Source organism: Colossoma macropomum, unplaced genomic scaffold (genome assembly GCF_904425465.1).
Source record: "Colossoma macropomum unplaced genomic scaffold, Colossoma_macropomum, whole genome shotgun sequence".
In the NCBI taxonomy this organism is placed as follows: Eukaryota; Metazoa; Chordata; class Actinopteri; order Characiformes; family Serrasalmidae; genus Colossoma; species Colossoma macropomum.
This window is the reverse complement of record NW_023494794.1, coordinates 28022977-28147009: the sequence shown is the minus strand read 5'-3', so window position 1 is coordinate 28147009 and position 124033 is coordinate 28022977. Positions and strand designations below refer to the sequence as shown.

General features: G+C 40.1%; 2 protein-coding genes across 2 annotated transcripts; both read right to left on the bottom strand.

Moving 5' to 3' along the window:
* Positions 1 to 12267: 12267 nt before the first annotated feature.
* LOC118814881 (MOB kinase activator 3B) lies at positions 12268 to 85440 on the bottom strand. The gene is made up of 4 exons (XM_036580737.1): positions 85304 to 85440; positions 55151 to 55798; positions 20958 to 21160; positions 12268 to 13845 (listed from the first exon to the last, which is right to left on the bottom strand). The coding sequence occupies exons 2-4, from the start codon at positions 55566 to 55568 to the stop codon at positions 13816 to 13818; spliced, it is 651 nt and encodes a 216-aa protein (XP_036436630.1). The 5' UTR covers positions 55569 to 55798; positions 85304 to 85440; the 3' UTR covers positions 12268 to 13815.
* Positions 85441 to 95781: 10341 nt separating this feature from the next.
* Positions 95782 to 101264, bottom strand: thap1 (THAP domain containing, apoptosis associated protein 1). The gene is made up of 3 exons (XM_036580736.1): positions 101073 to 101264; positions 98725 to 98920; positions 95782 to 96476 (listed from the first exon to the last, which is right to left on the bottom strand). Exons 1-3 carry the CDS (start codon positions 101141 to 101143, stop codon positions 96003 to 96005), a joined length of 741 nt encoding a protein of 246 aa, XP_036436629.1. The 5' UTR covers positions 101144 to 101264; the 3' UTR covers positions 95782 to 96002.
* Between the last annotated feature and the right edge of the window lie 22769 nt (positions 101265 to 124033).

Genomic DNA, 124033 nt, shown 5'->3' with positions numbered 1-124033 from the left:
CGGTTCATCACATTAATGACAGATTTGAATCACTTACCTAAACGAGTGTGAACCATCGTGTCAGAGAGATCGGATTTGAGCAAAAAATCGGATTTGAGCAACGAGGCTTGTAATGTAAACATAGCCTTTGATGTAAGTGTCCTGAACTCAAACAGAAAGGGGTGGGGCATTGTCCCTGCGGGGAGTCAAATGCCTGCTCAGCCCCCAGTCAGTATCACTGCTAGGTTGTGAATGAACCAGCCAAGAGCAGCTCTGTGGTCACTGATGAAGGGTTAGCAGATGGCTAACACAAACCAGTAACCCTGACCATACACCAGTAATATAGGCGTTCTTAATAAAGGCCAGGAACTGTTGGCCCCTGTTCTAATAACATGTGTTTAAACTTGTTTATCAAATTCCTCTTGAGCATGTGCGGAAATCAGCGTTTGGCTAGGTGAAGAATGAAGCATTGTTCTCTAGGGTCTGTGAAACGTCCACTTCAGACATCTATATTTTATTCCAAGTAATGACATTACGCAGACCTCTCTTTCTGGAATATTTAGCTCCCACTTCAACAGAGCAATAAACGTTTGGACACCGTTCAGTCCAGTGCAGTATCAGTCACACTGTCAGTAGTTTTAAATAGCCAGATGTCTGTTTCAAATTGTTTTGTATCTCGGCTGCAGATGTGCAGAAAACAGATTTGAACAGATGAATTATGGTAAATGCTACTGGCAGTACATACGGGTAACATTCACTCAAAGAACATAACCGTAAAACTGTAGCACTGAGTCTGTTGTGAAATAAGCAGAACAAAACGAAGACAAAATGCAGTCGGTAATAAAGAGCCGGAGCCGACCGTAGTGGGGTTTGTGTCAATGAAATTATTATGTGGAATTTTGGCCCTATTACGTATTTATTTAAGCATCCACTCAAGCTCACATTAAAGTGTCTTGGATGTAGACTGATGTTAGAAATATCGCCTGATAACTCTTATAGAATAATCCATATAAATTAAACCTTTGAAAAGTACAAGCCAAGTGTTTTAGTTTATATTTACGGAGGAAAAATAAATAAAGAAATCGAGTGAATGTTTTGCAGTTCGTACGCACGTTTTCTTTTATTCATGGTCACGATCTCTTAACCCTCTACTGCACACATTATGAGAGCAATTAAAAAAAAAAATATTCAATTCACTTTTCTTGCATAAAATGGACCTGATTATTAAATTCAAAACCATTAAAAAAATAATGTGTGCAGGGGTCATTTTGGAGTATGTTGCTTTAAGGCAACACTGTGTGACATTGAGAAGAAATGATATGATGTGTTGCTTTAAGGCAACACTGTGTGACATTGAGAAGAAATGATATGATGTGTTCCCTGAAGTGGTGAGACCTGGCTTGTGACTGGCTAAATCCATTCCACTGTCAAACAGTGTTGCTTCTAGGCAACAAACAAATTTCTGCAAATTCTCGTACCAAAAAAAATATACTGAATGTTAAAAAGAGGTTTAAAAGTGCCCACTAAGAGACAGTATGATTAAGTACGTGCTTTTTATTGACTTACTCAAACTCTTCCTTTTATAGTTAACCTCAATCATTGTCAATATTATTAAGTGAGGAAAATGATTTTGTTGCCCTGAGGCAACTTTGTGCAATAGAGGGTTAATTCATTCCCATGAACAATTTTCTAATTTGTTCTCTAATTTTCTTTTAATTGTGCTCATGTGTTTTTTAAATTGAACACGCATTTTTTTGATTTGTGCACAAACGAAATAAATGTAGATACAGGCCGTGTTATTTGTCCTGAGACTGTCTGACAGGTTTTGATGTGCTGGACTGATGAGATAACAAACAGAGATGCTCTGTTTTGGTTTGATTCTGATTTGAGGGGTTATGAAGACACTGTAGCTCCTCTTCACAGCAAACGGCCCACAGATTCACCAGTGCAGCTTTAGTTTGGAGGTGAAATGAAAGAAGACAATAAACTACAACCACAATCTTCACTGAACTGCACTTTTCTAATGATTTTATTCAACACTGATATAGACGCAGTGCGGCCGCTTAGCGCTGTTTCTGCTCTGCGTCAAGCTGCAGTGTTAGAGATCATTACACAATTACAGGAGGAAGTGATCAGCGTCAACGTCTCAACAAACTCAAATCAAACACACACAGATGTTCATGTGGGATGAGGTCAAATGGTGAGAGAGTTTAACAGATCTATGGATTAGATGTAGATATATTAATGTGCGGATGTTGAAACGCTGATCATTTCTTCCTGTAATTGTGTGATGGTCTCTAACAGTGCAGCTTGACCGAGAGCAGAAACAGAGCTAAGTGGCTCTACAGTATGTAGTATATTGAGTATATATACAGTGTATAGGGGCTATACAGTATAGGATCTACAGTGACTTCATATCTCCCCCAAATCAAAATCAGTCCTGATGAGCATCTATGTCCATTATCTCATCAATCTAACACACCAAAACCCGTCAGACGGTCTCAGGGAGCTGTTAGCTGCGTCTGCACGGCCTGAATCTATATTTATTTTGTTTGCGCATTAATCAAAAAAACAAACTACATGCATTCAGTTGAAAAGAAAACATGAGCACGATTACAATAAAACAAGAGAACAAATTAGAAAACGGTGATCATGAATTAAAAAACACCCACAAAGTAAAGAAAACGTGTGCATGATTAAAAGAAAATGAGAGAACTGATTGTTAATTGTGGGAATGAATTAAGAAATTGTGATCATGAACAAGAGAAAACATGCGTCCAAACTGCAAAACGTTCACTTAAATTAATTATTTTTTTATATCCGTCCCCTCTGGGGCTCCGTACACACCGATCAGGCATAACATTCTGACCACCTCCTTGTTTCTACGCTCACTGTCCATTTTATCAGCTCCACTTACTATATAGGTGCACTTTGTAGTTCTACAGTTACAGACTGTAGTCCATCTGTTTCTCTGATACTTTGTTAGCCCCCTTTTACCCTGTTCTTCAGTGGTCAGGACCCCCATGGACCCTCACAGAGCAGGTACTATTTGGGTGGTGGTTCATTCTCAGCACTGCAGTAACACTGATGTGATGGTGGTGTGTTAGTGTGTGTTGTGCTGGTACGAGTGTATCAGACACAGCAGTGCTGCTGGAGTTTTTACCCACCTCAGTGTCACTGCTGGACTGAGAATAGTCCACCAACCAAAAATATCCAGCCAACAGCGTCCTGTGGGCAGCGTCCTGTGACCACTGATGAAGGACTAGAGGATGACCAACACAAATTGTGCAGCAGCAGATGAGCTATCGTCTCTGACTTTACATCTACAAGGTGGACCGACAAGGTAGGAGTGTCTAATAGAGTGGACAGTGAGTGGACACAGTGTTTAAAAACTCCAGCAGCACCGCTGTGACTGATCCACTCAGACCAGCACAACACACACTAAGACACCACCACCAAGCCTTTTTCGTTAGCTACTAGCAAGGCGAGTCTGTGTTGCTATGGCGACCAGCAGTCTGTGCTGATCTTCAGGGTTAAAGGGTGAATTAGCAGTTCTACATTAACTCCAGAGTTTAAGACCATTTATTGTTAAACTGTGTTTTATTAGTAATTATTTTACTATTACCTGAACATCTAATTGTGCTGTGGAGCTGCAACAGGGCAGTAAAAGAGCCGCATGCAGCTCTGGAGCTACATGTTGCCGACTCCTGCTCTATGCAGACTATGGAAGACAGAGCTCACAGCATACATGTGGATAAATCTACAAGCAGCAAACTGACAAAAGCAACAGAGTGAAAAAAGTGAAAAGCTCCAGTTGCAGTTTTTACTGTTGACTTGAACAAACAAGCAAACAAAAAAGCTAAGTGGGGTCCAAAAGTCTGAGACCACTGGTGAAAATCTTTTTTTGCACTCCTTTCTAATTCAAAATTTTTTGACATCATGCACTCGAGCTGACCTGGACTCCACAAGAACCTCTGAACTTTTTACAGTAAAAAAGCCAAATAATGCTTTATTTACATTTTACTGATCCCTTTATTTGAATTACAGGTCATCAAACAATGCCATTTCAATTCTACAAAAACTGTCACATGTACTTTTTTCAAGGGCTCTGTTATTTTATTGTGTTTACCTAAGCTTTTATCAAACTATTTATTCTTTTCCATTCTTGCACACAATATAATATGACTGAGGTGAGCTGGGTGCCCCAAGTAGGATGTTGCTCAAGATTCTGAAATGTTAAAAAACAGAAAACAGGTCTGGGGTGGAACATGCAGCCACTGTTGCTCTCACTGGACGTCAGTGATAAGAGCTGGAAACTGTGCTCACTCTGTGTCGAAACCAAGTGATTTTCATGTTCAGGATCATGTGATGTTTTCACACAATGAAAATAATGATACTAAATTACTGAAAGTAATAAACACATTCTGACTAAGCTTATTTTGTCCTCTCATAAAGCTACACAGCACTGCTTTTATATGCAGTTTTAAGCAAATAAGACAAATGTGATTCATCGCCATTAACTGCAAAAAATAATGCGATTAATTGTGATTAGATCCTTCAATCATTTGACAACCCTAGTTGAGAAATGTCTCAGTATATAACTGTACATTCCTGGTCCATGTGATGCATGTTTTGCATGGAGGAGTGACAGTTTTAAATGGCATACAGACTTATGAAGCACAGTGAAACAAAACCTGTAATAATCAAATGAGAACACTGTTTTTTTCAAATGTGGTAATTTATCATGTTACCACAGTTTAATGTAATGTGCAGTACGCATGCTATGTGGCCAAAATTAAAATATGTAAACAGTAACTTTAGCTAACATTGCTCTCCGTAGCACTTTTATACAGTTTCACATCAACTCATGGTGCAGTGGGACATTCTTCAGAGCCTGCTTTATGTAATACTGTCATAAAAATGCAACATTACAAAAGTGTGAGACCCACCACAACCAAGTCTTTCACGAACACATTCACAAGCAGTAACTGTAACCTACCCTCATAGCATCCTTACAGCAGGGAGCCATCAATTATACAACGGGTTGTAACTGCTAGAGAAGCGTTCTACCCATACTGTTGTTTGTGATATAATATTTTTTCACAAAAACTGGACCAGATACTATGTAACAACTACGTTACTATGCAACCGATTACTATGTAGTTTTATGCTGGGAAACAGTTACTAATTTTGTATTGCATATTGTCGCTGTTCAAAACAACAACAACAACAAAAAAGTATCTCTGTTTTTTTTTTGTTTTTTTTTCATTTGTCTACATCATTTAAGCACACCAGCTGACCTTTACCTTGCGTGAAAGTTTCATGAAGACTGGACCAATAGAAATGCCCCAAAATGACTTAAAATAAAATCTCTTTACATTAAAGGTGCCATAGAATGCATTTATTCAGCATTTTAAATTGTTCTCTGATGTCTACGTAGAAGCTCGTTTGGTAAGGGCAGAAAATGTCCAGATGCAGTTTTACACGCCCATTTCCCACCCTATGATTTAGCCCTAGAATGAAACAAGCTGTTTCCCTTTTCGGTGGCTCATGAATAATCTGATGAGCTCTGCTCTGATTGGCTGGCTTACAGTGAGGCCCACGAAGGCTTTCACAGAAGCAACATGTCGAAATAGACACAGGTAGGACAATGAAGTGAACCTCCATGTAAATAAGTGAGGTCGCCAGACTATTTAGTTAGCTGTGTTAGTTACTTGGAGCTAGCTAGTGGCTAACGTTACCTGTACGAGCTGCTTGCTTTCCATGTCTAAAACACCACAAAGTAAATTAAGTTGTTAGCTCACTATGAAACTTTCAGGTGAGATGATTTGGCTTCCACCATCAAAAAATGGATAAACTCACACAGCATGGCTACACGCAGATTGTTGTTGGGGTTATGATGCTAATAAAAGTGGAACCACCCCTCTTTTCCGTCTCCCAAGCTGCTCAGTATCGTCCAAGCTTTGATAAACTGTCTGGAGTGAAATGTGCAGAGCAATCTAAACACTAAAATTCTAAAATTTAAAGTTGTCCACGATCCTGTTAGAGATGTGGAAGCTGAAGTTGGCTTCGTATTCACCAGCATGTTTTGTGAAATTTCCGTGGTGCCGCGGTTACATTCTGGTGCTGTACAAGCTGTAGCATTTAAGGTGGAACGGAAGATTCAATTGAGAAGCTGGTGATTAGGAAGCTACTTAAGCCTCATTTAAGGTTGAACTCCAACCATACCCACTGACAGTTTGGTTCCATGATAAGGTTAGGAAAAGTGCCCGGATCCCCTTCACAGCCTGGAACAGTACATTTCTGCACATATTCTGCCATTTTCATTGCTGTGGCTCTATTGTTGTTGCTTCGTTCTTCACAATACCTGCTGGGCTTGAATGTGGGCTGGTGTAAATTCTGGGGGCGCAAATGTTAATGAGTCAAGACTGCTGCGTAACAGTTTAAGGTTTTGGAATTGGCCTGTTTGCCATTTTGGAAATACTTGTTTATCTTTGGACAGCGATGATGTACAGAAACAGAAAAGTAACACATTAGATCGTTTCTATGGTAATAAATTGACCTGCAGCTCATTTGGTCAGATTCTGAAGAAAAGTATGACAGCAGAACATCAAATTCTGAACCTGTCTTTGCCCCTAAGTAAGTTTTTTTGGCCAGCAGCTGCGACGCTGAGACAACTAAACTATTGGAAGTAGCTACAAATTACCAGAATACAATTCAGTGAACAAGCTGGGCTGTGAAATTCTTTACAGACTGACACAAAACAGCATTCAGGTTATCCTGGCAAATGTTGAAAAAGGTGAACTGAATGTGATACTGCAACAGTTTCACAGCTCTATCCGTAACACAAAAGGTTACTACTTTTACACTGGAAGGAATTGGTTATATTAAAACATATTTGCTATGATATTTAGATGTTTGCTGAACTTTTTTCTTTATTTTGCAGAACTGTTGTATTAAAACAATAGAACATGGATTTTGTCAGTTATTGCAAACAACATCAAGGCTTTGACTTGGTTGCAGGTACAGACCCTCAGGTGATCATCTTGCTTAAATGGCAAAGGACCTCGGCTGAAGAGACTTTATCTGTTTATCCAGTGGCCCGGAGGAGGATGGGCTCCCCCTCGGTTCCTCTCATTGTTTCTTCCTCATGCTCTTAGGGAGTTTCTCCTTTTGAGTCTTGGTTCCTCTCAGTGATTCTTCCTCTTGCTCTTAGGGAGTTTTTCCTGCCACTGTTGCTGTCAGCTTGGTCATTAGGGGGCTGGACCCTGTTTTCTGGAAAGCTGCTTTGGGACATCTGCTGTGAAAATGCAACTGAATTAAACTGAATCAACTGTGGTTGAAAAACATGGTCCTTCCAAGATTTTCCATCATCACAGCCCAAATATTGCCTAACCTAGGATCAGGTTCCCCATCAACATCAGGTCTGGTCTTAGATGAGTCTTTGAAAGTGACCCTCAGATATTGCCAAGATATTGCCCTTCTAACCTAGGATCAGGTTCCCCATCAACATCAGGTCTGGTCTTAGATGAGTCTTTGAAAGTGACCCTCAGGGCACTGTCCTGTAGACCTTGGCCTAGATCATCTGCCTCTGTACCACTACCAGATACCTTGAAGATGCTGAAGGAAGTCACAGCCGACAATTTATACGTTTTGTAAAGTAGAGTTTTAAACAGGAGAATTTCAGAAGCATCTCTTGGATCCTTTAGAGAGTTCCAGATTGTATTACTGACCCACAGAATGGACACTCATGCCAGCTCAGTTTACGATTACCATAGTGAACTCACTTCTCCAGATGCTTCTAGAGGTAAATCTGGAGTCTAATCTCACTCTGAAGCCATCTCCCTTGAATCAATCTTCATCCAATAAAATGACAACTGTATGTTCCAAATTAGTAACCATGACCTACCAACATAGCATCCAGCAGCAAGTCACTCTTGTAGCAATTCACCAAGTAGCAACGGTAATGAATCTCAGCTGAAGGAACATCATCTGTCCAAGCTACAGTTGAAGAAATGACCCTTCCGTGAACTTTCATTACAACCATCCAGGAGATTGACCTTGTATGCCAATTTAGGATCAGCCAAATCTGACAAGGTCTGAGCTCATCCTATGAAAGCATTCCTCAGGGGACTTCCCTGCAGGGCTCGGCCTGGGCCATCTCGCTCCGTGCCATAATCACGCATACCTCGTAGACACGGAAGGCGGCAAAGGCGGTGGTCAGCAAGCAGGCAGCCCCAAGGATGTACCACCAGTTGAAGAAGCCAAATGAGACGCCCTTGACGATGCAGTAGAGGCCGAAACACACCAAAGCGACCGTGGATAGAATCTGGACGCACACTGGCGGCCCGGACGATCCCGATTTCTCCTCCATTGCTGGGTTAGCCTAGAGTGGCCCACTTTGGCTTGTGGCTTCTAGATGGATGGACACGTGCATTGCTTTACAAAGCATCTCTGTGAAGCTGAGGCCAAACTGACTTCATAGAAGATGGTAGAAAGTTGGTGCATTCAAAGTGAATCTGGATTCTTTTGGTTCCTCTTGAGACTTCAGGACGATGACCCAGGAAGTTGGGGCAAATCTTGGTTCACATGGTTCGTTTATGTAGCTCAGTGCGATGTTGACTTAGAAAATGAAGCTCTGGACTGGAGAACACCCAAGCTTTATATACAGCTCAGCCAAAGCTTACACACAGTGAAACCACTCTTCCAAAACATTCCGTAGATAAATCTAAGGTCTAATCTCACTCTGAAGGGGTATAGAGGTCATCTTAGATACCCTACAAGGGATTACAGTCAGGCTGATCTGACTCTCGTCTTGGCTACTTGTGCTGATCCACAACTAACAAGCAATCAACGAGAGTGTTTTTGATAAACAGCTTAAAGGAGTGACGGGAGATTTGGAGGTTTTGCAAGAGATGCAAGTGAGAAATGCAGTCTTGTTATGTGTGAAAACAGAAGGAAAAGCTGTGAAAGCACTGTGACTGTTGACTGTAGTTAACAATGTAAAAAAACGTAACACTTTCCTTCACAGTCCCTGGGTATTGATCAGGGAACTGAGAAAGTACTAGGTAATTAGACAGGTTAACTAATAACACTGAAATTCAGTGTAAACAGATTCTAGGTATTAACTGGATCAAGTGTGAGGTACAAACTCCAAAGCACTGCGTCATTATTTGGTGTAAAGTACTGCCATGGTCTAAAAAGGTTACACAGAAAGGTTCTAGGTATTAAGCAGATAAAGCAATACAGTAAAATGCCTTTATTGGATATTTATTTGAAGTTGGAAGGTACCAACTTTGGTGAGTATTTTTTTTAATTTTTTTTTTTAGCCCCGATGTACTTTTGCTTCTAGGTAACAGAAACACACACGCTATGTAAGACTCTCAGGATTAGGGTTAGTACCTTGTACCTTGTATCTGCTCCTGGAGGTGTTTCCAGTTCACAGTCCTGCTTAAATCTCACCAATGCCTGAATTCTACCAATTTTTCTGCATAATTCAATCATAATTTATCATTTCAGACTGAAAGAGTGTTTTGATGGAGAATGTTTCACTGTGTTTCACTTACCATTTGTTTCTTTTCCGTGCTGATGACAACACAAGTTTTATTTTACAGTCCCTTCTTGTTCGAGTTTTCCTGTTCCACCTCAAATGGTGCAGCAGTCACTTTCTGGTGCCTGAAGCTGCACCATTTAAGGTGGAACGAGAAAATTCGAACAAGAAGCTGGAGAATAAGAATCTGACCTCAGCTTGGTGTAAGAAGGTGCTAACGCTAATCTATTATGAATATCTACACGGATTAAGGAATGCTGTAACTTACCGAGCTACAAAGCTTTAACCATCACTGTAAATAAATAACTACTACATCAAGTTAAGACCCCCTGAATAGACTATTAAATGAAATAAGCTTCATATAAAACCAGAGGAAAAACAATCACATCAACAGGTTCTCTGTGCTTCACCAACCACACGGCCATATCTACACAAACACCACACAAACAATACACATCACACAGACATGAGTGTGGATCACTGCGTTCCCTCCGTTATATAATCCTATCCCACTTTCTAAATCAATATTCTTGGAATAGTGTAATTTTGGACAGTATCTTTCTGAAACTGCCGCTCTGTAATGGTACTGAATGCAGTCCAGCAGCGAGGTTGACCTCCCCAAAATGGTGGTGCGTTGACATGCCTGGCTGAACCCAACACGGCAAAACTTTAGGCCCAATACAGTCAAGAAGTCACAGCGTGCTGCTTCAGCGTTTGCATAATCTCACAAATCAACACAGGCTGTAAGGAAATAAACCCCAAATCCTCTTTATTGCTTCAGTTGTGGAATTCACATGGACAGATGCACATGTTTATCAAACACAGCAGGCTGATAATGTGAGAAAGAAGTAAATGACAGTTGAGGGAATATTTTAAAGTCTGTGGTTAGGGGGAACAATAAGCTTCATTTGGTCAATTGAGGTTTAGGCCTGAACCTCTGTAAAACAGCTTGAGACAACAGCCAGGTGTCCATCCACGTATTTTGACATACCGAATAAAATTTAATGCAAACAGTAAATTAGAGGTTTTGTTCCAAAACAAACGCTTTCAAGAATTTCATCGCTTTTCATGATGTACATTGTTGGCAGTGGGCTTACATATATGTGATATCAATGATATATTATGATAATTTCACCTTTATTTGCGTAATAAAAACGGATTTTACGTTATTTGCTGCTGTTATTCTTTTGAAAAACATTATATTATTGTTTTAATTAAAAACTGTTACAACCGTAGCACAATATAGCATTTTGGAATTAAACTCTTCAAATATTGGATTAAACTGCTGAAGTTTGAATAAAAGTTTGTATGCTTTGTGCAGGGAGATTCACTTGAAAGAGGCCCCACATATTCTGTGATAACTCTCTCTAGAATGAAGCAATCTGAACGAAACATTGGCAATGTGCTCCGCAGTATACAAGCTGGGATGCCCCTGCGTTGGAGCGGTGAGGTAGGCGCCGGACAGCCGTCGCGATGTTTAACCTCCGTTTACAACTTCCGGGTGCATACCCCCGTACCCCTTCATGTGTCTGGCAGAAAACGGAGATCACTTCCAGCATCACATGTAATGCAATCAATTACACATACGTCAAGATATGTAGCACATATTTTTGGTTCAGATTGCTTCATCCTAACGGGAGTTACAGCAGAATATTCGGGGCCTCTTTCGAGTGAATCTCCCTGTATCTTTGCAGATATAAAAGAAATGCAATAAATTACAATGGACTTGCATGAAGGTCCCTCAGTTTTAACCAGCTGCATTTTGACTCTCAGAGTCATAAGCCACGAGTCAAGCCTGACTCCCAGACAGAGTGGAAGAATCGTCTGTTTTGGAGACGACACTTCATCACAAGGTTAGAATACAATATTTGTGGCTTGGAAAAAAAAAAGACAAAGACTAAACAAAGAACTGAATATAAACATAATGAACATTCAAATCAGTCAGGCCGGCCCTGGAAACCTGGCTACTGTCTACTAAAAATGGTAATGGAACTGGAGGTCAGCTGTTCAAAGCTATTGGTCACTATTTCACTGGTCCATGAAGAAGTATGTGGAGCACTGCAAAAAATGGTATCTTGTCGAGTGTAATGATCTGAAATCTAGTCGATATATCTAATATTTCCCATTTTGAGATGGTTGGGCACGGAATAAGATTATTTAGCCTATTTCTAGATTTTTTTCTTGTTTTCGGTGATTTTGTTAACCCTTGTGTGGTGTTCAGGTCTGTGGGACCCATTTTCAATGTTTACCTAAAGAAAAAATGATGTGGTTTATTATTATTTCAACCTCAGATTCTTGTCCTTTGCTCATTTTCTGTGAAGAACAAACAAAATAATCCATTTTCAGTGTCTTCACTCTGTTCACCCCCCACACATTTATATTACACATGTGGTGTTGGGCTGAACCCACAGGGAGTAAAAGTGTGGAGGTGCTGTGTCCTTCACTCTGTTCTCCTCCTACATGGCCTGCTGTTAGTGTGTGTGTGTGTGTGTGTGTGTGTGTGAGGGTGGACAACATGGACAGGCTGCTGACTGGCTACAGCTGCTAAAGGAGAACCCAATGCTGGACACTTGTGATATTTTAAACATCTGGGTACATAAACTGTTATGGCTGTATTGATTTAAAAAACAATAATGTGGTGGGTCCACCAGACCACTGAGTAACAAACACATCAACACCACACAAGTATATTAAAATTATCTCGCTATACTGGCAGATAATTTTGCTGGTTTCAAGCACATTTCTTAAAACAAGCAAAATGATCTGCTAGTATCGTGAGATAATTTTACTTGATAAAATTACTTAATGTAAAAAAAATGTAAAAAATGTATAGAAATAAGTTACGCAATCTTAAAATGGGCTTACAATAATCTTTTTTAATAGACTATTGGGGGCAGTCGTGGGCTGGAGGTTAGGGAACCAGCCCTGTGACCAGAAGGTCACCAGTTTGATCCCTTGGGCCAACAAAGTGCCCTTGAGCAAGGCATTTAACCCCCAGCTGCTCCCCAGGTGCTGTGGATAGGGCTGCCCATCGCTCTGGGCAAGTGTGCTCACTGCCCCCTAGTGTGTGTTCACTAGTGTGTATGTGGTGTTTCACTGTACGGATGGGTTAAATGCTGAGGTGGAATTTCCCCACTGTGGGACTAATAAGGGTCACTTAACTATATTTAAGATCTTGACAAGTCACTGTTTTTTGCAGTGAGTATATAAATGTGCGCACCTGTCTAACACAATGAGAGTGGTTTTGAACGCACCCATTACAGTTTGTGTGACTCTCTCTCTCTCTCTCTCTCTCTCTCACACACACACACACACACACACACACAAATACTGCATTTTAAACTGACGAAAATGCACTGCAGTGGAATTTCAGCAAAGTGTAAAGCGTATAGTTTTATGTAGTAGTTTCTAACACCCAACAGATTTCAGTACGGACTCATAAACCCTGCATTTCTATTTGCTTTGTAATAAAAAATAAAACAGTAGAACCACCCTGTAAGAGCTCGATCCTAACACTTAATATCATCCATTATCATTGTAATCATCTCTATAGACCAAATCACTGCAAATTCAACCACATGTGGAATCACAAAGTCACTAAAAAACATTCCACTTTACATTTAGAACTCAGCTCTATGGGTAGCTTAGGAATCAGTTTAGGAACAAAACCTAGTATTTGGCAGTTTCCAAACACCACAAATTCGTAAATCATTAAGGTTAAGCACACGTACACCATTACTCTCGAAGCTTTGTGTCAAAAAAGGGGGTTAATTCATTTCTCCACAATGTTGTTGCAGTAAAATTAGGAATTAAAAACAAATCCTTAAACAATAAGTAGCCTAAAAGTATTACTTCAGATGAAATATAACTATCCCCACCCTTTATGTTGCATAGTATCTGACTTCTCAAACAGGGCAGAATCCTGAACCCCTTGGACTGTTTTTCTGGGTTAGATCGCCCCCTTGTGGGCTAATTCAGTAGCACAAGGTGTGTGAGTTTCCACCACCAGATGGTGCTGTTGTGCTGAGGGAACATTAGTGAACAGTAGCATGCTCCATCAGTGGTTTTGGTGAGGAGGCGTGTGCTCAGGCTACTTTTACGCTTCCTCTCGTTAAGTCATGGTTCATCAGCAGGTTTCCAACAATGAACTAATGTCCTCTGGTTAAACAGTCTTTCCTGTCGCTGCCTGGACCTCCACAGCCACCTGCAACAAACTGGATCTCATTCTCCGCAGAGAAGTCTCCGAGGTCCATTACTGTCCAATACGCGCCGAGCCAACGCGCCCATCAATGACACATCCGTGATGTCATCTCCTTCTGCAATACCAAAAGAGTTATATGCATTAGTGGAGCATCATAAGTACATTTTCATACACATACAGAGGAGCATGGGTCGCAACCTAATTCGGACAGATATTTCTCAAAATTTGCCCTGAAGGTTTTTGGACCATGAAAAGAATTTTGTTAATCATGTTTTCTTGATTACTGTGTTGTGACAGTCACAGTAACAGAATTCACACATATATTAGTTTAAACACCTCTTGGTGGGTGTAGTATAAGCACCATTCCGGCATGGAAGCATGGAAAAAAGCTGGACAGACAGAAGTACAGGCTCCACATGGCGGAGTTAGTTTTAACACACAGACTAAGCCTCCTAATGTAAACAATGAACTCCATATCCGCATATACACTCAAAACAGTTCACTTTTAAAACAGTTTTAACAGTTAACAGTTTTTATGCACAGATTCATCAAATACATATCATAGTCATATTTTTATTTCTTTTTTTAATTAGGGAAAAGGAAAAGACTGAAAAACTTTCCATTATTTAATGGCACTCACACAAACAATACTGAGTAACTCAATATATTTTGGCGGTAAACTTTTTTAGGTCTCATTTTTAAGATGTTACTGCAAATGTGTTGGGATTTATAGCTGTTTATTCTCTAAACGATGAATGATGTGATTGTGTTCTAATAGCTCCCTCCACTGGAGGAACTTCAGACTGCTAGACGGGAGCTCCAAATCCACGTCTACGTGTTTTACGTACATAAAATCAAAACAAGACAAAGCAAAACAAACAAAAAAACAAGTGTTTTCTGTCATTGTAACAGAGGCGCTCTGGACTTAAGGCGTATTTTATTTAAAGTTTTTTGAAGGTGTTTTTAAAGTATTTTAACACTGGCTCTTTTTTGTCTTTTTCACATTATTAAACGGCAGAAAAAATGAATGCTGTGACATACTGTGCATTGCGAATCTTTGGTGGTATTGTTGCTCTGTATTTTTGCAATGTTGCCACCCCTACAGGAATTTATCTCTAAAATCACCTTTTATTTCAGTTTTTGGTGTGTCCTGAATGTTGGTAGTATGCATCAGTAGTTTACAAGCTCATATTAAAATTTTTGGTCCAACTTTATATCAAGTGTTTCTAATAACTGTGTAGTTACACATGAATAACATATGCAACAACACTACTAATGATTTAGTCACTGTTACAGATGGATTACAGAAGTACAGCCTCTGTAATTACACGTGTATGAACTTCAGTTTTGCCTCATGTAATTACACAAGTGTCTCTTCTCGATACACTACAGATCAGAAGTCTTTTCCAGCAGTTAAAGGAAGTATGTTTTACATAACATTACATTTATGTTTTATGTAGTTACTGTGGAATAACTGTGTTGTAACTAGGTAACCTTATCACATCACATTGATTAATACCACTCTGTAATAATACCATTCTGACTTTCCTGTATTGCATTGTTAAAGTTACACTCTAAAATAAGTGGACAGTTCCTGTGTAGTTACTATGTAGGTACTGTGTAATAATGCAGTGGTAATGTAGACGTTACTTTGGGGGGGAAATGAAACACATTTAATTAAAGTCATAACAGTTACATGTTAATATAAGGGGTCGTCTGCTGTTCTGTCACATTACAGAATGCTTTAAAGCTGAAACTGGTTACAGTGTCACAGCATTAGCAACATAAATGCTGGCTAAATGTTAGGAAAGCTGGCAGATACAGTGTCAGTAATGTTTTAATGTAAGTTATTACAGACTTCCTTTCACTGCTGGAAAAGACCAGAAAACAACTGCTGTTCCAGTCTGATTACAAATGTAATCATATTTGTGTTATTACTCTTGTGTAATTACATGAGAGAGAATAAGCTGGTACAACTATTAAGATACACTTGTGTAATTACATGAGGCAAAACTGAAGTTGATACACATGTGTAATTACATAGGCTGCACTTTTATAATCCATCTGTAACAGTGACTAAATCATTAGTGGTTCCATTGTTGTTGCTTATGTTGTTCACATGTAACTACACAGTTACTAAAGACACTTAATATGTGCTGTAAACACCTGAAAAGTCTGTGTGCTGACATCACTACAAGGGCACAGGACTGGCATTATTCCTAAGTGACACTGTCACAGCCTAGACATGACATTGTTCAAATATCTTCAAAATAAACCTGCTCAGTCATCGTTACAATAAAGCAACAAAGAAAACGTTGATCCTGATTAAAAACAAAGCCAGGTGTCTCCAAACCTTTGAATGTCATGCACTACCTCCTTATTGCTGAGTTGGCTCGCAGAGATGAGCAGTGAATCAGTTCTGAAATTCCAGGAAGAATAGTAGGCCTACTTTTTTAAAAGCGCCCTGAGCGAACGACACACTTCAGGGATGTAAACGTTTCATCGTTAACTTGTACTCAGAGATGTTTCCCTGCTAATAGCCTACCTATGACGTAGATAGGGAGTGCTAATTCCTCAGTTCATTCAAAGTTCAGCTTCTGATATCTCTTCATGTCCTTGAGGGATTTGTTTCATCATGTAAATTTGCTGGTGGTGGCTTTTTAACCCAGCTTGTCCTCCAGGAGGGGTTGTGTGTGACCATGTTTAGGTTTTAGCTACATTTAGAGGAAGACAAATACAATGTGGCAGGACACAGAGTCATACATACAGTGTGTCCCATATATATAATACGTTCCATATAGTACTGTGCCCAAGTCAGAGGCCACTCGTCATTTATTTAATGTTCAGTTAAAATGGTCTTTAGGTACAAGTTATTTATTTGTCAGCAGATCTTTCTGAGGAGATTAGGTACAAAAAAAACATCACTTTATAAAACTGGTGCTCAAAATATTATTACAAGCTACAGAGAAAATTGGACTCCTAACAACCACCTGGAAGAGCTTGTAGACCCCAAAACTGCCCCCATCTGATAAACAGCACTTAAAGCTTTCATCTCTGAGAGAGAGGAGAAAATCAAGCTGCTTCAGATTTGAAAACATCCACAGGTGTTTCTGTCCATCCTTCCACTGTGAGAAGACGACTCAGCGCTGTGGGTCTGAAAGGATGTGTAGCTGATCAAGAAGAACCTCACTGAGAAAAGGAGACGGACACATCAAACAAAGAAGCTGAGCAATGGACTGACCACCCCAGAGTCCAGACCTCAACATCACTGAATGTGTTTGACTACTTCAGAAAATGATCAACCAGCTTCTAAGACTGAACTTTGGAGGTGTGTCTGCAGATTCTTTGAGGAACTGAAAGTGAGTCTCCTGAAAAGAATAGAGGCTGTAATGAAGGAGAAGAGTGGACACGCTAAATACAGAAAAAATGTGATATTATATTTTGATGTCTGTGTAATTTTCTGCTGTTGCTAAAAAAATGAAATCTTAAATTAGCAGCTGGTTTGATAATTGAAGGGTGGACTCCCACTTTTGCACAGAACTGTATCCGAACGTTATAATATGTCCCATATATATATATATATATATATATATATATATATATATATATATATATATGTAAAAACTTATATTTAAAAAATCATAATCCTAACCCTAATCTTAACTTTTGTATCTATACTTTCTTATGAAGCAGTCAGGCCTGTATTTCAGGTTTTCCTACACTGTCGGGATATTTTTGTCATAAAAATATATGAAAACAACCAAACACACACACACACACACACACACACACACACACACACACATACACATATAAACACAGACTAAATAGACAGAAGGAAACCCTGTAATACAGAAATGTCCCTTTTTTGTCCAAACTGAGAAAAAAATCTAAGCTAAAACTGATGACTTCAAAGATAAATAAATATGCAAGCGTAAACCATAAAATCATAACTTTTGTCCATGACCTAAAATAACACAGTAGCGCCTTTCATCTGTTTTGGCGGTGACGCTGGGCCTGGCCTGTATGACTTCACTGGGTCTGTAGTTTTGCTGTTTTTAGAGCCGCTGTGCGGATTTGGCTGTACGCTCTCCCTCTGTACGGTCATGAGGAGAGCGTATGATAAAGGGTAGAAAGCCGTCTTTGTTCCTGCTGGCCTGGTTAATGAGGCCACTGTCCCCGTCTCGCCTGTGTCCGGCCACCATAGCTCCCGTTAGCGGGACGTTTTCAGCCTCTGATTGGGGTGCTGGGGAAAATGCGGTTAAGTTGACCTCAGAAGGCCTGCAGTGATGTCTAAACGGACGTTAAAGGAATATTTCAGTATTTTTCACCATAACCTCTATCTGCTGCATCTGTACAGACCAAATAGGAATGTTTGTAAACATTAAGGTTGGCTACACTTCCAGGTGGATAACTCACATCCAGTCAGCTTGGAAGCAGCTCAATTTACAGCCAAATTTTTGTAAACACAAACAAAAAAATCTTTAAAAAAATACAAAAAGTATTATTTTCATAAGCTGAAACGTTGAGGTTAGGGATTGAGACAGTCACCTCCCAACAGAAAGTAGAAAAAAAGGTTCATCAAGGTACAAACAGTGTAAATGTTCCCTCAAAGGTTCAACAGTGGTTTTCAGGTCTGATTGAGAACCTTAAATAAGTTTTTCCAGGTGAAAAGTTCGTATTTGTACCTTTTCATAACCGAATGTTTTAAAACAGAACAGTAAAATAAAAGCCTGGAGACGAGACGGGGTGTGTGGAGTCAGTACAACTTAGAACATATCATTTCAGTGGATTATGGTTCAGTTATGTTCCCTGACCAAAGGTACTGAGATGGACCCTTGAGGGTCCCACCCCAGTGACCAGAGTGACAGTTCAGTACTTTTATTTCTGAGAGTGTATAAATGATGATTTTGTATAAATTCAGCTTATTACTATCTTAATTAATGCCTATAGTTTAAATAAATCATAACATAATCTTAAGATCTGAGTCAGTAGAATGGTCCATATACTATATGTAAAACTGGAGGAAAACTATGATAATCAAATGAATGTTTTACTTCACACAAGAGTGACCTGTGTGGTACAAATGACTCTCCTGTTATTTTCACAGATGACATTCCGTAATAAAACTGTTTTTTTCTGTTGTCATAGTGAAACTTTGAACTACAAAGATAAATCAAATGTAGATCAGATTTTAACATTGCTTAATGTTAATTAGTATACCTAGTTAAGTGCAGAGGGCCAATAACATCACCAAACAGTGCTGTATCTGGTCTCACTAGAAAAGCAGAGTGAACAGTAGGGGGCAGCGGTGAGACTGAGTCTGGCCACACTGATGTATGCTGGTTGCTCTTTGCCCCACTGAGGCCCTGAGCCCGTCTCCCAGTGAGTGTTTAATCTGCTTTCAGCCTTGACTCTGTTTCAGATTACAATCCAAACCCCCCTACTAAACATGTCAACACCCGACTATCGAATCAGCTCTGACTGTCTGTGCTGCTACAATCCTTTTCATTGTCTCTAGGTAAACCGGTGTGTGGACATGTGTGGATGGGGCTTCTTACTGACACTTTTCAAGTTTTCACAATTTCCTTTAATTAGCTCAGTATTTTCTTCTGTAAGGGGTGGCGTTATTGGAATACACCGATCAGCCATAACATTATGACCACCTCCTTGTTTCTACACTCATTGTCCATTTTATCAGCTCCACTTACTATATAGGTGCACTTTGTAGTTCTACAGTTACAGACTGTAGTCCATCTGTTTCTCTGCATACTTTGTTAGCCCCCTTTTACCCTGTTCTTCAGTGGTCAGGACCCCCATGGACCTCACAGAGCAGGTACTATTTGGGTTTTGGATGATTCTCAGCACTGCAGTAACACTGACGTGGTGGTGGTGTGTTAGTGTGTGTTGTGCTGGTACGAGTGGATCAGACACAGCAGTGCTGCTGGAGTTTGCAGAGAAACAGATGGACTACAGTCTGTAACTGTAGAACTACAAAGTGCACCTATATAGTAAGTGGAGCTGATAAAATGGACAATGATCATAGAAAAAAGGAGGTGGTCATAATGTTTTTCCTGATCTGTGTATACACAGTGAAGAACCCTTGGGGCATTCAGAGAAGGCCTCATCATTTTTAGATCATCTTTATTTAATATAATCATCATGCATGCTGAATTTATACTATATGCAAGTATAGAAGTCATACTTCATTGTTACACATTTTGGTTGGAAACTCAAGGCTTCAAGCCTAAAAATGTCCAACTGAAAAATATCCGATGAGGATTTTTCTCTGTAGTGTACAGGTAGATACAGCCAAGTGAGCTCTCCACTAGTCAGGCCTTCAGGAACTGGACTGAAGGCCTTACACGTTAGATGAACTACCAACATATATCAAAGTGACAGTGGCATCAACCAATCACGGTTTGATTTCCAATGGGTGGGACCAGTTTTGAGAGAAAATAACAATACTCCAGAGCAGGGGTCAGCAACATTCGGCTCTTTTACTGCCCTGTTGTGGCTCCACAGCAGAATCAGATTTGTAGGTAAAAATAAAATAATCCTCCTTTACCGTAAAATAAAGCTCTGCTGATCGTTCAACACAGTTTAACAATAAATGGTCTTAAACTCTGGAGTTAATGTAGAACTGCTGATTCACCCTTTAACCCTGAGGGTTGGCGCACAGACTGCTGGTCACCATAGCAACACAGACAGCAACACAGCTAGCAGCTAAAGGAACGGCAAAGAGAAAGATTTAAGATGAACATCGATAATTTGGAGACAAATGGACTTATTTGCATTTATAATCACTCCAGCTGGTTTCCTGATACATTTAATCTGCAACGTTTGAATTTTCTCGTTCCACCTTAAATGGTGCAGCAGTTACATACTGGCGCCTCAGGCACCATTTAAGGTGGAACGGGAAAATCTGAACAAGAAGCTGCTAATAAGAAGCGACTTCAGTCTTGTAAAAAACGTTGAGAGACATTTTACAAGGAACTGTTCTACTTTTGAGGAAAAGTTTCCTGCCGGAGATGCGAGAAAAGCGGTTATAGTTGAACTAAAACTTAAAGTCTAATTTTTTCATTTATATTAAATTTGTTAGCCTACACCAGCACATCAGCACATACTGAGACATATTGACATCCAAGATGGTAAAATGGACATGAAATGTTGTGGTTTGATGTCTGTTTAAAGGACAGCTGTCAAAAAGAGTGTTAATATACCCACCAGTGGCTCCAGCTCTTTGCGGTCTATGAGGTTGAGCTCAGTGCAGAAGTAGTAAAAGTGCTTGTAGCAGGTGTTCACATGAGCCTCGGCGCCCATCACGATGATGCGGTCGAAGTGGTGGATGTAGACGTGTACGAAGACCCGGAAGAGCCGACATAGGATTTTCTTACAGATCTGAATGAAGTTCTTAGGGAAGGGGATTCCTGAAACAGAGAGAGAGACAGGGGATATAATTAGATGGAAGTGTATACAAAGAATAAAAGAGTGGCTATTTGTGACGTCAGTAGTCATTGCCGTTCTTCCCTTAAAACTTTTAAAAGCTGATTCTATCATCTGAGGTGAACAAGGTGATCAGTAAAGCTCAGCGCTCCCTGAGTAATTCAACACATTCAACCTAAAAGGGGTCAAAGCTAAAGTATAATATGTTATTTGCTGTGTTATGTATCAAATGCCTCAGCTTCTTCGGTTCATAAAAATTCACGATTTTATATCATTTTTAAGGCTTCCAACCATCAAGAATCCCTGTGGTGTCAACCAATCCTGACCGCTAGCCTAGCTACTTATCTACAGGCTAACAAAAACAACAAAGCTAGCGTAAGAGCTAACTCTTTCCTCGATCACCAAACACAATCATACGTAAAACTGTGATCAGATCTTTACTCAGCACAAAAATTCACACCACAGATTTTTTACCCTTTCAGCCAGAGAAAAGAAGCTAAGTAGCTAAATAGGTACTTTGCTAACTTGAGCTTTTAGCTTGTTGTCCTCCTCAATTCATTTTTGCTATTTGCTCAACCCATTCTCTCCTTTGTAATGATGGTTTGTGACAAATTAACTTAAAACTTGAGTAATTTACCACAGTTATATGGCATCAATGAGCTATTTAGCTTCCTAGCTAATTAACTCCTGTCTTTATTTTGCATTCTCCAGCTAGCGAACAACAAAGCTAGCATTAGTGAAACTCTTTCACAATCATAAAGAAAACAGTGATTAAATCTTTATTCAGCACACAAATCCACACCAAAGATTTTTTAGTCTAACTACTGGTAGCTAAATAAGTACCTTGCTAGCTTTAGCTTTTAGCCTGTAGTCCTCCTCAAGTCATTTTTGCTATTTGTGCAATTCATTCTCTCCTTTGTAATGACAGTTTGTGACAAATTATCTTAAAACTTGAGTAATTTACCACGGTTATATGGCATCAATGAGCTATTTAGCTTCCTAGCTAATTAACACCTGTCTTTCTTTTGCATTTTTCAGCTAGCGAACAACAAAAAAACAAGGACTGAATGCACAATTCCATCTTATCTACAGGCTAACAAAAACAACAAAGCTAGCGTTGGTGAAACTCTTTCCTTAGTTATCAAAAACAATCATAAAGAAAACAGTGATCAGATCTTTATTCAGCACAAAACTTCACACCACAGATTTTTTACCCTTTCAACCAGAGAAAAGAAGCTAAGTAGCTAAATAGGTACTTTACTAACTTTAGCTTTTAGCTTGTTGTCCTCCTCTAGTCATTTTTGCTATTGCGCAATCCATTCTCTCCTTTGTAATGACGGTTATCTTAAAACTTGAGTAATTTACCACAGTTATATGGCATCAATGAGCTAATTAGCTTCCTAGCTAATTAACACCTGCCTTTATTTTGCATTCTCCAGCTAGCAAACAACAAAAAAACAGGGACTGAATGCACAATTCCATCCTAAAGCAGCTGTAATGTTTCAAAGGTTCTTCCCAGCTTCATGAGACGTCATCAGAAGGTTTTTACACCTTGAAAATCTTGCTCTAGAAACTACAGCTGCACCACTGTAGGAGGCTGACCAAGCATGTTTATAACAAAAGCAGCGACGGCTGCATTTTCCATTTTGGTTGTAATCCTGCTTGAAGGATGTCTGACATGTTTAAACTCACCCTTACAACATTACGTATAAGGCCAACACCTCAGCTCTGACCAGTGCAAGCCCTGATATGCTCCAGTCATTCTCAGTGCTTTTAGTAAAAATTACACTACCGCACAGTTGACTCAACTCATTGAGTACTTGGTAATTAGCTGATGACTCGATTCGGGTGTGTCACTGCAGAGAAAATGCTGAACAGTGGCCCTTGAGGGCTGGAACTGGAGATGCCCGGGCTTGACCGTATGCAGGTAGGCCTGGTCTGGTCCCAAACGATTCCTTAGCAGCTAAAACCAGACTGCTGCAAAACAGGATGAGTCTACATGGCCCACACACACCCAAAAGGAAATGTCTTCCACAACTGGTGCTATTAAAAAAACTGGACAGTAAAATGTTGCAGTTCAGAGCTGACTAAGCAACTCTACAAAAAGCATCATTTTCCTCTCAGATCATGAAGAAGAATGTGCAGCGTTTGGGGCATTTCGGCGTGGGCAGTGTTCATGTTTTATCCAGGACTTTTATCTTAGCGTTCGATAACACAGCAGCGTTTTGACTGGAAAGACTCCGGAGTACAAATCTGTAGGCTACGGGAATAAATTAAGAGTTTCATTTCCATGGGAAGTGGTAGCGTGCATACATTTGTGCGGGTGTGTAGGTAGAGAGTGGCACTGAATGAGAGGGCATTGTTGCTAAACAAAAGCTCCTTCTAATCTGCTTATCACTGGGTGAAACAGACTCTTTATTTGAACAGTCGGAGCGTGCTGGGCCCTCGACAAGGCGCTCCACTGTTGACCAACACTCGAACCACTGTTAGCCGGATTTTGTTCAAACTAAATCAACACAGTAACACTTAAATGAAAGCCATAACATTTGTGTTTTTGAGGCCATACGTCCTTTGCTGTGGAGCCTAATGTGATTAGCGCTACACTGCAATCGCACCATATGGTGAGATGGAGAAAGGCAGCTTTACAATGGCGTTCACCATGCTAGCTTGCTAAGCATTAGTGTCCATGCTGGCATGTAGATAGCCAGATGGCCACCAAGAGGCATAGGCTGGCCATGTCACCGAGGTCAAGATGGGCCTCTAGCTGTGAAGGCATGTTCCTTTTTCAGCTTTTGCTTACATCTTGATGTCCAAGACATCATTCGCTTAATAAAATCATTTGGTTACCAAAGAACTACATAGCTCTTGTGTTTGCACTCAATAACTGTTGGTACAAGCTGACCTTTGATTGATATGCAAATAGATTAACTACATTTCCCAAGATCCTCCTCTCAGCTTAGACTTTAACAGGCCACATGCTTCTGTCACAAAGTCCTACTTTGCCATGGCAGCTCTCAAAAACTACAGATATTGCCCTCTTTAGGTAACAGTCACTGGTAGTGTATGACGTATTTATGGCTAAACTACATTTCCCATAATCCTTCTCAGGTCACTAGTGTCCCGCTTCAACAGGCTACATATTCCTGTCTCCAAACTGCCAAAAGATTACACATGTATGTGCCAAAGGCCTACTAGCTCTCATGCTAGCACTAAAAACTACTGCTACTGTCCTGTTCAGGTAACATTCTCTGGTAGTGTACATCATATTTACAGCTGAACTACATTTCCCATAATCCTTCTCACGTCCTTAGCATCCAGCTTCAGCAGACTACATATTTTAAACAGATTACAAAGTTTTGTACCAAAGACCATTTAGCTCTCATGCTAGCACTCAAAAACAACTCCCCTGTGGTTTGGTTCCACATTACACCAACAAGAATCCTTGGGCAAGACTCTTAATGCTATATTAGTCTATCTCTGTAATGTGATTAAACTGTATGCTGCTCTGGATAGATGCATCTGTCAAACACATTCTATGGTCATTCTATGGAAACGTCCATTTTTGTGTCTCTAGCATTTACAGATCTATTACACTTGAAAAACATTTCATGGTTACAATTTAATTATATTTTAAAATAAAACAACAAGTTATTTTAACAGTTACATCTTCCTGAGCCTCAATTTAGCAATATTGGTTTTTAAATCAATTATGTAGAATTCCAAACACCATAGAAGAGCTCGTCCTCAGTCATGTGTAAAGGGTGAAGTCATATTTTCAGGAAAAAAAAATGTTTTTCTGCTATTTTAACTGCAATAATCTATACATGACTATGAAATACATGATTTAAACGACACAAATGCCAGACAAATATTATAAAAAAAATAATAAAAGTTGTGGTCACCAGGAGTCGTGTCACTGTTGTGACTGCGTAACAAAAACCCTCTTATTTTGAAATAAAAGTCACACTGATGACATCACTTGACTTCCTTTTACCTGTTTTCTGAGAATGACCCATAAATGTAAATGTACAACTGAACTACACTCCCTAGCCTTCATCAATAGGCTACACATTTCTGTCCCTACACTGCTAGGCCAAATTTAGGCCCCGCTTGCTTCCTCTGCCAAACATAATCTAGCAGTTTACCCTAAATCGGACTGGCATCCCTAATCCTCTCTATTGGGTAACCTATTATATAACCTCCAATGTTTCATTTGTAGTCTGGAGACGGTCTCACACTTTCGCACAGACCCCTCACTCCTCAGCAAACGTTTTTCTCAGAGCTTTAAGAAACCCATGAGAAAGAGAACTTTCTCACAGTGTGCAAAGCGTTCGGGTCAATTTACTCCAAATTCAGACATCTGGAGGGAAAAAGATTGAGAGTGAGGCTTTAGAAAGGCAACAACAATACGATGATTAATTAAGATTAAAGAAATCAGGACCTTTACCAAATGGCTGAACATGAAACTGAAATGAGTAGTCTAAAACTCTAACCTTACAATGACTCAAGGAATCATTCTTTAGGAAGTGATTCAATGATTCAATGATTCAATGCATCAAAATTCAATTTGTTTTGTTATGGTTCAGTGCTCTTTATAAAAATCAACTGAATGCAGAAACGTAAGAAGAACTATTTACAAAGCAGCAAAACACAGGTAGTAAAAACGCTGCACTAAACTTTTTATGTCTGAAAAAGTCCTGAGAATTTACTTTTTGAGCGCAAGCAAATAATATTCTAATCGATTATGACCTTTCAAAGTCGATGCAGCTGAATCGGCACCTTCAGACTGATGTTTCTAAACTGAGGGTGGGCGTGCGACTCCTGGACAGTGTGTCATTTTGTCTGCATCTTCAGTCAGTGTGGTGAGGCACGGAGCCGTGTGATTGGACAGCAGGCCTGTCGTATCCTTTATCCTCTACCGCAGTGAGGGTTTGTGTTGTAGGTCAAAGGGATGATTCTCAGAGTCATTCTCTTAATCTGCCCTGATAATCTCCCACAATACACACTGACCCACGGATTACACACACGCACACACACACACACATAAACACACAGGTTGGTTTGTATATCTTGCCAGGATGAAGATTCATGTCCCATTTGTATTCTATATATGTTGCTGTCGGAAGAGAACCTCGTATCTCCATTTTTGTCGTTTTTCTGTTTTTGACATAATTTGAAAATGCCTGTTGCTCTTTACATTGTTTGTAAATTTCATGATGAATGAACTAAAAGAAACACCTCAAAATGATTTGGAAAATAGTCTGGTTCCATTGACTCACATTAAAAGTAAAGTAGGTTTTTTCCTTCTCCTGTAAAGTTACTATTTTTGAGATATGAGGTTTTCTTCCAACAACAGCGATATATATGTATGTATGTATGTATATATATATATATATATATATATATATATATATATATATATATATAGTATCATTGCTGTTGTGCAAAAACTCTGCATCTCCATTTTTTTGCACACCCTGAAAAGCTGTTTTTTGCATTCAGTTACATTTTCACAACCAACAGAAATGATCTAAAAATGTAATCTAAAAAATCGTGTTACATTAGGTTGCATTGTAAGTTAACAATGTTTTTTCCTTCTCATGTAAAGCGACATTTTTTGGACATACAAGATTTTGTTGGTGTCAGATTTCCAACTATTTTACAAGACACGTCTAAGTATATATTACATAGTATATACAATATATATATATATATATATATATATATATATATATATATATATATATATATATATATACATACAGTATATATAAATATTAGATTATAAATCAATCATATTGAATTCCAAGCACCACAGAAGAGCTCGTCCTCACAGTCATGTGTGAAGGCTGAGGCCATATTTTGAGGTAAAAACACGTTTTTCTGTCATATTAACTGCAATAATCTATACATGATTATGAAATATATGATTTAAATGAAATGAAAACAAATGACAAATAAATATTATAAAATATATAATGAAAGTTCCCCAGGAGTAACAAAAAATCTCTTATTTTAAAAATAAAAGTCACACTGATGACATCACTTGACTTCCTTTTACCTGTTTTCTGAGGATCTATGAAGAGAAGCACATGGTGAGTCCACTGTGTCTTTCAGTTATCAGAGATTTTCTCATTTAGCTCATGATTTCATATGAAGCTTTTTGCTGAAGTCACTGGTGTGACTCACTTTATTTTGAGGTAATTGTGAAAAAATAGAATACAAATGAATTACATATTTTAGTGGATATTCCATGATTGACAACATGTGGTTTGATGTTCTGTAGCAGCCATTTAGTAAAATGCATTGTTCATTAAAAATGTCTCTGGTGTTCCTTTATTATGTGTAACACCAATGAGGATCTGTAACACCAGTGACCCCTATGGGTAGATAAAAAGTGGACGTTTCTGTAGAATGACCCAAATCCATGAAGTCAGACTGAGTGATGCTTGTTAATGATAAACACTGTGTTGTGGGTTTAGTGCGCGCTGTGCTCCCGTGTGATTGGCTGATGTAGGGTTAAAACAGGGCGCCTGTCTACAGTTCTGGTTTCAGTCTGACAGGCCCTGAGGTCATCCTCATGTTACCACAGTGAGTTCAGAGTGCAGTCTGAGCCCATGACACACCCCAGTAACCACACGGGTCACCTACTGTGCACAAGTTTTAACCCTTTTAACTGCAAGAGTTCATATGAGGGTCCACACTTCAGTTCCTCACCCTCAAAACTGCATAATTTACGGATTAACAACAGTTGATGTAGCTCACTGAATCATGCAGGGACATTTTGCTGCACTTTAAAATTTCAATGAGAGTCGTGAGTTCCTGGCATCATGTAAGGGTTTTTGGATTAATGGAAAATGTGCTGCAGATGGTTCAAAAAGGACGGCTCCTTTTTAAAAAGGGTTCCATATAGCACCCAAAAGAGTTCTACTTTTGTTACAAACTTGACATAATCATGATAGAAGAATCCTTTTGGCTGCTATATAGAACTCTTTTCAAAAAGGTTTCACAGCACATTCTCCATCGATCCAAAGATCACGATGGCAATAATTCTTTAATCATGCAGGGTTCTTTGAGTGTTCATGGTTCTACACAAAGCCACTTTCTTTACTAAAGAACCCTTGAAGAACCGTTTTGTAATCATGTTAGAAATGTTGGATTGTATTACAAAAAAATGTCTGATCTATGCTATTAGTGTGAGCTTTCACACTCATGCAAAATAAAACGAACAAAATAAGCACTACTTGAAATGACCAACGCACGATTTTCAGCCATTTTCACAAAAGTTGTGCACTACAGTTTGTCAAACAACAGTAGTTCAGAAAGAATATATCTATAGGCAGAATATGAAGAGTTTAATTGTACGAACAAGTTTAGGATGTAGGGAAAATCAATGTCTGTGTTTACATGCAAAGATTTTTGCCAATCTGACTGAATACATTCCGATTATAGATTCAGACTGAGGTGTTTATTCTCACTCTACTCAACAATCTGATGGAAAAATCTCCGTTTACATGCTCACTACAAGTAATCCGATTGTGTAGACGCCTCGATCAATCAGATAGAAATTGTATTCTGAATGGCTTCAATCAGACTAGTCTATTCCGATTGAGGTGTTTACATGGACGTATTCTATTCCAACTGAGCTATTAGTCAGACTATTAGACGGATTATTAGGCTGCATGTAAACATGGCTACTGTTTACCTGTGCAGATGGATCACAGCAGTGTTTCAGTAGCCAATAGCTCATTTGGAATAGAATACGTCCATGTAAACACCTTAATCAGAATAGTCTAGTCCGATTGAGGCCATTTGGAATACAGTTTCTACCTGATTGATCGAGGTGGGAAATCCTGTAAATAATCCGTTAAATAGAAGAATCATATCCGTGTAAATGCCTGTATCTGATTACATTCCCTATCGGAAAGTTTAAGTCCGTTCTGATCATGTTCGTCGCGTCATAGAGAAAGTTTATACCGTTCAACATGGCGGAGCAGAAACTGGTCTGCAGAGGAGACGAAGTTTATGCTCTTGTCTTTAAAAGACGGTGGTGGGACGGACGTCCAGCTTATGTGTCTCAGAGCACGACGTCTTCCTCTCGGCCTTCTTTAATTTACATTTATTTCATGCAGTTACTGAATAATTTGCCTTAGAATTTGGGCATGTAAATTCAGATGGAAAAACGAGCACAAGAGGTTAAAGTGTTAAACTAGTGCTGACTACAGCTGAAATTCACCATCAACTGAATGTGGTTCGGCTTATATGATTAATTTACACTGACATCACATGACAAGCTCTCTGAAGAGCCAACCGGAAAGCATGTAAACTTTACATTATGTCCAAATGAACATTACGCACAGAATACAACGCTGAACAATCTGACCTACAGCATGCCCCTCACACAAGCGGTGTAAAAATAGACCAAACATTTTTTTTAACTGTAAGTAAGTGTACAATATGTGGGCAGCGCTCTTATTTAACTGTTAAAGAGAGAGAGAGATCTATTACATCACTGAGTCCTGCTCTGCATTACGCTACATTTAGACAGCCTGCTGCTCCACTGTTTACATCAGCCTCCCTCCCTCACGCCTGCATCCACGTGCACTCATGGAGAGAGAGAGAGAGAGAGAGAGAGAGAGAGAGAGAGGTAATGAGACAGAAAGAGAGAGAAAATGAGTGACAGGGTGAGGGAATATGAATTATATGAATTATTTCTTAGCTGTAGCTCATTGAAACAAGTTTGGTCTGAAGTAATCTGATACCTCTCTTGGCTGTAAATATATGGGAAAAATTTAGGCTACAAGTTGTTGCTATGGTTATGGTAATGTACACCGATCAGCATAACATTCTGACCACCTCCTTGTTTCTACACTCATTGTCCATTTTATCAGCTCCACTTACTATATAGGTGCACTTTGTAGTTCTACAGTTACAGACTGTAGTCCATCTGTTTCTCTGATACTTTGTTAGCCCCCTTTTACCCTCTTATTCAGTGGTCAGGACCCCCATGGACCCTCACAGAGTAGGTACTATTTGGGTGGTGGATCATTCTCTGCACTGCAGTGACACTGATGTGGTGGTGGTGTGTTAGTGTGTGTTGTGCTGGTATGAGTGGATCAGACACAGCAGTGCCGCTGGAGTTTTTAAACACTGTGTCCACTCACTGTTAACTCTATTACCTTGTTGGTCCACCTTGTAGACGTAAAGTCAGAGACAGCAGCTCATGTGTGTCAGCATAGTTTGTGCTGGTCATCCTCTAGTCCTTCATCAGAGGTCACAGGACGCTGTTGGCTGGATATTTTTGGTTGGTGGACTATTCTCAGCAGTGACCCTGAGGTGTTTAAAAAATCCAGCAGCACTGCTGTGTCGGATCCACTCAGCTAACAAATGAACGAGCAGAACGAGCTTCACTGTGAAGATAAGTAACTCTGATCAGCCCTCAGCTTCATTATTAGAGTGAGGCGAAGGAGAAAAAGGTGAGATGTGTTGCTTTTCCATCATTTACAGGCTTAAACTTCGGTTCAGTGTGTGTGGGGTGAACCCTTGTTATAGACACCATTACATTATATGGCATCAGAAACCACATAAATTAGACTATTTGAGATACTTAATAACTTGATTTGAGTGTGCGATGATTCAGGCATGCTGTTTGGTGCTTATACTTAAGCTTACGTTATTTGTAGCTCCAGGGCAAACCAGAAGCCACCTTTACACACCAATTATGTGTTTGATGATTATGTTAGGGGTGAGGGTGAGGAAGGGATTGTGTAAATTCATTTTTCTAGCAAAATAACTTAAAACCTGGTAAAACTTAGTAAACTGAGTATCTTTTAAACCCCCCAGCAGCCAACAGAACTTAAAGGTGTGTGTAGGCCTCTGGTAAAGCTTATTAAGCCTGCGGATGAGGGTCAGTCAGGGTCAGTCAGGGTCAGCCAGCCAGAGGCCTAGTCAGAGAATTGAGGTCAGTAGAAAGAGAGACAGATAAAGATGAGAAGAGAGGCAGAGAGAGGAACCACTGCTATGACCCCCACTTTAGAAAGGAAAACAGCAGAGCAACGACTGACCCACATTAGCTGTCCCTCAGACTTTGAGTGTATCCAGGTCAGTGTGGCTGAAGGCCTGGAGTGCCTCCTATGTCTTCTGTCCCATCTGATATATATACAATCATGGCAACATATATGCAGTATATTGCATGTGACATTTCTAATATCTAATAAGCAGGTCAGTATTAAATCAATAAGTCATTAAGCATGTCAATCCTTTGCATGAGAGCATTCGAATGTGAAATACTGTAAACTAAGTTCAACATTTATATTCTACTATATACTATATATATTTCACTGTTGTCGGAAGAAAACCTCGTATCTCCAAAATGGTAACTTTACAGGAGAAGGAAAAAACATACTTTACTTTTAATGTAAGTCAATGGAACCAGACTTTTTTCCAAGTCATTTCGGTCGTTTCTTTTGGTCCATTCATCATGAAATTTACTCACAATGTAAAGGTCAACAGATATTTTCAAATTATGTCAAAAAATGAAAAACAGCAAAAATGGAGATAAGAAGTTTTCGGTCCCACTTTATATTAAGCGTCTCTAATAACTGTGTAGTTACACATGAATAACATATGCAACAACAGTGTAACTACTGTTGATTTAGTCAGTGTTACAGATGGATTACAGCAGTACAGCCTATGTAATTACACAAGTGTATCTGTTTGGATACACTACAGAAGTCTTTTCCCGCAGATAAAGGAAGGATGTTTTACATAACATTAAATTTGTTTTATATAATCACTCCGGAATAACTGTGTTGTAACAAGTTAACCTAATCACATCACATTGATTAATACCATTCAGTACCTATATAACAACTACACAGGAACTCTTCTGTAGCGAAGTGTTAAAATTACACTTTTCCAGTCTGATTACAAATGTAATTACATTTATCTTATTACCCTTGTGTAATTACATGAGAGAGAATAGCCTGTTACAACTGTTGAGACACTTATGTAATTACATGAGGCAAAACTGAAGCTGATACACGTGTAATTACATAACCTGTACTGCTGTAGTCCATCTGTAACAGTGACTAAATCATTCATAGTTACATTGTTGTTGCATATGTTGTTCACATGTAACTACACAGTTATTAGAGACACTTAATATGAAGTGGGACCAAGTTTTCTTATGACAACAGTGATATATACCTTAGACTGAGGTCCACTGTTATGATTGTGTAGTTTTATAGGGGAAAAATAGTCATAATTCATTTTTACATGACCATCCAGAACCTCTGTTTATCCCTAAAATTACACAGGCTGTCATTAAGATGCCATATTTAAGGTCACTCCCTGTAGAGGATGTGTTAACTCAAACATTTGCATTCACAAGTATATGTAAATGAGGTTTGGCTGCCCTGCACCGCACGTCATTCAGAAAGCTGAAGGCCGAACAGGCAGATTTATGCAAATGCTTCATTTCTGTGACATCACAAAAAAATAAATATAGGATGTTTTGCAGCTTAGTTTCCATCTGTGGGCTGTATGAGCTGGAGAGTGAAGTACGTTTTACAACATATGTTTACGTGCTACTTTACATGTTTACAGACTCAAAAACATTTGTTTTTCCACAAGCGTGGGCAATATGACAATGTTGATGGAATATTATGAATTGTAACCAAAAAAAAACCATAAACAAGTGATGCAATCAAGCTTGAGTATAAACAAGCATTCCAATAAGACTTGAAATATCTTAAGCCTACTGGCTGATATGTCGTCTTGTAAGCTTTTAAAGTCATAAAAAGGCTAAATAAATAAAAATGGCGATTGTACTTTATACTGTCGCTAATAACGGTGTAATTACACATTAACCACCATTGTAACTACTAAAGGCCTCAGCAGACTTCTTGCAGAGATGACGTTCGCCTGGCTTCAGAGAACAATATGACGTAATTGCGGAGAAAACGAACAACTGCAGACGTCGCGCGGAGGCTTGGTTTGCCGTGTTGCGCGCATGGCAGCTGGGCGAACTCCGGAGCTTCAGATTTAGCAGATATTTCACTGTAAAACGTGTATTTGTTAAATAAATAATGAATATCTCCTAAATGTAAGATGTTAAGTCTGTTATTCGGTAGTACTGACTAGTACTGAGCACCAAAACATGTAGGTTATGTTGTATTTAGGTTCACAAGAGGACGAGGCTGAAGTTGACTTTCTATTCACCAGCTTCTTGTTCGAATTTCCCCGTTCCACCTTAAATGGTGGTGGTATTCTGAACTCCACCAAAGTTAGAACTGTGAACAAATCGTTTTCCAGCGGTCATGAAACTTGTCATAGCGACGTGGAGCTTCCATGACAGGCAACACGAAACCACAGAAAGTATGCGACCTTGTAAGCTCGCGAATGCGTTTTCGGCTTCACACAACCCTCAAGAATTTCGTTTCGCAAGAAGTGCTGAGGCCTTAATGATCTACTGATTGTTACAGATGGATTACAGTAGTAGTTTATTGTTGCTGTTGAAACAAAGCTTTCAAACTTTCTCTCTCCAAAGTAACATTTCAGAAGTAGGACCATTACTAGTGTTCAATTTAACACAGTATGAAAAATTACCAGCAGAAAATCACCATTTAAAAATCTGTGTTCTCTTTAAGGCGTCTTGGATCAAGAATTCTTGCATGGAATTATATAAATTCTCCAACTCACTGATGATGAGCTGCTTTGCTTCTTTGTTAAGCCCAGCTGTCAGATATTCCATCCCATATTTTGTAAGCTTAATATCCAGAACTGTGTATGCGAGTTGTGAGGTGATCCCTGGATTCTAAGTCTTTTTTTGTGGTTGTGTAATTTGAAATATGCAAGCAAGAATCTAAAATTAATGTTCAACAGACATGAATGTAACACCACTTCATGTTCTTATTTTTAATTCGATTTTAATTGAATGTGTAATCATGATGAATTATGTCACAGAATGCTTTTCTGAGCATATTTTGGATGTGGTCAGTACTTCTTGAACAGTGTTTTCATGAAAAAGCGTAATTAGGTGCGTTTAATTGGCTAAAACGCTGAAAAAATCACTGTATTGACAGTTTTTGATAGTATTTTTTTAATGTAGCATAATTGTACTGATAGTATGTTTTAAATCAACTCCAAATCAGTATCGTGATGCATGTCGTGTATCGTGAAAATGCCGGCCACCCCTATTTTTCCATGATACGGACCCTTAAAGACGCAGGGACGGATTCCAAATGGAACAAATATGTCTTGGAGTAGAAAAGGAACTATGTTTATGATGACTTCCTGTGACATCACCAGTCTCTCTCTCTCTCTCTCTCTCTCTCTCTCGAAAGAGAACATGAATGAATATGAATACAGCTGTCATGACTATGTAGTGACTGTAAACTGTCATAACACTATAATAATTATGATTCATAGGACAAACATGAACATTATTATTTAGGCACTGTTGAAATAAATACGAGGCTGAACGGTTCAGATATCGTTGAGCTGATGCCCACAGGAGCTGTAGGCAGTCCTGTTGATTTGGCAGGCTGACAGTAAACAGATGGTGTGTGTGTGTGTGTTTGTGTGTGTGTGTGTGTTTGTGTGTGTGTGTGTGTTTGTGGTGGTTGTGGGAGGGTGCTGGGGGGGTGCCAGGATGTCGGTGCTTAAATGGGCATGCACCATAAAGCTCCTGCCAGGCTTGGTTTACTGTGTGGAACAATCCAATCAATCAGGATAACCTTTCACATCCTACTGGACCAGACAGTATTAAAAACATCACACAGTTAACCTACATGCAGATATAGACTGTAATATGGACCTTTCAACCAAATCAGTTCAACTGCAGTTCAGAAACAAGATTTAAAAAGTATTCAGATCTTAGATATCTGAGCGCCCATTTTTGTGTCTCTAGCGTTTACAGATATATTACACTTAAAAAACATGTTGGGGTTACAATTTATTTATATTTTGAAATAAAACACAGTCCTCACAGTCATGTGTGAAGGCTGAGGCCATATTTTGAGGTAAAAAAACATGTTTTTCTGCTATTTTAACTGCAATAATCTATACATGACTATTAAATATATGAATTAAATGACATAAAGGAAACAAATGCCAGATAAATATTATAAAATATATAATGAAAGTTCCCCAGGAGTCGAGTCACTGGTGTTACTGCGTAACAAAAATCTCTTATTTTGAAATAAAAGTCACACTGATGACATCACTTGACTTCCTTTTACCTGTTTTCTGAGGATCTATGAAGAAAAGCACATGGTGAGTCCACTGTGTCTTTCAGTTATCAGAGATTTTCTCATTTAGCTCATGATTTCATATGAAGCTTTTAGCTGAAGTCACTGGTGCGACCGACTTTATTCTTAGATAACTGTGAAAAAATAGAATAAAAATGGATTAAATGACATATTTTAGTGGATATTCCATGATTGAGAACAGGTGGTTTGATACAATGCCTTTCATGAAAGAGACGCTGTCTGGATGGCAGCATATGTTGTTCTAAAACCTCTGTATACTGTTCAGCTTTGATAGCGTCTTTCCAGATGTGTAAGCTGCCCAAATAAGTTCATGTTTTTCATGAAATGGTAAAATGTCTCACTTTTAACATCTGATATGTGTTCTGTGTTCTATTGTGAATAAAATATGGGTCTATGAGATTTGCAAATCTTTGCATTCTGTTTTTATTTACATTTATTTACATTTTACTCAGCGTCCCAACATTTGGGACTGTAATTGCATAGTTAGTTACTTAATAAATTACATGTAAAAATCTGATGAATGTTTTTTTTTCTTTTTGTAAAACAGAAATTCTTCAAAATCCTTCCTCTTCTACTTCTAAAAACAGGACTGAAAGTTTAGAATCAGCACTTTCACCAGAATTTCTCCACTTGTTTCAGTGAAAGACATATGGAAAAAAGAACAAATGTTCATTTAGCTGTTTGGCCTGAAGCAAAGATAAACAAAGGATAAATATGTCATCAAAACTTCACCCGGAACCTTGCCGGGAATTTTACTAGGTCTAAGTGCCAGATCAGGTTTCATAGCTGTTCACACAGAACTCCTTCCTAGAAAACTGCCAGAACATTTACAGCTGAAACTGACAGTGTTAAATGCATTTAACCCCCCAAACACTAAGGGTCTATCTGAGGGTCCTCGTTTCCATTCCTCACTCTCATAAACACAGAGCTTACAGATTAGTTTCATAATAATTAGCAAATAATTTGTAGTAGTTACTGAATAATAAGTAGGGATGCACTATAACATGGGAATCCTGTCGGTATCAACCAGAGCCGCAAATAAGGGTCATTTTCATTTCATCAGTTAATCTGTTGATTATTTTCTCGATTAATCGATTTGTTGTTTGGTCTATAAAAAGCCAGAAAATGGTGAAAAATCTAGCAGTGTTTTCCGAAGCCCATTATGACATCCTCAAATGTCTTTTAGTCCACAGACCCAATTTGTGTCCACACTAATTTTAGTAAAAAAAAAAAAAATCACTCAAACCGATTAATCGATTACCAAAATAGTTGCCGATTAATTTAACGGTCGACAATGGATCGATTAATCGATTCAGCTCTAGTATCAACAGAAACAATGCTTTTAAAATGATATTTAGGTGATGCTGGGCTGCTATGCTAAAATATCTGCATTTAATTCATTTTAATTCATTTTGAAACGCTTCCGACTATATTTTATAAATGTTAATGTGTCTGTATTATTATCATCATTGGCAGATATGTACAAGAAGTATATCAGTTATCAGTCACGGCCCACAGCTCTTATATCAGGGCTTTCCTAATAATAAGTGAAAAATAAGGGTTAAGACAGGTGAACTAAACGCTGAGTAGGACATCCACAGCGGAAATGGACAGCAGATAAGACCCCAGGACAGGACCCAAACCCCTGTGACTGAATAAAGAACCTCAGTACAGCTGCAGAGTTGAGGGGGAATGACTGGGTGTCATAAACATGACATGTAAATTAAAGATATAATCTTTGTGTTCGAAACCACAGAAAACAGCAAAACAACATTCGCATCAGCAAACCTCAGAGCAGAGGAGGAACAGAGTGGATCTGAGAGAGAGAGCCTGGTTATTTAGAAAGAGAGAGAGTGACACCAAATTAGAGAGAGAGAAACAGGGTAAGAGAGGCAAGAGAAGAGAGGGAGAAACAGCATGAACGAGATAGGGAATGAAAGAGGAAGAGAGACAGTGTGAAACACGGCATGTGAGAGTGAAAGAGCTGGGTGATAGAGAGAGAGAAAGAGAGACAGGTAAGAAAGACAAATACAGGAAAGGGAGAGACCAAACCAGAGATATGGTGAATGACATAGAGAAAGAAAGAGAGAGAGAGAGAGAGAGAGAGAGAGAGAGAGATACTTGCTCAGGGCTGAAGCAGTGCAAGCAGTGAGGTCATGTGGATCTTAAGGATAATAAGCACCCACAGAGTATAATGAAAGAGTGACCAACACACACTCCTACCAGTCCACAACACACACCACACACACACACACACACACACACACACACACACACACACACACACACACACACACTCACACACACAGACACACACACACACACACACACCCATGTAATCTGCCTGGTTCCCTTTTTTCCAATGCAAGATGCAACAAAGCATAACAACATCTACAGCTGAGGACAGCTCACTTCATAAAAACAATAATAATAATAATAATAATAATAATAATAATGATAATAATAAGCGGGAAAAGACTGTGACAGAAGTATGTTGACTTATGAGGTGTGTTCACACAGCCTAAACAGGAAAGAAGGAGCATAATGAGTGGAGGAGTGAGCCTGTCTGACCATCCACTCATTACAATGCCCTATATATTTAACAGAGAGAGAGAGAGAGAGAGAGAGAGAGAGAGAGAGAGAGAGAGAGAGAGAGAGATGAGGACACGGTCAGAGATTTAGATGTACTGAGATGAATATTAAGACATATTTGTCTGTATTCTGGTACCCAATTCTAGGGTAAATATTATTTAGTTAGAACTGAAAGCTAATATGATCTAAGTTAATGATCCACGGGGTTCAAGATATTAACAATAAGTATGTAAGTGGAGCTATGAGGCTAATGTAAATAACAATCAATGGAAGCTTATATGTGCTAACTGCATGGCTAAATCATAGCTTCCATTCATAGACATACATACCTAGATGCTGTGTTGGGTCCAGCCAGGCACGTCAACGGTGCCGCCATTTTGGGGAGGTCAACATCGCTGCTGGACTGCATTCAGTACCATTACAGAGCGGCAGTTTCAGAAAGATACTGTCCAAAATTACACTATTTCAGGAATATTACTCTCAGAAAGTGGGATAGGATTATATAACGGAGGGAACGCAGTGATCCACACTCATGTCTGTGTGATGTGTATTGTTTGTGTGGTGTTTATGTAGATATGGCCGTGTGGTTGGAGAGGAACAGAGAACCTGTTGATGTGATTGTTTTTCCTCTGGTTTTATATGAAGCTTATTTTATTTAATAGTCTATTCAGGGGGTCTTAACTTGATGTAGTAGTTATTTATTTACAGTGATGGTTAAAGCTTTGTAGCTCAGTAAGTTTACACCTTCTTACATGAAGCTGAAGTCGGCTTCCTATTCGCCAGCTTCGTGTTCGAATTTTCCCGTTCCACCTTAAATGGTGCAGCAGCCACTTTCTGGACAAGAAAACTCGAACAAGAAGCTGGCGAATAGGAAGCCGACTTCAGCTCCGTCCTTCTCACTGTGTTTTGGGGGTTATTTTATGTTTATATGTATTAAGATTAGGAGTGATTCCCTCATTGATGGATCTGCTGATGTGTGTGAGTTTGTGTTTTTTACTCGCGCTAAACTCGGTTTTTAACATCAGGTGAAGACTGAATACTTTCCTGCTGGTCCGGACGGCTAATTATCACGATCAGTTATTAAAGTAATAAAAGCTACCGAGAGCAGATCCGTGCAGCCCAGATTAATCTGTGTCTGCGGATTATAACTAAACAGATTTGGTGAAAATCGGTTGAGTAATAAGGAAGTTGTGGCTGATTTAATCCTGAGACTCATCGTCTCTCAGTACAAGAGCATCTGTTCACAAGCGGATCTTGACCTCTCCAACATGGTGGATGCACAGACGTATCGCCTCTGATAGAGAACAACAGACAACGCGGCATCTAGGAATGGATATCTATGACATGAAGAACCACAGTATTGCTGTGATGTGGGAGAAGGAGAACATCTGATATACTCTTCAGGACTCCTTGCTACAGAGGGCTGTGACATTGCCTGGGGGCAAGAATTGCTTTATAATCGCATCTTGGAGATTCCCACCCTGGCATACAACGACACAGCATACTCAGGAACCACTACCGCATCCCCTAAATGCCACAGCCATAGATTTTGAGTCAGCATACTGGTTTGATTGTGGGAAATCCGATGCCAGATCAGCTTTAATGGATATCTGGCTCATATTTTTTCACTTAGGCTGCGTTCACATTTCAAGCCTCGTTGCTCAAATCCGATTTTTTGCTCAAATCCGATCTTTCTGACACGATGATTCCCACTCGTTTAGGTAAGTGATTCAAATCTGTCATTAATGTGACGAACCGGCGTCCTGAAATGACCCTCATGAGCTCATCCTACTCAGTAACGTCACGTGAATGAATCACGTTCATCATCAGCACAAACTAACGAGCAGAACGAGCTTCGCTGAGAAGATAATTAACTCTGATCAGCTCTCAGCTTCATTATTAGAGCGAGACGAAGGAGAAAAAGGTGAGATGAGCTGCTTTTCCACCGTTTCTGTTCGGTGCTGCTGCCATGGTAACGCTGAATGATGGCGCACGCACAGTGGAAAAAAGCACATGAATTCTGATCTGAGCGTCACATTAAGGTCACATGGCCACAAATCGGATAGGTATCCGATCTAGGACCACATATGAAAGTGGCTCAGGCTGGATTTGAAAAGATCAGATTTGTGTCCACACAGCCCTGAAAACATCAGATCTGAGTCACATTAGGGCAAAAAATCAGATCTGTGCCTCTTCAGCCTGGTAATGTGAGCGCAGCCTATGCCAGGGAATGAATACACTCTGCCCCTGTTTTCCAGAAGGAACTGTATGTTTGAGCTCTTTTCTGCAAATCAGAGCCCAGTAGCTGCATCAAAAGGGGTCAAGGGGCAAAGAAGCCTCCAGATGTCACGACACAGGAAGTCACATCCTGGTAACAGGAACTTCCCTTTCCCCACGGGCACCCTGAACTGGTGAAGCTCAGCGTGAGCAGCCGCTTCCCCGCGTATGACCTCTGACCTGCTCCAGAGCTGCCTCGTAGCGGTGATTACAGAGATTGTTCTTCGGCTTGTATCTTTTTTATGCTAGTGTGGATTTTCATTTTCATCAAGTTCACTGAAAAAGGCCAACACACTGCTCTTAGTTTAGTTTTCCAGCTAGATCCACAAAACTCCGATCACAGAGCCTACATACAGCATTTGTTTGATTTGTTTTCCATAGGAATGCAGGGTGGGATGCTCAAATTCCTGAACTGAGTCGTTCCACTTATATAATATGTAATGGTTATACTTCTACAGCTCAGTCCACCGCAGTCGTTATACATTCTGTAGCCAAATGTTTTTGGACACTCCAAGTACATCTTAGCAACCATCTGGGAAAACCCAGCAATTGATTAACAACACCCTAACAGCCACCTGGGATACCATAGCAATGGCCTAGCAACACTTCAGCAACCATCTTGAATAGCACAGCAATCATTTCAGAAGAAATCACCTGCTCTCGGATCACAGGACAGGCTCTACTCCTGCCAAGACTCTTTGTGGCCGCACACAGCATGGTACTGTCCTCTACTGACCCCAGTCTTTGATCTACACTCAAAACATTTAACCAAGAGGGCTGTTTGACTCACAGACTGAAAACATGCCTGCATTAAATCAACCGAACTTTATGTAAAAGCAGCAGCGTCCACAGCTGACTGTACTCTTTGTGATCGAACAGGAATATAAAGTTCATAAAATAATGTTCTCCTCTGAAAAGTACTTTAAGCCAATGAGTGGCATTATATTATAATAATTAAAGGAATATGGGATGTTATGGAAGATAAACAGAGATGTTATTATTGCATCAGCATTATTATAATATTTAAGTAAGTAGAGTTTAATAATTTGTTCATTGCTTGGCCAGAACAAAATGCTTAATAAGCCAAGAAATAATAATCAGGAGTGATATAGTCTATAATTTTGTACTGTATGTGGACTGTGGTATTTGTGTTGAATTTACTGTATATTTTGCACTTTTGGTAACTCTACACACCCCATATGTTCTTGTGTTGGTTACCAAGTTACATTCCAGTGTTCTTTGTACATTCGGTGAATTAAGTGATTCTGATTCAACATATTTAGTTGGTAAGTTAGACCAGTTAAAAGGGAACTTTTGACTAGAGTCAAAATTGTTCACCATTGTGGTACTAGGAACCAGACGTCATTATGTCTACACTACAAATATCACCTTTTTATTTACCAGTAAACTTACATGTGTAGGTTTATATGTCACGCTGATAATGGTAAAATAGTGCTAAAGTGAAAAAAATAATTTTTTTGGATACTATTTTTTCCTTATCTAACGCCCTGTATGTACCTCTCCACCCTGCATGCCGTTCGTGTTGTTTGGGTTGGCGGTGAGTAACGTTATTCATCAGAGGAGCTGCGACAGATCACAGCTCACCTCACTGTCCTGCCCCATAAACTGCTGAGCAGAGTAGCAAGTAGTTTGTTGTTGACAGCGTCAATTTCAGTGTTATATGAGATTCAGTTCCACCTCAAATTCCGTTCCCTTTGACAAATCAACCAAAATTCACTGAACAGACAGCAACGCCAAGCAACACTGGAACTACGGAAAGCAAAAAGGTTCAAAAAGACTGAACGGCCGCGTGTTTTGCCCAATCCCCAATATAAATTCACCCAAGATAACACGGCATAATTGAGATAATTGAGAATTGAGATGAGTAAACAGTGAACAGTCGTACTGATAGACATTTTGTACCATTCATCGCCGATTGGGTGAAAACAGCTGCAGTACAAACCTTTTTGAACCTTGCCGCTTTCTGTAGTTCCAGTGTTGCTTGGTGTTATCTGTTCAGTAAATGCAGCGTCCGAGGACCTGATCAGTCAAAGGGAACGTGAATTTGAGGGGGAGTTGAATCAAATACAACACCGGCATTTGCTGTGTTGATCGGCTATAGTTACAGGCTTGTAACTACAAAGGCTCGCTAGCTCACGTGCACTGAGCTCAGTTGAGAATGTGGTTTTGCGAGGAAACACGGAAGTGATCCTGGAGTTTCAGTTTATATTAAAAATATGTTTTAGGCCAAAACTTTATAATAAAACTATTACAAAACAATGTCTCAGTTATCAGGCAACACATTCATAACCATTTTGTGTAATAACTTAACGGGGTGTAGTTTTTAGAGCCATTAAATGCTTCGGACGTCTGGTTCCTACTACTGTAATGGTGAACAATTCTGACTCTCTGTTTCTCTAAAAAGGCTCATTTCACACCGAACCACTCTGAATGATTTTGTTTACATCTAAACCACTGAATGATGAAGTAATTTTGCAAAATTGGTTCCTGTTTAAATTAGACACACCCAGGCTTGAATACTGCCAGCCTTGGCATCTAAGAACCACGTAAATAGATCCTAATATTTATGAATATTATGCATTTTCGTACTGTTTATTCACACTGTGCTCAGAGTGTAACGGCCTTTACACATAAATGAATCTTGATCTCAGAATCTAATATCCTTACTGGAAATATGAGCATCATTACCACTAGCAGAACTAACACACTGTACACAGTTAAGACATTAAGCTCATTGTCTGTAACACTGAGTGAGGGCCAGCCGATCAGCGCTCGGCTAAACACGTGCAAGGCTGTGGGTGCGTTTCAGTAAAGCCTGTGAAATCCTCTTTCAGGGAACAAGTGCTGTGGAGAGTTTCAGCAGCAGCTCATGCTTCATCCTCGGGGCCTGTGAGTCGTGAATCTTCAGCAGAAGACAGAAGAACAGAGAGACAGAGAGACACAGACAGATAGAGAGAGAGAGAGAGAGAGAGAGAGAGAGAGAAAGAGAGAGAGTGAGAGAGACAGATAGAGAGAGAGTGTGTAGCACTGCTGATGGAGTGAGTGAGAGTGTATGTGAGATAAAGGATTATATAACTCACATATTCAGAAATGAACAGATACACACAGAGGGAGAAACTTTAGAGATGCACTTAAAGACTGTACATGATAAGAGGCATACTGGCACACACACACACACACACACACACACACACACACACAGAGGTGGGATCGCTTTCAGTCATAAGCGAAATTTGAAACCCTTTTTAAATGACGTTTCTTGATTTTCTAAGTGAAAATAGCATCAAACATCCTCTACACACTTAAATATAGATTTTACCCTATAAGTTTTAGTGTATGTTTAATATTTATTTAGTTTAAAGCTGCACTATGCAAAACCAGGGCACTTGGGGATTTGGAGACCTCTCTGGTGGAAATGTGTAATTGCACCCAACGTATGGAGGAACATTTTATAAGGCCGGTTGTGTCAAATTCATGGACAAGTTGAAGAGATTTTGAACAGCAGTGTGATGGGCCACTCTCATCCAGAACACCCGGAGTCCATCATCAACACTCAGGACACTACGTCACCTGCCTTGATGACCACGACCTGAAACTGCCCTGGACTCAGGAGACTGTGTGAAACATCAGCCTGGAAACACGATGCTCTGATCTCGGACGCAGGTGACTGACCACTGGTGCTGCATAGGCTGGCACGCTGCCCGATCCAAAAGGTGCAGGTTACAAACACAAAGTCCAGGACGTTCCGAACTCCAACTCCAATCCCTCACTGCTGACACTGTGAGGTGTTTAGGTGCACTGGCTGCCATGGTGACCTCAAAAAAAGGCCTGATACCTCAGTTAGAAATCAAGAACTATTGCTTTTGTTCAGCTATAATATTCAAGTATGCAAGTATGAAATTTTACATGAATCACGTAATGAATTGTTTTACTGTTTTCTGTATTAAGTCTATCATCGTCATCATCATCATGATCGTCATCATCATTAACCACTTAGTCCAGATAGAATCGCGGTAGCTGCAGGGAGAGCAGAGAATCCCAGACTACCCTGTCCCCCTCAACTTCCTCCAGCTCATTCCGGGAGACCCCGAGCCGCTCCCAGGCCAACTTGGAGATATAATCCCTGCAGCGGGTCCTAGGACGACCCCCGGGAGGCATCCAGGGGGCATCCTGATCAGATGCCTGAACCACCTCAACTGGCTCCTCTCAATGTGGAGGAGTAGCTGCTCTACTCTGAGCTCCTCCCGGATGACCAAGCTCCTCACCCTATCAAGAAGAGTGTAGCCCGCCACCCTTCCTGGATCGGGGCCTTGCTGAGGCAGAAGGGCTTGCGTGGTCTAGGGATCTTCAGAGCTAAGTCATCTGGAGCAATATGCTCCTGGTGGGGTCTCCCAAGACAAACAGGTCTGAAGTCTAACTCCAAAAATCCTCAATGACTAAGGGACGAAGGAAATTGTGTACCTTGCCGGGGAAAGGGTTACCAGGACCTACCCCTGGAGCCAGGCCTGGGGGTAGTGTTCCTCGGCGAGCGCCTGGTGGCCAGGCAGCTCACGTAACCTGGCTGGGATCAGCCCAAAAAGCCAACGTGGGGGGACTGTGGGCCCACCACCCGCAAGGTCCAGCATGGGGGATCGGTGCAGTGCCATATAGGCAGTGGGAGATGGCAGGGAGGCCCTTGGCAGCATGGACCCCTGCGGCGGCAACTGGCGTATCAAGTCTATATGTTTCTATTTTGTTTGTTTTGATATCAAAAAAGAAATGTAAAGGATGAATTTCATCAAATCAGAAACTTCTACTTACACAAATGTGCAACGAACTGAACGTTTAGAACGTGCACAGAGCAGAGTTTTGCGCTTGTTTTAAAAAGCTAAGAACAGTAATATCAAATTACAACATCTTGCTGAGAGGGTCATACGGACCCTGCAGACTTTGTAGAAAGCCCTCGCTGTTGTTAAGCAGTGAGTGTGGGCACTGCACTACTGGAAGAGCTCCACTTCTTCTAAGCCTTAACACAGGGCTGCATTGTTTCAGCCTCGACGTACGCTAAACTCCTCCGCTCGGCCTTTTCTTCCAGCCGTCCTGAATAATGCATATTTTACCCAATACAAACAGAGGGAGGCTTGAGCCTGGGCTAAGGCGCACGCGTCAAGACTGAATAATTTACATCCCGCTCAGAGCGCAGACAGGGCCTAAAAACACATAGGGATGAGTGGAGGAGAGAGAGAAGGAGAGAAAGAGAAAAAGATGGCTTCTGGTGGCTCAAGTACCAGCGGTATGAAGTAGGGATGGGATGGTTCCAGATTGTAATGATATAATCACGATACAAAGCCTAATGAGAACCATATAATTTCCAATTTTAATAATTCAGACTATGAGGAATTTCACAACAATACACACTCATACACAAAAGACATTGACAAATTAAAACAATAAACAACTTCTTAAAATAAACAAGGATAAGATTGTCGAGTAGAATTCAAAATCTGATATTTTATCTATATAAAATAAAAACAAGTGCCCTGAACAAATTAAACAAACTTATTAGGAAGGCTGGCTCTGTTGCAGGAGTCAAGCTGGACTCTCTGGAGGTTGTGGCAGAACATAGGATGCTCAACAAGCTGTTAACCATCTTGGACACCACCTCACACCCCCTGCATGCTACACTGGATAAACAGAGAAGCTCATTCAGGTCAGACTGTTACAGCTGCGCTGTGTTAAAGAGCCGTGTGAGATCTTTCTTACCCACTGATATACGGCTCTGCAACGAGTCTCCTCACTGCAGAGTCGGTACTGATCTCCTGCTGTCTGAACTGAGCAGAACCACATCACTGTATCTCCTCTCCGGTTAATACACACTGGGAAATATATATCATAACCACTACTGTAATGACTCTCACTGTACACTTTAGACTGTAAACACTGCTTATCTCCTAGTTATGTTTATACTCATTGTGTTGTAACTACCACATACCACTCCAATACCTGCTCTTATGGAAATACAACAAATCTGTCTAATCTGCTGTGTAAATATGCAAATAGATATACTTACTCCTACTTTCTCATCGTTTACTTCATGTCTATTTAAATTTCAGAGGTTATGTGCAATTTTACGTCTTGCTACTGTAACACTGATTTCCCTTCGGTATCAATAAAGTTCTTTCTTTCTTTTTTTCTGTCTGTCTATCTATCTATCTATCTATCTATCTATCTATCTATCTATCTATCTATCTATCTATCTGTCTGTCTGTCTTCCTGCCTGCCTGCCTGCCTGTCTGTCTGTCTGTCTGTCTGTCTATCTATCTGTCCGTCTGTCTGTCTGTCTGTCTATCTATCTATCTATCTGTCTGTATGTCTGTCCATCATCTATCTGTCTGTCTATCTATCTATCTATCTATCTATCTATCTGTCTGTCTATCTATCTGTCTGTCTATCTGCTTGTCTATCTATCTATCTATCTATCTGTCTATCTATCTATCTGTCTGTCTGTCTGTCTGTCTGTCTATCTATCTGTCGGTCTGTCTGTCTGTCTGTCTATCTATCTATAAAATGCTTTGATGAGTGTTTTATGAAGGTGCTGTGCTGGGTGTGATCGCTCTGCATAGACATCCTTCTGGCATATATAGAAGCAGGAGATGGAAGTTCACAACAATGATTTTAGAGGAAGTACGCACCACTTTCTCCAGCTACTCTTTCTTATACGCTCTTGTACCATCATACTAGACACATATGGAGAAGGACAGCACACTTTCCACAACAGCTCTATAAAAGCGTATCATACAGTGTCTCGTCATACCAAATGTCTTAAGCTGTCTTACAAAAAAAGCCCTGATGAGCTTTTCCCCAACAACACAGCAGTACTGCCCTCCTACCTAACCCGACTCCTCAGAAGTTACTGACCTGAGACGTTCAGTTCAAACAAGCTTCATTTTTCCAATACCTTGGGTTAATAAATCTCAGGATTAGGACAAAATCTCATCAGTGATTTGGGCCCAATCCCATTTCACCCCTTGCCCCTACCACTTAGCCCTATCCCTCCGTTTACGTCTAGGGGTGGGGTGTCCCGATTCTTGTTGAGATAGAGGGGTAGGCTGAAGTGTTAGGGCTACATTGTCCTCCAAACAGAGGTTTTTCAGAGACTCCAAACAGAGTGATATGAGAAAAAAAGAAAAACCAGCAAGATGGAGAACAAGAGAGCAAAGAAACCCACAAATGTGAGAATTTTCTCCATTAGAAAACTACGATAACCACTGCTTTATCTTACTTTAGTGTCATTTAAGTGCATTATGGTCATTTTCTTCATAATAAGCATAAAAAACTGCTGGCAGTATGCTGATGTCTCGATAGCTAGCTAGCTAAAATGTTCATTCCATCTTCAATGGTGGAACGGGAAAACTTGAACAAGAAGCTGGAGAATATCTGACTTCAGCTTCATATCACTGAAGAATTAGGGGTGGGTGATAATAAATAATTGCCCCCCTCTTTGAAGGCATATGATGCCCTAAATGTAACTAAAGCCCAGCAGTGAGGAGCTGAACTTTACCCTCCTCTGCTGTCACTGCAGACTGGCAGGGTCGCCTACAGAGCAGCGCTGGTAGCTGTTAATGAAGTAATGCTCTTTTTATCTGAGGGTCCCATTTCAGAGGGAAGATTTCAACCACTACCCCTCGTTACTCAGTTCCAAGGGGCAAGGAGACACTTGAAAACAAGGACTAGGAGTAAAAATAAGAAATGGGATTGGGCCTTGGAAACACAAAAGTATCGACTTAATAATAATAATGAATAATAATTCATACTGTCAAAATGTTTAATACTGTTATACTACAGAAAACTGTGACCATTTTGGTCACTGCTAACATGATAGGAAATTTTCTTCTAATATGAAGCCTTTGTTTTGTCATTGCTTCACAGCACTGGCACCTGAGCCACTGGTTCAGGTTGCAGAGGGTGACTGGTAGGAGTGAAGGGCAGGTCTCTGGGGGATCTGATGGCTCTGAATAATTGACATCATGTTAGTGATAGTATTTCAGGTTAGCAATACCTCTCAGCCTCCGGGCCCTGTTCAGAGTGAGGGAACGGAGGGAAAAAGGGAAAGGCTGGCGGAAGGCAGGAGGCTACTGAGATGGGGATTAGAGCTGTACAACACAAGCTCAATGTTTTTCAAAAGTGAAAATCATTTTTTTTTCTTAACTTAAATGTAGTTGATCAGCCAAGACATTGTTGGTTACACTGAAGCTATGAGGCTAATGTGGCTAATAGGAAATGTAAGCGTTAGCCAAAACTAAAGAAGCAAACTTCAGGCACCAAACATGTCCTGGCTAACTGACTAGAGAATTTTCCAAATAAACTGCCTTATTAACTGACTAATAAGCCTGGCGTTTAAAGATTTAAGGGTTTGAAGTCAATCCAAATGGACCCTTCTCACCTTAACTCATGTCCCTGGCACAATTCATCATATCAGACCATTTAAATACAAAATTCTTGGCTTTTCTGTAACATCTGATCCACTTTCGCCTGCCTCTAAAAGGCCATCTGAGTTTTGGTTACATCACTGTGCACTAGTGGGTGGGGAAAAATATCAACCAATAACATCACGTTTCACCTCCACCACCTACCAGCTCCTTTTACTTTAACCTCAGCAGCTCTGATTAAGATGTGAAATCTATCCATTTATTTGTATTTAATTTCGACACTTTCTATGAATGTCACGTTTGTAAGCATCTATAAACACATTCATAACATGTTATAATGCATTCATAAGGCATTATAAACATAGCTATAAATATTTATAAAAATGCATTACACATTATAGCCATGCTTATTATGCATTATGAATTGTTAACATAATGCATTATAAGTACTGATCGTAACAAATTATAAGAGCTCATAAGTGGTATTTGTCCGCTCTAAGTAAAGTGAAGCGTACTGTACTAAAGCCTCCTCCAGTGTTCAGAGTGAGGCTTCAAGTTGAAGTATTTACTGAAGGATTTACTGAAACACTAAAACATTCACAGTAAAGCACATTACAGGCTTCAAATGTCAGAGTTTAAACTAGTGCTGCCATCAGTGTTTTACCCAATGTGGGAAAGGTAATGTACACCACCGTTAGCTTGGCACTTACTTAACTATAGTACTATAGTTTGACTTTAGAACCAGTGAGGGAACAAATTACAGTGACAGCGCTCTACTATCTCGCCTCTCCCTCTCCAGGCCTTCACTCCACAGTGACTTCACGCTCAGTGTGATGTCAGAGGGGGTTCAGGGGAGGGGCTGATGGGTTCTTGGTTTGCTGTGATGTAATGTAGTGTTTAAAGTGAGACGTTGGGTAAGAAAAGCACATTGTAGCAGTAATTCTAGGCTGGTCAGCCTGTTTGGAGCATCTGAATATTCAGGACTGAAGCCCTGAAAATGCAGCCCAACAGCACCAGCGCTGAGAAATGCAATACTGGAAATCTCAGGACGTAAATAAACTCTATGTTTGTCTTTGCTTTACACTCTAAGCTGGGACTGACTTCTTTGGCACTGACAGTATAACATGTTATTAACACTATTTATAATGCATTATATTAACAATTCATAATGTAAAATAAACATGGCTATAAAGTGTAATTCAGTGTAATTCATTTTTATAAATATTCATAACCATGTTTATAATGCCGTATGAATGCGTTATAACATGTCATAAATGTGTTTATAGATGCTTACAAACGTGGCATTCACAGAAAGTGTTACCTAATTTTCTTTTTTCCTGCACCACACCTTCATCTCCCTATTTAGAAATACTTGTTCGCTATTATAAGCAACAAACAATTCAGAGTAAACAAGACGAACAAACCCAAAAACCTGGCCTGCTCATCATTGTGAACACCCACAGATGGCGCAGAATGGTAGAGATTTAGTTTTTTCCCAGCACGTCACATGAACAAAACAACAGTCCTCTTGTATTGAGCGTCTAATGTACTTGTCTCTGTGGTCAGACAGTTAAAAACAGGCTGATGAAAGTGATCATGAACAGGTGTGACCTGCCAGATCACAGGTGTGGTAGTGTGGTGTGGGTTTGGCCTCTGGTGGTGCTGATGTAGTGCTGTCTAGTCTGGTGTTTCATGTCAAGATGAAAGCAAACCTTTCCTTCAGAAGGTGTCCTGGCCTTGAGTTACAGCCAGTAGTATAGCAGTGTCTGTTCCGGAGCTTTATAGGCATCAGACATCAGTGGATCAGAGGCCACCAAAAAGGTCAATGACTAAGTTTGCATGCACACAATAGCCGACTACATTCTTTGTCTATGAGACTGGACCAAACCAAGACGTTCACATGAGCTGTGTCCTAGGGTTTCAGTCATGTGATGTTTCTGCTGTGGCAGCCATATTTGGGACCGAATTTCTAGTCTGTTGGTTGTCTAATGGTTTTCAGAATGTGTTCTAATAGTCTCTAGTGGTTTTCTGATGGTTTCTAATAGTTTTTTGAATGTTTCATAATCGTTGTGCAATGGTTTTCTGAACGTTGTCTATTGGTTGTCTAATGGTTTTCTCAAGGTTGTCTATTGGTTGTCTAATGGTTTTCTGAAGGTTGTCTATTGATTGTATAATGGTTTTCTGAAGGTTTTCTAATGGTTTCCAATGGTTTTCTAATGGTTTCTAATGGATTTCTAATGGTTGTCTTTGTTTTCTGAAGGTTGTCTATGGGTTTTCTAATGGTTGTCTGAAGGTTTTCTAATGGTTTCTAGTGGTTTTCTAATGGTTGCCAAATGGTTGTCTATTGGTGTTCTGAACTATTGGTTGTCTAATGGTTGTTTAATGGTTGTATAATGGTTTTCTGAAGGTTTTCTAATGGTTTTAAATGGTTGTCTAATGGTTTTCTGAAGGTTGTCTATTGGTTGTCTAATGGTTGTATAACTAGAGGTGAAAGACAGCTAAAATGACTCTCCTTATTTTGAAAGAGAAAAACGTTGCCTGGACAAAGTCGATAAAATAGTCTGAGATCCTTATACAGTTTCCCCTGAACTCCTGATTCCACTTAAACTGACATTTGTCAGCGCCTCTCCCTATTCTGGAGGGTCTCTCACAGCATTTAACAGCACAGAAGCCCACTGGCTCCTCACGTCAGGGTGGGTAAAGGATCCCATGGTGTTCATATAGAGGAGAAACACTCTGTCATCATAGGAGGGTAACAACATCAGCTAATTAACACAGATGAGATCAATGCTGGCCTTTAGATAACTTTAGCTGATGTTATCAGCCGAGAGATGAACAGTCGCCCCCTAACGGAGCTGCAGACAGCCGGTATAACTTTACTCTCTGTTTCTGATTTAAATGAGGTTTGAATGGAGAAACATAAGCGTTAAATATCAGACTGAATGTCGTGGGTCTGAAAACGACGTTGTGTTTCGACAGACGTGATTCTGTAAGTTTGCTGGTGCAGTTAGTTCAGAGTTCAGCTCCAGTCCTGAAACCCCTGCACTGCATAACTGTGGTTTCCTGGTTAAAATACCTGATATTATTAGCTAATTAATCCCTTCTTGAGCTGAACGAGGTGTGAACAGCAGAGAGGAACACTAAACTGTACAGTGCAGGGGCTCCAAACCTGGAGTGAAAACACTGAATTAAAGGTTTGCGTGTCTCTCGTCTCTCGGCTCCTGTCGCGTCTTGCAGGGGAATCATTCACAAAGCACAGCTGATTGAAGGCGTCGTGCAGCGCACGAGTTTTAATAAATATAGGGAACCTGGAGAAAGGAGGAGCAAGACATTGTAGACCACCAAAACTGATGTGGGATGACCGGTTCTGAAGACATGCTAATCCAATTCATCCAAAGGTATTGGATGGAGCTCCACCAGTCCAGAGAATATAGTCCCGCTGCTGCACATCCCAGTGCTCCATTCAATACCTTTGGGATGAGCTGGAGTGCCATTTGTGACCCAGAACTAATCCAACATCAGCACCTGACCTCACTAATGCTCTTGTTACTGCATGCAATCAAATCCTCACAGCAATGTTTTAGCATCTAAGCCTTCCCAGAGGCTGTTACAGTCACACTCCCTATTAATATCCTTGATTTCAGAAGACACAATGGATAAGCAAGTGTCTGCAAACTTTTGGACATGCAGTGTATCGCAGATCGTCCGGTCAATATAGGCATGTTTTAATTGTGCTAAGCTCAGTGCAAGACCTTGGTTGGACCATGACGATCAACCTGTGCTGCTTGTATGATCATCTCAGTTAGTCTTATATCAATATTGAACCCTTCGTGTTTATGTAAACATGGGAATAAAACAGTAAATGGGGGTGAAGAGAACTTACAAAACATTACTGGTCATTTTGCCAAAGCTACTGACAAACTGACACCACCAATATAGGTATTAAATGCAGATGTAACTGCCAGTAAATAAATAAAATTAATCCATAATCAAATAAAAAGTTAACAGCAAGCATAACTGTTACACTCACATGAATTAACCACAGTGTTATTTTAGGCCTCCCTGATCAATAACGCAATCAGCACTGATTGTGCTTTGCAAGGCCATTTTTAGCATAAATTACTCAGGAGGGACGTCTACTAATCTATACAGCTCTAAAAATCAATAATCTGTAATCTCCGCTTAAAACTATTCCAAGGAATAGTGCGAAATCACCACCCACTTGCCTCAACCATGTTAAGTGATCTCAAATTGCGCATGTGATTTCAGACACACTGTTATCTACCAAAATACACAAAAGTATGTAACTTACCTAAAAACAGCAGCCTGAATTCTGTCCATACAGCGTGTGTTTTTATCTGGGTGATGATTTAGGTAGGCTATTTGGGTCATTCTACAGAAACGTCCACTTTTTCTCTCCATAGGAGTCACTGGTGTTACTGATCGTCATTGGTGTTCCACATAATAAAGGAACACCAGAGACATTTTTAATGAACAATGCATTTTACTAAATGGCTGCTACAGAACATCAAACCACATGTTGTCAATCATGGAATATCCACTAAAATATGGAATTTAATCCATTTGTATTCTATTTTTTCACAGTTACCTGAGAATAAAGTAGGTCGTTTCCATAGAATGCCTCATTTGCAAGATGCTAACTGTTGTGTATAAGCTTCCCTTACTTATTAGCTACCTTAGCCTCGTAGCATCAGTGCAAAACTAAAGAAGCAAACTTCAGTCACCAAACATGTCTTGGCTGATTGACTACATTTGAGGTAAGTGGGAAACTGTGTTAAATTGTTTTTGTTGCTAAACTATTTCTTTAGAGGGGCATTTCAGCCTAAAACTAGAGTTTAATATGTCATTTGTTGTGTTGTGTAGTATTCTGTAGCTCAGCATTGCATCACCAAGCCTCAGAATTTAGGATTTTGTACTGCTTTTTTTTGTTTTTGTTCATCAATGTTCTCACACTACATTATTCAGCATGCATTGTGTACATTATACAACCATTTGGAATCTCTACAGTGTCAACCAATTCTGACTGCTTGCCTAACCACTGAGCTATGGGCTACAACCAAGCTCTTACCCTGAACCTCTGACTCTCTTACCTTGTCAAACCAAATCATAAAGAAAATGTTTCTGTCTTTACTTATGACAAAGGCTGCGTTCACACAGCAGGTAAAAGTGGCCCAAATCTGATTTTCTCACCAAATTTGATTTCTTTGTTTGGCTGTTCACATTATCTTTTAAATGTGATCTGTATGTGACAGTCTGAACAGATCAGCTCCTAAACTGACCCAGATGCGCAAAAGATCAATGCTTCATGCTGTTTCACGGCTCATCCAGAGGTTAACAATCATGACTGCCAACGAACGCCAGTCGCTCCCGGAGGATCAGCCTCATCTTTACCAGCATCACAGGAGCCATCATGAAGCTTCACTGACTGACAGCTGGGCTCACCACCCAGAATGTGTTGGAGCCGTAAAAAGGGCGCGGTCACTTCTTTGGTTCGCGTCCTCGGATTCTTTAAACTTTGCTTTCAGACTTTTAACTGTTCTTTGACGCTGCAGCCTCGTTCTCCTGCGGCCGCGTTCGGTCATTTCTTTCTAAATCTCTTCGGACACTGAGGGTTTTGGATCAGTCTCTTCTAATCTTTTAGTACAGAAACATCAGCCCAGATGTTTATGAGTCTCAGCAGCATGATATAATGACAAATGTCGAGTTGGATTGACGTAAAATTTGCATGAATTCCGATCTGGCTGTTCAGACTGAGTTGCATTGCTGCAGATTGGATACGTATCAGATTTCAGTACCACATAAGAACGTGTCTCAAATCGGAATTGAAAATGTCAGATTCAGTGTGTTTATCTGTTCACACTGACACACAGACACACATCTGTGTCACACATGAGGAAAAAGATCAGATTTGGGCCACTTTTTGGGCCAAGATTGATACAAAAGACACTATTTTACCCTTTCAGACAGAGAAAAGAAGCCAAAATGACAGTTAGCTAAAACATTTCAAAACAGCCCCCAAAAATCTACAACAAACCAGCTGTAGTTTTTTAAAAGCTCCTCCCACCTTCAATATCCATCATCAGAAGGGGGTTTTGTTAGTCTTTAAACTGGAGACCACTGTGACACCACTGTAAGATGCAAGAAAGCATGTCTACCCCAGATTCAGCAATGTTTACATTTGTCATTTTGACTGGAGTGTCCACTTAATAGTCATCAGATATATTATGACTTTCTAATTTCATCCCCTCATTTCTAAAAATATCTTCCTAGCAAGCCCCTCTAGATCATCTCCACTGATCGCTTTCAGTGCTTTTCAACTTCAGCTCAGCACAAAACGTCCCGTTTAACCGGCGGTCAAATCTTTAAGGGTGTCTTTACTCACCTATGCTGGTGGGGAAGATGTCCTCGTTGTTGATCTGCACTTCGATCCAGTCCATCAGCAGGTTCATGTACTGCGGGGCGGGCAGCGCCGTGGGCTTTTTGTACTTGTGCTCGTCTTGCCAGCGGTACTCGTAGCGCGGCCCTCCGGACATCACCGGGCAGCTCTTCTCCGTGCAGAACTCGCACACGGTGCCGTAGATGAGGTTGATGCGGTTGAAGAAGTCCACCACGTGCACGGCCACCCAGTCGTTCAGGTCCTCGCCCGGCGGCAGCTGCACGGCCGCCCGCAGGTCTACGCCCGAGTGCAGCGACGCCTGAGCCTTCTTGTGCAGCTCGAAGCGCTGCGTACCCGGCTCAAACTTCCGCTTGGGCCGGAACGTCTTGTCCTTGTTGAAGACTTGCTTGAGGGCGATGGACATCCCTCCTGTGCTAAGGTCTAGCAAAACTAGGAGTGAAAAATGATGATGACCACGAGGTGGGAGAGGAAGGGGTCTACGAGAGAGGAGGAAAGGGAAGGAGGGATAAAGGGGGATGGATGATGGATGGGTGAATAGAGAGAAATGGTGGGAGTCCCAGTGGACAGAAGATAATCACGATGATTTGAGGTTTCTTCAGCTGATGGTGGTCCTCAAGGTTATGGCATGCTCACCTGAAAGAAAGAGTGGACAAAGTTGATTAGGGATGGGTATTGTTAGAATTTTAGAGATACTATTGCAAGCTTAAAAAGAGGTTCTTCGGGTAATACATAGAACCATGACAACTGAAAGAACCATTTGAATGCTTAAATGGTTCTCTGCATGGTTAAATGTTTCTTCTCCATGATGGAGCTCTTTAAAGACTGTTTTAAAAACGGTTCTATAGCATCAAAAAGGATTCTGCTATTGCTACAAACCATATAACCTTTGCTTGTGCTATACAGAACCTTTTTAGCTATGAGTGTCTTCTTATCAATACACTCTCAGAAATAAAGGCACTGAACTGTCACTGGGGCAGCTCCCCTATTGTCACTGGGGTGGGACCCTCAACGGTCCATCTCAGTACCTTTAGTCAGGGAACATAACTGAACCATAATCCACTGAAATGATATGTTCTAAGCTGTACTGACTCCACACACCCCGTCTCGTCTCCAGGCTTTTATTTTACTGCTCTGTTTTAAAACATTCGGTTATGAAAAGGTACAAATACGAACTTTTCACCTGGAAAAACTTATTTAAGGTTCACAATCAGACCTTAAAACCACTGTTGGAGCTTTGAGGGAACATTTACATTGTTTGTACCTTGATGAGCGAAAAATGTACCTGCAAAGTACCCTCATTACTAACAGTGTACTACTTATCAATCTTCCATCAAAACATAATCTCTTCTCTAAAACATCTACCGAGTTTTAATGGCAACATCATGGACAGTGGGCGTGGAAAACTAAATATTGACCAATAATATCATGTTTCAGCTTCATTAGTTTGATAGAATTTTACATTGTTTTTTAAGTCATCATTTTCATGTTTTCGTTACTGTTCTCTCACTACAACACCCAGCATGCAGCACACAAGTACATCATGTAACTATTGGCTACCTCTGTGCTGTCAACCAATTCTGACAGCTAGCCGCTAAGCTACTGGCTAAAAAACACAACCAAGCTAGTGCTCTGACCTCAGTCTTCGAATAAAATCAAACTGAGGTAAGGTCTCTAAACAGCCAAGTAGCTAAAACATTTCAAAACAGCCCCACCAGCCCCACCTATCATCGAGAGAAACTGCTCAGCTAGCACAGAGACCATCTCTGATACCTCAAAAATTTACCATTTCCCAAGGCTAACTCTAAAATATATAGTACATATAAATAAATGTTCATTTTTAATAAATGTTCATTTTTTGACGCCTTAAATTAATATGTTAACATTTCTATTCTCAGTTTATTGGAGTATTCAACTTTAAAAAACCTCAATATTTGTTTAATGAAAGTTGTGCTTTATCCCGTTCCAACCTATTGCTGTAGTGACAAGCCAGAATGTTAGCCCCAAGCTAGCACACTAGCCACAAGCTAACATGCTAGTCACAATACAATGATATGATATGATACAATGTGATGTGCTTCACTACAGTTTGATACAATATAATATGCTACGATACCATTTGATACAATACAAAAAGGTGTGATACAATTCAAAACAACACAACAGTACAACAGTGGACATTATCAGTACCCCAGTTTTCACTAAGAGCTGAACCGTTTTGGGAAAATATCAACCTGCGATTTTTCTGACCGCTACTGCCACTGTGATTTAAATGTGATTATTTCCTATAATTTAAGGTCCAGGCCTTTTCTCCCCCTCAAGACTTGAATGTTGATTGTAGCATGCCAGACTGCCAGTTCAAAAGCTCTGTGATATTACGATAAACAAAATAAAATCCCCGCTTAAAACTTGTGAAGACAATGCTGAATAATGCAGGATTTATCCTAAACACAGCTCCTGTGATTTGAAAAATGACTCTTTCAAATTCTGATTATGATACAGCCCTAGTTTTACATGAATGTATCGTGAGGCATCGATCTCATGGTGGCGACTGCATCAATTTTGGAACCTTAGAATCCATTATAATTAATTATGACAATATTTTATAAAGTATGCAATTATTTTTGGGCCAAAATAAAAAAACGGGCGGCACGGTGGCGCAGTGGGTAGCGCTGTCGCCTCACAGCAAGAATGGCCGATGATTCCCGGCTGGGCGACCAGAGTTCTTTCTGTGTGGAGTTTGCCTGTTCTCCCCGTGTCTGTGTGGGTTTCCTCCGGGTACTCCGGTTTCCTCCCACGGTCCAAAAACATGCAGTCAGGCTGATTGGACATGCTGAATTGCCCCTAGGTGTGAATGTGTGTGTGACTGTGTCTGTCTGTCTGTCTGCCCTGCGATGGACTGGTGACCTGTCCAGGGTGTATCCTGCCTTCCGCCCAATGACAGCTGGGATAGGCTCTGGCACCCCACCGCGACCCAGAAGGATAAGCGGTTTAGATGATGTATGTATGTAACAAAAAAACCATAAAAACAAACAAACTAACAAACAAAAAACTTGGGTGTACTGTATCGGCTGGCCCGAAGAGGCCCTCACATACTTGTTTATATTACGTCATGAGGACCCAAATACTCTTTCTCAAAATCACCAAAACAAAAAATTAGGTTTCACAATTAACAATAATTTAAGTACGTTCGTTACTGCGGTTAAAACATATCAGCAACTATGTATTATTAGTCAGCCACTTGTGCGCTATGATCTGCGATTGTCCACTCGCTCCACTGGTCAGATTTGTATACAACTGTTACCCAAAGAATGATAATCAAATCCAAAGAGGCTGTTTTATACTCATTTATAACCTTAGGGCCTTTCTTGAAGTAGATGCGGAGTGTCTGCAGGCGGGTGTGGGGCTGTGAGTAATCGTGTGTGCTTTCAGATTCGGGGTCCGAGAGCTTTATACATACCCGCAGGGCAGATGAGCAAGAGTGTGTATCAGCAAAACCCAGGACAGCTGTTCTGCTACTGCCGGTCGAGTCAGAACAGGATGGTTGTGTAATAGAAGCTGAGTTATTACTGTCAGCGCAGACATGGTGAGGCAGAACTCTCACATGTGCACTGCAGGGTTATTGTTTGCACTGTTTAAACAGTAGTGCAGTGGATACGTGCTGATGTGTTCCTACACGCTCGGCCTCAGCGCGGTGGATAGATTTCTCCTAAAGTACAGTTTGAGAAGTTACACTTACTAGTTTAACCCCTGTGTGGTGTTGATGTGTTTGTTACTCAGTGGTCTGGTGGTCCCACCGCATTATTGGGTTTTTAAATCAATACAGCCAAAACAGTTTATGGAAAAATACCAGATGTTTAAAATATCACAAGTGTCCAGCGTAGGGTTCTCCTTTAGCAGCTGTAGCCAGTAAGCAGCCTGTCCATGTTGTCCACTCTCACACACACACACACACACACACACACTAACAGCAGGCCATGTAGGAGGAGAACAGAGTGAAGGACACAGGACCTCCACACTTTCACTCCCCGCGGGTTCACCCAACACCACATGTATAATATAAATGTGTGGGGGGTGAACAGAGTGAAGACACTGAACATGGGTTGTTTTATATGTTCTTCACAGAAAATGAGCAAAGACCAAAAATCTGAGGCTGAAATAATAATAAATCACATCATTTTTTCTTTTAGTAAACATTTTAAATGGGTCCCACAGACCTGAACACCACACAAGGGTTAAAACCTAAATGCTTCATGATTATTTTTTGAAAATAAAGGTTTTCTTCTTTTACGCTGGTGTTTATTTGACGCTACAGTCAAACTTTTCCTAATTTGTGACTTCCTTAAATAGAAATTCCATTTCTATTTCAGAAAAATTCTGCATACTTCCAGCGTTGAACTGTAAACAAAGTCATTCAGGGTGGTTTGATGTGAAACTGCATTCTAGAGAAACTTACCAACCAGATTTCTTTACAATGGTGGTAATGGGACCTAGAGGACGTGAAGCCTACAGTGCAAATAAAACCATGTTACTCTCCAAAATGACATATTTACAGCCAAGATGGTGAAAATAAACATAAAATGTTGCGGCTGCCAAGGTGGTTTGATTTCTGTTGAAAGGACAAAATGGCTCTTCTTAACGTTTGGGTTGCCGACCCCCGGGACAAGCCCCACAGTCCCTCTGTAGCTACACCCCAGCTTTGAAGAACCTCTGTATTATGTAAAGGTTCTGTCCCAATAAAAAGTTTTTCCCAGGAACCAATTAGCAACCTTTATTTTTGAGAGTTAACTGTGAATATTGAGCCCCAAAAATGCTTAATTTACTGCAAAACATTTACAGTACACTGTAATTTATGAGGGCATGTTGGTTTTTCCACATCATTTGTTTCCAGAACAGCCTAACAGCTCTGAGATCCAGAGCAGATTTGACTCAAATGGTTGTTTTTGTCTGCGTATTGCATGAACAGGTCGTTCTCAGGTGCACACAGTAACATTCCCACGGTGTGAGGGAACTGCATTAACTGCACCAATCATCAGTAGATCCCCATTAGGGATAATTACTGTTTATAGGTGTTTTGTCGCCACTTTGTGAGTTATTTCTGACCTCATTAGCCGACAAGGGAATCTTGACAGGCAAGAAAGAAAAATCCCCTCCTTCAAAACTACACTGAGAACTAAAAGCAAAAGTGTTTTCGGGGAAGCGCGGTGCTGTCTGGGAGATTCTGGCTAAGGCTTGGAAAGTCTCGGAATTCCCCCGCCTGTTTGACTTGTGCTTCAGGTGCTGTGTACACATGATACACGGGGTTTAGGTTTTGTGAAGTGAGAGATTATTCTTGGCAGTCTTGTTAGTAAAGCCCCATTTCTGCATGAGTATGAACTCACTGACATGCTAGCTAAACCAGACGCTAAAGAACTTTGCTAATCCAGGTGCTACACCAGAGCTGGTTTATGAGGAGCCTGGCCTCTTCCTATTTCCCCCATTATATATCAAAAACAGGACCGCTAAACAGCAGAGGGCGCCCGTGAGCGAGTCCTAAATGAATGGGAGTGAATGGAGCTCAACGGCTAAAAACTAAAGTTAAAATAGTTTCTAATCACTGAACCAGAACTTTCCTTTAATTTTAGAAAGCAGAAGGATGGATTTCACTAAAAAAGTAAAGAAATCTCACCTGAATGTTTCCTTTATTCTACAGCAAACGGGTTTTGGGCAGCAGGACGCTAACATCACTGCTACTAAGTGCTGATTGGTTGGGGAGCGGAGCAGCTCATTGGCTGTTCGCGTTCACAGACGTCATGAACGTACATGAGGCGCCTTTTTAAACTCCTATAACTCGAGTTTAAAAGCTCTTAAAAATAAAACAGCAGTGTTAAAATGCTTTATGCTGCTCTGTGTTCAGGAAATGATTGTATTATTTTACATTAAAAATGTTGAAGCATTTTTAAACTATGATTTTGCTCAAATGCTCCATATCAACCCGTTCATTTTGGACTCACTCGGGAGCGCCCTCTAGCGTCTGAGAAACCCAGAAGACACTGCAGAGTGGTGATTCTCCTCTCTACAAGTTTTCTGGCTACACTCTGCTTAACAGATGCTTTCAGGTCATTTCTCAGCCTCCTAAAATCTTTCAGTACATTTACATTTATTCATTCTTATTCAGAGTGAAGAGAGGAAGCCGAAACACTACAAAGTACCCATAAATCTGCATGAACTAAAAGATAAAAGCACTACTGTAGCTTAATGTAGTTAGATAAATACAAATACAGACATTCAGCACAAATGATACGGACTTGCATTAAAAGTGCACAAGGAAATAATTAACCATTAGTTTGCAGGAACCTCCAGCCAGTGGCTAGTTCTCTTTAATAGAGACTTTTGCTAGACGCTGCTAACTACCCTGAGGCCGTGTGGAGTTCAAACCAGATGAACCCTTTTCACAATACTGCAAAAATGATTTCTTAGCAAGTGTGAACATCTTAAATGTAGTCAGTTTGTCTAACGCTTCTCATTATGAGACCGTCATAAGAATATTGTGAGATTTCTTTACTTATTTCTAGACATTTTTACTTGGTTTGAAGCAGTTTTATCTTATGAAAGTGCCTCGTTCCACTGGCAGATCATATTACTCGTTCTAAGCATCATTTCTTGAAATAAGCAAAATTATCGTCATTATTTCTTAAAACAAGTAAACTAATTTGCCAATGGAATTAGACACTTTCACTAAACACAATCACTTAAAACAAGTAAAAATGGAAAAGACTTATTCTTACAACAGTCTCGTAATGAGAAATACTAGATTTGACTATATTTGAGAGGTTTTCACTTAAGATATTATTTTTTGCAGAGAAAGGAAATGAGGCCTTTTGTTTATACTGAGAAAACGTCCCCTGAACTTTATGAGACGACAAAGCAAACAGAATGAAAGCACTGCCAAGTTCTCTGACCACTGAGCTACTACCACCTGTGTGCTTCAAAGAGCTTAACCAAGGGGGTGACTGACTTAGCCTAGCACTGTGAGCCAGATGTCCATTAAAGCTCATCTAGTACCTCATTTCTCTTACTCAACAATCAGGTTGATTATAACTCTATGGAGGTCACTGCAAGTGCTATTCCAGTTAGCAAAATCTGTCTCCACTTGTGGGCCACATCCTTGGGTTTGTTCTGGCCCAGTATACAGCTGGGTCCTCGGCCCGGATCTGGACCGCACACTGTAAAGTGAGAAGAACTGATGGATGTGGTCCAAATCTGGCCCAACTACACTGTTGGTCCACAACATGCATGCCAGAAATGGCCCACAAACATAGACAAGAAGCAAAACCAAGTGAAGCTGTCCAGCGTCTGGCCCTATTCTGGCCCGCATGCCTAACATCTGCCCAGTAGTCAACCTACAAATGAGTAGGAAAGCCAGAATCAGCCAAAACTGTCTGCTATAGTCGTCCCTTGACGGATTCAATGATGCTAGGAACAGCTCACATGCTACCTTAGCCAAATGCTAACAAGCCCAGCTAATGCAGAAACTTCCAGGTGCTTTAAGGTCATTTCACAACTCGACAGTCCAAAATCGTCCAGTACTGCTATTTGCATTTATTCATTTATTCACACATTTGTATATAAAGCAGACTCTCTTACGCTGACATTTGCAGTTTGTGTCCCCTTGCCAGATCAGCATGACCAGGGCTGGACCGGGAGACTGAAAAAAGTTCTCCATTTTGGTGCAGTTAGCAAATTAGCTAACTCGCCAAACATAAACAGTAAAAGAACACGAGAAAACACATCGATACCAGATCATTTTCTACCTAAATTTCTACTAAATAACTTTATAGTTTTTTAGTTATAGAAATAAATGTTTGTAACTGGTCTGGTTGGTGGCAGTGGGGTAATTGCTGTGTACAGTGGTGCTTAGCCAAGCAGCTAACCTAGCAATAAGCAAGCTGGCTAACTCACCTATGTTAAACAGCAAAAGCACCAAAATAAAGATAGTTATATCATCAATTACAGTCCCCTGACTAACTACATATTTCGCTGCTTCACTTTTATGTGGTTAGTTACAGCCAGTGAGGGGGAAATGTTAAAAGGGTCTTCCTTAAATTAGTGTTTTCTCCATTGTGTTTCTTCATTGTTGCTATACAAAGCCTGGCTGCTTAGAGGTCCACGCTGCTACAGCAGCTCTACTGGTCAAGGATTTTAGTTTGCTTGTCAAAGTTTAAGATGACACGAAGTTTGGCGTACAAAATATTTTTGCTCTGCAACCAGACGGTCAGTTTCTTATAACAAACTAATTTAACTCTGTCAAACATTTGCCAAGTCTTTGTAAAAGGCCTCCACTGATCTTAGTGGCCATGTGGATGAAGATTTATTTCTTCCATGCCTGTCGCTTATGGCTGTCAGGGGGAAGAAGGGAGTGGATGGAGAGGCCACACGGTCAGGTCAACACGGGCCAATACACTCAGATCAAAGATCAGACACAGCATGAAGAAGACCAAACATCCATTATCCCATACTTGGCTGGAACTGACATTAACACAGGGCACTCTTCAACCCTGGTCAGTCTTCACCTCATGAAATCTGTCAAGCTGACTGACAGTAATCAAAAATAAAACGAAACAAAACAAAACAAGCAAATACAATCCATTTACGACTACTCTCTTGGACAGACATACTAAAAGGAGACAGTCTCGTTTTACGGAAGTGCTTGAGCAGGAGTGAGGAAGTAAATTTAATCTTTTGTAGATAAAAAGACAGTTTGGCAGGTTTATCCTCCTTCTCTATCTCTCTCAGCATCGATCCACAGAAATGATAAGAAAACACAAAGTCATCATTGATAGACAGATCCTGAACTGCTCCGTAAAACTTGCAGTGACTCAAAAGAACAGCAAAAGTGAAACTACTAATAGTCCTTAACTTCATTTACTTGAGCATCTTACACATTCGAACAGTAAAGGTTTTTAAAGGTGTTAAGTTTATGTTAAAGTGAACAGGCTATCAAGCACATTGTCTCTGTTGACCATTTGAATGGATTTTTTCCAGAATGGACCAGTTTCTCAGACTCAGTCCCTAAGCCTAGACCAGGGTTTGTCTTTGCGGCTTTGCGGACCACTAGTGGTCATCGGGTTCCGGGCCGAGGACCACAAGTGGGCTGCGAAGCACCCCTTGGTGGTCCTTTGACCTATACTGAGTGGAACCAGTGGTCCGTAGTGGGCGTGAGATGGAACTTTGTCATAAAAATCAATGAAGAAATCATTGACTTAACAATAAAAAAAGGAATATAAAATGTTTTTAGACAGTTAACAACATTAATACAAGCCCCACAATAACAGTGCACCTTCAGCTTTTTTACTGTTTGCCTCTAGAAACACCTGACCTTTCAGTTGTCCACTTACATCGATATTTCTTGTTCACTGATACACATCACATATTGTAAGACTACCCCCCCCCACATTTCACTGCATTGAAAATTTCCCATAAATAACATTTTTGAGCAAAAACGTTTTGTTTCCTTGTTGGGCCTTGAGGTGGAAAAGGTTGAGAACCTCTGGCCTAGACTAAACAATCTTTATCAGCTATCTAGCTGCTCGCGCAAGAACACAATGCAATATTAACACAAATCCTTGGGCTAGACTCCTAACACTCCTAACACTCCTACGTCTATAAGATGGTTTACTTGTAAGATGCTCTGAATAAAAACTGCCGTATTCTGCCAAATGTCATACACGTAAACGTAAAAATCTGTTAAGAACTTAAGAAACTCAAGAATAAGAGTAATTATGTAATTAATAAGAAGTCTTACGATGTAATAAGCCTGAGATTTTAAGAGGTTAATGGTAAAACACAGAAGTATATATAACTTTGTGGCACTTGAAAGCAGTGTAATTGGTAGTATGTTTTAGCACATAATCTAGTATGTTGTAGTTATACTTACATATCGCTAATGTCGGAACAAAACCTCAATTTTTGTCATTTTTCAGCTTTTGACATCATTTGTAAATGCCTATTGGCCTTTACATTGTGTGTAAATTTCATGATGAATGGATCAAAAGAAACAGCCCAAAATGACATGTAAATATGTCTGGTTCCATAGACTTACATTAAAATAGAGTATGTTTTTTCCTTCTCCTGTAAAGTTACCATTTTGGAGATACGAGGCTTTGATCCCACAGCAGTGATAAACTACCATATAAGATGCACATAATCACTATGTGACAAATAATGATTAAAACATGTAATAGCTCTTATTACATAAATAACATAAGCCAGTGCTGTCTGTGGAAAAGTTTACGCAGCAATGTTCCCATTTTCTACAAAAGCTGCAAAAGCTTTCAGTGGAAAGTGCTTTTAAAAGATTTATGGCTCCTCCAAAAAAGAACCAATATTCTGGCCTACAGCCTGGTTCTGTACTCTGTGTTTTAATGTACAATCAGCACAATCAAAGCGTAACTAACCCCTTTATCTTCTATGGCGTTTTTATTCTTTTTTCAAATGCAAAATCATTTATTATTAAGTTATTAGTGTGCTTTTCTGAGCATATTGTGACTTTCATCTGTACTTAAAGACCACTGACCATCTACGTGTTTCATTAAAAAGTGAGCATGACTGGGCCTGTTTAAGTGGAGTACTGTTTGTAAAACATGTAATAAAAATCATTGATGTTGCAGGTTTATTAATATTTATTTATTTATTTATTTATTTATTTATTTATATGTGGCACTACATGTTCAACTTCTCAGAAAAAACAAAATAATCTGACGCGTTTTGTGTACTGCGCAATAGTCTTGAAGTATCGTGATGTAATATTTTTGCCATATTGCCCACCCCCAGCACCAAAGTATCATTTTTTGTCTCCTGATACCAAATCTGATGTCTCAGGGAAGTGACCGATATCAACAACAGGTCCAATACCAGCGATCTACTTTTCTTCCTCCATAACTACACATCACTTGAGTCCTGAGTCAGTTTTTGGCTCCCTGATCCGATCCAAGCAGTTTAACGTTGAATATTGGCCGATTTCAATCCGTTCCAATCCAATACGATCTTTGTATTTTCACAGATGATGCAGCCACAAAATTCAGACCTGCTAGGCTGCTAATTTCAAGCCAGCAGTTTGGCCGTTAAAGCAGAAAGTGTCTACGACAGTTTCGTTTTTAATTGGTCGCAAGTGAAAAACGTGGTGGGAAACATGCACTGAAAATCTGAAAACGAGTCTTCTGCAGGTTGTGGATAAAACCTGTTTATATCACTCCACAGTGGTTTATTTAGAACATAAGAATAAGAAAAAAATACTGAAACTGGATTAGGCTCAGAGCTAAAACCTGATAACATGTGCCTGAATCTGGTCAAGTTCAAAATGGGCAAAATATATATACAAAAATATAAATATAAATATAAACACAAAACAAAACAAACTAATAATAGGAAATGAATAATAATGACTGCCACTAAGAAACGGCATCAAATGTGGGTCAGGCTTAATAATGTCAGGCTGATACTGACCCAGTATATTGTACGCTGATTGACTAACAGAGGCTGTGTTTACATGCAAAGATTTTTGCCAATCTGATCAGAGAACCACTGAGTGTAGACGTTACCATGACAACCAGCATCACGTGAGTCCAGTCAGAGTGAGATGAGCAGCAGTGAGCAGCGCTTGTGTTTTTAACTGCTTTAAAATGATGTCAGACTCAGGAAAACGTCCTTCACATGTCCTTATTAAAGAAGGCCGAGAGGAAGACGTCGTGTTCTGAGACACATAAGCTGGACGTCCGTCCCACCGCCGTCTTTTAAAGATCAGAGCAGAAACTTCGTCTCCTCTGCAGACCAGTTTCTGCTCCGCCATGTTGAACGGTATAAACTTTCACTATGACGCGACGAACATGATCAGAACGGACTTAAACTTTCCGATAGGGAATGTAATCAGATACAGGCGTTTACACGGATATTATTCTTCAATTTAACAGATTATTTACAGGATTACCCACCTCGATCAGTCGGATAGAAACTGTATTCCAAAGGTCTTCAATCGGACTAGACTATTCTGACTGAGGTGTTTACATGGACGTATTCTATTCCTTTTTCCTTTTATTAGTTGGATTATTAACGGATTAATAGGCTGCATGTAAACATGGCTAGAGAGAGAACCTGATGATGAACGCTTTGAAATACAACCTAGAGAAATGGCACATCTACTGGTGTATGCTACAAAGCTGCTACACCAAAAACACTTTCTTCTTTTCTCTTATCTCACTTGAAAGTCTATAATTTGCTGAATTTTAACAGCAGAAACGCTCAGTTTCATCCTTGAATGTGCGCACCTCGCCAGAGGCCCACGGTGTCATTGTGTGATGGAATATTCATTTGAAGTGATAAAGATACACCAGAACAGAGAAAAGAAAGACAGTCAAAACAAGCAACCGACAAATATAGCAATGCGTCTCCTGTGCGCTGTTTTGTTGCATTATGTTGATTAGTTTTGACTCAAAAGTGACAGGAGTTGACTCAACCCTTGTGTGGTGTTCAGGTCTGTGAGACTCATTTTCACACACACACACACATCATCTAAACCGCTTATCCTTCTGGGTCACGGTGGGGTGCTGGAGCCTATCCCAGCTGTCATTGGGCGGAAGGCAGGACACACCCTGGACAGGTCGCCAGTCCATCGCAGGGCAGACAGACAGACATACATATACAATCACACACACACTCACACCTAGGGGCAATTCAGCATTTCCAATCAGCCTAACTGCATGTTTTTGGACTGTGGGAGGAAACCGGAGTACCCGGAGGAAACCCACACAGACACAGGGAGAACAGGCAAACTCCACACAGAAACAACCCTGGTCGCCCGGCCGAGAATTGAACCCAGGCCATTCTTGCTGTGAGGCGACAGCGCTACCCACTGCGCCACCGTGCTGCCCCTGACTCATTTTTAATGTTTACCAAAAGAGAAAAATGATGTGATTTATTATTATTTCAGCCTCAGATTCTTGGCCTTTGCTCATTTTCTGTGAAGAACATATAAAATAACCCATTTTCAGTGTCTTCACTCTGTTCACCCCCCACACATTTATATTACACATGTGGTGTTGGGTGAACCTGCGGGGAGTAAAAGTGTGGAGGTGCTGTGTCCTTCACTCTGTTCTCCTCCTACATGGCCTGCTGTTAGTGTGTGTGTGTGTGTGTGTGTGTATGTGTTTGTATATGTGTGTGTGTGGGTGGACAACATGGACAGGCTGCTGACTGGCTACAGCTGCTAAAGGAGAACCCTACGCTGGACACTTGTGATATTTTAAACATCTGGTATTTTTACATAAACTGTTATGACTGTATTGATTTAAATAACCAATAATGTGGTGGGTCCAGCAGACCACTGAGTAACAAACACATCAACACCACACAAGGGTTAAGTTTAAAAGACTGAGAAAACACAACTCCCAACAGTCAAAATATCAGCCAGGTCACTGATATCAAACTCCATTTGAACGTGTTTTGATTCTGAATGTGCCGTGAATGCATTCTTTCATAGTTTCAGCCTGTTTATGACGTATTTCTCCCAGTTTTTCAAGTTTTCTATCTTGATCTTCATTTTTTGCGCTTGTCTTACTTGTTAGGCTGCTGAAAGAAGGTCATTTAAAGACGTTACCAAAAAATCCGCTCACGTTGGTGTTAAAACGTGATTTCAGAATGTGTTAAATGGCCAGAAGGTGAGGCCAGAGTTTTATTACACAGTCCCATAGCTCAGGAATAACTCAGCCAGGTTGCATTACAGTCCATATAATCTATGTAATTACCAAATAGTATGCCATAGGTTGTTATTATGGATCTTTAAGGGGTTAATACAACTAGAACATAAAAAGACCTGTATATAGTAGCTGGAAGAGCATACAAGTAATCAGTTCCTTACAGACTGCAGTCACAGTTTTAACCGGTTTATAACCCTTTAATGTCTTTAGAAAAACAACTATTTCTGCCTTTTAATCTTTTAATCGAGTTTTCTTTAATAATATTTTTTTTACTTCAGACAAGCAAACACATGGCTATACAATAGGGAGATACACCGGTCAGGCATAACATTATGACCACCTCCTTGTTTCTACACTCATTGTCCATTTTATCAGCTCCACTTACTATATAGGTGCACTTTGTAATTCCACTTGGTGGTGTGTTAGTGTGTGTTGTGCTGGTGGTTGTGCTCAGAGTGGATCAGACACAGCAGTGCTTGGAGTTGGAGTTTTTAAACACTGTGTCCACTCACTGTCCACTCTATTAGACACTCCTACCTTGTCCATCCACCTTGTAGATGTAAAGACAGAGACGATAGCTCATCTGCTGCTGCACAGTTTGTGTTGGTCATCCTCTAGTCCTTCATCAGTGGTCACAGGACGCTGCCCACAGGACACTGTTGGCTGGATATTTTCGGTTGGTGGACTATTCTCAGTCCAGCAGTGACACTGAGGTGTTTAAAAACTCCAGCAGCACTGCTGTGTCTGATCCACTCAGACCAGCGCAACACACACTAACACACCACCACCACATCAGTGTTACTGCAGCGCTGAGAATGACCCACCACCCAAATAGTACCTGCTCTGTGAGGGTCCGTGGGGGTCCTGACCACTGAAGAACAGGGTAAAAGGGGGCTAACAAAGTATGCAGAGAAACAGATGGACTACAGTCTGTAACTGTAGAACTACAAAGTGACCCTATATAGTAAGTGGAGCTGATAAAATGGACAATGAGCGTAGAAACAAGGAGGTGGTCATCATGTTATGCCGGATCGGTGTATCTCCCTGTTGTACAAAATCAATAATAAGCATTTTCATAGCTGGGCTAAAGCTTAAAGCAGAGCAAGGTAAGTGTGTGTTTTCATTTATATTATATTGTATTATATTATACACTAGAACATCAGCATATACTGAGACTTATTTACAGCCAAGATGGTAAAATGGACATACGTTGTTGTGGCTCCCAAAGTGGTTTGATTTATATTTTGTTGAAAGGACAAAATGCCTCTTCTGAACTGGTCCGAGATCAGTCAGCTTAGATTTATATATTACTGCCGCATAAACAAATACGCTGCATTAAGACTTAGTCAGACCATAATGTCGCTTTATGTAGATACATTATGATGTTCAACGTGAACATCATTCACTACATGGTCTTGGTGCTCCAAACCATCAATGCACAAGCCTAATTTTAAGCACTCTGGGGCAGATTTTGATGGGTTAAAGGGCAAAACCCAAAGACTTGTTAGGTGTGATAGAGTTAAAGGCAATTACCAGTTTATAACCGGTGGTCCTTCAGGATAACGGTGGGCCTTTCTTTCGGTAAGACTTCCACTCTGCCGTGAAAAGATCACTGATTACCATATGCAGGAATGTGAACGACCGGGCTGGAACGCTGTAAAAATTCCTCAACTGTGGCCCGTAGGCTACCGCTATACACTGCTTGAGAGGAAACCCCTACAACGGCACTCAGCCATGACGGAGGGTGGATCACACGCCCTTACAAACACATACACACACATACGTTCCTTACAAGCCACCTAGTTTATTTTAGTCTTGCAAGCCAGACTGCTGCCTATCATGGGGGTCTGATGCTCAACGTGGCCAAGAACCACCTACTTGGACAGGAAGAGCCAACAGACTGACATGCAAAACAACCAACCCCAGACTGCTGTTTTAGCATGATGTGTATGGACAGGAGATTCTGGCCAGATTCCTAAGGCTGAAATTGACAAGTCTGCTGTAAATAGTCATTTGTTATGACTGTCATGTGTGAGGAGCTTTGGGGTTATGTTAGAGCCTATATTGTCATGTGATTCCCATATACTTCTGTTTGTAAAACCTCCTTTTACCATCTATGCAATATTGTGAGACACAGGACTTCTCTGACTTGGGACACTGAGAAGCTAATTCATGATAACTGTAATGCCTTTTTGGCTGGACTTTCAAATAAGGGTATACAGAGATTGCAGTATGTTCAGAATTGCGCTGCATATACTGTATATTTACCGTATTTTAATCAAGACCGTAACATCACTCCAGTTTTAGAGTCTTTGCATTGGTTACCCATTTAAGAGAGAATGAATTTTATGCCCAAGATCCCACATAAGTGCAAGATCTTCTACTTCCTCAGGTTCTTGCTACAGTTTCCCTTAGGTCTGGTCTGGATCCTCAAACCTGCTTGAAGTTCGACGTTCATAGGCTACGTTCACATTACCAGGCTGAAGCGGCAGAAACCCGATTTTTTTGCCCTAATGTGACTCAGATCTGATGTTTTCAGGGCTGTGTGGACAAGCAAATCTGATCTTCTCAAATCAGACCTGAGCCACTTTCATATGTGGTCCTAGATTGGATACGTATCCGATTTCTGGCCATGCAACCTTAAAGTGAAGCTCAGATCAGAATTCATGTGCTTTTTTTTCCACTTTCATTCAGCGTTACCATGGCAGCAGCGCCGAACAGAAGTTAAAGCCTGTAAACGGTGGAAAAGCAGCTCATCTCACCTTTTTCTCCTTCGTCTCGCTCTAATAATGAAGCTGAGAGCTGATCAGAGTTAATGATCTTCTCAGCGAAGCTCGTTCTGCTCGTTAGTTTGTGCTGATGATGAACGTGATTCATTCACGTGACGTTACTGAGTAGGATGAGCTCATGAGGGTCATTTCAGGACGCCGGTTCGTCACATTAATGACAGATTTGAATCACTTACCTAAACGAGTGCGAATCATCGTGTCAGAGAGATCGGATTTGAGCGATGAGGCTTGTAAAGTGAACATAGCCAAAGTTATGCTGACCGTGCTTTTAGTGTATTGGGTCCACGATTGTGAAAAGAGCTTCCAGAGTCTCACAGAAATTCTGGATCTTTATCTCTTTTTAAGAATAATTTTAAGACTTTTCTTTTTTGACATGCTTGAGTTGGTGCTGTCATTAAAGTGTGCTATAAAAATAAAATTGATTCTTTTTCTTATTATTATTATTATCAACAAAAAACGGGCTACCACCAAAACAAAGATGTGGGAAACAAAAGTGTTGGCAAACTCTGGAGGATGTCTTGCTTTAAATCTACTTAAATACCTCAAAAGAAACTCCTGAAGAACTTCTAAGGATGGAATCTTTTTTGTGAACTTGATAAACTTATCGTTCAACCCATTAACTGGATCACTCTAAAAAAGCTCGTTTGTTTCACACTGGACTGATGAACCCGCTGCACAGAAATACCCTGAAACGACTACTTCCAGCAGAAAAATTGCAGAAATGTGAAAAGGTCTTCTTTGATGGTCGCAATGCTTATCGGTGGCTTCCATTACTAGTAATTGCACAATTAAAGAAGCAATTAAAAATGCCAAACATGCCTCGTCTGATTGACATTTGGCTTAAGGGGGTAAAATAAACTGTAAATTTTCACAGAATTACCGCTTTAAGTCATCTGGGTGTAACACTCTATGTGCATTAAGACTCCTTGAAAAGGAACTAAAGCTCCTGGGTGGCAGAGTGGCTGCACTGACGGTGGGAACTGTGGGATTTAAATGCGTTCCTTGCACTGGGTTAATGCTGTTCGTTCGGGCGGGGAGTCTGCGCTGCGGATTTTGCGAGGCACGTCTCAGCCGAGCTTGAATAAGCTTCATGAGGACCACACAGAGGGCTGTTGATCTGGCCTCAGCTCCAATGTGTGTCTGAGGCTCGTGACTGGATCCCTCTGTGGCTGGAGCGGAACAACACTACACTCAGACTGGGGCTGTCACTATTGATTATGGGATTTTTTTTTGTTTAATTTTGATTAATTGAGTAAACAGAGTTTTAAAAAAGGGACAACAACAACAAACCATACATAGCCTTTTAAAAGAGGCCAGAACTGGAAAAAAGATACAAGAAAAGCTATAAAAATATAAAAACTGCATATAAATGAGTCTGTCCATCAGACCAGTGACAAAACTAAAAATATCAGATCAAAACTTTGCATTATTTATTTTGACTGCCTGTTTTGTTTGACAGACTTAACTCTGGTTAAGGCTGGTCTGAGATCAGACAGCTTAGATTTACATATGACTGCTCTGTGAACGAATACACTGCATTAAAACTTAGCCAGGCCATAATGTTTCTCTATGGAAATACATCACGTTGTTCAATATGAACATCAATCACTACATGATCTTGGTGTCCAAACCATCACTGCGCAAGCCTAATTTGAAACTTTTACTAAGGAAGCGATTATTTTTCACTGAGCACTCGAACTGAAATGAAGAGTGCTGTCATAGCAACCAATAAACCAGGAGTAACAGGAAGACAGAGAGAGAGAGAGACGAGAAACATTCGGAAATAACTCACAGCCACAGTTTATGGCTGCCTGAGGCTGTCTGGGCTGGTGATGGAGCCGAACTGCCCGGCAGCCGGATGGACGCGGCCTCTGTGAAAAGCCTCTTTCAGGGGTGGTCCGGGGCCCAGCTGCGTAAAACACACTGACAGGAAACTGTTTTACCCTCTATGCTGTTCTGGGATGATGTGATTGAATGGGGGAGCCTGGTTTTACATCACTTCTTAGCCTTCTCAGTGGTTCCATACTCTAGTTTTAGCACTAAAGGTGGCAAAAAGGATTCTGTGGAGTGATGCCGCAGAAGAACAGCCTTCGGTTCTATAAAGAACATTTTAGTGAGTGGACAGAGGATGAATAGAGCCTTTCCAAAGTTTTTACATGAAGAAAGATCATTTCTTTTCTTTTACATATTAATACAATAAAGCCTGACTTGACTCGATTAGCTGTAGTGAAAGGCCTGAAGTTTAGCTTCTCTGCAGACAGCAATCGTCAAATTATTTGAAATCACAGCTTGTTTTCAACCAGAGGAACTTCAGACAGCTTATATCTGAATCTTGACCTTGAAATGTTTCCTTAAATTTGGGTCCCTCATTTTTCTTGTCATTGACGTTAGCTGCAAATAAAGGCCCAGATAGCCAGCATATGTCGGCCCGCTAGCTTGATAAGGTTGGCAACCCACTGACTGTGTGCCACTGTTGGTCCACCCTTGGACCACCCAGATTACTGTCCTGCATATAACGTCTAACTAGTTCTTATTCTCCCCAAACAGATGTTGAATGCACACAGTTTATTTTCAAATGATTTTAAAAAGATCTTGTTGAAAGCGTTGCTGCCGACACTGCTAGATTGGTTACACCTGTATAACCAGCTTTATTTATGATATCACTGTGAAAATGATTTATAAAACTATTTCACAAGGATAACGGAAGAAAGAAATAAAGGAAAAATGAGTAAATTGGACTGTGATTGGAAAAAGAGTGATGAAAAGTAGCATTTTGTCTAAGGCTACGTTCACATTACCAGGTTGAAGCACAAATCCGATTTTTTGCCCTAATGTGACTCAGATCTGATGTTTTCCGGGCTGTCTGGACACAAATCTGATCATTTCAAACCCGACCTGAGCCACTTTCATATGTGGTCCTAGATCGGATATGTATCTGATTCGTGGTCATGTGATCTTAATGTGACGCTCAGATCAGAATTCATGTGCTTTTTTCCACTGTGCTGCGCCATCATTCAGCGTTACCATGGCAGCAGCGCCGAACAGAAGTTAAAGCCTGTAAATGGTGGAAAAGCAGCTCATCTCACCTTTTTCTCCTTCGTCTCGCTCTAATAATGAAGCTGAGAGCTGATCAGAGTTAATTATCTTCTCAGCGAAGCTCGTTCTGCTCGTTAGTTTGTGCTGATGATGCACGTGATTCATTCACGTGACGTTACTGAGTAGGATGAGCTCATGAGGGTCATTTCAGGACGCCGGTTCGTCACATTAATGACAGATTTGAATCACTTACCTAAACGAGTGTGAACCATCGTGTCAGAGAGATCGGATTTGAGTAAAAAATCGGATTTGAGCAACAAGGCTTGTAATGTGAATGTAGCCTAACACTCTGCTTAACTGCCAAGAAAGAGCTGAGCAAAATGCCAGCTTTGCCATCAGCAGGCCAGTTATTATCCTCTTACCATCTGGAAGGCGCTAGCTAAGCTTAGCTTGTCTGGAGACCGCAACCGTCATATACTCTGAAGCTATAACTTGCTCTCAACTAGTCTGCAGATATTTAGACTTTACTGTAATCTTGACCATTTAATGTTTCAATAAAATGTGCTTCCCTCTGCATTAAACCTGGGTGACTTCTTAACTACAGGTACTGGCTAAGGTTAGCTTGTTTGCGAACAGCAGCCTTCAAACAATTTGACATAATAGCCTGCTTTCAACAATGCTTGGCACATCACAAATCTTTTAAAAGTTTAAATAACTCATGTTTGTGTGATGCGTATTGTTTTTTGTGGTGTTTATGTGTAGATACGGCCGTGTGGTTGGTGAGGCACAGAGAACTCGTTGATGTGATTAAAGGAAAACGTACTTAGTTTTGTTACGTTTTATTGCTGCTACGTTATCTTTTGTATTCGCAGGATAGTTCACTAAAACAGTGAATTTATCAGTAAGGTATTCATCTTCGCCTTCATTGTCTGTGTTTACATACAAAGATTTTTGCCAATCCGATTAAATACATTCCGATTACAGATTAAGACTGAGGTGTTTATATTCTGACTCTATTCAAAAATCTGATGGAAAATCTTCGTTTACATGCTCACTACAAGTAATCAGATTCTAAATGACGCACATGCGTAGAGAACCACTTAGTGTAGACGTTACCATGACAACCAGCAACTCGTGAGTCCAGTCAGAGTGAGATGAGCAGCAGTGAGCGGCGCTTGTGTTTTTAATTACTTTAAAATGATGTCAGACTCAGGAAAACGTCCTTCACATGTCCTTATTAAAGAAGGCCGAGAGGAAGACGTCGTGTTCTGAGACACATAAGGTGGACGTCCGTCCCGCCGCCGTCTTTTAAAGATCAGAGCGTAAACTTCATCTCCTCTGCAGACCAGTTTCTGCTCCGCCATGCTGAATGGTATAAACTTTCACTATGACGCGACGCACATGCGCAGAACATACTTACACGTTCCGATAGGGAATGTAATCAGATACAGGCGTTTACACGGATATTATTCTTCTATTTAACAGATTATTTACAGGATTACCCACCTCGATCAGTCGGATAGAAACTGTATTCCGAAGGTCCTCAATCAGAATAGTCTATTCTGACTGAGCTATTAGTCGGATTATTAATGGGTTATTAGGCTTCATGTAAACGTGGCTAGTGTTAGTTAGCAAATGCATAAAATGACCTCAAGCTAAATTTAGAAGCTGATAGCTACAAAAGAGTTATTTGGTAATTGAGCGATTGATAATCTGAATAATTGATTATTCGTTTCAATAATCAAAAGATTATTCGACTGTCAAAACAGTTGTTTGTTGTAGCCCTACAGCGCATACAGCAGTTATGACTGACAGCCAGTGGAGGGAATTCCAAGAAGATGTGGTGCACAAAGAGGAGCTGCAGGCCATGTAGGACAGTTCAGGCTGTGGTTTTCTGACCCTTACACTATAAACACACTATCAAGCACTGAGCTAGTATCAGCCTGCCTGACAGAGAGAGAGAGAGAGAGAGAGAGAGAGAGAGAGAGAGATCAGAGCTGGATTACATGACGAGAGCACTGTGTGGACTATAATGCATTAAACCTGCTCCCAGCAGTGCTCAGAAAAAGTCTTCTCCTCGTGTCACAACGACGTGCTCACGTGCCCTGGCCTGCCTCCAGCATCGCCGCCAGCAACAAAAGCGCCGCCCCGCCGCCCCAGGAGGGATTTGCATGGTCAGGCAGCTGCTGTTGTCCCACGAGGAGAAGGAAACTGCTGCCAGAGTCTGCTTACTGCTCCCAGCGCTAACGGGCATTACACATCGGCTAAACGGCACAATGCAAATGCCAAGCCACACGTTTTGGTGTGAAAGCGGATAAATCGGACATTACAGGCCGTTATTCCGGCACCATCGGTTATAACCTGGTTGTTACGTTGCCATAAAAGGAGTAATGGCTTTTGTGAAAATGCAAGTAATGCATCGATCTGAAAGTTGCGATTCAACTGCATTGATTTGGCAAAGTCAGAATGTCTGAACCTTCACACAAACTTAAACTACAGAGGGTTTTGTTAACAAAGTTAACAAAATACCTTCTATTGTAGATTTACAACCCCAATTCCAAAAAAGTTGGGATGCTGTGTAAAATGTAAATAAATGTAAATAACAACAGAATGCAATGATTCGCGAATCTCATAGACCCATATTTTATCTACAATAGAACAAAGAACACATATCCGATGCTGAAAGTGAGACATTTTACCATTGTCATGAAAAACATTAACTCATTTAGAACTTGATGGCAGCAACGCATCTCAAAAAAGTTGGGACAGAGCCGTGTCCACCACTGTGTAGCATCCTCTCTTCTTTTAATAACAGTCTGTAAACATCTGGGAAGTGAGGAAACCAATTGCTGGAGTTTTGGGAGAGGAATGTTGTCCCATTCTTGTCTAATGTGGGATTCTATCTGCTCAACAGTCTGTTTGTGGTTTCCAAAAAGAATTTCAAATTTTGATTCATCTGACCACAGAACAGTTTTCCATTTTGCCTCAGTTCATTTTAAATGAGCTTTGGCCCAGAGAAGACGGCGGTGTTTCTGGATCGTGTTGACATATGGCTTCTTCTTTGCATGATACAGCTTTAACTTGCGTTTGTGGATTTCACGGCGAACTGTGTTCACAGACAGATTTCTGGAAGTGTTCCTGAGCCAATGCAGTGATTTCCAGTACAGAATGATGCCTGCTTTTAATGCAGTGCTGCCTGAGGGCCCAAAGATCATGGGCAACAAATCCTGGTTTTCAGGCTTGTCCCTTTCATACAGAGATTTCTCCAGATTCTCTGAATCTTTTGATGATATTATGTACTGTAGATGGTGGGATATTTAAAGTCTTCATAATTTTACGTTGAGGAACATTTTTCTGAAATTGTTCCACAATTTTTAGACACAGATTTTCGCAGATTGGTGAACCTCTGCTCATCTTAGCTTCTGAGACACTCTGCCTCTCTAAAAGTCTCTTTTTATACCCAGTCATGTGAGTTAGTGGCAAATTGCCCCTCCAGCTGTTTTTTAATAGTACCACTTACTTTTCCAGCCTTTTGTCGCCCCTGTCCCAACCTTTTTGAGATGAGTTGCTGCCATTAAGTTCTAAATGAGTTAATGTTTTTCATGAAATGGTAGAATGTCTCACTTTCAACACCCGATACGTGTTCTATGTTCTACTTTGAATAAAATATGGGTCTATGAGGTTTGCAAATCACTGCATTCTGTTTTTATTTACATTTATTTACACAACATCCCAACTTTTTGTATTATTCATTTAGAAATTACCCTCCTTATGCCTTGCACTCTTAGCATTCACTCAGTCAGCTTCATAGTTACCTGAAATGCTTTTTTAAAAGGACTAAAGAAGAAACAGATATTCCGGGACCTTGTTGCCGCTGAAAATTTCCTAAAAAATCAAGTCGAATCGAATCGTGAGGTTCGAGATTGACACTAATGACGGAGCTCAGAGCTTGCATGACCAGTTAAATTAAGTAGCTCGGAGGCAGAGGAACAATGCAGTGTTTCCCTGCTTGTAAATCTGCCTTCAGCGCACATTGCTATGAGTCAACCGTCAGACCTGTCAATGTTTAACTTGCATCTGGTGCCCTCCATTTATAAAAAGGCTAGATCCCACACATTCCTGTAGAGTGACTCACCGGTCGTCTCTTTCAAGCCACTATGAGCAAAAGGAAGTTGAAATGATCATATTTATGAGGCGAGTACTACTGTACTGAGTATTAAGTGTGTAATAAGACTATCCGGTACAACTCACCACACAGTCATATTAGAACTGTCGAAGTTTTGACAGATGATTAAAAAAAAAACAGATTTTAACCAACTTATCCTAAATGTAGCCAAGACATGTTGAGCGTCCGATATTTGCTTTTTTAGTTTTGAACTGGAACTATGAGGCTAATGTAGCTCATAAACAATGGAAGCTTAAAGCCGTAACTTCAGCATAATGCTAACTGCACACCTAAATCATTATACAATTGCCTTAAACTGTGCCGAGTCGTTAAGTCATCTCTAGACTGCTATACAAGTGCGAGCGGGTGACTTCCAAAGCCATGTCTACTTGCTTTAGATATTAAAAAAATGTGTCGTTTTCTGCCATTATAGCAGGCTTGAAATCAGCTACAGATGCCTGAGGAAAACCATAAGATATTATTTTTTCATAATTCCACAATTCATCTGAAGTATCAAGACACTTACGCTGCCTAATGGCTTATGAATGCCTAACATTTATTAATGAATCAGATATGCATTCCTTATTTCATTTTACTAAGCAAGCTGTTCAAAGTTACACTAGTTGCCATTAGTTATCTATCAAGTGTCTTACTGAGCGTGGCACCTACCGCCTTTAAAGCATCGCAATTAATTTGTTTAATAATCCGATCATTATCTGATTTCGGCAGTTATCTGGCTATTCAAGTGGTCATTTACACCGGACTAAATCTTAGAAATCCGAATAAGATATCCGATAAAGACAGCTTGGTTTTAACTCAGTTATCACCTTTACTCTGATTTCTTTCGTTTTTCTGCCTGCACCTGTGCAAAAACAGACAGCTGTCCTGGAAACAGCAAGCAGTGTTTAACACAGCACCTGCAGTACAGCAACAAAATACCTTTGGAGCGATGCTGAAACCAAACACACACTTGTCGAAATGAAGGATTTGAATATTCTAGATGACCTATATTCATATTTCCCACTACATCACGGCGTCTTCAGTGAGTTTACTGGCTGGCTGCAAAGCAAAAATCCTATTGCTTTCTGATTCATGTAGACTCTGAGTTTTCCCATTATCCGATTACTCGAGTGCATGTAAACATGTTAAAATCTGGTTTTCTGCAGTTATCACATTACGAATTGCATGTAAATATATGCATATTACGTTCTTTTATCTATATTTGTTTGCACTTTTGTCCATTTTGACAAATAACAATGTAAAACAGTGACATAAACCACATAAGAAAGTCTTTTTGAGATCACTGAGCAACTCCATGTGGTTTGAGGCAAGTGTGTGAAGACTTAAGTATACAGTCTGCTCGATGCTAACTGGCAGGGTAAACGTCCCTTCTTAACCACATTAGCTGTGTAGCTTCAGTGCAGAACTAAAGAAGCAAACTTCAGACAGCAAACCTGTCTTGGCTGATCGATTTGGAATAAAGGGAAAATTGTGTAACTTTAACTTTGGGCCAAATTGCTAACAGATCTACACTCAAAATGCTTATTATCAAAGGTCAGTCATATTCTGCTCAGTCATCTGTCTGCTGGTCTAATGATTATTGTAATTGCACAGTCAGTTGTAGCAGAACTGATCTCTCGTGTCCCACAGCTCCAGAGAGGCCCGGGGCTCTGGTGCAAATAAGCCAGTGACAGACTGCAGTGATAGCCTGGGGATATGAGTGAGTCATTGCGTAACAGCCTTTAAATTAAATTACACCAGAGATGGGGTCCAGCCGGATGGTGACAGATTGGACAAGGCTTTTCTCGCTTTTCTATTCATCGCATTGTTTATTTACACTGTACAGCAAAAGTTTGGGGACAACGTGGCTTTTCGTTTGTCAAGCGTGGGACATTTTGGGGACATTTTGGTGTTTAGCTTTAATTTTAGTCTTTAATTTTTTTAATTAAGATGAATGCAAAGCAGCATGCATAGGATTTGATAATCCTTTCTGTATATTTAGCTTCAGCACTTCCACTTCTCATCTGTAAGGCTGCTGTCAGACAGAGACTGCGCTGTAACAACAGTCGCAAACTGACTGAGTTTTTGGGACGGCACAGATCAAACATCACGTTCACATTACAAGCCTCACTGCTAAAATCCGATCTCTCTGACACGATGGTTCACACTCGTTTAGGTAAGTGACTCAAATCTGTCATTAATGTGACGAACCGGCGTTCTGAAATGACCCTCATGATCACATCCCACTCAGTAACGTCACGTGAATGAATCACGTGATCATCAGCACAAACTAACGAGCAGAACGAGCTTCACTGAGAAGATCATTAACTCTGATCAGCTCTCAGCTTCATTATTAGAGCGAGACGAAGGAGAAAAAAGTGAGATGAGCTGCTTTTCCACCGTTTATAGGCTTTAACTTCTGTTCGGCGCTGCTGCCATGGTAACGCTGAATAATGGCGCACGCGCAGTGGAAAAAAAGCACATGAATTCCGATCTGAGCATCACATTAAGGTCGCATGGCCAAGAATTGGATACGTATCCGATCTAGGACCACATATGAAAGTGGCTCAGGTCGGATTTGAAAATATCAGATTTGCTTGACCGCTGATTCATGAAACGCCGTTCCTGTCAAGTTCTTTTTAAGTTCTTCAAAGACGGAGACAGAAACTCTGATTTTTGTTTGATTTTTTTCATTTATTAGATACACTCAATAATCCGATCACCTTCGGACTTCTGCAGTTATCTGATTATTCAAATGGTCATGTAAACAGCACACTCCGATCTAGAAATCTGATTAAGAAATACGATAAAGAGGCTGGATTTTAGCTCAGTGATCAGATTTCTCAGTGCTGTAAACTCTTACTCTGATTTCTTTCATATTTCTCAGTGTGTGCATGTGTGAAAACAGACGGCGGTACTGGAAATAAGCGAGCAGCGTCGCCGCGAGACACGGCAACACTTTTGGAGCGGCGCTGAAACCAAACACGAAATAAAGTATTTAAATATTCTTCATCTTCTAGATGATGTATGTTCATATTTTTAGGTAAAGTGACGTGATGTTTTACGTTACGTTTTCGTCACGTCTTCTTCTGTGAGTTTATTGGCTGGTTGCAAAGTAGAAATCTGATTACTGTCTGACTCATGTAGACCTGGAGTTTCCCCATTATTAGATTATTAAGTGCATGTAAACACACTCACTGATGAGATTGGGTTGTTTTTTAACGTTTGTATCATTGGCTACTCGCCTCAATTTAAACCCAACACTTAAAAGTGTCTCCTCAGTCGCCATTCGCTCCTCTGCTGACGCCACCATGTTCTCGAATCCTTGCCGGCACTCAATGAACCTCAGGATATGTTGGCTGCCAAAGGATCCACCCGTTGGATCCTTTGTTGCCACGGAATAGAAGGACACGTTTCTCAGCTGCATATGAAGGAGGCTTCGAAATGGGACAGCCTAGTCACACCGCTGTGACACAATCGGCCTTCAAATGCAGCCTCCGAAGGACGCAGCCCCTGAATTGGGACACAGCTAGGGTCTATAAACTGTCTGTACAATTACAGGGTGCACTGCCTGTGCAGCTCACTTGTCTGGGCTGCTTTGGAAAGTAATAACTCTGGACTTGCACAAGTAAATAAACCTTGAAATCAGAGGAAGCAAGAAGCTCTGCTGTCATAAACACAACATGAGAAGGATTCTGAACAGTTTTGAGGGAACAACACTGCTATTCTCTCGGCTAAAAATATCCCCCGTAACTACTTTAAAGCCCTAATGACGGATGAATACAGACAGGCAGAGATATTTCTTTCCTCAGTGGCGCAGCAGACAGATGCAATCCGTGCTAGTGACTGTTTCCTCGCTTAAACCCTGCTTTTCCTCCTGACTCCTTAATTAAAGGTCATCTCTGTTCCTGCTCCTCCCGCTGGCCATAAATGAGGAAAGTACAGCTAAGGTTTGCGTTCATTAAGAAGCAGTCAAACTAGTGTTGAACTGACTCCTACAGGATTCATTTGTGTCCAACTGGCCTTTAAAGGGCTCATATTATGGAAAACTGAATTTTCCTCACTTGATGTACCACGTCAAGTTTCAGAACGTACTCCACAGTCGTATTAGCCCGTTTCACAATGCACTGCACTACAGTGCCCAGCATGCACTGCAACATAATGTGCGCTCTGATTCTCCTACCCCAACAACAGTCTATGGTACAGCAGTTATACCTCAGTTCTATATGGTTCCACACCAGTCGTATCACCAAACAACTAACTGCAGTTCAGCCAACGTCAGCTCTGAACACTGAACGTCAGCTCAGCAGCTCCAAAACTGAGCCCAAGTTTTAATGAACTTGCAGTAAAGAAAAGATGCCAGTAGTCATGAACTTAAAATGATACAGTAACTGATTACGTGGCTTTTCTTGAGTTGACTCAACTCGAGGACACACAACTCAAACTTCTTAGTTGAGTCGAAAATTCTCCCAACGACTGTTTCTAGGTCTGCATCTCAGTTAGATAAACAAAACTGAGTTTGTGTGTTTTACTAAGTTTCTCCACTAGCTGGCGCTTCTTCTATCACGCAGTCCCGTCTGGCATATTATCCTCTTGCGCTTCTGGATATGGACAGCTGTGGCATTGCTGGGATTCAAACTCACAACCTCCTGATGTTGGGATGAGTTATTAGACAGTTGAACCACACGAGACGACGCCAGCCTTTAAAGTCAAAACAAATTTTCTCCAGTGTTTTAAACACTTAAAGACACAAAACCTGAGCTGCTTCATGTGTTCCTGAGTGGTGCAGTGGACTAAGCCGTCACCCCGACAGGAGGTTGTGAGTTTGAGCCCCAGCAATGCCATAGCCATATATAAGCGAGTACCCAAGAGGAAGAATGTCTAGCAGGATTGTGTGATGGAGAGAGTCCTGGCTGGTGGGGAAGTTGAGTATAAAAACAAGATCATTTTATTAACTGAGACACAGAACTAAAAAATAAGAGAATTTTTGACTCAACTAAGAAGGTTGAGTTGTGTGAACTCTGGTGTCCTCAAATTGAGCCAACTCAAGAAAAGCCATGAAATCAGTTACAACATCATTATCAGTTAAAAGACCTACAACCTGGGGACATTAAAATTTTGATATTTGGTCAGTTCGGTTTATAGAAAAGTGTTAATTAAAAATGAAATAAAACATAAGTGTTCTATGGTCCACGGATTTGCTGAAATCTTTTAATAAGGCCCTCTCAGTGGTTGAGTTCAGCACTCCTGCTGTAAGTGGAAAAAATGAAATGAAAATGCAAAAATGTAGGCTATGGGCCCTTTAAGCCAAAATCAGAGAGTGTGTAGGACAGAACTGAAAGGAACAGAACCGAGGAGAAGAGCGGAAAGGAAAAGGAGCAGAAGGGATGAAAGAGAAGAGATGAAAGGGGGATATAATGGACAGACGGCAGGCTTCTACTTGTTTCTGTGAGCCACCAGTTCAGTGACTGACCTGCTGAAGCCAGAGCTACAGTGCAACTTCATTAGCTTATACAAGGAACATCTGGCACAATACAAGACCTACACAGAGTTCTCTACACAGCTTATCTCACATCTAGCTCATATTTTCATTCACAATTCAGATTTTCCACTGTTTTGTCCAAAAAACTGAATTTTATGATAAATTAAGTGATGAATTTCCCTTTTTTAGCTCAAATGTTTGACCAGTTTGAACCATTTCTTCAGATTTGTGCACAGAGAACTACGGAGCCCTGCTGGTGACATCCTGTATAAATAGAAATAATGTGTGGCCACACCTTATTAACGTGTGGGAACAAGATCCGAATGTGTGGCCACAAATTAGTAAGGCATGGGAATGAGATAATTAAGCTGTGGCCACGACTTAGTAAGGCGTGGGTACGAAAGTGATGGCCATGCATTAGGATCTCGTTCCCACACCTTACTAAGTCATTGCCACGAGTTAATTATCTTGTTCCCATGCCTTACTAAGTCGTGGCCACACATTACTTGTATTTAAACAGGATGTCACCAGACTAGACAACTTAGAAACCAGTGTAGTGTAAAACTTCATGTATGGACACTGGTGGGTTAAAACTGCACGCGCGCGTGTTGTGTAATAGACCCCCCTTACAGTATGAATGAAAGACCCCACACGAGCCACTCCACCGACCCAGCTGAACGCAGCTTCTTATTCGCCCAGTTTCTTATTCAGATTTTCCCGTTCCACCTTAAATAGTGAGGCGCCAGAATGGAACTGCTGCACCATTTAAGGTGGAACGGGAAGATTCGAACAAGACGCGGCGAATAGAAACCCGACTTCAGCCTCGTCCAAACTGAGTCTGAAGTCCTTCAGAACAACAACGCCACGTGAAAAACGCAGCTCTGAACCGGGTCAGTCACGCACGGCAGACCGGCCGGACGGTGCTCCGCTCTCACTCACCTCTGCTGGACTTTATCCTCCACTTTTTCTTTCAGCTGTCCGTGTCCCGTCTGTAAATCCCTCTCTCTCTTTCTCTCTCTCTCCCTCTTTCTCTCTCTCCGCGTCTGATTCCCGCTTCGCCTTCTGCGCAACTGATATCCGACTCGTGAATGAATCGGTTATGTGAACTGGTTCTGTTCAGTGAATCGGAGGAATCGATTCTCGAGTCCAACACAAGCTAACTTTTTTGGTCTATGTTTACGTCAGGGCAGTTATGGAAGCCCATTCCCGCCACTTAGACAACAACAACAACAACAACAACAACAATAATAATAATAATGATAATAATAATAATAATAATAATAATAATAATAATAAATCCAGCAGCTAATTATTTTTTCATCCTTTAGTGAACGGCTATGACGTTATTTTGCAATACTAAGTCATTACTTTGAGATATTTTCTCATTATTCCGAGATGCTTTCCAAAAACATTCTCGTTGTTTCAAGAAACACTATTTTTATGAATAGTATAAAATCATATTATATCAATATTACAAGCATACATCATTATTCATATTTAAATATGTTTATATGTATTTATAGTTTCATCTCAAAAGCATAAAGAATCTCAAAATAACATTGATTCTCAAAATAATGAATTAGTATCTCAAAATAATGACTTATCTCAAAATAATGACTTCGTATCAGAAAAAATGACATCTCAGAATAATATCTCAAAATAGTGACTTAATATCTCAAAATAATTACTTAGTATCTCAAAATTTTGACACAGTATCTCAGAAGTATGAGATAACAAAAGATAATGACAGCATCTCAAAATAATGACGTAGTATCTCAGGATAAAGAGATTAAAAAATGAGATCTCAAAATAACGACTTACTATCTCAGAATTATCGAAGTAGTGACTTAGTATCTCAGAATTATGATGTAGTATCTCAGAATAATGAGATATCTAAGAATAATGGCTTAGTATCTCAAAATTATGACGTAGTATCTCAGTATGAGATATCAAAAAATAATGACTTAGTATCTCAAAATAATGACGTAGTATCGCAGAATAAAGAGATATCTCAAAATAATGACTTATCATCTCAGAATAACTTGTTAAAAACTATTATAAACAAACAAACAAACAATTCTGTGAACGAGCCTGTATTCGCTCTCTGTAGTCGTGTCTGTGTCTGCAGCTACTGAGACGATATGAATACATAATCACATACAGAGAAATGAGAACAAACTCGAGGTGAATAATTATTCCAGACCCCGGGAACGAAAATGATTCACTGAATTCATTGAATCGGATGTTCGATTCACTGAAGCGCACAACTCGAAAGAACTGAGTCGGTTCGGCAAATCGCTGCGTGACTCTTGATCTGAGAGAGACGGAACTAAACCGCGCAGTGGAGTTCAGGAGTTCGTGCTTTTCACCTGCACATGTCAGCACGTACCGCCGAGAAAACGAGCCGGAACCGCGAACCGATGGCGTTTATGCGGTACTAAGTCTGTGAGAAGCTCTTTCGTTGCAAGATCTGGACTACAGTGCCATCTTGTGGACACAGACTACAGTACAACCTTTCACATCAAAGGAAAAGTTTTCACCCTGTAATAAGAAGCTGTATTTCAATTCTGAGAGTTTTTACACTGACGGTGTGTTTTCGTGAAATGTGTGCATTTAAAGTAAGAGATCGTGCAAAAATGACCTCCATTCACTGTTAAAATAGCGGTCCTTCGAGGGTTCTTTAGTAGACAATGGATTTATATTGAACCACGAACACAAAGAATCATTTGCATGCTTAAATGGTTCTTTACGGAAATCCAGAGAGGCCATGAGCTGTTATAATTATATATTATATTATTATATATTATTATATATCTAATATATATTATATATTATTATAATATTATACTATTATATATTAACTCGTTAATTCAAAATAACAATTTTGTTATCTTGAGATAACAAGTAACTTGTTATTTCAAGATAACAATTTTGTTATGTTGAGATAAGATAAATAACGTGTTACCTCATGACAATTTAACTCATTGTCTCAAGATAACATCTTTTTTATCTTGAGATAACAAGTAACTCGTTATTTCAAGATAACAATTTTGTTATGTTGAGATAAGTTAAATAACTTGTTACCTCATGATAATTAACTCATTGTCTCAAGATAACATCTTTTTATCTTGAGAGAACAAGATAAGTAACTCATTATTCCAAGATAACAATTTTGTTATTTTTATGTCAAGCTTGTAACAAGAGAAAAACTCTTTTTTGGTGCTACATAGAACCATTTTCAAAAAGGTTCTATATAGAACCATATACAACACATTTTCTATGGATCTGAAGAACCATTTAAGCATACAAACGGTTCTTTAAATGTGCACGGTTCTGTGCAGAATAACTGTCTTTACTGAAGAACTCTGACAGTAGACTTTCACAGAGCACAGAAGTGCACTAAGCGTTCTGTAACAATTTCAGCTACTATTTTAATATTCAGATTTAAAATTCCTGTGAATATTATTGCTAAATAACAGTGACCATCATCAACATTTCTGCATTTTATCTTTTATCTATTATTACAAAAGAGCTTATGGGATGAGTTTGACTATGGTGTTGATGTTGTCTGTACAGCTGGAGGAGGTTCATACTGAGACCTTGTACAATTACATAATAAACTTCATGCTCATTTAAACCATTTACAGTTCACTGCATTGATCTGTAATCATTTACAAGTGAAATAAATCATTTTAAAAACAAAATCTTTTTATCACTGTATAATATTGCAATACTTCAAAAAAAATTCACAATACACAATATATCAATATTTATTTGTTCAGACATCTGATCAGCTATGAACAGAGAAAGAAAGAACTACATTTTTAAAAAATACTATCAAAAACTGTGAACATGATTTTATTCAATATTTAAAACTAAAACCAGTGAAACAGGACTAATTTTAGTACTGACCGTATTTGTGATGTGTTTAGAAAAGCATATTGAACTGTATCGTGACAAAATGTAACATGATAACGATATAAACCAATCAGCCATGACATTATGACCGCCTCCTTGTTTATACGCTCATTGTCCATTTTATCAGCTCCACTTACTATATAGGTGCACTTTGTAGTTCTACAGTTACAGACTGTAGTCCATCTGTTTCTCTGATACTTTGTTAGCCCCCTTTTACCCTGTTCTTCAGTGGTCAGGACCCCCATGGACCCTCACTGAGCAGGTACTATTTGGGTGGTGGATCATTCTCAGCACTGCAGTAACAGTGACGTGGTGGTGGTGTGTTAGTGTGTGTTGTGCTGGTACGAGTGGATCAGACACAGCAGTGCTGCTGGAGTTTTTAAACACCTCAGTGTCACTGCTGGACTGAGAATAGTCCATCAACCGAAAATATCCAGCCAACAGCGTCCTGTGACCACTGATGAACGACTAGAGGATGACCAACACAAACTGTGCAGCAGCAGATGAGCTATCGTCTCTGACTTTACATCTACAAGGTGGACTGACAAGGTAGGAGTGTCTAATAGAGTGGACAGTGAGTGGACACAGTGTTTAAACACTCCAGCAGCACTGCTGTGTCTGATCCACTCGTACCAGCACAACACACACTAACACACCACCACCACGTCACTGTTACTGCAGTGCTGAGAATGATCCACCACCCAAATAGTACCTGCTCAGTGAGGGTCCATGGGGGTCCTGACCACTGAAGAACAGGGTAAAAGGGGGCTAACAAAGTATCAGAGAAACAGATGGACTACAGTCTGTAACTGTAGAACTACAAAGTGCACCTATATAGTAAGTGGAGCTGATAAAATGGCCAATGAGCGTAGAAACAAGGAGGTGGTCATAATGTTATGCCTGATCGGTGCAGTTGAGCGTTTCCAGCCTGTTTCTGTCTCTTTAAATTAAACAGTCTGTTTTTGTTTCTGTGCCTTTAAGACTGATTTATGTAAACGACCTCTGTTCTGATTGTCCTGTATTGCGCCTCATTTACAAAGCAGGCCAGGCTGAAACACTCCACATAACTTCAGTGTGAGTGGGCGGGGCTAAACTGTTTTGGGCTGAATAGGTGCATATATGTAAATCAGTGAATTCCAAACAAGCCACTTTGCAACTTATTTCCTATAGTGATCGATGTGGATGGGGGTCCCGAAGCTGCATGAGGGCCCCAAATGTTGAGAAACGATGATGGGGGTTAGTCAGATTTTGTCTTATGTGTTTTGCTGTCCTTAAATTGTGCAACTTTACAGGAGAAGGCAGAAACACTCTTATCTTTTAATGTAAGTCAATGTAAAAAGATTTTGCTCCAAGTGATTTTAGAGCATTTCTATTGGTCCATGCATCATGAAATTTTTGCATGACGTAAAGGACAACTGGTGTGTTGAAATGATGTAGAAAACAAAAAAAATCAACAAAAATGGAGATACTTGGTTTACTTTGGACAGCGACGATATACAGATGTGATCCAGTGGTGGACAGTAACTAAGTAAATGTAATTCGTTTCTGTACTTAAGTAGTTTTTGTGTGTCTTTACTGAAGTTTTTCCATTTTGGTGACTTTTTACTTTCACTCCACTACATTTCAAAGTCAAATCTCTCACTTTTACTCCACATTATGAGAAATCTGTCGCTCCTTTTGGTTTATCTGTGTATAAAAACGTAACATGTCAAAACGAAAGAAGCGCAAAGTGAGAACACCAATCAGGGCACAGCGGTCACTTTGTTTTGAGCTTGTTTTGACCTGTTGGTCATACCGACCCAGTGCAGCACACGGTTCAACATCAGTGCAGCAGCGTAAAATTCTGGGAGAGTCTATTCAACATAAATGATGAACTAACCTAACTTTGTGTAAACAGACCTCAATATAGAAATATGTACACATATGCAGTTGTGACTGACATGTCTTTTTTCTGAATTTATACAAACACTATTTAATTTTATAGTAAATTAGTTTTGGCTACTTTATGTTTATGAACAGAGACCTACAGATGCAGTTTAGTAAAGGAAACTCATTTGTGAATCTGAGTTTAAAGTTTTTATTAAACTTAAACTTGCAAATAAATCTTAAACTGAAACTTTGCTTGTTTGTAAAAAGTGATTTCAGAGCCACTCAGTTCTACCTGATGGAAACTGTTTGCCTTCAGTGTTTTGTGCTTATGATAATTTTAACAGACATCAGCATCACTAATTAATGACATTCTATTAAAAGACTGGTTTACCAAGAGAGACACTGGAGTATTTTCACCTAAAATGAGTTAATGAAGCGAGTCTTAGTTATAAAAATGATAATAGGACATTAAAGTCATAATTAATCTTTTAGTACTTTTACTTTCAAAAGTACATTTGAAGGTAAATACTTTTGTACTTTTACTCAAGTGGAGGTCTAAAGGGAGGAACTTCTACTTTTACTGCAGTAATATTTTACCCTGGGTTTCTCTACTTTAACTCAAGTACATGGTTTGTGTACTTCGCCCACCACAGGATGTGATATTCGGCTTCTAAGCAGTAACACTAGCATTTGCCCCAAAGAGCATGCTGACCAATGACTGAGTCGAATCAGGCATGTCAAAGCAGGGAAAAGGTCAATACTGTGTGTGCACCACATGGAAGACTGCAGAGTCCACTAACACTGCAGCGGCAAAGACCTGAACCAGGTAGGCCTCTACGCTCAGCCCGAGGGCAGCCACAAGAATCTGGAGGAAGTGAAGAAAAAGAGGACAAGCAGAAAGAGGAGGAGGGACAGGATATAAAGGCCAAAAAAAAGCAAGAAGGCAGGAGACCACCAATGCAGAAGAGTGATGGCATGAGCCGTGGTGGCCTGCTCAAAAACGAGGTCAGGGAATGGGGGTGGGGGATTGGGGGGGCGGTGAGAAAGACCATGTGAAAGGAAGAGGAAGATGGACAGATTCAGGAGCTGAGAGGAAGAGAGAGGCACCTCTGTTCAGGAAGATAATGAGGTGCCTTATAATCTACTGTCTCCAGCAGTGCAGGTGGGATAGTCACACTGGAGCCTGTAGCGTGGCAGGACCCCCAGGGTCTTCACTGGACAGAGATTATACAATCTGGCTCATGGGCAGCTACGACAATCATGGAGAACTACAGAGCCCCGCTGGTGACATCCTGTATAAATAAAAATAATGTGTGGCCACGACATAGTAAGGCATGGGAATAAGATCCTAATGCGTGGCCACAATTTAGTAAGGCATGGCCATGACCTAGTAAGGCATGGGAATAAGATCCTAATGCGTGGCCACAACTTAGTAAGGTGTGGCCACGACATAGTATGGCATGGGAACAAGATAATTAAGTCATGGCCATGACATAGTAAGGCATGGGAATGAGATCCTAAGGCATGGCCACAACTTAGTAAGGCATAGGAATGAGATCCTAATGCATGGCCACAACTTAGTAAGGTGTGGCCATGACTTAGTAAGGCATGGGAATGAGATCCTAATGCATGGCCACAACTTAGTAAGGCATAGGAATGAGATCCTAATGCATGGCCACAACTTAGTAAGGCATGATCTTGCTCCCATGCCTTTCTAAGTCATGGCCATGACTTAATTATCTCATTCCCACCCCTCACCAAATCGTTGCCACACATTATTTTTATTTATATGGGACGTCTCCAGTGGGGCTCTGTAGAAAACTGATTTTTCCTCACTTTTTTTTGTCGGACCTTGCACGCAGGACAGTAATCTGGGTGGTCCGAGGATGGATCAGCAGTGGCATACAGTCAGTGGGTTGCTGACCTTATCAAGCCAGTGGACCGACATATCCCTGCTATCTAGGAAGCTACATGAAAAAGAAAACATAAGCCAAAAAAAAAGTGAGCATTAGCTGCGCAGCTAACAAACACACCAACATCACTCAGCATTGCCCTCTAAACATGTTAAAGCACCACATTAGACGCACCATGTCTCCATGAATTCATTTGCAGCTTTTTTATTACTTTGCATTATTTTATTTAACTCATCACACTCAGTTCACATTTTGCTGGTTGCAGAAATCTAACGACTGAGGAAATGTACTGCACTCCTGAAAAACCGCCATCATCTCAAACAGTAGCGTCTAAGCGATTATGGAACGAAACAGGCCTAGAGACACCAAACACGTCTCGGCTGGCTAAACGAGTAAATCAGAACTTTCACCGCAGCATCACTTTAACCCTGCGTTAGTTCACTGGTTTCACTACAGGACGCCGAGGCTGGTCAGAGGGTTGCCAAGATTACATCCACGCCTTCTGAATACACTCTGGATTTCCGAATGGTGCAACAGGATGTGTGAATCCGCCACGAAATAAACTGACGCATGGCCGAGTGACAAAAACAGTTACGTAACAAAACGAAAAGAAGGCGCAGGAGGGAAAAAATGCAGCGCTCAAATGGGGTGTTTGATTAAAACACAAACACGGGATTAATCTAATGCATCTGTATTCAAACAGTCAGTCCAGATTAGGGACCACACTGTGACTGTAAGGCAGCTTTGATTCAGCCAACAACTCCAAGCCAAAGATCAAGCATATTTTTTTCTTTTCTTTTCTGTGTATATGGCTTTCATTGATCTCAAACATTATCACTGTTTAGGGAACAATAAATATCACTAGGTCACCTACAGACACCACAGAACCACAAACAAAGCCCTTTGAAAATTAACATCATGTCAATTTCTGCATCGGTTTGTACGGCTTGTAAGGTACTCCAGCTTGGTCAGCTGATGAAAGCTCTCTTTGACAGGTATCGTCCTCTTCTGAAAAGGACTGGAAGGAAAAGAACAACTTTTTCGGAAAAGCATTCCAATGGAACAGTCCAGTAAAGAGGAAACGCGAAGGAAATGGTCTCTGGTCAGTCGAAGTTTCAGAGGTATGAGCTACTCGTTGGGAGTCCACGATCGATAATTTTCACATTTTGAATCAGCACTGAAGATGAAACACCACCAATATCAGCCTTTTCATGGTCACGACTACAATGAATGCCTTAAAACAAATCAGTTCTTACACCGGTCAGGCATATCAACGTTATGACCACCTCCTTGTTTCTACACTCATTGTCCATTTTATCAGCTCCACTTACTATATAGGTGCACTTTGTAGTTCTACAGTTACAGACTGTAGTCCATCTGTTTCTCTGATACTTTGTTAGCCCCCTTTTACCCTGTTCTTCAGTGGTCAGGACCCCCATGGACCCTCACAGAGCAGGTACTATTTGGGTGGTGGGTCATTCTCAGCACTGCAGTAACACTGACGTGGTGGTGGTGTGTTAGTGTGTGTTGTGCTGGTCTGAGTGGATCAGACACAGCAGTGCTGCTGGAGTTTTTAAACACCTCAGTGTCACTGCTGGACTGAGAATAGTCCACCAACCAAAAATACCCAGCCAACAGCGTCCTGTGGGCAGCGTCCTGTGACCACTGATGAAGGACTAGAGGATGACCAACACAATCTGTGCAGCAGCAGATGAGCTATCGTCTCTGACTTTACATCTACAAGGTGGACTGACAAGGTAGGAGTGTCTAATAGAGTGGACAGTGAGTGGACACAGTGTTTAAAAACTCCAGCAGCACTGCTGGAGCTGATAAAATGGACAATGAGCGTAGAAACAAGGAGGTGGTCATAATGTTAAGCCTGATCGGTGTATCTAATGTTCAAGTATGTTAACCCAAAGAAAACTAATAACATGAGCAGAAATTGGATAAAGAGGTCCGATCTCGCCAGTAACAGGTTCGCACATGCTAGTAGTTTCAACAAGTGCTATAGACCTTACTAGAAAAAAAAGCAAACAAAAAAAAAAACAGGAAAACTCCACTTTATAACTACTTTTTCAGTATAACAGGTCCAGATTGTACATAGAGTAATTCCTATTATTAAGTAGTTGACAAAGTTCAACTGCTATTGTGCAAAGGAAATGTGCCCTATGTGGTTAATGGTAGTAGAATGTTCTGCAAAAGCTAAATCAAAGAATGCAATGTCACTCGTTCAAATCTGAACTCAGTGTGTGATATATGGTCACTGTCTTAACAAAATCCTCCATCTCCAAAAGTGTAACTTTAAAAAGAGAAAGAAAAACAATGTCTAATGCAAATTAAATGGGAATTCCACTGATTTTAAACTCAATCACTGAGAGGTAAATTCATTCATAGTGGTTTGATTTGATTTCTTTACAGTGGTGGTTTCAGGAACCAGGTGTCATAATGCATCCAGCATAACTATGGCCATTTTATTTGCCATCCAAAATGACCAATGAACCAACACATGCCTTAGTTTTTATATCGCTGCTGTCAGAAGAAAACCTCGTAACTCCATTTTGGTCTTTTTCCAGTTTCTGACGCAATGTGAAAACACCTGCTGCCCTTTAGATTGTATGTAAATTTCATAAGGAATGGACCAAAAGAAATGACCCAAAATGACTTGGAAAAAAGTCTGGTTCCATTGACTTACATTAAAATTAAACTAGGTTTTTTCTTCTCCTGTAAAGTTACCATTTTGCAGATACGAGGTTTTCTTCCGACAACAGCGACATGTAATGTTGATGGTAAAACAGTCATAAATGAGACTATTTTGTTTTACAGCACCCGGCATGTACCTCTCTGCCATGAATGGATTAAAATAAATGCATTTTAGGCCAAAAGCTTATCTTAAACTACCATAAAACAAGGTATTAGGCATCAGACAGCATAACCGATTTGTGAATCAACCTTTCGTGAGGTGGCTTTTAGAGGCTTTGGATGTCTGGTTCCTATCACCACCATTGTGAAGAGAAAAAAAAAAATTGGTAGGTTCCTCTAAAACGGCGCATTTCACATAAAACCACAACTGAGGCTACGTTCGCATTATCAGGATGAAGTGGCACAAATCAGATTTTTTGCCCGCAGATCTGATGTTTTCAGAGCTGTGTGGACACAAATCTAATCTTTTCAAATCCAACCTGAGCCACTTTCACATGTGGTCCTAGATCGGATACGTATCCGATTTGTGGCCATGTGACCTTAATGTGACGCTCAGATTGGAATTCATGTGCTTTTTCCACTGCGCTGCGCCATCATTCAGCGTTACCACGGCAGCAGCGCCGAACAGAAGTTAAAGCCTGTAAACGGTGGAAAAGCAGCTCATCTCACCTTTTTCTCCTTCGTCTCGCTCTAATAATGAAGCTGAGAGCTGATCAGAGTTAATTATCTTCTCAGCGAAGCTCGTTCTGCTCGTTAGTTTGCGCTGATGATGAACGTGATTCATTCACGTGACGTTACTGAGTAGGATGTGCTCATGAGGGTCATTTCAGGACGCCGGTTCGTCACATTAATGACAGATTTGAATCACTTACCTAAACGAGTGTGAACCATCGTGTCAGAGAGATTGGATTTGAGCAAAAAATCGGATTTGAGCAACGAGGCTTGTAATGTGAACGTAGCCTGAATGACTTTGGTCCACTTGTCACAAAATGTAACGGGCAAATGGTGTTTAAAAGTTACGAGACTTGTTTTGATAGGACAGCGACATATATAACTGGATAATTAAAGCAGCAAATTTCTTAACCCTGGCTTAAATCCTCCCCCACCAGCTTGGAGACGTTTTCTTGTAGCTAAACATCAAAGCTACCCCAATACTTTGAGCTATCAAGGGGGGACAAAACCAAACTACAAAAAAAACCCCTCAAATCTCAAACATACAGTATCTTTGTGTGGCCTTTTCACAGAGACACCCCCTCCCTCACAATCCGTTTGATGCTGAAGAGTTCTTTGGGCAGAATGACGTAGCTCTCTCCCAGCGTCAGGCCCTTGCCGGTTTTACGCAGCTTCCTCGTGGCTTTGAAACGTTCCAGCTGCCGCTCCTGCCGCCGGCACTTCTGCCGCACCGTCTTCAGCTTCTTGCGCAGTTTATCTAGCTGCTCCTCAAGCTGGTCGATGCGTTTCTTCTGCTGGACCGTGACCTCCACTGTGTAGTTGTGGTCGCAGGAGACAAAGGTGCTGGGCTTGAAGTCTGGGCTCTCGTCGTCTGCGGCAGCAGCTGGAGCCGGAGATGAGGATGGAGCTGGAACTGGAACGTGGGCTGGAATTGAAGCAGAAAGATCAGGGTCTGGAGGTTCCTGCTTCTCTTGGTCCGTGTTGGACAGAGTCGGAGGCAAGTCCATCTCAGGAATGAACGTTTCCTCCAGTGAATCTGGCTGTAAGATAAAAGAGATTGGAAAAGAGCCTGAATTCATGATGCCGTTCAACATGCGCAAGTAACAATGAAGGTGTGTCCAGTTCTGGACCAAGACAGAGTCCAGCACAGTTTGGTGATTTTCTTGCCAACACAAGTCAAGAACCTGATAACGGTGCATTCAGGCAGGCCTTGTAAAGTTGTAAAAAGGGCTGAACGATGAACTTCTAAATAGGGCTGAGCAATTTATAGCAAAATTGTGCACAAAAGAGTGAAATTTTCAAATTCTAAGAGTTTGTTCACTTAACAAATTTTAGGCAGGGGAAATTGCCTGAGGCAGGCAGGTGGTTAATCAGCCCTTACCCGTCTACAACTATCTGTTGTTATAGTAACCAACAATTAAGAGTAACTCCACCCTTAGACCTTTTTTGATTAATAGTTGAAAGGCACTGCTCTGTAATAATAATAAACACCAGCCTTGCTTGAAATGTAAACACATCTTTCCAAACTGTAAAAATTTTAATTTTTATTGTGGTCAGTTCCACCTCTGCAGTGCCCCCTCTGGTTCAACTCTGCTATAGGTGCGGATGATGTATCAACCAACGTTACCTCCCCTGATGACGCCCTACTCGTGCCGCATAGGAGCCAAGAGCGGAGATAACCACACTTACTAGTAAAGATTTGGATTATATTATAATTAGTATATAATATTATTATAATATTTGGAGCTAAATACCCCCAGCACCACCTCACAAAGCTGCGATACGCCAGCTGTCTGTACCAACTGTAAATAACCCAGTTAATCTGACTTTAGTTTGTATTAACGATGTTATGATTAGCACATTTATTAATAATGTTCATTGTATGATTAAGTAACCTGAAGGAGTCGCCATAGAGCTGCCGGTGTTGCATCCGATTCACGTTCCCCTTCACAACTCAGACCAATCAGCGGCAAGCAGCACTGAAACTACGAAAAGTGAAACGGTTCAGGAAAGGTTAACGTTAAATGGCCATTGTTACCGACTGTGTCAACCTTTCGTCCGTACAGCCTCTCTCAAACTTTTTCCCTGCTTTCTGTAGTTCCAGTGTTGCCTGCCGCTGATTTCTGTTCAGTGAGTGCAGCGCCGAGGGTTTGATTTATGGAAGGGAATGTGAATTTAAGGGGGAACTCTTCAGCAGTTTGAGTCAGCGGCTCATGCTGTTAAGGCTCAAGACTCACTGCCTGATCAGAAACACCTTCCCTCGTTGAAGACGGGGGTGGTAGTAGAGAAAAATCTTCAACCTTGTAAGACTCTCAGAAGTGTTGTTTGATTCTGTCTCCCTCCATATTTTCTGGTAGCTAACGTATGCTAGCTCTAAAAACACAGCAGCCTGGCCCACCCGGTTTCCCTCGCAGGCCCACCTCCAAACCCGTAGATCACTGAGCATTTTTCAAAGTTGAGCCAGGGGTGGAGCTGAAAACAGTGGGGTGTAGTTACTCTTTAAAGCATGAACTGTATTGACTGCATGGTAAGCAACTGCGTGTTGTGTTTAATGCTAAAAACGTATTATCCCATCTAGTTACGGTAATGGGATCATTTGGTAACCGCTTGAATACAATGGGATAGCTGGTGACTGTCATCCTCACTATAGCGCTGTCTCTGGTCATAATGCTTGCTAATTAGCAAATGGTATTAACCTCTTTAACTCCTTGGGACCACCGGTGGTTCCAAAACGCACTTCACCATATTCTTTACTTTATAACATTCACATTTTATAACCTACACTCAAAAGGTGGGGGTCGTATGAGAGCTGTAACTGTCTTCTTTCCAGTCAAATAGATGGGTGATGTAATTTTAAACCCTTATAATAAAAGAAGCTGAACTCACAATTTTTTTTTTTTCTACTGAAAGTCGACCCATTTTTCCACAAATCTGAGCTGTAAACTGGATCTCAGATGGCGTTTCTTCAGTGATCTGCTCTGTAAAAGTTACTTTTATAAAAAAAAAAATACAAAAAGCATCTAAGATTTTTGGCTTTCAGCGGTAAATTGTAAGCATATAGAAATATCTTCATGATCATAAAACACATGTTCTGTTAATTTGAGGGGAACTTTTACATTACATTTATTTCATGCAGTTATTGAAGAATTTGCCTTACGATTTGGGCATGTAAATTCAGACAGAAAAACCAAAATACACCCACGAGCATAGGTGGTTGGAATTTGAGAAGGCAAGGATAAGGATGACCAATAAACACATAACAGGACGTGTACTACTGAATTCCTGTACCTTCATTTGCAGTTTAGTGGAACTGAAAAGAGAAGGCACCGCGTTCTCCTTCAGCACCCGGTTGTTGCACTCTCGCTTGAAGCAGTCTTTGGTAAAGTGCTGAGAGCAGATGTTGCTGTATTTCGTGGGCTTGAAGTTGCTCCTCTTCATGGCGGCCACCCATTTCCCGCAGAGGTCGGGTCTCGCGAGAGGGAACCTAGTGAGATCAGCAACATGAGACATGAGAAACTGTCACAAGCGTTCAACTAAGATTATGTAAGCAGTGCTGCAATTTCAACAATCATTCCACAAAGTAACTGAGGTCTATGCTTCATGAGCTCTTCAGCATGGAGGGCTGATAACTGAGGTTACCAAATATCATTTAAATAAGTGCAGATTTTATCCAAAATATTGTTCTTTTGGTCTCTTTCATGTCCCACATGATTTCTAGTGCCTCTGATTTATCAGTCTACTCAGGCTTTAGCAGAGCTCAGTAACACTGAGATTAATAACTGATCATCACATTGATTTATCAGTCTACTCAGGCTTTAGCAGAGCTCAGTAACACTGAGATTAATAACTGATCATCGCATTGATTTATCAGTCTACTCAGGCTTTAGCAGAGCTCAGTAACGCTGAGATTAATAACTGATCACATTGATTTATCAGTCTACTCAGGCTTTAGCAGAGCTCAGTAACACTGAGATTAATAACCGATCACATTGATTTATCAGTCTACTCAGGCTTTAGCAGAGCTCAGTAACACTGAGATTAATAACTGATCATTGTATTGATTTATTAGTCTACTCAGGCTTTAGCAGAGCTCAGTAACACTGAGATTAATAACTGATCATCACATTGATTTATCAGTCTACTCAGGCTTTAGCAGAGCTCAGTAACACTGAGATTAATAACTGATCACATTGATTTATCAGTCTACTCAGGCTTTAGCAGAGCTCAGTAACACAGATTAATAACTGATCACATTGATTTATCAGTCTACTCAGGCTTTAGCAGAGCTCAGTAACACAGATTAATAACTGATCACATTGATTTATCAGTCTACTCAGGCTTTAGCAGAGCTCAGAAACACTCAGATTAATAACTGATCATCACATTGATTTATCAGTCCACTCAGGCTTTAGCAGAGCTCAGTAACACTGAGATTAATAACTGATCATCACATTGATTTATCAGTCCACTCAGGCTTTAGCAGAGCTCAGTAACACTGAGATTAATAACTGATCACATTGATTTATCAGTCTACTCAGGCTTTAGCAGAGCTCAGTAACGCTGAGATTAATAACTGATCATCACATTGATTTATCAGTCCACTCAGGCTTTAGCAGAGCTCAGTAACACTGAGATTAATAACTGATCATCACATTGATTTATCAGTCTACTCAGGCTTTAGCAGAGCTCAGTAACGCTGAGATTAATAACTGATCACAGTGATTTATCAGTCTACTCAGGCTTTAGCAGAGCTCAGTAACACTGAGATTAATAACTGATCATCACATTGATTTATCAGTCCACTCAGGCTTTAGCAGAGCTCAGTAACACTGAGATTAATAACTGATCACAGTGATTTATCAGTCTACTCAGGCTTTAGCAGAGCTCAGTAACACTGAGATTAATAACTGATCATCACATTGATTTATCAGTCTACTCAGGCTTTAACAGGAACTTTAATGTTTGCAAAGAAGCCATTAATTAAGGCCTTTTTTTGGACTTTATTTAAATAAAGTAATAAATAAGTATTGACGGTGTTACTTTCAAAGACTGTATGTTTTCTTTTCAGTTTGTATTCTATACATATTCTCCTAAAAATGTAAAAATAACTGTATTACACAGGCTGCCTTTACAAAATGTACCTTGAATGCAGATCCTGTATCTCTGTGAATGTCACCCTGCTGAGAGCACATACACTATAGACTAATAAAGCACGCAGGGCAGGCAGGGGAACTCAATGACCAGGATTGTGAAATACTTGAGCAGAGCATGCAAACCATTCTGAACCCTGACCACTTGGACAACATTCAGAAAGTGAAAGATGAAGCAGAAGCAGAAGCACAACATTCTTCTCAGGCAGGAACAAGATGTACAGCTGTATGTCCGCACGCAGAGGGCTGGCCATCTTCAGGTTCTTGGTCAGGAATTGAAAGCAACATCACGCCATTTGGCAGAGATGGCATGAAGCTGATAAAGTCAGCTCCCTGTTCGCCAGCTCCTCGCTCGAATTCCCCTGTTCCACCTTAAGTGCTGCAGTAACTGCTGCGCCATTTAAGGTGGAACGGGAAAATCGGAGCATGAAGCTGGCGAACGGGGAGCCAACTTCAGCCTGGTGGAGATGGCGAAGTTGGACTTACTTGTGAAATGAAATGTCCTTATCTTTATGGTATCTGTTTTTGCAGCCGTACGCGGAGCAGGACTGCACCATGGCTCCGACCGCGCAGGAGAACCAGCGACGCCGCGGAACAGCTCGTCTACAGAGCGCGCTCGTCTGTCGCTGCTCGGGCGGTAAGTTGTTATGTATTTTGTCCTCTCTTGGCCGTGGATCCCTCCGCAGGCTCCAAGATGGAGGAAATCGCATCCGACCATGTGATTAGCACGTCCCGACTTTCTGGAGGCGCTCCAATCTGCGGACATGAACCCTACCTAGGGCACTTCGAAGGACGCACGCACATTCTGTGACGTCCACCCAGAAAGGAGTGCTGGAAGTGTTTTGTCTCAGATCAGCCACTTTTTCAGCATATAGTAAACTGGCTCGGGGGTCACTGGAGACCCCGAGGCGCTAAGGTGACATGGTGATTATCTCTTAATAAGGCGTGACCACGAATTACAATAGTGAGGCCACAAATTGCTACATTGATGCCACAAATTAATCTATTCCTGGAATCAATATAGCAATTTATGGCCCCGATTTAGTAAATGGTTGCCTCAATATTGTGAATTATGGCCTAAATATATTAATTTGTGGCCTCACTATAGTAATTACGGCTTAATTATTTTAGTTTGTGGCCTTAATATATTAATTTGTGGTCTTGATATAGTAAATTGTGGCCTCACTATAGTAATTTGTGGCCTCAATATAGTAAATTATGGCTTCAATGTAGTAATTTTAGGTCTCCAGAAATCATGGCCTAAATATATTAATTTATGGCTTCAATATAGTAATTTGTGGTCCCAATATAGTAAATTGTGGCCTCACTATAGTAACTTGTGGCCTCAATATAGTAATTTGTGGCCTCAATATAGTAAATTATGGTCTCAATGTAATGATTTGTGGCCTCAATATAGTAAATTATGGCTTCACTCTAGTAATTTGAGGCCTCTAGAAATTATGGCCTAAATATATTAATTTGTGGCCTCAATATAGTAAACTGTGGCCTCACTATAGTAAATTATGGCCTCAATGTAGTAATTTGTGGCCTTAATATGTTAATTTGTGCCATCTATAAAGTACTTTGTGGCCTCAAGATAATAATTCACAGCCTCAGTATATTATTTTGCTAGTAGTGCTAAGATGAGGGTGATATTAAGGTGAAATCCGATTGGCCACCCCAGATGAGAGTGAATTGGCTACAGTGTCTCTCTACACTGCTTTGTCTTAGTTTATTTTCCAAAATAAAAGCCTGTGTGCATTTAAATCTGTTTGAGGAGATTAAAAACTGGTTAGAGTTGTATGCAGGACAGACGAACCAACAGTGGCAAACTGTCCGCAGGGTGCCGACCTTATCAAGCCAGCGGACAGATACATGCTCGCTATCCGGACGTCCGCTGTACTGGACATTGAAGTCCATTGAAATCACTAAAAAAACAATGTTATTCCCAAATTCATAACACATCATCTACTGTCCATCATAAATACACATATTATTCTACTGTTAACAAAATAAACGAAAGTCCTGAATGATTGTGTTTTGTGTTGCAGGAGTCTGAGTCCAAATGTCCAGATTACTGGACATTAAAACTTATCTTAAAATTTGAATATGTATCTCTGTATCTCTGTATTCTGAATAATAATACCTAATATTTCCTTTTTTTTACTTTCCCCAAGAGGAACCTTCTAGAAGGACATGCAAAACTATTTCTGAAATAAAGACAGGATGATTCAGAAACAGGTTGAGCGTCTTTCTTGCCAGCTGCCATACTTGTTGTTGTTTATGACAAAGAAAACATCCTATATCTCTTATCTTTCATGCCACCACTGTTTCGAGATTATGGCTGAAATATCCAGTTAGGGAAAGGAAGCATCGTCCATTACTGTTTTTAGCTCAGTCAAAGAAATCCTGCTTAATTTTTAAGGAATTGTTTTGTCTAATTAAACCTATCTGAGGTGTTTTTAGACAGTTTGCAGCTGTTAGTACAGCAGAGTGAAGATGAAATTACGGCAAGAACCGCAATAATACAAGCATAAATAGCACAGAGCTTCAGCAGACATGAAAACGTGGCTTCATAATGACTTCTTGAAAAAGCCCAGGTGTTAACGTTGAAATCGGTGTCATTAAAATGCACCTATATGATAAACTGCCAGTTAAACTTCCCTGTTTGCTCCTAACAGACTCGCTTTAACTGGTTTACACGTTATATCTCTCTTTATAACTGGATATATTCTGCCCTCACTAGTAGGCTGGGCAGATGGCAGAAAGCTAACCAGCTATCAGGCTACCGCTACAATAGTAATAATAATAATAATAATAATAATAATAATAATAAATTCAAGTTCAAGTCTTAAAATGAAGTGTCACTTAAAAACAGAGGCACACAAAGTAAGGCATGTTACATTATGGCCTCCGAATGTTCTGTATCTGACTGTATCTCATCTAAATCAAATGACTTTATTAGTATGTAGGCTATAAAACAGGATCCTCTGACTAAAGCAATCAGGTTCAGGTTTATGTTGACAGACTGATGAAGCTACAAACATTGGCACACTAGTATTCGAGCATCCTAATCATAAAGATTATTGATATTATTACGATTATTCATATCTATTTATTCCCACATTTCTATCCTCTTAGGATGCTGTAAGCATTCAGCTTATTGCCTGTGTGCTCTTCGCCAGACGTTCTGTCAGAGAACTTGTAGGGAGGAGAATTATCACTCTGTGATGTCTTCTGGGTTTCTCAAACGCTAGGGGGCGCTCTCAAGTGAGTCCAAAATGAATGGGTTGAGTTGGAGCATTTGAGCAAAATCATAGTTTATAAATATTTAAACATTTTTAATGTAAAGTAATAAATTCATTTCCTGAACACAGAGCAGCATAAAACATTTTAAAACCGCTGTTATATTTTTAAGAGCTTTTAAACTCGAGTTATAGCAGTTTAAAACGGCACCTCATGCAGAGGCGGTTTAGAGGAGACTGGCCACTTCCTATTTCCCCTGTTATATATCAAAAACAGGACTGCAAAACAGCAGAGGGCGCCCACAAGCGAGTCCTCAATGAATGGGAGTAAATGGAGCTAAAAGGATAAAAACAAGTTAAAATAGTTTCTAATCACTGAACCAGAACCTTCCTTTCATTTTAGAAAGTTGAAGGATGCATTTCACTTAAAAAGCAAAGAAAACTCACCTGAATGTTTCCTTTTTTCTACAGCAAATGGGTTTTAGGCAGCAGGACACCAACATTACTGCTACTGAGTCCTGATTGGTTGGCGAGCGGAGCAGCTCATTGGCTGTTCGCGCTCACTGATGTCATGAACGTATACAAGGCACCGTTTCAAACTCCTATAACTCGAGTTTAAAAGCTCTTAAAAATATAACAGCAGTGTTAAAATGTTTTATGCTGCTCTGTGTTCAGGAAATGATTGTATTCTTTTACATTAAAAATGTTGAAGCATTTATAAACTATGATTTTGCTCAAATGCTCCATCTCAACCCATTCATTTTGGACTCGGGAGCGCCCTCTAGCGTTTGAGAAACCTGGAAGACATTACAGAGTGGAAATTCTCCTCTCTAAAAGTTTTCGTTTTTATCCGTTGAACTCCATTTACTTCCACTTATTGAGGACTCACTCGTGGGCGCCCTCTGCTGTTTTGCAGTCCTGTTTTCTGATATAACGAAGGAAATAGGAAGTGGCCAGACTCCTCATAAACCGGCTCATGGGGTGCAGGAATAGAATGGATTAAATAATCAAAAAACATAAAGACTAATAACGGTAGAAACACATAAAAGTGAGTGTGGTGACATTCCCGCTTCTGTAGAGCTGGAATACCTGGGAAAAAGGTCCAGTATGCTGCACGTTTGGAATGAGGAGGAGTTTTCACTGTGGAGAACACAGCGCTGAGCACTCGTAGGGAGTAGGGCACAGGCACCGACGCTTCGGATTGGAACGCGCCCCCCACGCTAAAGGATTTCCCTGTTTTGGTGACGTAGATGCACGAAACAGATAGTAGCTGCGTAGATTTCCTCTGACGATTGCCACATGTGAATTAAAGCTTGAGTTACATTAAAATAATATCAAAATAACGCACATGAATAAATATTCAAATTTTACATTTTACAAAAATGTATTTTATTATTATAATTGTATTTTTTTTTTCCAAAAAAAAAATAAAATATCTAAATAATATATATATAGTGGCTCTGGTTCTGTTATACTGGTGTTTATGACTGTTTCTGAATTCTGAAGCAAATCCAGAGCACAAAACGTTTGCATTCGTCGTGCATTTAAAATGAACCAAATCTGGCGTCTGGATTCCTAGACATGCGTTCTTGCATCTGCAGAAGCCCCTGTGGCTCAGTGCGGCTGCTGGCTTTGTGATTGAGGTGTAAACAGGAAATTTACAGGCAGATTGCAGGAAACCCAAATGTACTACTCACACATCTGACAGGCAGAGTACACTGTTTACTCCCCCAGCTCAGGTGTGAAGGGTCCAGCACACTGCGGCTCATACAGAAGGGGAGAATTCAATCTGAGCTTTATTCTGGAATAATTTTGCATCTGCATCTTGACCTGCAGGTCAGGTAGGCTGAACTTACAGCGTATAAAGTGGTCTACATAAAGATTTAGGCCTTATTATGCACTTTTAATCCTACGTGTTGATCTCTTTGCTCGGGTGCAGGCTGCTTTGCAGATGTATAGATGTGACTGCAGGTTTAGCTTTAGCTTTCTTGCTCTAGGGCACATGACTTCATGGACTGCATCAGGTGGTTTACTGAGAAACTATGAACGCTGTAACTTTGCAAATGACTGATTACTCCAGGCAAGCTGGACAACGATGTTTTTCCCCACTCAGACTGCAGTTCTCGGCACGACCGCAAGATGGCAGTGTAGTACAGCAACCTTTTCCACTGTTCTGCCCCGGCTGTATTGAAGCAGTGAAACAACTGGGGGGTATTTTCGCTTTATTGACACACTTCTATCGTTGTTTTTCGTTAGGCTGAGGTTTACAAACCAGTATAGATGAGTCAATCAATTACTAGTAATCGTTTTAATCTGATTTAAAGGCCTCGTGTCATGGAAAACCTCATTTTCTTCACTTTTTTTCTTTATTAACGTATTAAATAAACAGTGTTGAAGTTTTACAACATGCCATTAGTCTGTACAGCCCATATGTAAAACCTGGCTGCAAAAAACAGCCTGTTTTGAATGATTTGTTTTCAAAAAGCAGTGCATTTCCATATACCTGCCTATTCAGCCTATAACTGTTTGGCCCCGCCCACTCACAAACTTAAAGTCATACGGAGTATTTCAGCTCCTACTGCTTTTTTTTAACAAGGCACAATGCCAGGCAGCCAATCAGAACACAGCTCATTTACATATTTTGGTCTCAAAACCACAGCAACAAAAACAGCCTGTTTGATTCTAATATAGAGTTTGGAAATGCTCATGACTGCTTTTGTTGCAAACCTACATTAATATCATGTAAAGTGGACCCCAGGAGAAAAAACAATAAAATACAACGTGTAGGATAAAGGTGCGAAATGATTTGTCTCATGGACAACCCAGTTATCAAGGTCACAGGTAAACACTGAATTTTAAAATGTACTGTTCATTCCCCAGTTCACAGTCCATATAAGGAAACTAACCTGTCAAATAAGCTGCTTTACATTCATTGGTTTTGTGCATTTGCATATATCCACATATTGAGCTTACATCAGTTAAGGCTCAGCCCTTCATGTTATAAAGAGTTATAATTTTATATAATATATATATATATATATATATATATATATATATATATATATATATATATATATAATTAATTATACATAAAGTTAAACATAGAGCATATATATAATATATATTATATACATTATAGATATATATTTAGGGGGTATATATATTTATAAATATTCTATAAAGCTTCTTTTAGGTTGAACTGACAAACAATTGTTTATATATATATATATATATATATATATATATATATATATATACATATGAGGGTTTTAATTATGCCTACATTTGTACCCATCTATGATATTTATGTCTGTCATAATTCCTTTCTATACGATCTTTCTCCAACCTTTCTTCATCCCAGAATTAAGCAGTCTATTTTTGTTACTGTGCCTTTAAGGCTGATGCACGTTAATGAGCTCTGTTTTGACTGGCTGCTCTGTATTGTGCCTCATTTTAATAGCAATCCAGGCTGAAACACTCTTTATAACATCAGTTAAGTATGATGAGTATGTTATAAAGAGTGTTATATATATAGAAGCATGTAAGCTGTTTTTGTGACATCACAAACCGGGCTTCATACTACACCAAACAAGGCCAGTTCATTTTCTGTGAAATTGCCTTTAAAGGCATATTAACCCAAACAGCTTGTTAACAGCTACGGGATAAAGAAGTTGGGAAATGATCATTTTGAAATGAAATATGACTCACTGTGGAACATGAAGTTCATCATAGTGGGGAAAAAATAGCACAGAAAGTGTAGCATACGGGCCCTTTAACTCCCAGTGCTGTGTATGTACTCAGTCACAGGACTCTGTCTCATGTTCGACAGCTGCCGTTTTTCTTTGTAGTTGAGTTGAGTTGTGGTTCAGTGTGAAGCATAATCATACAATCTAAAGGGGAGGAAACCAATCAAATAAATCTAGTGTGTATTAATACTCTTGTTGCTATTGAAATGACTGTGTCGTTTTACTCATAGCCTGAAATAAAACTCTCAGAAAGCCGACAAGTGAGGCCACATTCAGCTCCAACAGAGACCAGAGACCAGAGTTTGTCCACTTTTGGTGAGAAAAACGAGAGACCAAACTGTCCTGAGCGACCTGTTCCGCTCCCAATCCCTCCGAACACTCAGCGACAGTGTTTTCCGTCTGAACTAAAAATGTTGAAAATCTCCAAATCCGTGCAATTTTTAAACGGCGGTGTGGAAATGGGAGGAGGGGGATGGGGGATTAGCTGCTTGCTAGGGCTATTTCGGTTTATCACATATTAATTTGCATGTCTCTATTGACACCTAATTACAGTAATACCCACCTACACCAGGAATTACCGCCGATAACACCATCAAACAGCCGCCGTTACTGTCAGAGGCACAGGCTGATAATTAGCTGTGTTGGTGTGGATCCGCACAGCTCTAATCAAACTTGGAGGTTTTCTCAGAAGGAGGGTGCGCTGGCTGTGAAGTCGAGGCTACGCGCTCTGTGAAGTCGCTTTATCAGGCCGCCCAGCACTGTTCTGCTTTGCCTACTGCATATAGGCGACCGGTTTAGATTTGCGAGCTGACAACGGTAACAGAATACTTAAGTGCTTTTCTATCTAATCTCTGTCTATCGCACCTCCACTGTGTCACTGACTACCACAGACAATAAATCCGCTGCTTAGAAAAGAGCAGAAAAACCCACTGACTTGAAATCCGCTCATACTAGAAGCCAGTGGGCAGATGTTAAAGGAACACTTTGTTGTTTTTCAACCCGGTCTCTATATATTGCGTTTGTATTGTATGATGAGTTGCCACAGACGGTGATCTCAATGCTTAGAAAAGAACAGGAAACCCGTTGACTCAAAACGTGCTCTTAATAGAAGCCTATGGGCAGTTGTTAAAGGAGTACTTCAGTGTTTTTTAGCACGATCTCTATCTATTGTACCTGCATTATATCATCAATTACCGCAAACAGTAATTTCAGCACATTTCTTTGGAATTAGAAAAGAGCACGATACCCCTGGACTCGAAACGTGCTTGTACTAGAAGTCAATGGGCAGACGTTAAAGGCGTACTTCAATATTCATCAGTCTGAGCTCCATCTGATCCATCTTTATTGTGTCGTAGATTATCATTGACATTCATTTCAATGCGCGTCCCTGTTCTTAGTAAAGATCAGAAAACATGTAGACTTAATATATGCTTGCAATAGTAGTCTATGGGCAGATAACTTAAGCGTTTTTCAACCTAATCTCTATCTATTGCACCTACATTGTATCATTATTTGCCACAGACAATCATTTTAACACATTGCCCTGTGCTTAGTAAAGATCAGAAAACCCATAGACTTTAAACATACTCACAATAGAAGTCAATGGGCGGATGTTAAAGGCGTACTTCAATATTCATCAGTCTGAGCTCCGTTTGATCCACCTTTATTGTGTCGTAGATTATCATTGACAATCATTTCAATGTGCGTCCCTGTTCTTAGTAAAGATCAGAAAACCCATAGACTTGAAATATACTTATAATAGAAGCCAATGGGCAGATATGAAAGGAATACTTCAGTGTTTTTCAACCTAATCTCTATCTATTGCACCTACATTGTATCATTATTTGCCACAGACAATCATTTTAACACACTGCCCTGTGCTTAGTAAAGATCAGAAAACCCATAGACTTTAAACATACTTACAATAGAAGTCAATGGGCAGATATTAAAGGCATACTTCAATATTTATCAGTCTAATCTCCATTTGATCCACCTTTATTGTGTCATTAATTACCACTTACAATAATATCATTGTGTGTCCCTGTTCTTAGAAAAGATTAGAAAACCCATAGACTTTAAACATACTTACAAGAGAAGTCAATGGGCAGATGTTAAAGGCATACTTTGATCTTCATCAGTCTGATCTCCATTTGATCCATCTTTATCATGTCATTAATTACCACTGACAATAATATCAGTGTGTGTCCGTGTTCTTAGAAAAGATCAGAAAACCCATTGGCTCGAAATATACTTATAATAAAGGCTAATGGGCAGATGTTAAAGGCAAACTTCAGTGTTTTTCAACCCGATCTCTACCAATGGCACCTGCATTATATCATTCATTACCACAGACAATACTGTCAGTGCGTTTCCTTGTGTTCAGAAAAGACCAGAAAATCTAGTGACCTAAAACACGCTGGTAATAGAAGTCAATGGGCACCTGCTTCCGTGAATTTTGAGCGTACAGGTTTTCTGTTGTATTAGGTGACACAAGCTGCTTTAATGCAGCGACACTGAAAGTAATTTAGGTAGATGGTAATAGAGGAAGGCTGTGGAAGGAAAGCTGATTCGATTTTATGTGTTCTCTTTCTGTGTACCGAAATAGATATTGTGTAATTCTGTTGGGAAACAGTTACTGTGTAGTAAATTTGCATATTCTTCTCTTTTTGCCTCTTTTAAAAATATATTTTCCTCTCTTTTATGTTATTTTATTTTCCCTTACTTTATATAATGTCCTCTTGAATATTTGCCTTGCCTACTGTTCCTTGTTTGAGTAACATACTCAGCGGGGAGAAAAAAAAAAACCTGATTGTGGTTCTCTCTGCCTGTGAAACCAAATGTAACATGTCGGCCTATAGAAGTTAATATGCACCAGTGATGTGTGAATTCTCTCAGGTTGTGCGATGCTTCGACGGAATGCCGCAGAAACATTTGATTGAATGGCCCGTGGCCACGGAGATGCTCCGCTGTCTGGTGCAGTGCTGGTCTTGTGGAGGAGAGCGCTCGACAGAACGCCCACTCTTCTAAGCGCTTTTCCTGGGTGTGAAGACTGACTTAGAGGAATCCATGTGTTTGTGGTTTTGTTTCTCAATAGGACCGGCGGCGCAGTTAAACCAGGCCCGACTCCCCTTCTGGTTTTTCCTGTTTTGTGTAATAGCGCTGTGTGAGCGGTGACGGTGTGACCTCACTGCTGCCCTCGTCTTGTGATTTTGTCATGAACTGACCTTGACCTTTGAACGGGAAAGGAAGAGCTGTAGTGGATAATCGAGAGTTCATTTAATCAGTAAGACTTCAGTGAAGGGCAGCGTTCATAAAGCTGCAGGACACCGACAGATGTGGGATCACTTGCTGAGGTGAAATTACGTCAGAATTGAAAAGTGACAATCAAATATTAAAGGTAATTTAAGTGGTACTAAAGGGCAGCGTTCTCAAGGCTACATGATGCCTACATAACACTGTCAGGAAGAAAACCTTGTTATCTCCATTTTTGTCGTTTTTCAGTTTTTGTCATAATTTGAAAACGCCTGTTGTTCTTTACACTGTGTGTAAATTTCATGATCAATGGACCAAAAGAAACGGCCCAAAATGACTCAGACAAACTTCTGGTTCCATTGACTTACATTAAAAGTAAAGTATGTTTTTTCCTTCTCCTGTAAAGTTATAAATTTGGAGGTACAAGGTTTTCTTCCGACAACAGCGATAAGCTTTACATAAACCTATACATAACTTTCTATAGAATTGGCTGAAAATGTATTTTGGACTTTCAACTGACTTAGACTTTAGACTAAAATCCTTTTGTTTTGAGTGACCCTACACTTTATTTTAATAAAATAAACAACTGAACATATTTTGTTACTACCAAAACAATCATAACACTACCGAAAACTTTACCTAATGTTTCGGTAGTGACAATTTTAGCTCATTTTCTGCCCAGAAATGCTATCCAGTACTAGCCAGTACATAGTAACCAGTACATAGTAACCAGTACTATCACTAGCAAACACAGCTTCGAACAATTGTACACAAAAAATCTGAATATTTTTATTAAAACACAAAAAAGTTTATTTAACTGAGAAAATGTGTTTCAGTAGTGAGACTTCTTAGTTGATCTTCAGACTTTGGGACACATTTACTTCAAAACAATGGGGTCTAACTGCTCACCGTGTGGCCATCAGGGACAAGGATGCAGCCTCACTTCCTGCTCTAAAATGCAAGGGCGTGGCTAGAAATAAGGCCCCGCCCACAACCAGTATCGGTATTGGAAAAAGTGGCCTTGTGCCATCTCTAGAAATCCTGAAGTACAATTTGAGCTCACAGGGGGCTTAGCTGGGTTTACACCTATGATTGCTGGCTGTTCTTTGGCTGAAGGCAGGAGTGGCCTTTGCACTAGGCCAAGGTAGGCATCCAACTAGGGACCTAGGGCCCCCATAAGCCAAGAGCCCCACAAGAGCCCCACAAAATACAAATTGGATATACTTTATGTGTGGATGTCAAATAACCTATCCCTATATATATGTATGTATGTATCGCTGTAGTTGGAACAAAACCTCGTATCTCCAAAATAGTAACTTTACAGGAGAAGGAAAAAACCTACTTTACTTTTAATGTAAGTCAATGGAACCAGAATTTTTTCCAATCAATTTGGGGTCATTTCTTCTGGTCCATTCTTCATGAAATTCACACACAATGTAAAGGACAACAGGCATATATATATATGTATATACATACATACATATATATATATATATATATACATATATATATATGTATGTATATCGCTGTTGTTGGAAGAAAACCTTGTATCTCCATTTCCATTTCTCTAAAAGAAACGGCCCAAAATTACCGTCTGGTTCCATTGACTTACATTAAAAGTAAAGTAGCTCCTGTAAAGTTACCATTTTGGAGATACGAGGCTTTCTTTAGACAACAGCGACATATAACAAAACAAAAACACACGACCAAAACCACACAAAGCATGCCCTGCAAATGTAAAAGGGGGGAGGGTGGGGGGTGCTCTACACCACAGATTGCAATAAGGGGAATCAAAGTTCAAGTGAAGCCATATTCTCCTGAGAGCTCAGTCATTCTGCTTTAGCGTGAGGCTTGTCGTGGTTCCAGCACTATAGGGGAGCGACGTCGTCTGCATATAATCTGCATATCGCCTGCATATCTCCATTCATCTGAGTAGTGAAGAAGCAGATACGGCAGACGGTACGTTATTGAGAAAGAGACTGACTCAAGTTGCGAGTCGCTCTGTGTGTAGTGCTGCCACGCTCACTGTGATGAGAGCCCCTTGGTGCTTTATTTCAGGCCTATGGGGGGGGTGTGGCTGAGGTGGGGAGATGAGGGGATGCCCCCTCAGTGTTTCATTCCTGCATTGCTCCTGCAAGACAGCCTACGCTTTATGGGAATGATGTGGGTTTCCTAGCTGAACAAATGGCTTAAAGCTTTCAGTCAGTACTGCCTGATATTAGCCTGGTACAGCTACATGCTACTGCTACATGGTAACTCCAACAACGTTCCACTAAGGATTGATGCAGACCGTACATTGCTCCCCAATCATAACAGTGGTGAAAGAATGAAAGAAACTGTAGAAGAAAGGTGAAACTCGGACCCATCAGTTATAAAGTTAACCCTGGTGCTGTTGGAACATTTAGTTTTTTTTGTTGGCTCATTTTTAACTTTACATTTTATACATTTAATTCTAGTTAATATTAAATCCTTACTATATTAGTACCAGTATTGAGGCAGGGGCTGCACCCCCCTACCGGCCAGAGCTAAAATGGCATCATTGTACTAAAAATAATCACAAAATAATGTGTTAGATGAAAGAACTGCTGGAAGAAAGAAAGCAAAGCATCCTTGCATCATTTTCTGTTATTTTGTAAAAAATCAATACTGAAATCTTTAATAGTAGACGAATAAAAAATGCTAAATTTCTTTGTGGAAATCATAGATTTACTCTTTTCATAAGGCTTTAAAGTATCTGTTGGTATCTGGATGCAAGCCTTTGTATTACTTGGTATCAGATTGAAAAGAAACTCAGTAGTATCAGCCATACTTAGTACAATGATCCTAAAACGAGATGTTTTATAATCATTAGTGGGAGCTTTATTTTGGTCAAATAACGTTATATGAATCTCTGTAAAATTTGCATATAAGAGCGCTATATGTTTATCACATATTGATACATAATGCATAACTTTATATATATCAGTATGCAGGAGATGGAATATTTGCTGATTTAACAATACCAGGCCTCGGTGTCCGGCTGATATCTGCAGAGAATATTGGATTGGATATCGGAGGAAATAAAGAATGCATCTAATCCAACCCAGCAACAAATCTAGATTCTCATCTTGAGTGAAGTGCTTCAATTGAAAATAGCTCATTTTAAAGTAGTTTTAAGGGGAATCAAGGTTTCAGAATCAGTATCGGTATTGGAAAAAGTGGCCTTGTGCCATCTCTAGAATTCCTGAAGTACAATTTGAGCTCACAGGGGGCTTAGCTGGGTTTACACCTATGATTGCTGGCTGTTCATTGGCTGAAGGCAGGAGGTAGGCATCCACCTACATGAGCCAAGAGCCCCACAACAGCCCCACAAAATACAAATTGGATATACTTTATGTGTGGATGTCAAATAACCTGTCCCTATGTTGTCGACACAAAACCTCATATCTCCAAAATGGTAACTTTACAGGAGGCAGAAAAAGCTTACTTTACTTTCAATGTAAGTCAATGGAACCAGAATTCTTTTCGAGTAATTTTGGGTTGTTTCTTTTGATCCATTCATCATGAAATTCACACACAATGTAAAGAACAACTGGCATTTTTAAATTAAGTCAAAAACTGAAAAACGAGAGGTTTGTCCCGACAGCAGTGATGTATATGTGTGTATATATACATGTTAAAAATAGTCGTTACTTGCGATTGTGCTTATTTTCAGTCATTTGAATGCTGCCCCACCCACCAGTCATGCCTATAATACACTATTCCATGTAGTTATGTGATGACACAGCTGTGTAAAGACAGGCTGGTATGACCCAGGCAGCAAAGCAGTGATCTACCCTATGGGGAGGACTTTCTTCGGTGTGATTTGCTGGGTGTCGAAATGAAAAAACAAACAATTCATATGAGTACCGAAAAGCTAGAAAGCTAGATAAGATGGGTGATACAGAGACTCACTCAAGTTGCGAGATACTCTGCATGCTGTGTAGCCCTGTTAGCTGTAGTTAGGGCCCCCTGGGTGGTGAGAAGGGGGGCGGTGTCCTCTCAGTTTTGTGTTCCTATTTTGTCACGCAGTGCAGCCCACACTAGCTGAACAAATCACTTCCATGGACCGTTCTACTGAATTCGTTCAACCTGCCATAAAAAGGGAAAAAAACTGTTTAGATTTAGATGTTTACAAGGATTATGTTATGATCTATTTAAACCCGAGGCATTAATTGATTCGTAATGGGCTAAATATATACACAATCAGCATTTATACTGTACTTTTTATTGGTTGGTGTCTGTTGCAAATCAAAACCTCTAAAATTCAACTTTGTATTTTTTTTTATGTTGTTTTTTTAAACAAGATATTTCGGTTTTCTTTTGATGAAAAGTTAAAAGATTTAGATTTATCATGAGTTTGATTTTTACATTAAAAAAAAAACTTTACTCATAAACTGCTGTTTATTTTTTGTCACTACCGAAACACAGAGTGTTCGTCAGTGGGCAGAGCCTTAATTTAGCCTTGCATTGTAAAGCATGGTGAGCAGCAGTTAGATCCCATTGTTTTGAAGTAAATATGTCCCAAAGTCAGAAAATCAATGTGGGAAAATGAGAATTGTCACTACCGAAACACATATATTCTGATGTTTAGTCAAAATTTTGTTTTAATAATAATGTTACACTTTTCTTTGGTGTACAGCTTTTCAAAGCTGTGTTTGCTAGTCATGTATGGGCTAGTGTTTCTGAGTCCTGCTCAAAATGAGCTAAAATTGTCATTACCGAAACACAAAGAATTTTAGCCTGTAGGCGGGGCCTTATTTTAACCATGCATTGTCAAGCAGGAAGTGAGGCTGTCCCTCATGACCACATGGTGAGCAGTTAGATCCCATTGTTTTGAAGTAAATGTCAGAATATTTTCTGATGTTTAGTAAAATTTTGTTTTTAATAAAAATGTTACAAATTTTTTGTGTACAACTGTGCAAAGCTGTGTTTGCTGGTCATGTACTGGCGTGTTTATGAGCTCAAAAATTGTCATTACCGAAACAGTCACTGCTGAAACATTTGCTAAGATTTCGGTAGGGTTATGATTGTGATGAAATTGAATGTTCAAGCTTTTATTTTGATAAAATGAGCGTAATTAAAGTGTCGGGTCACTCAAAGCAAAAGGATTTCAGTCTAAAGTCCAAAGTGTGTTTTTTTAAATTGGACTTTGAACCAATTTTGATAGAATGATTCATAAATTTCAGTGATAGATTTTGTTAGCTGGGTTCTGGGCTTATTATCGGTAGCCATTCGCTGGGTGTAGGTACAGTTGTACCCCCCTCTGTATTTTTGCTTGCCCACTTGCCTAATTAATCCTGCTTCCCGGCCTGCCTTGGCCAGTTCCCATTTGCATTCAGCATCATCCAGACTGAAGATCGCACGGTAATGAGCACTCTCTCTGTTAGCGACACATTTGTGGATGCCGAGGATTTAAAAAAAAACACTTAATTTGATTAGTCGCACCACGCCGCCGCTTCCAGGCACACGCATTTCAAATTAGAAAAGGGGGAAAGAAGTTTGTACGAAGCTCAGCGGCGGTCGACTTAAATTGGGAGGAAGCGAAAGGCCCTCACTGCAGCTTTGACGCGTTTGCCTGCGTAGCCCAGCGTGTAGGCCACCGCACGGCTGATGACTGGTCTGGAGGAGTCGCTAACTCATGCTGTATTCATACCGGGAAAGGTTAATGAATAGCTCTTTGCTTTCTCGTCTTTTTCCCCCATTCTTTCCCTCCCTTTCCTCTATGCCCTTGACAGACACACATCACCACAAGCAGACTCATAATCACAGCGTGCACTCATCACAGCTTTGTCTGCTCTTGTTTGGGACAATGGTTTGTTATCACGGAGCGAAAAATATGTGTTGCAATACCTGAAACGTCCCATGAGGGCAATTTACTGTCTAAAACCAAACAGGGGTGCTCATCACCCTTTACCTGTGTAATACAGTATACCACATAATGATTTTCATCTATTTACAGTGCCGGTCAATAGTGGTGAAAACATACATTAACGTGTCAGTCTTAAAGATGTTTTGATCTGAAGGCTTATGCCTAAATGCTTCACATTTGCTTCGGAGTGAAGCTGCCTATGTGTACTTATTTTCCTTTGGCTTTCTTTTCTTTATGCAGGTGAATCATCTTCTATACGCCGATCAGGCATAACATTCTGACCACCTCCTTGTTTCTACACTCATTGTCCATTTTATCAGCTCCACTTACTATATAGGTGCACTTTGTAGTTCTACAGTTACAGACTGTAGTCCATCTGTTTCTCTGATACTTTGTTAGCCCCCTTTTACCCTGTTCTTCAGTGGTCAGGACCCCCATGGACCCTCACAGAGCAGGTACTATTTGGGTGGTGTGTTAGTGTGTGTTGCACTGGTCTGAGTGGATCAGACACAGCAGTGCTGCTGGAGTTTTAAAACCCCTCAGTGTCACTGCTGGACTGAGAATAGTCCACCAACCAAAAATATCCAGCCAACAGTGTCCTGTGGGCAGCGTCCTGTGACCACTGATGAAGGACTAGAGGATGACCAATACAAACTGTGCAGCAGCAGATGAGCTATCGTCTCTGACTTTACATCTACAAGGTGGACTGACAAGGTAGGAGTGTCTAATAGAGTGGACAGTGAGTGGACACAATGTTTAAAAACTCCAGCACCACTGCTGTGTCTGATCCACTCGTACCAGCGCAGCACACACTAACACACCTATACACCTATAAGTACAATGGCTTTTATTCAGTGTTTTACAATCTGCACTAAATCTAATTAAAAATAAAGCCTGTCTTGCTGTGTATCAGAGTTTTAGCACTCAGCCTGAATCCAAGAGGACAGAAAATCAATAAAAAACATGGCTGCCTTACGCCAATTGTTTATTTTTACTCATAATAACTAATAGAATGAATCACCATTAAAAGTTTTGCACTTTCAGCTCACAGACACTCCAGACACAAGACAGACTTACAATTTCTGAAAAGGTATCTGAGGTGCAACTTGTTTTCAAGATCTCTGTATGCAAAAAAATACAAAATTTGAAGGCGCTGGGTAAATTTTTGATCAAAAATGACCCAAATTCATAAAGATATCATATTTCTGTTAGCATTTACATGTCAAACAATGGCATATCTGAGTAGCCCAGGGTCTCCTGAAAATTACAACATATGGCATGTGTGACTGTCACACACAAATACTTTATAATTACAATTGTAATTGACCCAAAATACCCCCCAAAAAAAACCCCAAAATTTAGAGTTTTAAGGGTCAAACACGCCTAATTATGCTCACTTTTTGATGAAACATGTAGCTGCTTAGTGTTCTTCAAGCTCTCACGATGTCCCCGATATACTGAGACAAGCTTATTGTGACAATGTATCATGATAATGATAAAATATCATCATATTGCCAATCCTTATTTTGAAAGTGTGGAAAAATATTCCTACAGATTTCTTTGAAAAACTGAAAGCAAGTCTCCTGAAAGGAATAGAAGCTGTGATAAAGGGAACGTGTGGACACAATAAATGCCCAAAAATATATATTATATGTTGAGTTGAGTTGAATGTCCGTTTAAATCAGTGTTTTGGACACCGAAAAAGTGAATAACTTGTGCTTAATGGCCATTTGGACTGGAACTTAAGTACAAAGGTGGTGTCTGATAGTGGAATTTAAACACTACTGTAGGTTTTTTCAAGTCTATCAGAAAAGCATCTACGGTGGCGCCTCAGAAGGCTGCTGGAGAGGCTGCGAAGAGTGTGTACAACTGCATCAAGACAAAGAAGGACTACTTTGAAAAATCTGAAATAGAAGGTAGTTTTGATTTTGCATAACTCCATATGTGTTCTGTAATAGTTTTGATGTCTCAGGCTGTTCAGAAATGTGGAAAATAGTAAAAATAAAGTAGGTGAATTGAAGTGTCATGACTGAACTGTAAAAGCCTTTTTTGCACTCTTTCCACATACACAGACAGTCGATTTGGCCACGTTCTTTGTAAATTAGACTTAGCAGCTTCTAAATCACTCATTGGCCCAAATCACAAGACTCATTAGCTTATAAATATATAAACACACTCCCAATCCAAGAGAGCTGATAGTAGCAGGAACGCAACAAGTGTCTCTGGTTATTTGGTCCGAATGTTACATCCAAAAAGGTCTAATCAAATAAAAAAAAAAAAGACTAGAAATGTTAAAAACATATTTACAATGAAATCTGAATATCAATCAGATTCTATTCCAAAAGTTTGTGGAGTACTTTTACTGGCCCTTTTATTGTGGGATGTTCACTCAATGTAAAGGACAGCTGGTGTTTTCAAATGGTTTAAAAATTAAATCAAGCCTTGAAGCTGCTGGTGTTCTCAGAACAATGGACTGACCACCCCAGAGTCCAGACCTCAACATCATTGAGTGTATTTGGTGTTACTTGGATTGTGAATAGCTGAAGGTTCAACCAACCTCTAAGACTGAACTTTGGAGGTGTGGAAAAATATTTATGCAGATTTCTGTGAGAAACTGAAAGCGAGGAATGGAAGCTGTAATGAAAGCAAAGAGTGGACGCACTAAATCATGAAAAATCTGATATAAAATTTAGTTTTTGAGGCTTTTGTCATTTTTATTTAAATGTTTTCCACTAGGGTTGGGTAATATGATAATATTTATCATTATCGTGGTAAATTATGCCACATTCGGAGCATATCGCTGTTGTCGGAAGAAAAACTAGTATCTCCAAAATGGTAACTTTACAGGAGAAGGAAAAAAACTTACTTTACTTTTAATGTAAGTCAATGGAACCAAACGTCTTTCCAAGCAATTTTGGGTCATTTCTTTATTTTATTTTTATTTGATATGAGGTTTTCTTCCGACAACAGCTACATTGTAGACATCGTCAAAGCATAATTAGTCCTGTTTAATTGGATTTACAGCATCACAGTATGTGAAATATAGAATACAAATTAGTATTCAATGTTTTTGATAGCAATTTTTAAATGCTGCATGTTCCAGCTGAACAAACGTCAAAAAAAAAATAATAATAAATAAAAATCGTGTTCTATTGTACATTGTGAAAACTTTTTGAAGCATTGAGATATTAAATTTTTCTCTAACCTCCATTTTCTGCTTATTTTCCTGGCACATTAAAAGGAGACCTTTTACCTAAAGGCTGATCGTGGCCTTTTCCACATTCCTAACTTTAATGTCTGCTCATATACAAGATTATATTCTAGCAAATTTGGAGCATTTCTACTGGCCCATTCATCATGGAACGTTCACACAGTGTAAGGTTGAGATTTGACATGACTGCAATGATATGAAACATCAGATCAGCACTTTTCCAGTTTCTCTAGTCATTTCTGACTGTATATCTTTTAATTCTCTGCACAAGGAGCTGTGGAACTCGACTGAAGGAAGTTTTTCTCTTCACCGGTTCCTCCTCCCAAAGACCGCAGAACATGTCAAAGGTCTTGAACGTTCTGAGGTCCGAGAAACCGAAGTCGTGGGTGGAAGTGTAAGACATCACTCGCACACTGTGAGTTTCCTCCCTGGTTTCCTCCTCATAAATCTTGCTTAGTTCATTTCACGTCTGTTCAGTGCTTTTACTCCCCGATCGCAAGCGTTTCCCCCCGAAGTCAAAGCACCACACGCCAACATGAATCGATCTGTCGGACTGTACCCGTGGGCAGGCTTGTGAAAGCAATACTGTGGTGAAACAGAGTGCTGTCCTCTTTTGAAACATGTCTTTCATAGCAGAAAGGCTTTTTTAATGCCTTATTGGAGAGACGGAGGAAGTCGCTGCACTTTAATAAAGCAGTTAATGGTAATATAAGCACATAATTCACATTGTAAAACCTGGAGCTCAGCTAATCTGCTCTTGAGACACATACAGAGCATATTAAACATTTCTTCTGCACTGCATTATGACTGCGCTGGCCAGCGCTGGCATGCTGATATTCTGTTAATATTCTATTCAGCAGATAAAGGAAAATGAAAAGAAACAAGGTACGAACAAACTCGCATTGAATTTCACTGTAATGTGTCTTGAGGGAAAAATACACCAAAAACCAAAAGTTACACCAAAACCTCAACAATAAGATCACATTTTTCAGTTTTCAGTGTGTCCACTCTACTTTTATTACAGCATCTATTCTCTTCAGGGGACTCACTTTCAGAAATCTGCAGGGATATTTTTTTCCACACACACTAAATTATGAAAATTATAATTATAAATTAATTATGAATTAAATTATAAAAAAATTATAAACTATTACGACGCATTCCAAATTTTAAATGGTGCACCTTAATTTTTGAAAAGCACATTCTAAATTTTAAAAAGCTCACTCTAAATTTGAATAGCACACTGAAAATTTTGAATAGCATATTCTAAATTTTGAATAGCTCACTCTAAATTTTGAATAGCGCACTTGAAATTTCGAAGTGTACTTTAATTTTTTAATAGCACACTCTAAATTTTGAAAATGCACTCTAAATTTGAATAGTGCACTCAAAATTTTGAATAGTGCATATACATTTTTTATAGCATGTTCTTAATTTTGAATAGCTCACTCTAAATTTGAATAGTGCGCTGAAAATTTTGAGTAGTACACTTTAATTTTTGAATAGCATACTCGAAATTTTGGATAGCACACTCAAAATTTTGAATAGCTCACTCTAAATTTTGAATAGCGCACTTGAAATTTCGAAGTGTACTTTAATTTTTTAATAGCACACTCTAAATTTTGAAAATGCACTCTAAATTTGAATAGTGCACTCAAAATTTTGAATAGTGCATATACATTTTTTATAGCATGTTCTTAATTTTGAATAGCTCACTCTAAATTTGAATAGTGCGCTGAAAATTTTGAGTAGTACACTTTAATTTTTGAATAGCATACTCGAAATTTTGGATAGCACACTCAAAATTTTGAATAGCACACTCGAAATTTCAAACAGTGCACTAATTTTTGAATCTGCAGGAATATTTTTTTCCACACACTCTAAATTTAGAATAGTGCATTCTAAATTTTAAAAAGTGCACTCTAGATTTGAATAGCGCACTGAAAATTTCGAATAGCATATTCTAAATTTTGAATAGCTCACTATAAATTTGAATAGCGCACTGAAAAATTTGAGTAGTGCACTTTAATTTTTGATTAGCACACTCTAAATTTTGAAAACACACTAAATTTTGAATAGTGCACTCTAAATTTGAATAGCACACTCTAAATTTCGAATAGTGCACTTTAATTTTTTATAGCATACTCTAAATTTTGAATAGCATATTCCAAATTTTGAATTGCTCACTCTAAATTTTAAATAGTGCACTTTAATTTTTGAATAGCACACTCTACATTTTGGATAGCACACTCAATTTTGAATAGTGCACTCAAAATTTCGAACAGTGCACTTTAATTTTTGATTAGCACACTCTAAATTTTGAAAACACACTAAATTTCGGATAGCACACTCAAAATTTTGAATAGCGTACGCGAAATTTTGAACAGTGCACTTTAATTTTTGAATCTGCAGGGATATTCTTCCACACCTCCAAAGTTCAGTCTTAGATGTTGGTTGCATTTTCATCTTCACAATCCAAGTAATCCCAAATACACTTGATGATGTTGAGGTCTGGACTCTGGGGTGGTCAGTCCATTGTTCTGAGAACACCAGCAGCTTCTTACTTCTCATTTGCAATTCATCTTCTTTCAGTAACGGGATTGGGAAAAATGAATAACTCAAACTTGATTATTAGTTGGGGTATTTATCATATTATGTTTGTTGCTGTTTTATAAAAGTAATCTGTGCACTCAGAGTTGGGCAGAATACTTCGAAAAGGTAGTGATGAAAACTGAATACACTGTCCTACATTTACTCAGTAATGCATTCTGTTACAGTACATAAAAATACAGCTTATTCAGAAAACATTTAGAGTACATATTGATAAGACAGATGGGAGAAGCTCTGCTGTTGTAATTTTTATTTGAGTCTTCCTAATATTTTCAACATTATTTTGACTTCAGCGTCCGCTTCAGTCCACTGTTGCTCATGTAATCCCACTGGTGCCTCATGAACTAAGCATACAAGTTACCATATCCCAACAAAATTTTGTACATTTGACTATAAAGTGGGCAGCTATGTGATTTGCATGCATTTAACTTGTCTCAAAATGCATGCTCAAGTCCAGTACACTCCTAAAAGGATGGTTCTTCAAGGGTTCTTTAGTAATGGCAATGGTTCTATTTAGAACCATGAACCATGTCATGCTTACTTGGTTCTTTGCATGGTCAAAGGGTTCTTCAGATTGATGGAATGATGCATTCGTTCTTAAAATGCAATAAAGCAAAAAAACTTTACACTATCTAGAACTTCTAGCAATCAAATGTTGCCAATTACAAAATACATTTAGATGATTATCCGTGCTGTTATTTGCAAAACAAGGTCATAACAGTCGTTTATTGTGCATTATTACAATAATGCAATTCTTAGTGATTTTCAGATAAAAGACCTGCAATTATGTACTAATACACTATATTGGCAAAGGTATTCACTCACCCATCCAAATCATTGAATTATGTGTTCCAATCACTTCCATGGCCACAGCTGTATAAAGCCAAGCACGTAGGCCTGCAGACTGCTTCTACAGACATTAGTGAAAGAATGGGTCGCTCTCAGGAGCTCAGTGAGTTCCAGCGTGGTACCGTGAGAGGATGGCACCTGTGCAACAAGTCCGGTCGTGAAATTTCCTCGCTACTAAATATTCCACAGTCAACTGTCAGTGGTATTATAGCAAAGTGGAAGCGATTGGGAACGACAGCAACTCAGCCACGAAGTGATCGGCCACGTAAAATGACAGAGCAGGGTCAGCGGATGCTGAGGCACATAGAGCGCAGAGGTCACCAATTTTCTGCAGAGTCAATCGCTACAGACCTCCAGACTTCATGTGGCCTTCAGATTAGCTCAAGAACAGCTTAAAGAGCTTCATGGAATGGGTTTCCATGGCCGAGCAGCTGCATCCAAGCCTTACATCACCAAGTGCAATGCAAAGCGTCGAATGCAGTGGTGTAAAGCGCCGCCACTGGACTCTAGAGCAGTGGAGACGTGTTCTGTGGAGTGACGGATCACACTTCTCCTGCATTGTGCCAAGTGTAAAGTTTGGTGGGGGGGGGGTGTGGGGGGGTTATGGTGTGGGGATGTTCTTCAGGAGTTGGGCTCGGTCCCTT

Coding starts and splice junctions, on each gene's coding strand:
- LOC118814881 (XM_036580737.1), bottom strand. CDS start 55,568: ATGTCCATCGCCCTCAAGCAAGTCTTCAACAAGGACAAGACGTTCCGG. Junction 21,161..55,150: donor CATCTTCCCCACCAGCATAG/GTGAGTAAAGAC, acceptor TCTCTGTTTCAG/GAATCCCCTTCCCTAAGAAC. Junction 13,846..20,957: donor GCAAAGAGCTGGAGCCACTG/GTGGGTATATTA, acceptor TTGGTATTGCAG/AAGGAGATGACATCACGGAT.
- thap1 (XM_036580736.1), bottom strand. CDS start 101,143: ATGGTGCAGTCCTGCTCCGCGTACGGCTGCAAAAACAGATACCATAAA. Junction 98,921..101,072: donor AAGGACATTTCATTTCACAA/GTAAGTCCAACT, acceptor TGATCTCACTAG/GTTCCCTCTCGCGAGACCCG. Junction 96,477..98,724: donor CCACTAAACTGCAAATGAAG/GTACAGGAATTC, acceptor TTTATCTTACAG/CCAGATTCACTGGAGGAAAC.